This window comes from Bufo gargarizans, chromosome 3 (genome assembly GCF_014858855.1).
Source record: "Bufo gargarizans isolate SCDJY-AF-19 chromosome 3, ASM1485885v1, whole genome shotgun sequence".
In the NCBI taxonomy this organism is placed as follows: Eukaryota; Metazoa; Chordata; class Amphibia; order Anura; family Bufonidae; genus Bufo; species Bufo gargarizans.
Genome location: NC_058082.1, coordinates 19,998,040 through 20,142,218, shown reverse-complemented (window position 1 = coordinate 20,142,218; position 144,179 = coordinate 19,998,040). Strand labels below are relative to the sequence as shown.

The 144,179-nt window shown below is 45.3% G+C and overlaps 1 protein-coding gene across 6 annotated transcripts; it reads left to right on the top strand.

Annotated features, from left to right (window-relative positions):
* The first annotated feature begins 27,624 nt into the window (after positions 1-27,624).
* On the top strand, positions 27,625-86,378 carry YAP1 (Yes1 associated transcriptional regulator). 6 transcript variants are annotated; one of them, XR_006388147.1, is made up of 9 exons: positions 27,625-28,299; positions 42,520-42,770; positions 68,781-68,893; positions 72,861-72,962; positions 80,925-81,115; positions 82,653-82,783; positions 83,408-83,520; positions 83,774-83,886; positions 84,412-84,543. XR_006388147.1 is itself a non-coding variant. In XM_044284061.1 (9 exons), exons 1-8 carry the CDS (start codon positions 28,072-28,074, stop codon positions 83,827-83,829), a joined length of 1,185 nt encoding a protein of 394 aa, XP_044139996.1. In that variant the 5' UTR covers positions 27,625-28,071; the 3' UTR covers positions 83,830-83,865; positions 84,412-84,550. The 6 variants fall into 6 exon arrangements, 5 of the variants coding, with proteins under 5 accessions (XP_044139996.1, XP_044139995.1, XP_044139993.1 ...); XM_044284061.1 differs by having other exon boundaries at positions 83,774-83,865; positions 84,412-84,550; XM_044284058.1 differs by lacking the exon at positions 83,774-83,886 and having other exon boundaries at positions 27,628-28,299; positions 80,925-81,103; positions 84,412-86,378.
* The last annotated feature ends 57,801 nt before the right edge of the window (positions 86,379-144,179 follow it).

Sequence of the window (144,179 nt, the reverse complement as noted above, 5' to 3'; positions counted from 1 at the left end):
CACCTTTAATGTGACCTATAAAATGTACCACACAATTGAAAAACAAACTGAAATCTTTTAGGTGGAGGGAAGAAAAAATATAAAAATAAAATAATAGGGTTGCATAAGTGTGCACACCCTCAAACTAATACTTTGTTGAAGCACTTTTTTATTTTGTTACAGCACACAGTCTTTTTGGGTAGGAGTCTATCAGCATGGCACATTTTAACTTGGCAAGACTCCAAATCTGTCAGATTGCGAGGGCATCTCCTGTGCACAGCCCTCTTCAGATCACCCCATAGATTTTCAGGTTTCAGGTCTGGACTCTGGCTGGGCCATTCCAAAACTTTAATCCTCTTCATGTTCAGCTTTCTAGCAGAAGCCTGAAGGTTTTGTGCCAATATTGACTGGTATTTGGAACTGTTCATAATTCCCTCTAGCTTAACTAAGGCCCCAGTTCCAGCTGAAGAAAAACAGCCCCTTGGCATGATGCTGCCACCACCATGCTTCACTGTGGGTATGTGTTCTTTTGGTGATGTGCAGTGTTGTTTTTTTATGGCCAAAAAGTTCAACCTTGGTTTCATCAGACCATAACACCTTTTCCCACATGCTTTTGGGAGACTTCAGATGTGTTTTGCAAAATGTAGCCTGGCTTGGATGTTTTTCTTCGTAAGAAAAGGCTTTTGTCTTGCCACTCTACCCCATAGCCCAGACATATGAAGAATACGGGAGATTGTTGTCACATGTTCCACACAGCCAGTACTTGCCAGATATTCCTGCAGCTCCTTTAAAGTTGCTGTAGGCCTCTTGGTAGCCTTCCAGACCAGTTTTCTTCTCGTCTTTTCATCAATTTTGGAGGGACGTCCAGTTCTTGGTATTGTCACTGTTGTGCTATATTTTATGGAAATTCTTTTGTACCCTTCTCCTGACTGATAGCGTTTAACAATGAGATCCCTCTGATGCTGGAAGCTCTCTGTGGACCATGGGTTTTGTTGTGGGATGCGACCAACTAGAGCAGCTGAACTTTATTTGGGGTTAGTCAGAGGCACTTTAAGGCCTTGCAGACGAGCGTGTCCGGATTAGGTCAGGATGCATCCCGGGTGCATTGCGGCAAACCCACGCGAGTAGGTACGCAATTGCAGTCAGTTTTGACTGCGATTGCGTTCCGTTTTTCAGTTTTTATCGCGCGGGTGCAATGCGCTTTGCACGTGCGTGATAAAAAACTGAATGTGGTACCCAGACCCGAACTTCTTCACTGAAGTTCAGGTTTGGGTTAGGTGGTGTGTAGATGTAATTATTTTCCCTTATAACATAGTTATAAGAGAAAATAATAGCATTCTTTAATACAGAATGCTTAGTAGAAGGTCAATTGAGGGTTAAAAAATAAAATAAAAAATTAACTCACCTCCTCCAATTGATCGCGTAGCTGCCGGTCTCCTGTTCTTTCTTCAGGACCTTTCAAAAGACCTGTGGTGACATCATTGAGCTCATCACATGGTCCAATCACATGGTGATTGGACCATGTGATGTGACATCACCACAGGTCCTTTAGCCAGCAGCTAATGATTAAAGAAGTAAGAAGAGATCGGCAACTACGCGATCAAGAGGAGGAGATGAGTTAATTTTTTTTTTTTTTTAATCCTCAATTGACCTTCTGCTAAGCATTCTGTATTAAAGAATGCGATTATTTTCCCTTATAACCATGTTATTATATAAAACAGTGAATAGACTGTCATCTTAGCAACCATGCGTGAAAATCGCACCGCATCCGCACTTGCTTGCGAATGCTTGCGATTTTTGCGCAGCCCCATTCACTTCTATGGGGCCTGCGTTGCGTGGAAAACGCACAATATAGAGCATGCTGCGATTTTCACGCAACGCACAAGTGATGCTTGAAAATCACCTCTCATGTGCACAGCCCCAAAGAAATGAATGGGTCTGGATTCAGTGGGGGTGCAATACGTTCAACTCACGCATTGCACCCTCGCGGAAAACTCGCCCATGTGAAAGGGGCCTAAATGATGGCAGGTGTATGCTTACTCCTATTTAACAGGATTTTGAATGTGATTGCTTAATTCTGAACACAGCTACATCTCCAGTTATAAGAGGGTGTGCACACTTATGCAACCACATTATTGTAGTTTTTCTTCCCTCCACCTAAAAGATTTTAGTTTGTTTTTCAATTGAGTGGTACAGTTTATAGGTTACATTAAAGGTGTAAAAAGTTCTGAAATGATTTATCTTTGTCTCATTTTTTAACTGCACAGAAACCTGACATTTTAACAGGGGTGTGTAGACTTTTTATATCCACTGTATATAATTACTTGAGAAATGTAGTTAAAGGCTATGTACACCTTTGGGGGCAATTTTCTTTTATTATTGTATTGTACTCATTTTGAGCTAAAAATAATTTTTTTAATTGGTCTTTATTAAAAATATGGCATACTTTTTTTCTGTACAGAGCTGATATGCTCTAGTAGCAGTCTGTAGATTTTCTGTCTTTTCTGTCATTTTGGGAGCTGACGGGCTCCTTATCTCTGCTCTCTGACATTATAAAAACTTATTATAGCTCAGTTTTTATCTTACTGATTAGAATGTGGCTTAAATAAGTGTTTATGACCTCTCAGTTGTTTAGACATAAGGTTTATTAGATGACCAGCACAAAATGGTAGTGAAAGTACCAGTCACACAGCTAGAAAACCAGTTAACCCTTTGTGACAGAACAGCTAAATAGTTTTAATAAAGGCCAATTGAAAAAAAAAAATTTTAGCCAAAAATTAGTAACATACAATCATTAAAGGGATTCTGTCACCAGGTTTCACCCCCTCCAGATAAAAATATGGTTATGTTCAGGGAGCTTTAACCATTCCTAATGTGGTCTTATAAATGTAATCTGTAGGCTCATTTTGCTAAAAATACGCTATTACTAACCTGTCATTCATAAAAAATAAGGTGCCCAAGGGCATGTAAATGGCTCCAAGCTGCCGCCCGCACCTGCTGCCGTTCGTGCCCAGCGCCGCCTCATAATCTTCTGTGACGCCAGAGGACACAGGCAGCTCTGTAAAAAGTAGCACCAAGCACCACACTACACTACATCCCTGATCACCCCCTGTCATTGATCACCCCCTGTCATTGATCACCCCCCTGTAAGGCTCCATTCAGATGTCCGTATGTGTTTTACGGATCCACGCATCCATGGATCAGATCCGCAAAACACATACGGATGTCTGAATGGAGCCTTACAGGGGGGTGATCAATGACAGGGGGGTGATCACCCCATATAGACTCCCTGATCACCCCCTGTCATTGATCACCCACCTGTAAGGCTCCATTCAGACATTTTTTGGGCACAAGTTAGCGTAAATTGTATTATTTATACTGCCCTGGCCTTTTAGAGGCCCTAAAGCGTGAGAAGAAGTCTAGGATCCAAATGTCTAAAAATGCCCTCCTAAAAGGAATTTGGGCCCCTTTGCGCATCTAGGCTGCAAATAAGTGTCACACATGTGGTATCGCCGTACTCAGGAGAAGTTGGGCAATGTGCTTTGGGGTGTCATTTTACATATACCCATTTGTATAAAAAAATGGGAAAAGTTGTCTTTTGCCGAGATATTTCTCTCACCCAGCATGGGTATATGTAAAATGACACCCCAAAACACATTCCCCAACTTCTTCTGAGTATGGCGATACCACATGTGTGACACTTTTTTGCAGCCAAGGTGGGAAAAGGGGCACACATTCCAAAGAGCACCTTTCGGATTTCACAGGGCATTTTTTACAGATTTTGATTTCAAACTACTTTGCACGCATTTGGGCCCCTAAAATGCCAGGGCAGTATAACTACCCCACAAATGACCCCATTTTTGAAAGAAGACACCCCAAGGTATTCCGTGAGGGGCATGGCGAGTTCCTAGAATTTTTTATTTTTTGTCACAAGTTAGCAGAAAAAGGCTGATTTTTTCTTTTTTCTTACAAAGTCTCATATTCCACTAACTTGTGACAAAAAATAAAAACTTCCATGAACTCACTATGCCCATCACAAAATACCTTGGGGCATCTTCTTTCCAAAATGGGGTCACTTGTGGAGTAGTTATACTGCCCTGGCAATTTAGGGGCCCAAATGCGTGCAAAGTAGTTTGAAATCAAAATCTGTAAAAAATGGCCGGTGAAATCCGAAAGGTGCTCTTTGGAATGTGTGCCCCTTTGCCCACCTAGGCTGCAAAAAAGTGTCACACATGTGGTATCGCCGTACTCAGGAGAAGTTGGGGAATGTGTTTTGGGGTGTCATTTTACATATACCCATGCTAAGTGAGAGAAATATCTCGGCAAAAGACAACTTTTCACATTTTTTTATGCAAAGTTGGCATTTGACCAAGATATTTATCTCACCCAGCATGGGTATATGTAAAATGACACCCCAAAACACATTCCCCAACTTCTCCTGAGTACGACGATACCAGATGTGTGACACTTTTTTGCAGCCTAGGTGGGCAAAGGGGCACACATTCCAAAGAGCACCTTTCGGATTTCACCGGCCAATTTTTACAGATTTTGATTTCAAACTACTTTGCACGCATTTGGGCCCCTAAAATGCCAGGGCAGTATAACTACCCCACAAGTGACCCCATTTTGGAAAGAAGACACCCCAAGGTATTTCATGATGGGCATAGTGAGTTCATGGAAGTTTTTATTTTTTGTCACAAGTTGGTGGAATATGAGACTTTGTAAAGGAAAAAAAAAAATCATAATTTTCCGCTAACTTGTGACAAAAAATAAAAAGTTCTATCAACTCACTTTTTGGGCAGATTTCCATTTTAATAAATGTTTTTCTGCTAATAAAGCAAGAGTTAACAGCCAAACAAAACTCAATATTTATTACACTGATTCTGTAGTTTACAGAAGCACCCCATATGTGGTTGTAAACTGCTGTACGGCCACATAGCAGGGCGCAGAAGTAAAGGAACGCCATATGGTTTTTAGAAGGCAGATTTCACTGGGATCATTTTAAGCTGCCATGTCACATTTGAAGACCCCCCCTGATGCACCCCTAGAGTAGAAACTCCCAAAACGTGACCCCATTTTAGAAAATACACATCTCAGGGTATTCAAAACTGATTTTACAAACTTTGTTAAACCTTTAGGTGATCCGCAAGAATTAATGAAAAATGGAGATTAAATTTCAGAATTTAACTTTTTGGCAGATGTTCCATTTTAATCAATTTTTTCCAGCAAAAAAGCAAGGATTAACAGCCAAACACAACTCAATATTCATTACCCTGATTCTGTAGTTCACAGAAACACCCCATTTGTGGTCGTAAACTGCTGAAACCACACGGCAGGGCGCAGAAGGAAAGGAGCGCCATATGGTTTTTGGAAGGCAGATTTCACTGGAATAATTTTAGGCTGCCATGTCACATTTGAAGACCCCCTGATGCACCCCTAGAGTAGAAACCCCCAAAAAAGACCCCATTTTGGAAGCTAAAGGATAAGGTGGCAGTTTTGTTGGTACTATTTTAGGGTACATATGATTTTTGGTTGCACTATATTACACTTTTTGTGAGGCAAAGTAACAAAAAATAGCTGTTTTGGCACCATTTTTATTTTTTTGTTATTTACAATTTTCATCTAACAGGTGAGATCATATGGTATTTTTATAGAGCAGGTTGTTACGGGCGCGACAATACCAAATATGACTTTTTTTGGTTGTTTGTTTCATTTTTACATAATAAAGCATTTTTTTACCCTAACTGCACAATGTCACGGCTGTAAATGAGCAACAAGAGTGTACACAGAGAATAACAACTGACGGACCCACTCTAGGGAGGAATAAGGGTGACCCCTGCCAGACCCTAAAAGCTCACCCTACGCTGCTATGCGCATGTCCGGATCCGAATGGTAGATCGAGACATGCCCGCGTACCTAAGGCTGAAGACCACTGAAACCCCTACAATAGTGGAAGGGGCACGGCCACCGGTGCCCTGCTCAGTATATGGACGGAACCGGGGTCAGCAAAGAACAGATAAACACAATGTCTGTACACTTAACTGAGGTGCTGCAGCCGCAGTGCAAACAGATCCGAAGTCAGCAGACGATATCTGAAGTACTCGCATCAGCAGGACACAGATCCAGTGAAGAGAAGTAACACAGGTGAAGACACTCAAGCGAGAGATACAGCTCAAAATGAAGAGTATAATCCGCACCTCTACAAAGGAGGAGGGGTGATTTAAAGGCAGCGAAATCAAACACAGGAGGAACAGCTGGGAGGAAGGAAACCAAAAGTAAAGACCTCATCACAGAGGCGGAGAAACAGGGAAGAGAACTCCTCCTAGCTCTAGTAATGACATCATCACAGGGGTGTGGAAACAGAGCTATGAGAACGTCTCAAAGCTCTGGTAGTGACAGTACCCCCCCCCTCTACGGGTGGACTCCGGACACCCAGGACCCACCTTCTCAGGATGAGCCCTATGAAATGCCCTGACGAGGCGAGTGGCTTTAATGTCCGACACCGGAACCCACATCCTCTCCTCAGGACCATAACCCCTCCAATGAACGAGGTACTGAAGAGAACCGCGGACAATGCGAGAGTCCACAATTCTGGAAACCTCAAACTCCAGATTGCCATCAACCAAAATTGGAGGAGGAGGCAAAGAGGAGGGTACCGTGGGCTGGACATATGGTTTTAAAAGAGCCCTGTGAAATACATTATGTATCTTCCAAACCCGTGGAAGATCAAGACGGAAGGCAACAGGATTGACGACTGACAAGATTTTATAAGGGCCAATGAACTTGGGACCCAATTTCCAGAAGGGAACCTTCAGTTTAATATTTTTTGTAGACAACCATACTAGATCACCCTACGCTGCTATGCGCATGTCCGGATCCGAATGGTAGATCGTGACATGCCCGCGTACCTAAGGCTGAAGACCACTGAAACCCCTACAATAGTGGAAGGGGCACGGCCACCGGTGCCCTGCTCAGTATATGGACGGAACCGGGGTCGCCTCGGATCCAGTCAGCAAAGAACAGATAAACACAATGTCTGTACACTTAACTGAGGTGCTGCAGCCGCAGTGCAAACAGATCCGAAGTCAGCAGACGATATCTGAAGTACTTGCATCAGCAGGACACAGATCCAGTGAAGAGAAGTAACACAGGTGAAGACACTCAAGCGAGAGATACAGCTCAAAATGAAGAGTATAATCCGCACCTCTACAAAGGAGGAGGGGTGATTTAAAGGCAGCGAAATCAAACACAGGAGGAACAGCTGGGAGGAAGGAAACCAAAAGTAAAGACCTCATCACAGGGGCGGAGAAACAGGGAAGAGAACTCCTCCTAGCTCTAGTAGTGACATCATCACAGGGGTGTGGAAACAGAGCTATGAGAACGTCTCAAAGCTCTGGTAGTGACACACGCGAGGAGAGGAAGGACTGCAGGACGAGAATGCTCATCCTGGGTAACTAACTACTGGCCCTTTAGGACGAGCATTCTCGTCCTGAGTCCTTAACGTGTTAAAGGGGTTCTCCAGGCTTTTACAATTGATGACCTATCCTCAGGATAGGTCATGAATATCAGATCGGCGTGGATCCGACATCTGGCACCCATGCCGATTAGCACGTGCCTGTCACAACCAGACAGCTGAGAAGCTCTGACAGAGGCCTTTCAGAACCTCCCCCTTGAGTTTCTGTGTTGTGGTATTCAGCTCCTCCTCTCGTTAGTCTCTCTCAGCTGTCATGTGTTGGACTAATTGCTTCCCTTTAAATTCTTCCCCAGAAGGCTTTTCTGGGCGGCTTATATTTTTTCCTGGAGTATGTGTGCATGCCCATCTGGTTCTCCTCTCCTCTACAAAGTTAAGTGTTAAACTGTTATCTGTTATTTTCTGTTTGCTGGATCCCAGGTGACCCTGACTCCCTCCGTGTCTGGTGTAGGGAGCCGGTGGTCGTGTCCCCTCACTATTGTAGGGTGCTCAGGGGTTATATAGTCAAGGTACGTGGATATGCATACCTCCACCATTCGGATCTATGCATAGGCTGAGCAGCCAGGGAAAGTGCCAGGTCTTCTACAGGGGTCTCCCTTTCGTTCCTTAGCTTTTGGATCCAGCGAGTCATTTATGCATGTTGTTTTGCCTTGTTACCTGTACACATTCCGTGACATTATAAGCCGCCAAAACCGTCTTAAGCATGGATCCGGTTTCACTTTTGGCTGAACGCTTCCAGGGTCTTTCATTGGAGGTAGCTGACCTCCGTAAGACTTTTTCTCAGCTTCAAGTGACCGGTTCAGCTTGCGTTCATGGAGCTTGTTCTGAGCCTAAGATCTCGCTCCCGGATACGTTCTCCGGGGGTAGTGAGAATTTTGTGCGTTTTAGAGAGGCTTGCAAACTCCATTTTCGCCTTCTTCCCCTTTCCTCTGGAGATGAGGAACGGAGGGTGGGGATCATTATATCGCTGCTCAGAGGTAACGCTCAGTCCTGGGCCTTTTCGCTGCCGGAGGGGGCACGGCCTCTCCGTTCAGTGGATGAATTCTTTTTAGCCCTGGGTCAGATATATGATGATCCGGATCGTATTGCTCTGGCGGAGTCTAGACTACGTCTCTTATGCCAGGGTAAACAATCCGCAGAAATATACTGCTCAGAATTTCGGAGATGGGCAGCTGATACTGGTTGGAATGATGCTGCACTCCGAAGTCAATTTTGCCATGGTCTTTCAGAGGGATTGAAAGATGCATTTGCCTTTCATGAAAGGCCTATTTCTTTGGACTCTGCTATGTCTCAGGCCGTTCGTATTGACAGGCGTCTTAGAGAGAGAGGAGAGATCTCTCCTTCCTGTCATACTCGGTCCCAGGACTGTGCAGCGGTCCCATTCTGTGCGCAGGGGTCTCAGTCGCTGTCAGCCCCTTCTGAGCAGGAGCCCATGCAGCTGGGGTTGATTGCTTCTGACAATAGAAGATTCAGCCCGCATGGGACGGTTTGTTTTTGTTGTGGAGGTATTAATCATTTGGCAAATATTTGTCCCTCTAGGAGATTCAGGCAGTTCTCTGGGTATAATAAAGAAACAAAGAGGAAAAAATCTTTGAAAAATGTTCCGTCTGTTACTATTGGCAGGGTTGAGGCGGAAATTGAAGGTTTTCCGTTTGCTTGTAGTTCCCGTTTTGTCCTGCCGGCTAGGGTGGCGCTAGAGAGCAAGAACATTTTTTGTGAGATTTTTGTGGATAGTGGAGCAGCGGTCAATCTCATTGATAATCAATTTGCGATAACTCATGGTTTCCAGGTGTGCGCTTTGAGAAAGGATATTCCGGTTTTTGCTATCGATTCCGCTCCACTTTCTCAGAAATCATTAAAGGGCATAGTTCACAATATCCGTTTAATTGTGAGTGATGCTCATGTTGAGGATGTGTCATGTTTCGTCCTTAGCGGTTTGCCCACCCCTCTGGTGTTGGGGCTGCCCTGGCTCACTAAGCATAACCCCACCATTGATTGGCAAGCGAAGCAAATAAATGGTTGGAGTGACTTTTGCAGAGAGAATTGCCTCACGACATCTGTTTCTGAGGTTGCTACTAAGACTATACCATCTTTTCTCTCTGAATTTTCGGATGTCTTCTCTGAGAGTGGAGTTCAGGATTTGCCCCCGCACAGGGAGTACAATTGCCCTATTAATCTCATCCCAGACGCCAAGCTGCATAAATCTCGTTTATACAATCTTTCCCAACCTGAGAGGATCGCTATGCGTGCTTATATCTCTGAGAGTCTGAGAAAGGGACACATACGACCCTCGAAGTCACCTGTTGCCGCTGGTTTTTTCTTTGTTAAGAAAAAAGATGGTTCTTTAAGACCTTGTCTGGATTTCAGGGAGCTGAACAATATCACAATTCGTGACCCTTATCCGCTTCCTCTGATCCCGGACCTATTTAACCAGGTTGTTGGGGCTAAAGTCTTTTCCAAATTAGATTTAAGAGGGGCATACAACCTGGTCAGGGTCAGAGAAGGGGACGAATGGAAGACGGCCTTCAATACCCCTGAGGGCCATTTTGAAAACTTGGTTATGCCTTTTGGTTTGATGAATGCCCCAGCCGTTTTTCAGCATTTCGTGAACAGCATTTTTTATCATTTGATGGGAAAATTTGTATTGGTGTATTTGGATGACATTTTGATTTTTTCTCCCGATTTCAAAACTCATAAGGAACATTTACGTCAGGTCTTGCTCATTCTGCGGGAGAATAAATTATATGCGAAACTGGAAAAATGTGTGTTTGCGGTTCCAGAAATTCAATTTCTGGGGTTTCTTCTCTCCGCTTCTGGTTTTCGCATGGACCCCGAGAAGGTCCGCGCTGTGCTTGAGTGGGAGCTTCCTGAGAATCAAAAGGCGCTGATGCGTTTTTCTGGGCTTTGCCAATTATTACAGGAAGTTCATTTTGAATTATTCTTCTATTGTTAAACCACTCACTGATATGACCAGAAAGGGGGTAGATTTTTCTTCTTGGTCAGTAGAGGCGCGTAAGGCTTTTTCTGATATCAAGGAGAGTTTTGCTTCCGCTCCCATCTTGGTGCAATCTGATGTTTCGTTACCCTTCATAGTTGAGGTTGATGCTTCTGAGGTGGGTGTGGGGGCGGTCTTGTCTCAGGGTTCCTCTCCTGCCAATTGGCGACCGTGTGCCTTTTTCTCAAGAAAACTCTCCTCCGCAGAGAGAAATTACGATGTGGGAGATAGGGAATTGTTGGCCATCAAGTTGGCTTTTGAGGAATGGCGCCATTGGCTAGAGGGAGCCAGACACCCTATTACCGTATTTACTGACCATAAAAATCTGGCCTACTTGGAGTCAGCCAAGCGTCTGAACCCGAGACAGGCCAGATGGTCGTTGTTCTTTTCTAGGTTTAGTTTTGTTGTCACGTTCCGCCCTGGAGTTAAGAATGTGAAGGCAGATGCCCTGTCACGTTGTTTTCCGGGAGGCGGGAATTTTGAAGACCCGGGTCCCATTTTGGCTGAAGGTGTGGTGGTCTCTGCTCTTTTTCCTGAATTGGAGGCAGAGGTGCAGGCAGCCCAGTCAGAGGCTCCTGATCTTTGTCCTCCTGGGAGGTTGTTTGTGCCTCTCGCTTTAAGACACAAGATTTTTAAAGAACACCACGATACGGTCCTTGCTGGGCACCCGGGGGTAAGAGCCACACTGGATCTCATCGCTCGGAGCTTCGAGGCGCTGGCGCTTCGTAAGTCGGTTGAGGGTTTTGTGGCAGCCTGCGAGACTTGCGCTCGTGCCAAAGTCCCTCATTCACGGCCATCAGGTCCTCTCCTTCCCTTACCCATTCCTTCCCGTCCTTGGACACATCTGTCCATGGACTTCATAACGGACCTGCCTCGTTCCTCGGGGAAGACTGTGATTCTGGTGGTGGTGGACCGTTTTAGCAAAATGGTGCATTTCATCCCTTTTCCTGGTTTGCCCAATGCTAAGACGCTGGCGCAGGCATTTGTTGATCACATTGTCAAATTGCACGGTATTCCTTCAGACATAGTCTCTGATAGGGGCACGCAGTTTGTTTCCAGATTCTGGAAGGCTTTCTGTTCTCGCTTGGGGGTTTGGTTGTCATTCTCTTCTGCTTTCCACCCGCAGTCGAATGGCCAGACAGAGCGCGTCAATCAGAATCTGGAGACATATCTGCGTTGTTTTGTGGCGGAGAATCAAGAGGATTGGTGTTCTTTTTTGTCCCTTGCTGAGTTTGCTTTAAATAACCGTCGTCAGGAGTCCTCTGATAAGTCACCATTTTTTGGTGCATATGGGTTTCATCCACAGTTTGGGACTTTCTCGGGAGAGGGGTCTTCTGGTTTACCTGATGAGGACAGATTCTCCTCGTCTTTGTCATCTATTTGGCAAAAGATTCAAGATAATCTAAAGAGCATGAGTGAGAGATATAAGCGTGTGGCTGATAAGAGACGTGTGCTTGGTCCGGACCTGAATGTTGGTGATCTGGTGTGGTTGTCTACCAAGAATATCAAATTGAAGGTTCCCTCCTGGAAGTTGGGTCCTAGGTTTATTGGGCCTTACAAAATCCTGTCTGTCATCAATCCTGTTGCATACCGTCTTGATCTTCCTCAGACTTGGAAGATCCATAATGTTTTTCATAAGTCCTTATTGAAACCTTATGTTCAACCCATTGTACCCTCGCCTTTGCCTCCTCCTCCGATTATGGTTGATGGGAATCTTGAATTTCAGGTCTCTGGGATTGTGGATTCTCGTCTTGTCCGCGGTTCTCTTCAGTACCTTGTTCACTGGGAGGGGTATGGTCCTGAGGAGAGGATGTGGGTCCCAGTGACGGACATTAAAGCCTCTCGTCTCATCAGGGCTTTCCATAGGTCCCATCCTGAGAAGGTGGGTTCTGAGTGTCCGGAGTCCACTCGTAGAGGGAGGGGTACTGTCACAACCAGACAGCTGAGAAGCTCTGACAGAGGCCTTTCAGAACCTCCCCCTTGAGTTTCTGTGTTGTGGTATTCAGCTCCTCCTCTCGTTAGTCTCTCTCAGCTGTCATGTGTTGGACTAATTGCTTCCCTTTAAATTCTTCCCAAGAAGGCTTTTCTGGGCGGCTTATATTTCTTCCTGGAGTATGTGTGCATGCCCATCTGGTTCTCCTCTCCTCTACAAAGTTAAGTGTTAAACTGTTATCTGTTATTTTCTGTTTGCTAGATCCCAGGTGACCCTGACTCCCTCCGTGTCTGGTGTAGGGAGCCGGTGGTCGTGTCCCCTCACTATTGTAGGGTGCTCAGGGGTTATATAGTCAAGGTACGTGGATATGCATACCTCCACCATTCAGATCTATGCATAGGCTGAGCAGCCAGGGAAAGTGCCAGGTCTTCTACAGGGGTCTCCCTTTCGTTCCTTAGCTTTTGGATCCAGCGAGTCATTTATGCATGTTGTTTTGCCTTGTTACCTGTACACATTCCGTGACAGTGCCATCTCACTTCTCTCTTCCTGCCCGCTGCTGTCCCATAAACATACAGCAGTACACAGGAAGACAGACGTACAGCTGATCGGTGGGGGTGCTGGGTGTCAGACCTTGACCGATCTGATATTCATGACCTAACCTGAGGATAGGTCAATAATTGTAAAAGCCTGGAGAACCCTTTTAATAAGATTACAGTGTAGCTGCCGATAGGTATCTAATAAATTGGGAAAATGGGCCCAATGATTATATAACACTGTATTCTATGCTCCTTTATCTTAGCCCCGTATTATGGGTAGTCATCTGTTAGATGGAGCCTCCTAGATGATGGAGATCCTGGAACCATGGACAGGTGGATGTACTTTGCTGGATGAGGAGAGCACAGTACAGCAGCTTGTCAGATGAAAGCATGTTGTTAGGAGGATGTGTATGGCATTGTTCTTTACCTGGGTTAATTTTTTTCATTTTTATTAATATTAATAAAAGTTACGTTTTATGGGGTAGTTTTTGTTTGCTCTGGGTCCAGCGTACATCAATGGCTTACCTGGGCTTCCAGAATGTAAAAGGTCATCAGGAACATGGCAGACACATATAGATGGAGACACAATTCAGTGTTGGCACAGTAACCTTGAATTATTTTGCTGTGTTTTTTATGCATGCCCAATATTTTGAGATCCAAGTTAAAGGTCCAGCTATGCATGATCTTAGAAGTAAGCGCCATTTGGTGAGGTTTGTTGGCATATTAGTGAGTTTTTGGATACCGTTCTAGAAACTTTTATGAGCGTGGTGGGAGCATTCATTCAGTCCTAGAGGAAGACAGCCACATGAAATTCCCCACATCTGTCTGGTCAGGACTGTAAGCAGATTGAAGGGATTCCTATGACACTGTAATGAGCAGTCAGTGTGGACCCACTGTATCAACTCACCAGTTTGGCTTTTAGTTATCTCTAAGGGCGTTATCCCGGCAGTCCCCTAGTTTTTACCCTTTAGCCCCTCTACAGGGATCTGGTTTTTGCTGCAGGGGAGGCACCAGGCTGCTACCTCTTAGTTCTAGTGTAGTTAGAGGCTGACCCACAGGGGTCAGGCAATATTCGTAGTAAGACGATAGGCCATAGTCTGGGCTGGTGTTGTTCAAAAGTATCAGAGAAACAAGTCTGAGGTCAGGGCAAATGGCAATGGGTCAATACAAAAAAAGGCAAAAGTGGGGCAGGTAGAGGAAAATGGGAGTCGGTTGTCAGGCACAAGTTCAGTGCACAGGCAGTCAAACAGAATAACACACCTTCACTGGTAAACTAGAGTCTAGGAACCTAAAGCTCAGGGGCTGTTGAAGAAAGTGGATGCACACGCTGGCCCTTTATGAGGGCAATACAGAGCATGTGTCCTATAAAATAGTCATGCAGACCTTAAACCAGTGCAAGCAGTCCACATCCTACAGAAGAAACTGTGAACACCGGTAGCCAGGACTGCTTTTGGGTGGAGGTGAGAGGCGAGCGGGCAGGGCGGAGGCGTCGTCTGGGTGAGTTCTGGGTGAGTTGCGTGGTACCTGTACCTGCATGGGAGAGTGTGTGTCAAGAAACTGGCCGACCTGCTGCATGTGCGCTTGGCAGCTGAGGTCATCTGTGTTGATAAGATGTTCATATGTGCTCGTACTGCTAAGAAAAGTTGTCTTTAGGAGCAACAGGGGTGTTGCCATTACACCTAGAGGCTCTGCTCTCTCTGCAACTGCCGCACCCTCTGCACTTTGATTGACAGGGCCAGGCATCATATCTGCCTGGCCCTGCAGAGAGAGCAGAGCCTCTAGGAGTAATGACAACGCCCCCGTTGCCGTTTCTCAGCAATATGGGCACATAAGAACATGGGACCAACACAGATGCCTTCAGCTGCCAAGTGCACATGTAACAGGTCAACCAGTTTCATAGGTACAAAACTGCTGACAGATGCCCTTTAATTTACACCCATAGGCAGAGGCCTCCTGAGTCAAATGATTAATGTGACCCTTGTTCTACAGAGATTTATTTTTTTCTGAGTCTTCGCTGAACTCAAAGCCTTCTTTAAATGTAAGATAAATGTATGAGTAATATGTTATTCATCTCAGGATCCCAGGTGTAAATACTCCCCCCGTGAGACATGATGGGAATTAGCCTTCTGGAGAAGAAGATGTGCTGATCCAACCATCGTACATTCTCTACTGCCAGCTCTCTCACAGGGTCACTTGCTGGTTATTACTAATTTATAGAACTAGATACCATGTAATTGAAATTTGGATCTATCATATAGGATGCCTACTCTGCCTCTATTTGTTGTGTCTGTGCTGAACCTCAGTGTCCCACTTATCAGATTCATCTCAAATGATTGCCTGAGGTTTCGAAGTAGAAAACACAAGATTTCCAGCCAAGTCTCAGCATCACTGCTTTCATGGGAATATGTACGCCCCGAGCCAGCCAGCCCTTTCATATAATTAGCCTATGGGTCCATTCACACGCCTGTATGTGTTTTGCGGATACGCAGATTGCGGATACGCAAAACGCCACACCGGCAATGTGCGTTTCGCATTTTGCGGATCGCACATCGCTGGCACTCTCATAGAAAGTGCCTTTTTTTGTCCGCAATTGTGGACAAGAATAGGACATGTTCTATTTTTTTGAGGAACGGAAGTGCGGATGCGGGCAGCACATTCCAGCACCATTGAAAATGAATGGGTCTGCACATGCGGACACATTTTGCAGATGTGTGAATGAACTCTATATATTCTCAAAGCTTACTTAAATGGACAATCGAGTTTACAAGAGGGCGATGTGCACCCGGCATAGTGCCTTCTGCTGCACTATAGGATTACGAGCCCTATCAAAGTCAGACTAGTCGGCACACTGGCAATTAAAGTGGCTGTCTCCCTTGTGCCTTGTATTAAAGGGTTTCTGTCACCTGAAAAATGGGTATTAAGCTGGCGGACATTAGCGATGTGCTAATGTCAGCTGAACATAACTATATTAGTGGCATCTCACTGCCTGCCACTGTTAAAAATTACTTTTATAATATGCTAATTAGCCTCTGGGTGCAGGAGGGGAGGGGTGTCCCAGGGCTATCCTTCAATGTGTGCTGCGCCCAGACTCTCCTTCACCATCACTGACTCTGTCTGTGGAAATCTCCAGCACAGCAAGACACACCCCACCCCCATCTTCAGCAGACTGGGTTCTTTAAAGGCCCAGCTCCACCAAAAACCTGGGCTGGCAGTGGGGAACAGGCACCCACCCTGCTCTTTACCTGTTCCCAGTAAGAACCGGCCCGGACACGCTGCGCCAGCAGCATTCGCTGCTGTAACCGCAATGATCCGTTTCTTACTCCACCGAGGCCAGGACCTCTGGTGGCACGTATCGTCCGTCCATTATTATCCCGGGGACTCTCCTATATATCCCCCCCTTTGTTCACCCCTGAGGGCTTGAACATACTGTTCAAGCCTAAGGGGTTGAACACATGCACAGCAGTGTACCGGGACAGGGCATCTGCGTTCCCCTGTAAGCGTCCGGCCCTGTGCTCAACAGTGAACTTAAAGTTCTGGAGGGACAAGAACCACCTGGTAACCCGAGCGCTCCCCTCCTTAGCCCGACTCATCCACTGGAGAGGGGAGTGGTCGGTCACCAGACGGAACCTTCTCCCTAAAAGGTAATATATGAGAGACTCGAGTGCCCACTTGATGGCGAGGCACTCTCTCTCCACGATGCTATACCGGGTTTCTGCTGGGGTAAGCTTCCCCGTTGAACTCCTGGGAAAGCACAGCCCCTAGTCCTACTCCCGAGGCATCTGTTTGAACTACAAATTCCCACTTGAAGTCGGGCGTCACCAGAACCGGGGACTCGCATAGAGCCGACTTCAAACGGGAGAACGCCTCCTCCTCCTGCTACCCCCAGCGAACTATCTCCGACTTTCTACCCTTCAAGAGTCCGGTTAACGGGGCTGCCAGTAGCCTTTCGTGAGATCTAGGATCGAAAAATACCTGGCTTTTCCCAGCCGCTCTATTAACTCGTCCACCCGAGGCATGGGATAGGCGTCAAATTTTGATACCTCATTTAATTTCCTAAAATCATTACAGAACTGTAATGAACCATCCGGTTTGGGAATAAGGACAATCGGGCTAGCCCACTCGCTCTTTGACTATTCTATGACCCCTAGACCTAGCATCGATCTTACCTCCTGCGAAATGGCCTATCGCCTCCGGTACTCGGTATGGTCTTAGGCGGACTTTCACCTGGGGCTCGGTGACAATGTCATGCTCGATCAAGGTGGTACATCCAGGAAGATCAGAGAATACGTCCCTATTCCGACTAACGAATTCTCTCACCTCTTGTGCCTGTTTGGTCGACAGTCCGTCCCCTATCGTCACCCCAGCGGCGTTCTCTGGAACCTTTGGTGACCCGCGGGTCACTCCCTGCCGTCCAGACAGAGGGCAGGCTGTTTCCAAACAAATTCTCTCTGTCTCTCCAAGGTTTTAGTAGATTTACATGATATACCTGTTTGGGCTTCCGCCGTCCTGGCTGGTATATCCTGTAATCAACTGGGCCCACTTTCTCCTTAACTTCATAGGGTCTTTACTCTCGACCGTGGGCACGAGTACAAGGGCCAGTTGTGCCGCTTCCATGTGCTCACGGACGATCGGCAACACGACCCCTATTCTGTCCTGAATTTTTCCTATGTGCTCTATTACACTTTTATGAGGCATAGGCTGTTGCTCCCATGCCTCCTTAGCGATATCCAGTAGTCCACGGGGATGTCGCCCATATAACTCGAAGGGCGAGAACCCCGTGGACGCCTGGGGCACTTCCCGTACCGCAAACAAAACATAGGGCAACAGTAAGTCCCAATCTCTACCGTCCTTAGCCACAACTCTTTTTAGCATGGACTTCAGGGTCTTATTAAACCGTTCGACTAACCCATCGGTTTGGGGATGGTAGACAGACGCGTGCAGGTGTTTAATATTTAATAGCTTACACAATTCCTTTCTTATTTTGGACATAAAGGGTGTCCCCTGGTCCGTCAGAATCTCCTTTGGTATCCCCACCCGGGTGAACATACTCATGAGCTCTTTAGCGATTACCTTGGCCGACGTATGGCGCAATGGGACTGCCTCTGGATACCGCGTGGCATAGTCTAACACTACCAGGATGTGTTGGTGACCTCGGGCTGATTTAATAATGGGGCCTACCAGATCCATGGCGATCCTTTCGAAGGGCACCTCTATAATAGGCATAGGTACCAGTGGACTGCGATACTGAGGTTGGGGGCTAGTCATCTGACACACTGACACACTGGACAGGACTGACAGAACCTCCGGACTTCCTCATATATCCCAGGCCAATAGAACAGTTGTAGAATTTGCCGGGACGCTGGGCAACGCCATTGATCACCGACACACCTTCTCTAGCCCGCAGCTGGGGCCCCTGCCTCGGGATCCTTGGGCTTGGGACCCGGACATTTTTCTTCCCCACAGGTAGGCAACCCGTTCCTCCACACAGTCCAGAACAGGGGAAAGTCCCTCCCTAATATTGCGGCATAAGGGAGCCGTCTCCCCAGGGTAACCTTAGTGGTGGGATACTCCCGGCGATCCCCATGTATACAGACAATGGTAAGCTATCCTTCAATGTGTGCTGCGCCCAGACTCTCCTTCACCATCACTGACTCTGTCTGTGGAACTCTCCAGCCCAGCAAGACACCCCCCACCCCCCATCTTCAGCAGGCTGGGTTCTTTAAAGGCCTAGCTCCACCAAAAACCTGGGCTGGCCGTGGGGAACAGGCACCCACCCTGCTCTTTACCTGTTCCCAGTAAGAACCGGCCTGGACACGCTGCGCCAGCAGCATTCGCTGCTGTAACCGCAATGATCCGGTTCTTACTCCACCGAGGCCAGGACCTCTGGTGGCATGTATAGTCTGTCCATTATTATCCCGGGACTCTACTACAGTAGTAACACGCAGTAATGTGGATGGACTGTATGTAGTGACGTGTAGTAATGTGGATAGACTGTATGTAGTGACGCGCAGTAAGGTGGATGGACTGTATGTAGTGACTCGCAGTAATGTGGATGGATTGTATGCAGCGACACGCAGTAATGTGGATAGACTATGTAGTAACACGCAGTACTGTGGATGGACTGTATGTAGTGACACGCAGTAATGTACGTGGACTGTATGTAGTGACACGCAGTAATGTGCATGGACAGTATGTAGTGACACGCAGTAATGTGGATAGACTGTATGTAGTAACGTGCAGTAATATGGATGGACTGTATGTAGTGACACGCAGTAATGTGGATGGACTGTATGTAGTGACACACAGTAATATGGATGGACTGTATGTAGTGACACGCAGTAATGTGGATAGACTGTATGTAGTGACGCGCAGTAATGTGCATGGACTGTATGTAGTGACACGCAGTAATGTGGATGGACTGTATGTAGTGACGGGCAGTAATGTGGATGGACTGTATGTAGTGACACGCAGTAATGTGGATGGACTATATGTAGTGACGCGCAGTAATATGGATGGACTGTATGTAGTGATGCGCAGTAATGTGGATGGACTGTATGTACTGACGCGCAGTAATGTGCATGGACTGTATGTAGTGACGCGCAGTAATATGGATGGACTATATGTAGTGACACGCAGTAATAGGGATGGACTATATGTAGTGACACGCAGTAATAGGGATGGACTGTATGTAGTGACACGCAGTAATATGGATGGACTATATGTAGTGACATGCAGTATTGTGCATGGACTGTATGTAGTGACGCGCAGTAATGTGCATGGACTGTATGTAGTGATGCACAGTAATAGGGATGGACTGTATGTAGTGACACGCAGTAATGTGCATGGACTGTATGTAGTGACACGCAGTAATGTGCATGGACTGTATGTAGTGACGCGCAGTAATGTGCATGGACTGTATGTAGTGACGCGCAGTATTGTGCATGGACTGTATGTAGTGACGCGCAGTAATGTGCATGGACTGTATGTAGTGATGCGCAGTATTGTGCATGGACTGTATGTAGTGACGCGCAGTATTGTGCATGGACTGTATGTAGTGACGCGCAGTAATGTGCATGGACTGTATGTAGTGACGCGCAGTATTGTGCATGGACTGTATGTAGTGACGCGCAGTAATGTGCATGGACTGTATGTAGTGATGCGCAGTATTGTGCATGGACTGTATGTAGTGACGTGCAGTAATGTGGATGGACTGTATGTAGTGACGCGCAGTATTGTGCATGGACTGTATGTAGTGATGTGCAGTAATGTGGAGGGACTGTATGTAGTGACGTGCAGTATTGTGCATGGACTGTATGTAGTGACACGCAGTAATGTGCATGGACTGTATGTAGTGACGCGCAGTAATGTGCATGGACTGTATGTAGTGACACGCAGTATTGTGCATGGACTCTATATAGTGACGCGCAGTATTGTGCATGGACTGTATGTAGTGACGCGCAGTAATGTGCATGGACTGTATGTAGTGATGCGCAGTATTGTGCATGGACTGTATGTATTGACGTGCAGTAATGTGCATGGACTGTATGTAGTGACACGCAGTATTGTGCATGGACTCTATGTAGTGACGCGCAGTATTGTGCATGGACTGTATGTAGTGACGCGCAGTAATGTGCATGGACTGTATGTAGTGATGCGCAGTATTGTGCATGGACTGTATGTAGTGACGTGCAGTAATGTGGATGGACTGTATGTAGTGACGCGCAGTATTGTGCATGGACTGTATGTAGTGACGCGCAGTAATGTGCATGGACTGTATGTAGTGACGCGCAGTATTGTGCATGGACTGTATGTAGTGATGTGCAGTAATGTGGATGGACTATATGTAGTGACGCGCAGTAATGTGGAGGGACTGTATGTAGTGACGTGCAGTATTGTGCATGGACTGTATGTAGTGACGCGCAGTAATGTGGATGGACTATATGTAGTGACGTGCAGTATTGTGCATAGACTGTATGTAGTGATGCGCAGTATTGTGCATGGACTGTATGTAGTGACACGCAGTAATGTGCATGGACTGTATGTAGTGACGCGCAGTAATGTGCATGGACTGTATGTAGTGACACGCAGTATTGTGCATGGACTCTATATAGTGACACGCAGTATTGTGCATGGACTGTATGTAGTGACGCGCAGTAATGTTCATGGACTGTATGTAGTGATGCGCAGTATTGTGCATGGACTGTATGTAGTGACGTGCAGTAATGTGCATGGACTGTATGTAGTGACACGCAGTATTGTGCATGGACTCTATGTAGTGACGTGCAGTATTGTGCATGGACTGTATGTAGTGACGCGCAGTAATGTGCATGGACTGTATGTAGTGATGCGCAGTATTGTGCATGGACTGTATGTAGTGACGTGCAGTAATGTGGATGGACTGTATGTAGTGACGCGCAGTATTGTGCATGGACTGTATGTAGTGACGCGCAGTAATGTGCATGGACTGTATGTAGTGACGCGCAGTATTGTGCATGGACTGTATGTAGTGACGCGCAGTAATGTGGATGGACTGTATGTAGTGACGTGCAGTATTGTGCATAGACTGTATGTAGTGACGCGCAGTATTGTGCATGGACTGTATGTAGTAACGCGCAGTATTGTGCATGGACTGTATGTAGTGACGCGCAGTAATGTGCATGGACTGTATGTAGTGACGCGCAGTATTGTGCATGGACTGTATGTAGTGACGCGCAGTATTGTGCATGGACTGTATGTAGTAACGCGCAGTATTGTGCATGGACTGTATGTAGTGACGCGCAGTAATGTGGATGGACTGTATGTAGTGACGCGCAGTATTGTGCATAGACTGTATGGAGACCAAGGTCCAGATAATAAACCTCTGCTTATAGTGAACACATTGTAAAGGAACCGGCAAATATTATCAGTGGCCACACAGGGCGACCGCAGAACAGGTTCCTATCAACAGAACGACTTTATTATAGAAATGAACTAAGATGCCGCCCAGTTCTGTTGTGTCCCTTTTCGCTCCAATAAGGACTATCTGAGCCCCATACAGTCAACTGTCCCACATCTCCTGTACACCATCTGGTTTCAAGTTCATAATGCGGCCTGAATATCATGTTATCCCCCTGGCCGTTCACAAAGGCTTTCCTGGGAGGAATCGAGGAGGGAATAATCTCAGGGTCCTTTTTCGGGGCCTGATTACCGGCTATAACGAGCGCCAATTGGGGTTTACAGCCAGTTGATTGGTGCTTGTTTAAAAGGCCTTGACATAGATGGAAGGTAAGTGCATGGGGGGTGAATAATCCTTCCTCTCTCATGTTTTTACATTATTTTGGCTGCACACCCCAGTTTGCCAACCAACAAGCTTTTAATTGCTCGGATAAAAAACTGGATCTGCCAACAAGCATTTTGCTCCCAATTATTGCCCCCCTGTAAAAATACCCTTATTTTTACTTGCTTTTATGTCCTATGTCGTATATCTGACGGGTCCCTAATTACACAAAATAAAAGAGGTTTTCTGGGAGTTCGATATTGACGGCCCATATCTGATCGGTTAGGGGTCCGACAACCAGCACCCCTGCTAATCAGCTGTTTGATAAGGCCGCAGTCTCCTTACAGCTCACCGAGCACAGCGCCTTACATTGTATAGTGGCTGTGGTTGGTATTGCAGTCTGGGCCCATTCACTTGAACGGCCATGTAACCGATGAATGCAACGTTACTAGGAAGAGGCCACAGCGCTCACTGGAGCCGGGAGTCACATTCATCAGTCACATGGCCGTTCTAGTAAATGTGCCTGGTCTGCAGTACCAAGCACAACCACTATACAATGTATGGCGCTGTGCTTGGGATACTATGAAGAGGTTGCGGCACACATCGGCATCTTCAAGCAGCTGATCAGTATGACTGTAGTCGGGCCCCACCTCCTGAATATTCTTCTTATAGAAAACCCCCTTTAATCTTTGGGGGATAAGCAAAAAATAAAACATGGGTCCACATTTTTTTATATGTATAGATATTGGTAACCACTTCAGCCCCCCTAGCTTAAACCCCCTTAATGACCAGGCCACTTTTTACACTTCTGCACTACACTACTTTCACCGTTTATTGCTCGGTCATGCAACTTACCACCCAAATGAATTTTACCTCCTTTTCTTCTCACTAATAGAGCTTTCATTTGGTGGTATTTCATTGCTGCTGACATTTTTAAATTTTTTGTTATTAATCGAAATTTACCAAACTTTTTGCAAAAAAATGAAATTTTTCACTTTCAGTTGAATTAAAAAAACAAAAAACTAAATTTCTATATAAAATTTTCTCTAAATTTATTGTTCTACATGTCTTTGGTAAAAAAAAATGCAATAAATGTATATTTATTGTTTCACGCAAAAGTTATAGCATTTACAAACTATGGTACAAAAATTTGAATTTCCGCATTTTGAAGCAGCTCTGACTTTCTGAGCACCTGTCATGTTTCCTGAGGCTCTACCATGGCCAGACAGTAGAAACACCCCACAAATGACCCCATTTCGGAAAGTAGACACCCTAAGGTATTCACTGATGGGCATAGTGAGTTCATAGAAGTTTTTATTTTTTGTCACAAGTTAGCGGAAAATTATGATTTTTCTTTTTTCTTTTTTTTTCTTACAAAGTCTCATATTCCACTAACTTGTGACAAAAAATAAAAACTTCCATGAACTCACTATGCCCATCACAAAATACCTTGGGGTGTCTTCTTTCCAAAATGGGGTCACTTGTGGGTTAGTTATACTGTCCTGGCATTTTAGGGGCCCTAATGCGTGAGAAGTAGTTTGGAATCCAAATGTGTAAAAAATGCCCTGTGAAATCCTAAAGGTGCACTTTAGAATGTGGGCCCCTTTGCTCACCTTGTAGCAGTTTTTCTTCTTTTAAATATTCTCTCCTCTTTTACCTTGTTGATTCCCTTTATGTATTTAAAAGTTTCTATCATATCCCCTCTGTCTCGTCTTTCTTCCAAGCTATACATGTTGGTGTTCAAGACGGATCCGTCATGGCTATGTTACAGATAACACAAACGGATCCATTCTGAACGGATGCATGCGGTTGTATTATCTGAACGGATGCGTTTGTGCAGATCCATGACGGATACGCACCAAACGCGAGTGTGAAAGTAGCCTTAGGCTACTTTCACACTTGCGGCAGGACGGATCTGACAGGCTGTTCACCCTGTCGGAGCCGTCCTTCTGCTATTTCGCCGTGCCGCCGCTCCGTCCCCATTGACTATAATAGGGGCGGGGACGGAGCTCCGGCGCAGCATGGCAGTGCATGGCGAAAGGCCGCCGGACTAAAAGTCCTGCATGTCCGACTTTTTAGTCCGGCGGCCTTACGCCGTGCACCGCCGTGCTGCGCCGGAGCTCCGCCCCTGTCCCCATTATAGTCAATGGGGACGGAGCGGAGGCACGGCAAAATAGCGGAAGGACGGATCCGACAGGGTGAACAGCCTGTCGGATCCGTCCTGCCGCAAGTGTGAAAGTAGCCTAAGGCAGTTCTGCTTTACACCAGTTTTGATACATTTCCCCCTTTGTGTATTTAATCTTTTTGTTATATTGATTTAGAGCCCCTTCACACTAACATACTTTTCCTGTTCCGCAGTTTTGCGGATCGGATGCGGACCCATGCTGTTCGGGTGGTCACATGCTCCGCTGCAGCCAATGACTAGCTTCAACGGGGGATGGGGACCTGGAAGATGGACACACTTACTGGCTTCCCCGCCGCTCCAGTCCATCTCGATGGCTTCACTGTGTCCATCTTGTGGCCCCCCCCTACCCAAAGTGGCACATCATCATTGAGGCCAGTCATTGGCTGCGGTGGAGCATGTGACCATGTCCACACTGTGCAGGAACAAAATAAGCCAGGGACCGGAAGATGGACACAGAGGCCTGGGGCGGCGGGAACTACGAATCTTCCGCTTACTGAGGCAGGCTGCGAGCATTAGGCAAAAAATGTACTAATTCCTGGACAACCCCTTCAAAGCTAGGCGTGTCCCAACCCACCAATTTCAATGGGATCAGAGGACCATGTAAGGTGTAGCATGGCCTCCCGACCAGGGTCCGACTGGCCCACCGGGGTACAGGGTTATCCCACAGTGGGCCCCTAGTCTCCCACCCCCTGCACAAGTGGCACATTACACATTAGACTTACTGCACTTATACTCAATGTACGGCACCTCCACCAGCCGATGTTCATATTAAAAACGTGTTCGATTATTTATTATATTTGAATGTATCCGTACGGTGGGCCCCCAAAATAAATTTTACTGGTGGTCCCTAGGTACCCCAGTCTGACACTGCTCCCAGCCCTCCCCTGATGGCAGACATCTATCTATTGGGCAAGGCCAGTCTAAGGCCTCATGCACACGACCGTTTTTTTTTAAGGTCCGCAAAAATGTGGTCTGTAGGTCCGTGATCCGTGACCGTTTTTTCGTCCGTGGGTCTTCCTTGATTTTTGGAGGATCCACGGACATGAAAAATGAAAAAAAAATCTAAGTCAAGTTTGCCATTGAAATGATAGGAAAAAACGGACACGGATCACGGACACGGATGACAATCTTGTGTGCATCCGTGATTTTTCACGGACCCATTGACTTGAATGGGTCCGTGAACCGTTGGCCGTGAAAAAAATAGGACAGGTCATATTTTTTTCACGGCCAGGAAACACGGATCACGGATGCGGCTGCCAAACGGTGCATTTTCCGATTTTTCCACGGACCCATTGAAAGTCAATGGGTCCGTGAAAAAAAAACTGAAAACGGCACAACGGCCACGGATGCACACAACGGTCGTGTGCATGAGGCCTAAGTCCAATAATATCCTGCTCCTTAGGCCCCTTGAACACGACCGAATGTATTTTGCGGTCCGCCAAAAATACAAATGACATCTCTGTGCATTCTGTATTTTGCGTAACAGAACAGCTGGCCCTTCATAGAACAATACAATCCTTGTCCGTAATGCGGACAATAATAGGACATGTTCTATTTTTTTGCGGAACGGAAATACGGAAACGGAATGCACACAGAGTAACTTCCTTTTTTTTGCAGACCCATTGAAGTGAATGGTTTCACAAGAAAAACGGAACGGACACGGAAAGAAAATACATTTGTGTGCAAGAGGCCTTACATACATACTGTACAGAAAAGCTTAAAGGGGTACTCTACTGGCAAAGATTTAGCATCCACCATCTATGTTTAGGAGTCCAGTGGGTGGTCCTATCAGTGTTTTCTGCATGTAGTTATACAAGGAAGACTGTCAATCACGGAGAAGGCCCCGCCCACTGGACTCCTAAACTGTAGAAAGCACAGAGATTTCAATCAATAAGCTCAAAAGTTCTCCTGAATCTGTCCACGACTATTAAAGGAGCTCTCCGCCTAGGACCACCTTCTTTCTTGCCTCTTGCACGGCTCCGTGGCCGTATTGCAGACCGCATTAGCGTATCCGCAATATACGGGCGCTGTTCTGTGGGCATTCGGCATCACGGATGCGGACCCATTCACTTGAACGGGTCCGCAAATCCGGAGATGCGGAACGGAAGCATGGAACGGAACCCTACGGGAGCACTATGGAGTGTTTTCATGGGGTTTCGTCCCGTACTTTGCGGGCCGCAGCACGACCACGGGGCGCACACGTTCATGTGCAAGAGACCTTACACTGTGACACTGCAGGACGGCTATTGTATTATTGAAATACCACCGCGATTGTCAATGCGGGAAACACAGATGACGCACGGAGAGCAAAAAACGGATGTACGGACCAAACACGGATCCATCACTGACCATCCTGTGACAGATTTCATCACGGACATGTGAATAAGGCCTTAGACTGGGGCGACACGTGAAGTCACGCGACATTGGATGGGTGTAATGGCTGTCACAAAAAGGCAATCTGTTGGTGCGCCTTTAGTATTGCAGTGTAGCAGGGCGGCCATGGAACGGAATCGGGTGCAGCGCCACGCACACATTTGCTGAGACCCCAGTATCAAAAAACAAAAAAACAGCAAGGGTGGATTTTTTCCTTGGGGGGGGGGGGGGGGGGGGGGTTCTGGGGTCACAGTTGCATCAAACCCGCGACCCCATTCTTTGGGACTGCCTTGCTAGCCGCTATACTGGGGCATGACAACTGCTGCAGGACCGCGTAGCCCTACCTTTACTCCATTGACTTTAATGTAATAAATGCTGCATGCAACATGCGACTTTTTTGTATTGCAGTGTAGCAGGGCGGCCATGGAACGGAATCGGGTGCAGCGCCACGCACACATTTGCTGAGACCCCAGTATCAAAAAACAAAAAAACAGCAAGGGTGGATTTTTTCCTTGGGGGGGGGGGGGGGGGGGGGTTCTGGGGTCACAGTTGCAACAAACCCGCGACCCCATTCTTTGGGACTGCCTTGCTAGCCGCTATACTGGGGCATGACAACTGCTGCAGGACCGCGTAGCCCTACCTTTACTCCATTGACTTTAATGTAATAAATGCTGCATGCAACATGCGACTTTTTTGCTGCGTTTTTTTATTTTTATTTTTACATCCAAATCACTGCTTTGAAGTAGTCGAAGGACAGCAAGTCGCACGCTCCTGGACAGCTACAGGAGTGACACTCTTCCCAACAATGTCGAAAAACATTGCCTGCATTCCTATAGTCGCAGGGTAGCCCCACCCCTCGCGAGTTGAAGTCAAACGCTTCTTGAAAACGTCGCAGCTGGGTGGCAGGCGGACTAGAAGTCGCAGGGAGCCCCTGCCAACCTCCGTCACTGACACTTCTGCAGCCATACGGGAGTGCGAGGGGGCGTGGTTCGTCGCAGAGTCTCCGCCCCTCCGGCCCGAGACTCATCCATATCATGGGCGTGGCCTGTGGCTGATCACGTGTCCAGGGAAAAAAGTTTTGCGGTCCCAGCGGGATGTGAGGAAAGTTTTTCTAGTTGTCGGAGCAGAGCGGGAGCTGCGGCCGCGGAGAGCCGGGCGGGTACACAGGGGGCCACGGGACTGGATCTAGTGGCCGAGCCCCTGCACGGACGGATCAGGACGCGAGAGTGACATGAACGGGAGCCGCGGACTGTGATCGCCCAGGAGCCCGTCACCCCCTTCCTGCAGCACCCCGAGCCCCCACTCTTACCCCGGCTTTACCCCCCCCCCCCCCCCCCATAACCATGGATACCGGGGCCCCGCAGCAGAACTCCTCGTCCGCCCCGCAGCCTCCTCCGGCCGGGCACCAGATCATTCATGTGCGGGGCGACTCGGAGACGGACCTGGAGGCGCTCTTCAATGCGGTCATGAACCCCAAAACCGCCAACGTGCCCCAAACCCTGCCCATGAGGATGAGGAAGTTACCGGACTCCTTCTTCAAGCAGCCGGAGCCCAAGTCCCATTCCCGGCAGGTACTGGATTTAAAGGGCACTGGGGGTGGGGGAGGAAAGGGGGGGCGCTAGGGGGGAGAGTGACGGGGGCTCCGTACTGGGGAGGGAGTGGGAGCCACTGAGGGGTGCTGTAGAGTGTGAGCGCCTAGGGGGGCGCTGATGGCTGCTGATGCTTCGGGAGTCATTAGGACTTGGGGCCCCATTAGGGTTCTAGGAGTGTCTGGGGGCCTGGGTGGCACATGCCTGGGGTACAGGGCTGCACTGTGACAAATGGAAACATCGTTTTCCCCCTCCCCTCACTCCAGGTGCTTTGCTGACCTGTCAGGTGGGGGAAGGGTAATAACTTTGTGCCCCCCACAATCCTCTTTCCCACTGTAAACCCTGCTTTGTAAGGACCATTCAGGATCAGAAGACTGGGTTGTCCCTGTAGATGTGCAGCTCCCACCAGGCCTCAGCCCCAGACACATTCCTGTACAGTGCCCATGGGGGCAGTGCCAGCACTGGGGCATTCATGTAGGTAGGGGGGTAGTGGGAGCACTGGGGCATTAATGGAGGTAGTGGCAGCACTGGGGCATTAATGGAGGTAGTGGCAGCACTGGGGCATTAATGGAGGTAGTGGCAGCACTGGGGCATTAATGGAGGTAGTGGGAGCACTGGGGCATTAATGGAGGTAGTGGGAGCACTGGGGCATTAATGGAGGTAGTGGGAGCACTGGGGCATTAATGGAGGTAGTGGGAGCACTGGGGCATTAATGGAGGTAGTGGGAGCACTGGGGCATTAATGGAGGTAGTGGGAGCACTGGGGCATTAATGGAGGTAGTGGGAGCACTGGGGCATTAATGGAGGTAGTGGGAGCACTGGGGCATTAATGGAGGTAGTGGGAGCACTGGGGCATTAATGGAGGTAGTGGGAGCACTGGGGCATTAATGGAGGTAGTGGGAGCACTGGGGCATTAATGGAGGTAGTGGGAGCACTGGGGCATTAATGGAGGTAGTGGGAGCACTGGGGCATTAATGGAGGTAGTGGGAGCACTGGGGCATTAATGGAGGTAGTGGGAGCACTGGGGCATTAATGGAGGTAGTGGGAGCACTGGGGCATTAATGGAGGTAGTGGGAGCACTGGGGCATTAATGGAGGTAGTGGGAGCACTGGGGCATTAATGGAGGTAGTGGGAGCACTGGGGCATTAATGGAGGTAGTGGGAGCACTGGGGCATTAATGGAGGTAGTGGGAGCACTGGGGCATTAATGGAGGTAGTGGGAGCACTGGGGCATTAATGGAGGTAGTGGGAGCACTGGGGCATTAATGGAGGTAGTGGGAGCACTGGGGCATTAATGGAGGTAGTGGGAGCACTGGGGCATTAATGGAGGTAGTGGGAGCACTGGGGCATTAATGGAGGTAGTGGGAGCACTGGGGCATTAATGGAGGTAGTGGGAGCACTGGGGCATTAATGGAGGTAGTGGGAGCACTGGGGCATTAATGGAGGTAGTGGGAGCACTGGGGCATTAATGGAGGTAGTGGGAGCACTGGGGCATTAATGGAGGTAGTGGGAGCACTGGGGCATTAATGGAGGTAGTGGGAGCACTGGGGCATTAATGGAGGTAGTGGGAGCACTGGGGCATTAATGGAGGTAGTGGGAGCACTGGGGCATTAATGGAGGTAGAGGGGAGCACTGGGGCATTAATGGAGGTAGAGGGGAGCACTGGGGCATAAACGTAGGTAGAGGGGGTAGTGGCAGCACTGGGGCATTAATGGAGGTAGAGGGGGTAGTGGGAGCACTGGGGCATTAATGGAGGTAGTGGGAGCACTGGGGCATTAATGGAGGTAGAGGGGGTAGTGGGAGCACTGGGGCATTAATGGAGGTAGAGGGGGTAGTGGGAGCACTGGGGCATTAATGGAGGTAGTGGGAGCACTGGGGCATTAATGGAGGTAGTGGGAGCACTGGGGCATTAATGGAGGTAGTGGGAGCACTGGGGCATTAATGGAGGTAGTGGGAGCACTGGGGCATTAATGGAGGTAGAGGGGAGCACTGGGGCATTAATGGAGGTAGAGGGGAGCACTGGGGCATAAACGTAGGTAGAGGGGGTAGTGGCAGCACTGGGGCATTAATGGAGGTAGAGGGGGTAGTGGGAGCACTGGGGCATTAATGGAGGTAGTGGGAGCACTGGGGCATTAATGGAGGTAGAGGGGGTAGTGGGAGCACTGGGGCATTAATGGAGGTAGAGGGGGTAGTGGCAGCACTGGGGCATTAATGGAGGTAGAGGGGGTAGTGGCAGCACTGGGGCATTAATGTGGGTAGAGGGAGCACTGGGGGGCATTTCTCTAATAACTTTTATGGAAGTTGCAATTAATGTAACTTTTCTGGGAACTTGTACATCAGCCATAAGTGAGTGACCCCCTTTGTTGTGATGCTACAAGTGACAGCATGCTTTGACAGTGTCTATCAGGGCATGCTGGTATTTGTAGTACCCAGAGACCCCCAGTTGTATACCTATCCCCCCATCTCTATTCTCTGTATTCCTGCCCAGCTTTTATCGGATCCGTTGCGTTCATCGATCTGTTCAGATATGACGGTGAACGCTCCGGTAACGTGTACGTGCCACGGCGTCTGACCGCTCGCGGTTACGTTTTTGTTCTTGTGGCCTGTGCTGTGCAATCTCTGCTTTTCTCTGGGGTCAGTGCAACTTTTTTTTTTTCCAACTTTGTAGCCAGAGGCGGTGAGTGTGTCGGTGGTGGGGGGTGGAGAAGCTGCATGTAGAGTCCTGTTCACTCCCACATGCGAGGCGGTGGGGGAGGAGAGCGGCTCCGCTCTACACTGTGGGTCCTGTGTGGTAATGGTGATCTGGAAGTCATTTATTAATAGCTTTATATGGTTGTTCTCCAGCTGCCTCTGATCTTATAGCTCGGCCTGCAAGACGTAACCCCTTGAGTGCTGGCCTGGGCCGGATCCCCTATCCGTGTACTCTTCGCCCACTTTTGGTGTGTTTCGTGTGTAGCCGGGGTAGGACCTGTTTGTTTTCGTTGTGGACTTTCCTGGCTTGGACGCCGCCAGGGTTGGGACTCGGGCGAGCAGGCTCTGCCGGAGGCGGATGTGCCAGGCGTTGCAATGCGTTTAGTTGGAAAAATTAAATTTTTTGTGTTTGTAAAACAAAAGTTTTACCAAAATGCAGGGGAAAAAAAAGGTTCAGGCGTGGCACTAAAGTCTGCACTGCGCTCATTACCACCGCTCACATCCTATGTAGTGTGCCCTTGTATGTTGGTGCTCCCGGCTACGTGACGACACCATCACTATAGATATTATACCGTAATTTCTGGGGGGGGGCGCAGTGACAGATTCTTCATCAGGGCCTAGGCGCAGTTCTATGAAATGTTCCCGATGTCAGTGGTGGAGGCGTCCGCCACAGAAGCAGTGACAGGGGGTACAATGGTTAAATATCTCAGTGAGGATGCTACCTATTTAAAGGGGTTTTCCTCCAGGATCCTTTAAATTTTCCTGGGTTCCACCAACGGCTCTTGTTGTCATTGCTGCCCCCACGATGTGTCGTCCAGTGTTGCACCGCATGTCGCTGACAATGTCACCATCCGCTATCCGTCGTGCTGCTTGTCATCAGCAGCATGTGAGGGGCGGTAGGTATGTTCCACCTCTGTTAGGTACCCGTCTTTTTTTTTTTTTTTTTTAAGGTTGGAAAAATCCATTGGAACATCTGGTCGTAGCCGCAAAAGTAGCAACAGCGTCCGATAAGGGTTTGTTCACACATTCAGGTTTATATGCAGTTTTCACCCTGAAATCCACATTTAGGTCTCGTGTCCGCAAAATCCAGATGCTACCCATATGCGTGATGCATTTTGATTGCACACCCCCATTGACTTTCGCTGGCTCCGTGGTCCGCATTTGGCGGACGGGTGTAGGGCGTGTGCTAACGTTTGCAGAATGAACATCATATAGATGCAGAAAGCACGTGGAAGTCATCGGTGTCTATTCCGCAAAAGCTAGAACATGTCCTCTACGAGCCCATGGAAGTCGGTAGGTCCGTAACAAAATGCTGCGTGCACCAGGACCGCATCTGTATTTTATGGATCCCTGGTTTGTGAACTGCAAAATACTGACGGTTGCGTGCATGACGCCAAAATCAGCAAGCGTTCCGTGCATGTGACCCGATTTAATCTACAATACGCAGAAAGAACGCTAGGGTCAGATATGCGTCCAAATTCCGGTATTGTGTTCCGGGCTAGGAGCAGAGCACTGGAGTCGCTGTACACCGCCGGCGTCTGACAGATCACCGTCACTATAATGGGGTCCTGTTGGGATTCCAGCATGAATACCGCCGTTCTGCTGGACATAATACTGCTGCGTGCTGTGGTATTGCGTCTCCGTAGACTGCTGTGGTCCCGCACTGAGCCGCCAGTTTTACGAGGACGTGGCGTGCTACGTTATGTAAGTATACCCTGCTGCAAGTGGACCTGTGCCGCCATACAGGGTTCGTACGTGCAACTTTGCCATCTTCATGAGCGCTAAGCTTGGCGGCTGACTCCTCCATACACATGCATGCTCTGCTCAGATGAGTGCATGCGCTCTCAATAGCGAGACGGGAATGAGCCGCCGCAAGACGCACCCGGTGGAGTTTCGTGTAGATTTTGCACCGTATTTGCCACGGATTTCACCCGTTTAGCGATGCAAAGGATGAAATCCGTGGTGAAAATCTGCAGCCAGAAATGCTGCAAGCTTCAAATCCACCTCACAGATGATGTTGCTGAGATCTGCTATCTGCCGGCAGTGGGTTTACTGCATGCAAAGCCACAACTGTAAATCCACAAGAAAGGATTGGGCATGTTGTAATTCAACAGCCTCATTTATTTTTTCCTTCTTCTTTCCCAACCTCTGTCGTTGAGGGACAGTCAGGGGGTCCCCATACACGTTAGATGGTCAGCCGAGTCTACCTGAATCGGTAGGTTTGTCTGACGTGAATCTAATGTGTATGACCAGCTTGAGGGTCTGATGTGAACATTAAAGGGGTTGTCCGGTTTCAGGAGGGATCCACCTGCCTTAGGCTAGGTCTACACGACAGCATGTGTCGCGCGACAGATAGGGCACAACTACACTGCAACATCTTGTCGCACCAATGTCGCGCGACAATTTTTATAATGATAGTCTATGGGGTCGTAATGCGACATGCTGCAACGCGTCGGTCGCAGAAAAATCTATCTAGAATGGATTTTGTGCAACCGTCGCAGTGCAACACCATAGACCAGGGCTGGCCAACCTGCGGCTCTCCAGCTGTTGTAAAACTACAACAGACTGGGCATGCTGGGAGTTGTAGTTTTACAACATCTGGAGAGCCGCAGGTTGGCCAGCCCTGCCATAGACTATCATTATAAAAATTGTCGCGCGACAAATGTCGTCGTGTAGACCTTGCCTTAATGAACTGGTAAGGACTTCCCAGCCGCAGCATTGATAACACGTCCACAACCAGTGACTGCTGCAGCCAACTGCTGGCCTCAACGGTGCATCCGCCAAGGCCAGTGATTGGCTGCAGGGATCACGTGTTGGCGTGACGTCATCTCTACAGCAGGCCAAATAGAGCCTGACTGGGGAGTACCGGTACTGGATCTTTTAGCTAAGTACTTGCCTGGTATTTTTTGCAGGAGGATCCCGAGGCGTGTTGGGTTTCCTCCTGAAGCAGGACGACCCCTTTAAGATATTTCTAGTTAGGCCTTTTCGTTCTAATTGCCAAGTGCAACTGAGCAAAGAAACCGACATGAAGGATACTGTTCGTCATTGATGATGTATAAGAATTTCGGTGATCTCCAGCACAGGCCCCGCTCCTACTTACTGGGGGTTTGCCGTCCCTTTAATTACAGTCCACTGGGATTGCAAAAGGTTCACCGCTTACTTGGAAAAGTTACAATGTGGCCAAATATTTACTTGTCACCGGAGCCTGTCTGTTACATTGTATCACATGCTTAATGTTTTTGTTACTTTGTATCTTTTCCAAGGGAATTGACAAAGTGATTAACAAAAAAAAAGAAAGAAAGAAAGAAAAATCCTCCAATTGTTGTGCACAGGACTGGCTGCTGGTTTTCCCGTTGCTGGGCCCCAGGGTGGAACGCAGGAGGGAACACATCCAGGGGGGAGGGGCCGGCCCTTTAAAAGAACATGGACGTATAGGAATGTTTCCAGGACTAGAAGGGAAGTGCGGGGCCGGGATTAGGACTGCTCTAGTGTTACAGCCTCCAGACTTCAAAAGAAAGGCAGAATCCAGCCTTCCCTTCTGTGCAGCAGAGGCGGGTTTGTCATTTCACCAGGGTAACAGCAGTAGGTTTCCCAAAGACATGAACAAACTCTGCTCTGCTGCATTGGGCGCGGGTAGGAGACCTGTACGCTGCTGCCTGGTGGAGGAGGGAACGCGTCCCTTCCCCCCTCTAACTTCATCACACACAACTTTTTCCTCAGCTGAGGCCACCCAGGTTCAAAAGCTGTGATTTGTCATCGCTGGTTTAAATAGGACTGCCATCTCCTGCAGGACTTCCCCGTCACTATTCGCCGTCCTGCAGGACATTGGGTCTTGCTGCCCGAGCCTTTTTTTTTTGTTTTTTTTTTTGTTTTTTTTCTGGTGGACCCATTGACCTGAACAGGTCTGCGGTCCACATTTTGTGGGCATACGGATACAGAAAGCACACAGATGATCCCTGTGCTTTCTACATCCGCATGTCCATTCTAGAAAAGGATAGAACACGTCCTATACTTGGCTGCAAAATGCAGACCACGGACACATTGAAGTTAGTGGTTTCTGCAAGAAATGCGGATGCAAAACGGACAGGATCTGTATTTTGCTGATTTGCAGACACACGGTCGTGTGCATGAGGCTTTAGCCTTAGAGGGGCCACTGAACCTTAAAGAGAAGGTGCCGCCACCAGTCTCCGTGCCGCCTGTGTATGTAAAACACTAGATATGATGTAAAATATTGGCTGGGGGAAGATATAGAAGTTATTTTTATTTTTTTCAAATATTGTCTGGTTTCACAGAACTTTTTCCCTATTATGGCACTTTTTTTGTCTTTTTTTTATTTGTTTATTTTTTGCGTGGCCAGATGTTTATAAAACACCCTACAAGCACTTTTATTTATTTCTGGTTCATTTAAATGGGTCTGAGCTGCTCCTAGGCCATGTGACCGATGGCCATGTGACATCGCATTCTAGGAATAGACTGCAGCCTCTTTGAATAGCTGATCGTCGGGTGTGTCGGACCCCCCGCCACTCTAATATTGATGACCTATGCTGAGGATGAACCATCAATATCAGAATCTCGAACAACCACCTAAGAGCTTACAATCTAAATATTCAGTACTTGTCTTCTCTGAGTGATATTTGCCGGGACCCGCACTGATCTGTAGAGCGGGGGTCTTGAGCCCCACTTGTTCCTCCTTACTTCAGTGATCACACACATGCAATGCTGCTCCCATGGTGGTTCTACGCTTGGGTCCTATTTGGCCAGATTCATGCTTCCAGATCATAGGCCTGTGTCCCTATCCTATAGGAAGGTTTACCCTTCGAACTCCTGGCATCACAAATCCCTAGTATGCTGTGGATCCAGGTCCATGTCCAGCGGTCAGGATACACGTCCGTACTGCGCTCGCGTGTAAATGGCCTTATGCAGGGATTTGAGGAATTCTCTTGTTTTCTCCAGGTCTTGATAACCTGAGGACTTAACCGGAGCATGTCCTGAAGTGTCTGGTCTACGTGTGATATTACAGCTTCCCACGCCATCCCTTGGCCTGGCGATGCCTTGTCGTGCAGTACCTGATTGATTAGTATTGTGACTGGGGTCCTATGATGCAACTTTTTCCTATTATTAAACTTCAGTAAAGTTGCACCATTAAGGAAACTTCCCGTTGACTCCTATGGTATTGTGTTGCCACATAGTGCCTCCATCAAATTCATGTAGTATCTGAGCAAAATACTCCCTTGTATGAAATGGTAGACCGACCCGAGTACAGCATGGTCCTATGTACGGTCATAGACTGTTGTTTTTGCAGCGCGGCATATGCCTCTCGGTGTACTGGCAGCCTGAAATCAACAGAATTTGTCCACTTCTATATTAGTGATGTTGCTGCCACAAGTTTACAACCCATCCGTCGGATAGATGATAAATGTTAAATAAGGGAGGGTCCAACCACTGGGACCCCTACTACTTACCCCCTTTCCCCCGCCCCCCCCCCCCTCCAAATCTCACAACAAGGGCAAAGAGGAGTTTGTATGGAGCACGGTCCAACATGAACACCTCATCGTGAGGACTACTGGTTGTGACACCAGCGGTCAGCCTAGCATTTCTCATCAGTAGATCCCTCTAAGGCTCTAAGCCATAAGTCTTGGGTTTTGTTCACACGAGCCTTATGACTGTGACCAATGTTTTTACAAACCGCTGTCCAATCCTTGTTGACCTTGTTAACATATAACGGGGGCAGTTTTTCCCAAATTACATGGAAAGAAGAGTGAGGTATTCTTTTCATCAAAAATAAGGGACCCTGACAGAGTGGTCAAAACCGCATTTTGAACATTACCACTAGATTTGCCTCTTGGCAGACGTCACCCAACTTGGCTAATGGTGGCATGTCTTGTCAGATTGTCACCTCTTCTTCTCAGCTTAGTTATTACCTCAACGCCCCGTGGATGCCCTATGGACAGACTACCTTGCGATTTATGGACACGTGGTTCATAACTGGAGATTGTAGAGTTTTCCTTCAAAGCAGCTCCTGTGCAGGAAGTTCTGACTTTTAGGCTTTATGTGGCTGGTGGTTTTTGCTTAGGGCTTGGAATATGTGTGTGAGTAGTATAGATCATTTTGGTTGGATTTATTTTATTTCTTTTCCAAATTGAGATGTTGAACGTGAAAATCGGTAATGGCCGATCAGTGGGTGGCATGACCTTCTGATGCCGCGTTGGTTGTGTTGTGCAGGAAGTACCACCACAGATGTAGATGTTGAGGCTTGTCAAAGCTGTGATGGTGGCTCCTTGTAGCATCCTGAATGGGTTGCAGGACATAAAACAAGCCAGTTGGGACATGCCCTGACCATCATCTTGAGGCCTGCATATCTACAGCCGTCAATACATGCTTTCGACAGAGCTCTTGTGATCCTGCCCCTCACCCGTGCCCCTTCCAGCCATGTACATTTCAGAAGGAACTAGTTGATATTGCATCTGCTGTTCACTGAGACGTCATCTTGGAGGTCTCCACCACCACCACCTCGTCCAGCCTCCTGTAGCTTATCTCCACCTGCCTGATGGCATCTGTGCCACTTGCATCCTTGACCACACTTTTAATTATGATTAAAGGGGCCCTACGACTGAGCATTTGGTGGAAATCTAAGACTGGAGATTTGAAGAAAAGAATCAATTAAATTAAGCTTAGCTCTGCACATGTTGGGGAGATTTCTGCTGAGAGTCAAGGCTTTGCGTGCTTCATTATAGTGGGTCCAAGCTCAAGAACGATACCAGTTGTTTTCTGACACCTCTATGCAACGTGTTTGCTATAGACTGCATCGGATTCCCCTTTCAAATCATATTTTTAAGGCCCAGTCTACTCATTGACATAGTCTTGAGTTACTTATAAGGCCCTCACACATTAGCCTATTCTCCAAGCCTGCCATTATCTGCTGACTATCTAGTGTGTATGGGGAGCTCCTGACTCTTACAACAGATGCCTTCGGGGAGAGAAGGATCAGCCATTTTGAATTTCAATGCCTGATTCTTTTGTTATCTTGGAAGGTAAGCTACTGCCCAAGGTGTCTAGCAGCGGCTTAGCCAAACCAAGCCTGTATGTGTATGGGGGACTCTGTAGAGATGGCGGACGGCCATCTAAGGTGTATGGGCAGCTTTAGACACAGATTAGAGTTCTTACTGTGCCAGTGCTGGGCATAAAAGGGGTTGTCTCACCTCGGACGTTGGTGGCCTTACACTAGGATATACCCACAATGTCAGATAGGTGCGGGTCTCATAGGCCTAACTCTAGAACAGGGCCACAGTGAACAAGATCGCGGGGTGCTCTCCATTAGTTTATGTGGCAGTTCCAAAATAGCCAAGCAGGCTCGCTATTTTGGAAGTCCCGTAAAAGTGAATGGAGAGCACGCCGCACAAAAGCTGCCACCGCTTCATTGACCACAAATGGCCTAGCCAGTGCTGTTATTTTCGGAACTCCAATAGAAATGAATGGACAGCTGTACATGTGTGCCTGTTTCACTTTGGGGGTCCGGTTCTGGGAGGAGGTCCCAGAGATGACGTCGGTGGCATAACCTTGCAATATGGTACCAATGTCTGAGATGAGACAACCCCTTCAACGAGCATTAACGTCCGTTGGTGCTAGCTTAATGTACCTCTCCCACAGTACAATGAAAAGTGAATGGCGAACCAGTGATCGCTATTGTCTGCAGCACATCGCCTGTTTACACGGGGCATCTTGCTTGTTTGTCGGGTCATCGGTGGCACTTCTACATGGGGCAGTTATCGGGAGTGAGCGATGATTGACCAGTGTAAAAGGGACCTTTGGAGTACAAATACTGGGATTATGTCACATCGCTCCCCAGTTTTGATAAAGTCGCAGGATGACGCAGGCAGGCCAGTGCTTGTGACCTCCGGTTACTGCAGTTCTCACTTATCCTTGACTGTCGTATTACTTTGGGGCCCGGTCCTTGCGTCGTGGATCTTGTATGACTTTTTCTGAGTGATCCATTTTGTGAATCATCATTTGTCCCTGATGTCCCGCTGGTACCTTCAGCTCGCTTCCTTCCCTTTGGTGCAGTTTCCTGTTGGACAGTGTAGCTTGCATTGTGTTGAGCGCTGCTGAAGCCATCAGGGCTTGACGAGAGTAGTGGTGACCCTGCCGGCGGTGGAGCGTGGACTGAGTACTATGGCGTATCACTTATTAACTTCACGCTTTTCATCGGTTCCACTATCTGTATGTCGGCACCGTAATAATTAATAGGGCTTTTTGCAGTAACAGAAATAGTGTTAGGAACCTCTAGGACATTACTGGTTAAGTAGATCCTATTTGGCACTGACAAGTTACAGACCAGTCCCCTCTCCTGACATGTCTGTGTTAGTAACTACTTGCATTCCCCATGTAATAAGTTCTGGAGCATTTGTTCATATAGCCCTATGGTGTGCCATTCCTCTAATATTCCTACCAGAATCGACTGAGTGAATTTCCGGCAGTCTGCAATGCTGGTCCATATGGGTGTTAGCAATTTGGTACTATCCAGTCAGTGCTGCCAGTGTTGGACTGTACAGGGGCACGCCCCTAACAGTTACACCCAGCTGGACCTCCATTGCAAACTTGTAGCAATATGTTCATAAACGTTTAGTGGGAATAATAGGAGTCGTAGGAATAGATGCTCCAGACTTCATTTTACATTGGAAATATAAGTATCTACTAAAACGGACATGACGGGAGCGGGGGACAAGTCCTCTTTAACAAGACCCATACAATATGGAATGAATGAACTTTACGCTCTGGCTGTACATCGGCAGCTCTGGGTAGAGTTGGACACAAGGGTGAAAAGCAGTGTTTTCCGTGGCTTCAGCTTCCTGCAGTGAGGGATATAACTGCCACGATCTCCGTTTTTAAAAGTGCCGCTCATGTGGACATCCCCTTTAAGCCAGCAGAAGCACCATGTTGTTAAGAAGCATTTTTTGAGGCCCACATTAGACAGTGGTGGTAGCGATGTCTGCAGCTTGTGAACTCCATCATTAGCCTTTAGTCAAAAAAGACAAAAAATTACTCCATTTTTTTCAGGGAAGGGGGCTGCCCATTTTAACTGCAAAAAGCGCCTTCACATATAATCATCAGCGAGAGAGCTGGAGGTCAGCCAAGTGCTCCCTCAGTCAGCCGTCTCACCTGTTCGGCCGGCTTTACAGCATGTATTCCAAACCAGAGCTGCATTCACCATTCTGCAAGCTTCAGAGCTTGCATTTCCTAGAATTCCTTGCTGGCTAATAGTCTTATTTTTTTATTTTTTTTTTATGTACATCTCCAATCATTGTTCTATTTCTAGTTTTTTTTTTGGCGTGCCTTTCAGCATCAGGACATAACTCCGGTAGAAGAGATCTTTGCTTCTTGGGGCTACATGGCAGACTTCAAGGAGAATATCTATCTTGGCTGTTTCAGCTACATAAGGCTCTGTTCTCGATTATCAGTCAATGGCTATTCTTCTCGACTCCCCCGTACACATGCATGCTCGGCCTGGCCAAGTGTGTATGTGTTTTGAATGAGGAGTAGGGATGAGCGAATTGACTTCGGGCGAAACATCCAAAATAGATTTGCATAATACTTCGTTTGAATACTGTACGGAGCGAGACTTCGACGTAATAACTTCGGCTCATAGGAGCAGATACATTCTAAAACTGTACGTAGCGCTCGCTCCGTACAGTATTTAAACAAAGTATTATTCAAATCGACTTCAGATGTTCCATCCGAAAGTGATTTGCTCATCCCTAATAAGGAGATGGCTTCTGTCAGCATCTCTGACCCTGGCTTGTCTCCAGAAGTATTGGATAATTGAAATTCAACACGCTCTATCCTTCTTTCTACCCAGCTTCATCTGTCAGGGCACAGTGGGCACAACGCCCACTGACATTAGCGACTTTACCCTTAAGTGGAGGGCACCTTCACTGTCATCTGTTTTAGGCTAGAGATGGGTTCTTCAAGCAGTCTATCTATGGGATTAGTGGCCTCCTGTGTCGGAAGATATTCCATCCCATCACTTTCTTATATTCCGCCATGATTAGGTTCCTTACCCTTTTTTTTTATTTATTTTTTTGTAAAAGCTAGAGATGGTAGCTTTCATTGTTGTGGGGTGTTCTCTACTTTTTATGGGGCAGCATGTTTTCTGTGATGATCTTATCTTCATTGGTCATCCACAGCATCAGACCGCTTTCATGAGGCAGAATGGTATTTTGCATTGGTGTTTAAGTGAAAACCAGGTGCAGATGCACATCTTTCCAGAATAGGTCTTCCCTCTGTAGGTTCCATTCCTGGTTTTGGCTCACAGATGCTGATGAAAAATGCAGACCATGTGAACGTGGCCATACCAAGATGTGTCCTTGGTTCTTTTCCTGCTGGAAATCAAGGCTATGGGTGATCCAGTAAGGGGGTATTCAGGTTGTGACATCCACCGGATAGGGGATAACTATTAGATCGGTAGAGGTCATACTGCTGGAACCCCCATTATCACAAGAATGGGTCCTCCACCCAAAATAAACTGAGCTGCGGATTGATTATGCACACTGCTGATCTGTTAATCTCTAGTGGTGGTTCTGGAGACGGTCAAGTAAAGCTCTCAGCTATTTTCAGAACTCCCCTAGAGATGAATTAAGAAACCGTGCGCGTTCCTGCAGCTCCGTTCATTTTGTTTGGCCCAAGGGGTACGGGGTCCCTATTCTCTTAAAGGGGGTTAAAAAAATTGCATTTATCATGTAGAGAGTTAATACCAAGGCACTTACTAATGTATTGTGATTGTCCATATTGCCTGCTTTGCTGGCTTAATTCATTTTTCCATCACATTATACACTGCTCATATCCAGGGGTTACGACCACCCTGCAATCCAGCAGTGGTCACTCTTACACTATTGGAAAAGGTGCCGGCCCCTCTGGTGGCTGGGACCGCAGTGGTGCCCATAGTCCAGCACCTTATTCTATATTGTCCAGTTTCCATTGATGGGAACCCCCCAGGTATCCAAGTTATCCCCTTATTCTGTGGATGGGAGATGAGTTGTCACCACCGAATACCGCTTTTACAGTGTTCCTCTTGATTTTGTAAGACTTCAATCCACTCATTGGTGGGAATCTGTGGGCACATGCCTGGTCAAATTTTTGGGAACACTTCCTAGAGATCAAAAGTGGTGCAGGGATCTCCCCTCTAAAGGTCATTTGTTCTAAAGTGACCCTAGAAACCCCACTGATGAAAATAATTCTATCTTGTCAAGTTTTTATAGTGTTTATGCCCAGAGTTTGTATGTGATTAGGAAAACATGTCCGTTTTCCACCAGAAATGGAGCCTCACATGACCATGGGATAAATCTGGTACTGCAACTCTGCCCAAAGAAAGCAGCCATGTTTTCGTAATCTCATGCAACCTCTGTTAGATCTCTTGCATGCCAAATTTTACCGTATGTGTGAAGGTGTTGAGGTTGGTAGAACTTGTCTAATCCAATAACCCAGCAGCCAGTTTAAGTAACCCATGTGCCTCCTCACAGGCCAGCACAGACGGTGGATCCGCGGGGGCGCTCACTCCTCAGCATGTTCGCGCTCACTCCTCTCCAGCCTCTCTGCAGCTTGGCGCCGTCTCTCCGGGGGCACTCTCTCCACAAGGTGTGGTTTCTGCCCAAGGACAACCCGCTCCAAATCCGCATCTCCGGCAGTCGTCTTTCGAGATTCCAGACGATGTCCCCCTGCCTCCGGGATGGGAAATGGCCAAAACTCCATCGGGACAAAGATATTTTCTAAAGTGAGTCACTCTCTAATCTTTTTGCAGATGCCATGATCTACTTCTGTATGTGCACGGGGGTTTTAAGATTGTATTTTTGTACTTTTTTTATGCATTTACCGATACAGGTTAGAACAGGTCTTTGATGAGCTGAGGTTGTGGTCACACCTGAGCCTGTCATGTACACGAGGAAAGTAGTGACAGAAACGGGCAGTGCGGAGGTGTGATGGACGTCATGTAATAATGTAATAATAGACTATGTAAATGAATACTATTACATTCTATATATAGGTCCTGGAGGCCCGACATGTGATGGTTTAGGGCTGCACCTCTCTGTGATGCCAAGGGTGGATTTGCAACTATAATTTAATTTCATTACTATGAAAATGTAATATGTTATTTTTGGATCATCATATGCATTCTTTATTAAACATGGCGGGCCTAGGTATTAAAGGGGTTTTCTTGGCGTACAGTATTGATGGCCTAGCCACTGATTGGTGGGGTCCGACTCCCAGCACCACCACCGAACAGCTGTATGAAGAGTCTGGTGAGCGCTGAGGTCTCCTCCCAGAATACCAAGCACAGCGCCAAACATCATACAGTGGACTTGCTTGGTATTGCTGCACCTGGACCATGTGACGTCAGTGGCCTATGAAGAGCCTGCATTGCCATAGCTTCTTCAAACAGCTGATCAGCGGGGGTGCCAGCAGTCAGACCCCCACGGATTGGATACTGATGGTCTTTCCTGTAGGATCTATATTGAAAATCCAGAGAACCTCTAAGTAGCCAGATGCAGTTTTTTTTTGTTTTAAATGGTTTTTTTTATGCAGTTTTTGAAGGCAAATCTGAGTGGATTAAAAAAGAGCAAAGTAGTATCTGCCCTATATTACCCCACCTCTTTAATATCCATTGCTTTGGCTCTAAAGTCATCTAAACGGCCTAAGCATTGGTTGATGAGCATATATAGTATGGTAAAAGCTACCTATAGTTATGGTCAGTAGAAAGTCAGAGTATCTATTATGTCTCTCGCTCTGTAATTCCAGCCTTTCAGATGGAGGGTTGGCAGCTTGGGGGGGGAGCCACAAAGTGTAAGCTTGACGGTCGTGAAACCTACAAAGCTTCCCATAGATCTCGTTATCAGTGGAGATGAAAAGAACTGAATTAGCTGCTGCCTTGTGGTGTAGGGTAGGCCTGGCCTTATGCCACCACGGGGTACCTTGTCCTACTTCTCATGACTGCAGTTGCAAAAGAGGGTTCACCATAGCCTAGGAGTCCACTGAGTGATCGCTTTTGCTATCAGAATTGGTTGAGGACAGGTAAAGCCTCTTTTACACCTGGGACAAATGTTCGTACGGACAATCATTCCCGATAATTGCCTTGTGTAAATGTGCCGCCGATCAGAGGATGACTGCTGCATATAAATGGCGGCTGTACCGCAGTTCCACAATTGCGCAATGATCAAGAAAGATCAGTTTGTTCCCTATGATCGGCCTTTGTAAAAGGGTCATAATAGATGCCGACTGACGATATAACAAGTTGACCGCTGCTCAGTGAAATGGCTTTCTACGCTGGATGTCCATGTTGCACCCAAGCCATGAGTTGCCATGTTTTAAATAGGCCAGTGTGTGGGAGTAAGACTTCCTCTGAACACTAGTTCGGCTGGTTATTGTCCTTGTAAAAGGGCCTTAAAGTGTAATTGTCATATATATTTTTTTTTATTTGCTAGTTTATTAGAGCTAGGCATGTACACCTGAGTAAGTCCGTCAACGATTGTCAAAAGATCTGTAATTACCTTATAATCACAGCTTTCATTAATGTCCTCTGTCCCTTTCCACTGCTCCCTTTAGAGTGTACCTATCATTTCAATCTTTTTTTTCTTAATTCAGTAGCTGTCATGTTAATCTTTAAATGTATAATATATTGTCTATTTAAAAGTAGTTCATAAATCCTCTAAGTGTCCTCACTTTTGCGGTTGCTACGGTCATCCTACTCACAAACATTGAGGAAGCCTTCTGTTGTCAGGCATAATCCGTAGACTGACTCGCTGCGTACGTCTACGGGTTGCTTCCTGTTGGTTAAGCAATGGGCGCTCCCGCACTGTCCGAAGAGCGCTCTTATTACCCAGCTTCCCCCTTGCTGGTAATGAGTTGCAGCAGAGAATTATGGGAAGTGAGTGCAACGTCAGACGAGCGCTGCGTATAGGCAACGGCTACACTACAGTCCCGCCCCCTTAGGGCAGATACGTAGATATTGTGAAGACGGAGTAACGGAAACTCTGAATTCAGACATGTCCAAAAAAGGGGTTTGAAATGAAAGGGACCAAAATGAATAGGAAGAAAAGCATGAACATCGTAGAAAGTAGTGTCTAGAGGTAAGTTTGTTAAATGATAGGTACACTTTAAAAGACCGATGCTATGGCTTGTCTGTCTCTGGCTAGGAAGACAGAGGGGCGGTCCTCCACACTTCAGAGTGAGGAGGCGTGTCTCTCAGTAATCCAATCTGATTGGCTGGCAGGGAGCTTATGGCTACAGCAAGTGTGTATGGGAAGTGAGGGAAAGCAGTTTTGGCCTCAGAACTGGCAGAGGAGCCATCTCGAGAAGGTCCTCATATTGTAGAGGTTAAGGGCTCTTTCACACCTGCGTTCTTGTCTTCCGGCATAGAGTTCCGTCGTCGGGGCTCTATGCCGGAAGAATCCTGATCAGTTTTATCCTAATGCATTCTGAATGGAAAGAAATTCGTTCAGGGTGCATCCGGATGTCTTCAGTTCAGGACCGGGACGTTTTTTAGCCGGAGAAAATACCGCAGCATGCTGCGCTTTTTGCTCCGGCCAAAAATCCTGAACACTTGCCGCAAGGCCGGATCCGGAATTAATGCCCATTGAAAGGCATTGATCCGGATCCTGCCTTAAGCTAAACGTCGTTTCGGCGCATTGCCGGATCCGACGCTTAGCTTTTTTTAGAGTGGTTACCATGGCTGCCGGGACGCTAAAGTCCTGGCAGCCATGGTAAAGTGTAGTGGGGAGCAGCATACTTACCGTCCGTGCGGCTCCCGGGGCGCTCCAGAGTGACGTCAGGGCGCCCCACGCGCATGGATGACGTGATTGCATGGCACATCATCCATGCGCATGGGGCGCTCTGACGTCATTCTGGAGCGCCCCCCGGGAGCTGCACGGAGTGTAAGTATACCGCTCCCCACTACTACTATGGCAACCAGGACTTTAATAGCGTCCTGGCTGCCATAGTAACACTAAACGCATTTTGAAGACTGATCCGTCTTCAAATGCTTTCAGTTCACTTGCGTTTTTCCAGATCCGGCGTGTAATTCAGGCAAATTGAGTACACGCCGGATCCGGACAACGCAAGTGTGAAAGAGCCCTAAAACAGATGTAACTAAAGGAAAAACTCAAAGAAAGCAGTGGTATGTGAAGAAACTAAAGATTGCTTTATGTGTAATGCTGCTGCAGCAGTAACATATGCAATTTTTTTTATATTTTTTTAATGAAAACATGGCGGTTACACTTTAAAGGGGTTATCCAAGACTAAACTTTAACAGACCCCTTCAGAGTGGCTGCAACCACGGTGGTGATCATACTTGCGTGGTCCCCACCGCTGGCTTCCTGCTGCATCGCACCATGGCCGCCTCTGCAAGTCCCAGGTATCTGGAAATCAACATGTTGACGGGCGTCACCCATACTGCATGTGACCCAGTGACGTACTGTATGGGTGACAGGTCATGTGATGCCCATCAACAGGATGTTGATTCCCAGAGACCCGGCACTGCGGAGGTGTCCGTGGGAACCAGGTAAGTATGAACCTCACTGCGGGTCCAGCCACTCTGAAGAGGTCTGATAAACAAGTTTCGTCTTGGATAACCCCTATAAACGGGTTGTCCGGGCCCAAAAAAAAGCTTGTCCACCGGAATTAGCTTGGTCTTGTGACGGCAGCACCTAGTCATGACCCTTAGCGGTCACATGTGCTAGAATATCACGTCACTAGCGGTAAAATGGTGTTCTAGCACATGTGACCTCGAGGCCAGTGATTGGCTGCAGCAGTCATGTGATCAAGCTACTTCTGGTCCTGTGGGGATTCTCAACGTCGGGACTGCGGACAGGAGAGTGTGGTTGTGTTTTTTTTTTAATATATATATTTGGCACTGGTTTCCACTATTGGGGTTGTTGGCTCCTAGGCCGTGCAACCCCTTTAAATTGACAGTGGCTCTAGTCTGTCCTGGGCAGCCATATCTAGTTTTCTTTGTTGCTCTGCCTGTTACACCATTGTTCCCATCCCGATGATGGGTATCGAGTAAGGAATTGTAACCTGTCCTGTAGGCTGCTTTATTACCTGTATGCTCAAGAAGGAGTAATATACCACGGCCCATATTATTCACTTTATAGGCATCTTGTGTTCAGTCCACGTGACGGCCTCCGCTCCGCTACCTGCAGGAGGAGTCCACTTAGCTCTTGAACTTTTTGCTATAAATCTCCCCTTTTAAATACCTGTAAAAGGGCACATATTGATCTTTTCCGCACGGCCCTGGTTTCCTTACGGCTCATGTTTCACCTGGAACAATGAGGAGCCTCAGGCTGTAAAGTACACACAAGTCTGGTAAAGTCGCATGCATGAGCGAGGGCGTCTGTTCCCCCGGCAGACATCCTCAGTAAATGATTGAATGGGCCTCTGGCTGTGAGGGATCAGACCTGATTGAGAAAAGGCCTGGATATAAACTGGGTTGTTAAGCAAAATAATGCCCGCTCCTCCCGCTGGGATCACATGCTGACCTGCCGGGGCGGCTTAACCCTTTCTGGCCCCGCGAGAATTTTGCAAGTTCTCCTGGACAATGCCTGTTGCTGTATAGTATAACTGAAGGGTAATCTCAGCGGTCTGGGGTAACGTGGAGGATTCTGCCTTGAGACATTGGAAACCCTCTTATAACTTGCGCCTTCAGTCAACTTTTACCTGCATACATAGACATGGGCACGAAATACATAGAGGTCTATGAACTGTATCTATTTTAAGTTGTTGACTATTGTCTATGGGAGTCCTTGTCACTTTCCCATACAGTCTAAGCCAATTGAAAGTGGTGGGATAGCTCATGTGATTCCAATCCCACCCTCTGCTCCCAGCAGAACCTGTGAAGAAGGCTATACTTTCCTGCTCCCCATCACTCCTTGGCTTCCATGCTGTCTTCACTGGACTTGAGGTTCCTGCACGGTTACGGGCATGTGCGCTGCAGCCAATGACTGGCCTCAGTGGGGATGTGTCCTCAATCGGCACATCATTACTGAGGCCAGTCATTGGCTGCAATAGTGCATGTGACCCCAGGAAACTTATATGCTGGTCTGGAAGTCTGGTGAAGCCAGCACGAGAGCTGCAGATAATAATTAAAGGAGGGACCTAAATAAAACATCATGGACAACCCCCCAGCAATCATGACCTTTTACCAAGTGCCAGCAGCCTGCTCAATCGCTCCGGTCCTCCAGTCTCCATCTTTTGATCCCCCACACACTTTACATCTAGCTTAGCATGGGCATGGTCACATTTTCCACTGTAGCCAATGACTGGCTTCAGCAGTGATGTCCTTCTTGTGGCCATATCATCACTGAAGCCTGTCATTGGCTGCAGCAGAGCATGTAACCATGCCCATGCTGAGCCAGATGAAGAGTGCGGGGACCGGAAAATGGCGACTGCGTGAATCCTTAGCTTGGTGGGGCAGTAACTAGTCATTATTACAGGAGTACCCCTTTTAAGTGTTTTTGGGCATGTGTTTTCTGGTCCCTCAACAAGGTGGTGTGCCAGAAAGGGTGTGGTGTAAGATATGACAATATGTGCCATAGTTGCTCTAGGATTGACACGCAATTCTAATAGGTGATGGCTGCACTCTAAAACCAGACGGTCTAAAGATGCATCAAAGGTGGTGAGACATGGATCATCTTTAGACGGTCTATTCTAAGAGACACAAGTTGGGACTGTTTGCCTTTGTACAGGCTCCATGCATGTGGGACGGGTAAGAGACCCGTGTCGTTTTCACGCAGCAAAACTGTCCTTTTGAGGGCTTCTGCCATTTACCCTTCTTATTTAACAGCGTTGTGCCACAGGCTACTTTCACACCGACATGACTGTTCTGCCAGAAAAGCTGAGAATTGGCCGGACACAAAACGCAGCATGCAGAGGTTTGTGTCCGTCCTGTTCTCCACTTGTTTGCCAGAATGCGTACGTATCACCGCCAGACCCCATTATACTTAATGGGGCGGCATACATTCCGTCCGCATTCGGCAGTGCCGGATCCGATCAATTCCAGCAGACTGTACGGGAATTCACACCAGAGGTGTGAATGTAGCCTTAACCAAGTAATTACCTGTTGCTAGGATTTGCCGCGACCTACCAGTCAGTGGAGAACCAACTGCTCTATGCTCCCTAATGATCCTTGGTAGATTATTATTAGTATTCAGAAACGGACCAAACTTTCCCTATAAATGGCTCATCGACAGCGGAAGTGAGACCTGCATTTACATGCAGCAATCGTCTCATCTCTATAGGGATCAGAGATGGCTGCTGCGGTTTCTCGTCCTCATACAGAATCATAATTTCTGGGCAGCAGATAATCCGAGATAATTTTAGGTGACGGCTTAAATATGAGATCACCCGATGGACGGGCATTTTGTCATTCATCGGGTGATTGGCGGCACATTTACAAAGGAAAGTTATCGAGAATTGGCGTTAGCAGGAACACTTATCCCCGATAATTGCACAAAAAGTTGGTCTGTGCTAAAGGACCATTGGACTAAAGATGGCAGTGGTCAGTAGAGATCAGGATCGGACAGGTGGATCTCAGAGGGGATGTAGATGTTCCCCATGTTGTCAGTTTGGATCTATCTCGCACAAGCGCAGGCAGGCCATGTATTGTCTCTTCCATCCCATCTCTGCAGACCTGGTGACAGCTTCTTGCATGGTGCAGGTCCAGTATTCCCAGTTTTCCCAGGATATAGAAGCGGTTACGCTGTGACAGCTCATTTCCTGACATGATCTCAGTAAATGTTCAGATGTCACCACGACCGCAGTCATTGCTATGATGTCCTTGTTAGTGTTCATGTAATTGTCGGGAAGTTGTCTTGTACTGTACACAGTGCTTCCTGTCTGAAACCCTACAGAATGAAGAACCATCTTCTCCCGATTGTGGAGATGAAGATCTTCTATCTGTGTTATGTTCTTGAAGCATTTATGTGGAGACCTACAATAAACTGTGTGAGAACTTTGAGAAATTTGGCAACCCCTCCCCGTCTACAACAATCTCCTTCCTATGGGGTTACCATCCAGCACATGTACCCTCATAAGAAGATATTCACATGTAGTAGAAATTTCTCTGACTGTCCCATTCGTCGAAATGGGGCTTTCGAAATCTTCCCAGTTTTGTGTATACAGCTCCTGTGCAGGCTTGTGTCTCCATACTTAGTCTACTGTTCCTGCAGTCAGTAGCTACGATGACTCATAGGGCTGCACAGGACCTGTATACACCAAACTTTTTAGTTTTTTTAATTTTTAAGGCTGTCTGCATGGTTGCTTGAAGTTGTTTTACATCTAACTGACAATTAAGGTGGCAGCATATTTTACGTTTTTGAGGGTACTCTTACAAGGTTGTCCAACTCTCTACAAGTGATGTATTTTCCTCATGATAGACCTGATCAGCAGGGGTCCCACGCTGCATCTGTTCTGCAGTGGATGGAGCTGGTTACCATTCACTTTCATAGAAGCAGCACTGTAGTATGTCCTTCCAGAGATAAAGCAGAACAGAGGAGGGGCGGGATGTCAGACCCCTGCCAATGAGATGATGTCCTGAGGTTGGGCCTTCACTTGTAAATGGTTGGACGACCCTTTGAATACTGTCTCTCCTTTTATGATCCACTCCTGATTTGGGCTTCAGAAAAAAAAACAACCATGCGGCAGCACTTTCATTGTGTTCAGTTATGTACAGTAATTTCTATAAAAAGTTTGTGAATGGGATGTAGGGTAATTCACGGTGCTCGCAAAAAGGTTCCCTCATCCTAAAACATGTTTAGCACTTTTAGGAATGCTCATAGAACTCGTATTGTGGCACACAGTGTACCGCACTAAGACCTCGTTCACATCTCCGGTGAATGTTCTCTGCCGGATATGGCTTGCCGGATTCTCTAGATCACCGCCAGATAACCATTGACTGTAATAAGGCCAGGTGGTGGTCTGGCTGCTTTCCAGCATGAATGCCAGGTTTCGGCCACCATCTGACGGAGATGTGAACGCAAACGCCTCTTGAGGCCTCTTTCACACGGGCGTCCTGTGTGAGGGCCAGACAAGATGCGGATGCGTTGCCGGAAAATGCGCAATTTTTTTCCACGTCAGTGCAAAGCATTTTAATGCATTTTGCACACGCTTGAGAAACATTGGCATGTTTGGTACCCAAACCCGGACTTCTTCACAGAAGTTTGGCTTTGGGTTAGGCGCTGTGTAGATTTTATTATTTTCCCTTATAACATGGATATAAGGGAAAATAATGGCATTCTTAATACAAAATGCTAAGTAAATTAGGGATGGAGGGGTTAAAAAAAATAAAAATTTAACTCCCCTCATCCACTTGTTCGCTCAGCCCGGCTTGTGTTCTTTCTTCTTCTTTGAGGACCTGGGAGGAAAAGGACATTTGGTGATGTCACTGCTCTCATCACATGGTCCATCACCATGGTGATGGACCATGTTATGATCGCAGTGACGTCACCAAATGTCCTTTTCCTCCCAGGTCCTCAAAGACGACGAGCCGGGCTGCACGAACAAGTGGATAAGGTGAGTTAAATTATTTATTTATTTTAACCCCTCCATCCCTAATTTACTTAGCATTCTGTATTAAGAATGCTATTTTCCCTTATAAAGATCGGGTCCCGATCGTCTCCTAGCAACCATGCGTGAAAATCGCACCGCATTCGCACTTGCTTGCGGATGCTTGTGATTTTCACGCAGCCCCATTCACTTCTATGGGGCCTGCGTTGCGTGAAAAACGCACAATATAGAGCTTGTTGCGATTTTCACGCAACGCACAAGTGATGCGTGAAGATCACCGCTCATGTGCACAGCCCCATTGGAGTGAATGGGTCTGGATTCAGTGCGGGTGCAATGCGTTCACATCGCGGTTTGCACCCGCGTGGAATTCTCGCCCCGTGTGAAAAGGGGCCTAACACTGAGGTGGAACTTAGTTTTTCAGTGGGCACTGAAAAAACTACAGATCCCAGCATCCCCTCCTTTCCTCGCACTTGATACCATGCCCACCAACCCTTCTGGCACAGCAGGGACCAAGAATGGGGCTTAGAAAGGAGCAGTTAGCATGCCAGCCCCTCGCTGACTTGTGCTCAATGATGTACCAGCAGGAGGTGGCACGGGTCTCACATGTCCGCAGATCATCAAGCAAAGGGATACTACAGGGCTTTTGTCATGACAATCATTGTCAGCTGGCTTAGAAATGGAAGTTCTAGTATATTGGGGAGTTTATCTTTTAATTTTTTTTTTGGGGTAGTGAGATGGATGATCCAGGGTTTAAATATCTATGGCCCATCGCTTAAATGGGACAGACTTGCATTACCAAGCCTAACGACTAGGAAACCAGTATGGACCAATGTAAACCATGAGCACCACAGCTTCTTCTAACAGCTGATGGTTGGGATGCTGAGTCAGACCCTCACCGGTTCTGATCTAATATTTTGCAGTATTTTGAAGGTCACCTGGGACAACTTTTCCCATAAGGTAACAATGAGTTTGAGGCCTTGGTAATGCAGTGACTTTACTCTCGTCCTAATGTTGCTGTGTAGACCTAACCTAAGGGCCCTATTAGACTGTCTGATGTTCGGTCAGGACGAGTCAATTGGCCTTCGTTGGCATCAGCCTATTACACAGGCTGGATGAGGGAGGAATGATCGCTACGGCAGTCGTTCCTCCCTCATTTAGTTCTCCTGAGATGTGCCTCTGATAATCGGGCATCTTTCATCCTAATGAAAGATGCAAATCGGCGAACAATTGAGCATTTGCTCGTTTTGCAACTGATTAGCAACACGATTATATGGGCAAATTATGAGGAACGGGCGTTCCTGTGGACACGTGTTTCCCATAAGTAGCCTGAAGATTGCTTGGTCTAATAGGGTCTTTAAGTCTGACTTCCGACCTCTTGAAAAGCGTGTGTGTGTGACTGTAAAGGCATGTTAGAGATGAGACAAGGTTATAACCCCTAGATAACCAGTCCGAGGGGTTGTGCCACAGATAAGAGCAGGCAGGAGCCTGGTGTCCTGTGGCTAATGGAGCTCTGAGTTCTGTCTTGTGATGAGTTGCAGGCTCCTGAAATCTGGATTTCCCATTTTCTTGTCCTGTGGAAACTAAACCTTTGAAAAGGGAAAGATAATGGACAGAATGAATGCTGCAAACGGTTTATACAAATGTCAATGATTGTGTGTTTTTTGGGGGGGCAGAAAATGCCTAGCGAGGAGTGGTGTCCACAGTGATCCACTGGCACCTCATATACACACACAACTGGGGTCATTATTTATATATATATTTTTTTTTTATAAAAGATCAGACATGTTGTGGCTAAACATGGCTGATACCACAGGAGATAAAGGCCCCTATCTCTTGAAAGAAAAATGTCCACTTAGTTCATGGTGGAGAAATAGAGGTCTGGCAGCTATTCAATATCTACGGCCACTTAAAGGGGTTGTCTCATCTCAGACAATGGGGGCATATCGCTAGGGTATGCTCCCATTGTCTTACAGGTGCGGGTCCCGCACCTATATTGGGAACAGAGCTTACCCCATAGAAGTGAATGGGAACGCACTACGCATGACCGGCCACCGCTCCAATTAATTTTTATGGGCCTCGCTCAGCTATTTTTAGCAGCCCAATAGAAAATGAATGGAGGGCAGCTGCGCATGTGCCGTGCACCCTCCACCACTTTCGGGGCTCCAGCGGTGGGCCCGCACCTATCAGACAATGGGGGCATGTCCTAACGATATCCCCCCATTATCTGAGATGAGACAACCCCTTTAAGGTCCCCATAAACATTAATGTATACTTGGCTGAAACCTAAATTTTTCAGTAGGACCAGCTGACAATCTAATGGGTATGTGGAGCTCCCGACTTCTACAGATATTGAAGAAGAGAGTGATCGGGTGACCTAAATTCCATATAAATGTTGTTTTTATTTTTTTGTGCCCAATCCTTTTGTTCTTCTGGGATTTAAAAAAACCCATGCATGCTTGGCCAATCGGGGCATGTAGGTGTATGAAGAAGGTGGGAGAAATGGCTGTCGACTAAGCGAGCTGTTGACCGATGGCTATTGAAGTTGTATATGAGACAGTTCATCCAGTGGAAGGGGCAATGATGCTTGTGAAAGAGCTGCGGCCTCTTACATTGGTCCGCTTGATTGGGGCGGTAGGTGTAGAGGATTCCGACTTTTTTTATTTCTGTTCTTCGGAATGGGGAAAAAATTGCAATATCCTGCAGAATTTAACCCCACCTGGTTTGATCTTGATGGCCATTCCTGAGGGTACATCCTCAATATCCTGAACCCAGAAAACCCCTTTAAGCGATGTCAACCAGAACTTCAGATGAAAGTCTGGGAAAGTTAAGACGTATGGTAATCATGGCTCTGCTAGTAGTAATTCAGTCCATGTCCATTAGACTGGAGTGTCAGGGTCACTGTATACAGATTTGCTGTACTTGATGACCTGGATAATCCATGTCCTGCTTTATTTTCGGAAAGGTAGCTCAGCATTTTGTTTGCACTGTGTCCCTTTGATCTTATCTGGAGGCTACAGAGCATTTCCATTTAGAAACTGAAACAGGCAGTAAAAGTGTCTATCAATCACCTTCCAAACTGCAGATATCCCCCCCAAGTTTGTTTATCCTGAAATGTGAGTCAAGCTGGAGTCCTCCCCGGGGATCAGGCCTGTGGCACTCCAGGATCCTTAGTCAGTGACTCATCCAGAACTGTTATCCTTTCTTTCCAAACCCTTTCCCCTAATTCCCGCCTTCTTGGAAGACGAATTTGAGTGGTTTGGAGGATGTAATTACATATGATCCATACTGTGTAAGCCTATGGTTTTGCAGACCACTTCAGCTAAACCAGCAGATCATGTGGGAGAAGTTTCTCCTCCTTCCTGGACTGTTCTGTTCTTATCAGGTTGTCCGGATACAGTGTACTTGGCAGAGCTTTCTGAAACCTTGGATTGGAAACCTGCCTTTCATAGTGATTTACTTCTGGGATATTTTTCTGGAACATAATGCAGGTATTTATTCGGATAGGACAATGTTAGTTATAGATGTCCTCCAAAATTATGACCGTATGAAGGAAATGTACACCATTACCCTTATCCTAACTTCTATGGAAAAATGTTGGGGCTGGAATCACACATGCTGGTTTTTGATGCAGGTTCTTCATGCATAGCCAGAAATTGCTCAGATGGTAGGTAAAGTATAAGGCCTCGTTCACACTTCAGTGTTTGGTCAGTGATTTCCATCAGTGATTTGTGAGCCAAAACCAGAAGTGGAGCCTCCACAGACATGAGGTAGAAGGGAAAGATCTGCTCCTGTTCTGTGTTTAGAGTTGCACCTAGTTTTGGCTCACAAATCACTGATGGAAATCACTGACCAAACACTGAAGTGTGAACGAGACCTAAGGAGTCTGCAATTCCACAGTAAAATCAGAGGTATCTGCATGTGCTACATGCTGTTTTCATTAGAGGTTAAATCTGCAGCAGGTCAAAAATCCACACCACAGGTCCGTTCCGTTCCCACTCCAGATTCTTCTGCAGCACATGCATTACATTTAGTAAAATCTCATCCATTTTGCAGGTACTATATTATGTTGTGTATTTTAAAGCCTGCAATTCCATGGTGGAAAATCTGCAGCCTAAGGCCCCATGCACACGGCCGTGTTTCACAGCCGTGTGCGGGCCGTGGAACCGCGGCCTGGATCCCTCCTGAGAGCAGGAGCGCACGGCGTCACTGGTTGCTATGACGCCGTGCGCTCCCTGCTGCCGCCGCAATACAGTAATACACTGGTATGATCTATACCAGTGTATTACTGTACTGTGCCGGCAGCAGGGAGCGCACGGCGTCATAGCAACCAGTGACGCCGTGCGCTCCTGCTCTCAGGAGGGATCCAGGCCGCGGTTCCACGGCCCGCACACGGCTGTGAAACACGGCCGTGTGCAGGGGGCCTCAGGGTACATGCACACGGTTAGGATATATGTGCGGGAAAATCCGCAGGTGTTCGCAGGGAAATCTGTGTGAACAATCCGCCTCAATGGGTGCGGATTTGCATACGGATTTGGTGCAGATTTTCCCGCATGCAGATTTTACTCTCCCTATTGGGGTACATGCACACGTTCAGGATTTGGTGCGGATTTTACTCTCTCCATTCAAGTGAATGGAGCCAATCCAGTCAGGAAAAATAAAATTGACAGGCTGCGGATTTTAAAATCCGCACCTCGGGTCAAAATCTGCATGAAAAAAAATCTGCTTTGTGTACATGACCATTTCAAATACTCAGAGAATATTATGTGCATAACCTATGGTGCGGATTTTCCACACGCAAATTCCCAGTGGAATCTACACTTAATCCTTATTGTGTGCATTAAGCCTAAAGGGTGTATTACACAGCCCGATTTAACTGGCGATTTTATCGGGAAGGAAGCGTTCCTTCCCAGCAATCGTCTTCTCTCTAGCGGAGGAGATCACTGCTATTACATGCAGCAATCTTTTCCTCCGTATAAGGAGGAGCAATCATTATACCATCGCTGTTTCCAATACTGAATCGTCTGCCGGCAACAGATCGTGATTGCCGTCTGCAAACCATGGTCAAAAGATTTGGATTGCACAATGAACGAGCTTGGGTAATCGGCAGCAGTATTAGACTGCCAGATAATCACTAATGAGCGTTGCTATGAACACTCGTTAGCGTTCATCTGATGAAAAATCGGCAGGTGTAATACACCCTAAAAGGGGCTGTCCGGGTTTATAGCAGAACCCGGACATGCCCATAATCTCACCCCGGCAGCCCCCCTGACATGAGCGTCTGAGCAGTTCATGCTCCGATGCTCTCCCTTGCCCTGCGCAGGATCGCGCAGGGCAAGGGCTCTTTTATTTACTATGGATCGGTGTTAAATCGCGCAGGACAAAGGCATTTTGTGGAGTTCTGTGACGAACCGGGCTCTCCTTCGGGCTGCCAGGCGGAGGCTTTGTTGGGCGTTTTACAGGCTAGGGCAGCGCTAAAGCCCACCCATCGTCACCGGGCTCACTGCTGGGCGGAAGCCTCCACCTGGCAGCCCGAAAGAGAGCCAGGTTCGTCACAGAACTCCACAAAATGCCTTTGCCCTGCACGATTTAACACGGATCAATTTGTTTCTACAGGTCTGCAAAACGGACAGCACAGGTGTCATCTGTGTGCTGTCTGCATCCTTATATCCGTTCTACAAATTACAGTATAGTGTCATCAGTGTTTGATAGGTGGGTGTCCTACACCCAGGAACTTCGATGATCAGCTGTTTGAGGAGACCTCTTTGCAGCTCACCAAGCACAGCACCGTATATTGTATGGCAGTTGTGCTTAGTATCGCAGCTCAGTCTCGTTTACTTGAATCGGACTAAGCCGCTCCTAGGCCATGTGAACGATGAACATGACATCACTGGCCTAGGGTCAGCTGCAAAAAAGTCTGCAGCACTCACAGGAGTGCCGGTGCCTTCTCAGACAGCTGATCGGTGGGGTTTCCGGGTGTTGGACCCTCACAATCGATATACTCATGACCTATACAGTAGATAGGACATCAGTAGAAAACAGCTTTTATTGCTTGCAGGCCAACATTATGGGCAGCATGGTGGCTTAGTGGTTAGCACTGGTGCCTGGTGCCTTACAGCGCTGGGGTCCTAGGTTCGAATCCGACAAAGGACAACATCTGCATGGAGTTTGTATGTTCTCCCCGTGTTTGCGTTGGTTTCCTCCGGGTACTCCGGTTTCCTCCCACACTCCAAAGACATACTGATGGGAACCATAGATTGTGAGCTCCATTGGCAACAGTTGGATGCTAATGTCTGTAAAGCGCTGTGGAATATAGTAGCGCTATATAAGTGCATTAAATAAATAAACATGCTTTGGGTGATTGCTGGCACATTTTCATTCCTTTGACATAACATCATCAAACTTCCACCATTGTCCTAGTAACCTTAGTCATGAGGACCTAACACTCTAGCGTGAACACATAATCACATTGATGGGACGTCATGGTGTAGACTTTGGGTTAACGAAGCTATCACCTCTGAGCTCGAATGTTTATTACTTTTGTAGTGGACTCTTTTTGTTCACTCTGGTTTGAACAAAACTCTGGTTTGCATCACTATCTCCTGGTATCTTTTTAGGTTTTTGTCCCGCAGCCATTCCACAGAGTAATTTAGGTGTCCTGGCTGAATTCTGTAGGACAGTTGACCTCTTCCTCCACTCTTAACTTCCCTTTTGTTCCAAAAAGAAAAAAAAAGTCTCCTTTGGGCCATTTGTGTGCACAATAAATGGTAAACAGTAAGAGCCGTCCTGTTCCCATCAAAGGGAAGATTAAGCCACTGGAGGGTCACGGAGGTGAGCTTTTAATCTAGCTTGATAATGTGGTGTTGATGGAGGCATAGTTGCTTGTCTTGTTGAAATAATCCTCCATGGGAGCTTCTTATGCTACAGGTGGATCATTATTAACTATGGAAGAAATGAAGGATTGACTCTGCCAGGAATGTAGATATTGGAATGGTCTGCCAAGAAAATTAAAATAAAAAATTTCAATTTTTTTACTTTAGAAAAACAAAAAAATATATAAACAATTGCCCATTGTATTCAGATCTGTTTAAAAATAAACTCTAGTAAACTGAGATGTGCCTCCTCCAAAAAAACAAAAAAGAAACACAACTGCTCTCCCTACTACCAAACCTAACAGAACTATTTCCAGTTTGCAGAGATACAATAAAATTATGATTAATTAAAAATCCATAGGACTAAAGGGGAAAAGCAGGGCCTGTACAGCTAAGGTATCTATACAGATTATGTCATGGTAAAAAAGGGTTATTAATTCTTGCTGAAGGTGTCTGGTGGTGGCCCGCTGATGGTCGACAGAACGTGTATGCGGAAGTTGTGATGGATCGTTCAGCCAATAGTTATTGTATGTCCACCTTTAATGGGATGTCCGTTATTTTTATACTGATGTCTAGCCTCCTGATAGGCCATCAATAGCTAGTCGGTGGATGTCCCAGACCCTTGCTGATCAGCTGTTCTTGAGTAGGTCATCCATTGTATAGTGTACACAGCGGGAGTAGGTCGTCCATTAGGTAGTGGACAGAGCTGATTACTGCAACCCAGCTCCCATTGAGTTGGATTTAGAGCAGCTGATCGGTGGGTGGTGCTGGGAGTCAGACCTCTTCCAAAGAGGAGGATAGGCCATCAATATAAAAATCCAAGCTAACCCCTAAGTTTTAAACCTTGTGCTCATACAGCTTTATATGACCTTTTACAATATGAGTAACTGTATTTGTGGTTAGACTTTTGATGTGATTATGAATATCCTTTACGTCCTGGGTGTGCCCTCCAGTAAGTTAGGATGTTAGGCTATGAGTCTTAAAGCTTATGCACGGATGCTGTATGCTCCATAGTAGTAGTTACAGGCTTAGAGAATATTCACAATTGGATGGTGGAAGTTTGGCATAGATGTACAATCCGCCTACTATTGTTTTCAATGGAAGTCTGTGGTTTATGAGCGAGACTGCCCCAAAAAAAGTAGTCTTCCTTTCTTTTCTCAGCTATAAGCTGTGGCTACGTTTATGGTGGCAGGATCTTCCATGAGAACAGTGGGAGGCGGATACTGCATGGCCTCCCAATGGCTGTTGTGGAATCTGCGCCAAATTTTGACTCCAAAATCTGACGTGTGAACGTGGCTTATTTAGGTGTCTTATGTACGGAAATCTTCTCCCCTAGCAGTACTGCTTGTATGGGAGAACACCTCCATGCCTATGGTAAGTGATGGAGCATGGCTTTCATATAGACTTTGACTGAAAATCTGCTGTATGACTTTAGAGTAGGGATGGCAAACCTGAGGCTCTCCAGCTGTTGCAAAACTGCAACTCCCACAGTTCCCTGCTGTAGGCTTACAGCAGTGGGCATGCCATCCCTGCTTTAGAGGTATACAAAAGTAGAGTAGATGCCCCAGTGCACCATTATGGAAGCCCCATAGATGCTCCATACAGAATTGAGTTGTAGTATGGCCATGTGCAGGATCTTGTACTTTGTTATGGATTTTGTTTGTGTTTGGTAAAATCTATTGGAGAAAGTCTCTTCATTAGCTAGGACTTCCATTGCTTGAAGGTACCTTGCTTGACCTATAGTGCAGACATTCCTTTTATCAAAGTATATTTTTTGTGATCTGTGGCTCTTAATTTTATTCAAATGAAAATTGCTTTCTAACTAAAAGTTAAGACAATAGTCAATATTCATATGTTTTATACTCCCCCCACCTCCGGGGGCACTGTTATGACAGTGAACGTGAGCATGACTATAAGTTTACATCACCATTACATAGTACGACTTTGCTTTGGTTTTGTGATCCTTAGAACATTGGCCTTTGCCTGGATTAAAGGGAACAATCCAGCGTGATGTGTGGAGTCAATTAAGCATGGAGGTTTTTACAGACTTGAGTATCCCATTGCATGTGACACTGTAAATATCCCCAGCACAATAACGTGGGATTTGTCAATGGGACATAAATCCTATCTGCTAACCTGTTTTCAATGAGTGTCCCTCCAGGCCTTGCTGTCCTAGCATTTTAATGTTGCGTAGATTAATCTTTGCAGACAATGTGGCAAGTTTATGGCTCTCGTTTCTGAGACCATTCGTTAATTTGATGGTGCAAAAAAATAATAATAAAAATGCACCGGACATATTATTGGGTGGCATAAGCAGTCTTTGGTGTCAACAAACCAGTGTTTTAAAGTGTCCATAGAAAAGCATCCATAGAAAAGAACCCAGAAATTGGGTGTCTGCTTCAATTTTCTAGATTACTTGGTTCCTCAGTTTTATATAGTCAGAAAAAGTAGTTTAGGTGCCTCCTCCCCCCAAACTGTTAACAATTCAATGCCCACCACCATTAAGTGGATAGATATTATGAATTCTTTGGTAGCTCAGATTTAACAACTCCAAACAAATAATTCTCATGGTGGTTCCCATTATGGCATGAGGTGACGCTATATTACATAGAGGCAAACCTCCCAAACCACTAAATGACCAGAAGGACAGCAAAGCATCTCATGGGAGATTTAGATGGGCATGTTCTAAAGTACTGACCCATCTTGATGAACATGTCAAGGGTTGCAGGTTGGTAGGTATGCTCTGTTGGGAATATAGATTTGGTGTATTGGAGTTCTGTTGCTGGATCTTCTGAAGATCTTCTATGTATTTCGCCTGTACTTGGAGGAACATTGTATCAACCATGCAGATTCAGTTCTTTGGCACTCTTTTTATTTCAAATCTGTTGCTTCGAGTAGGGTTGCCAATCTTTTTCAGGCAAGTAAGCGGACTATAGCACTCCGAAGTTGATGCAAAGTATTTTATCAACCATGTTAGACTAGTGTCCACAAGATAAGAGGCTTACGGCATGGCAATTGGGGGCAGGCATTAAAGAGGTTGTCCAAGGGGGTGGGAATTCTTTTGAAAGGGCTTAAATTGGGATAAATAAATAAAAAATGCATACTCTCCTCACCAATTCCATGACACTGCTATTCCAATTTCCCTCTGCTGTCCACTTCCTGGTCCAGTCTCAAAACACTGAAAATGAGTGGAGATATCAGCTTAGCCAATCACTAGTTGCAGCAGATAGTGTGTCTACAGTGGAGACCAAGAAGACTCCCTGCTCCCTATTCATTCTGCAACCAAATAGAGGGGTAGACGAACCCCATATTTCTCTTCTAGGAGCTCGCAGAAAGTCTTGCAGACTGCGTCCTAAGAGAAGTGATTAACCCCACCTGTCCGCATCTCTCGATTTCTTCTGGAACCGTTTTCAGAGCAATTAAAGCGATTACCTGGTTATGGTTTCCCTGTGATGTCAGTATATGGACTAACTAAGCTTCATAACAAACCATGACTCATACTGATGTCAGCACATGTGATACTTGGGACCTGAGCATTCACGTCTCATTACAACTGGCATAGTGGCTCGAAAATAGGCCCTAAATGCAGAATGATTGATGTTAAATATACTTTCCTGAAAATGAAATTGGGGGTGGGGTGTTGTAAAGGGGGGAAATCTCAATTTAGGACTCTTATATCGGCCAGTGCGATAAGCGGCTACAAAGAAACGTCTTTCTGAAGGACCCAACATACACAGGCAGTCCATTGATTCCATTGTGCACCATGTAATGCTTCATTTCTTCTAGGTGGCACTAGAAGGGAATTGCTGCCAGGTTCCCTTTACATATTTCAGCAGATTATTATTATTATTATTATTATTATTATTATTATTATTATTATTATTATTATTATTATTATTATTATTATTATTATTTATTATTTTTTATTTTTTTTTGTGTCCCAGCAAGGTTCCGCTATAAAGATATATAAACTGTACAACCCCTTGATAGAGAATCTTTTATCAGAATCGCCCTTATTAAACTAAGCATTGATCCTGCTGAGTGAAACAACCCCTCTCTCTTGTTTAAATGCGTGGCCCCGTTGAGAAATCTGTGTCTTATTGCACGTGCTAAAAAGGTCTTCAGTGCGCCAAGGGTCAGGCCTAGCCCATCGGAGCACCACTTTAACTCTGCCTTCACCATGGCCACTCCCCTTCCTTTGAGTAACAGCACCAGGCATCCTTACCATCCTTCTACATGGCTCTGTTAGTCCTGCAAAAGCGCCAGTGAATGTTCAGTCAGTGCATGTGAGGTACATCGTAGTTGGATTTCCCCATTCCGAACGTCCATTTCACATTCATCAATGGGGTTGATCCTTCTGACAGGTGCTCTTTAAGTTTATTTATGTTTTTCGATATTTTATAGTGACTTGCATTCACAGTAGGAATCTACTATCACTGAGTATTCTAGTAAGTGGTTTGGGTCCCAACTAGGGATGAGTGAACTTCTGCTTTAGAAGTTTGCATTTGGGTTCCGGTTACTGCACAGTTGTGTTATGGATCCCGTGACCGCGGAACATAAGTTATGGTCTGTGGCTACATTATCCATAACACAATTCTACAGGATCCATAACGCAATTCTGCAGTATCCAGAACGCAAACTTCTAAAACAGAAGTTCGCTCATCCCTAGTCCCAACATGTTGGCCTCAAATTTAACAAACGTTCTGCAAATCAAAGTTGTCCCTTTTTTTTAGAAGGAGATGCCGCCACCGCTTTGTTTTGTTTTTTGGATCCACCACCATTGGACCGCCATCTATCAGAGTGATAAGATACGCATTACTTGCTATGAGGAAAAAACATCTTGAAATACAATGCAAAAATCTAACCTAATTTGTAATTTAATGGAATTGAATTAGCAGATGACACTTTGTGCATTTTGTGTGGCCCCTTAATTGGGCTAATCTGTAGGCAGTGTCCGGTGTGATGTGCCCTCCCAGTAAATGTACAGCTGCAGAGCTCATTGTGGCCTGTAAGATGAAGCCTTGTCACTCGTTGTGTGCGAAGAGCAGATTATCTCATCCCCAATTTTTCCCACCCCTTTGCCTAAAAGGTCTTTTTGTCTGTTTCCATGACCAGCCCCACTATTGGCAGGGAAGTGTAGTGGGAGTTCTGTTAAACGACAGGGAATCCATACACTGGCGTCACGAGGAAGTCAGGCATCAAGGCTTTGGAGTTAGTCTATATGACCTTCACAGGAGGCCTCTCAAAAGGAGAGCTGTTCCTCTTGTGCTCTAATAGCAGCAGGGAGGTCGGCGGCCCGGCCTTTGTTCACCAAAACAGAAAAGAAAGCAACAAGGAGCAAATGGTTAGCTTTATGTAAGCAATTGCTGAGTCAGTGCCTCTGGGGAAATGCTCTCAAAGTGAGTGCCCGAAATGACCAGCAACAGTTGGGATTCCCCAAATTGTATTTTCTTCCATCTAGGGCTCTGCTCCTTCGTTCATATTCTCGTCATCATACTGATGTGAATCCTGTTGGAAGATATCAAACAAGACGCTCAGTAATATTGCAGTTTTTTGTTATAGTCCTTTCACTACGTTTGTTGATTTTTGTATTAAAGCCCTAGGGTCCTGGTTTGGAAACCAACAAGGTCAACATCTGCTTGGAGTTTCCATGGTCTCGCAAAGTTTACAAGGAATTTCTTTGGTACTCTGGTTTCATCCCACACTCAAAAAACATGTGCTTGGATTAATCGCCCTGATATCTGATCTGTCTTCAGGTTCGAAATTGGAAGTTGCACTGGGGCACTACATAAATGAGGGAAATATTACATAAATGTTCTTGGAGTCAGGTTAGGGTTAATTGTATGTCTTTTTGGGCCTGATGTGTCAGGGGTATAGATGGTCTTCAGGAGTAACATGTTTATGGAAGGATTCCTTACTGTTCTCCAGAGAAGGAGAAACGTTGGTGTCTAATGGTCTATGCATGTGACCATATTCTGGATCTGTAATGTGGTGTCCCTTGACTGCTATAGGCCTATACTGAACGCTCATGTAAGACGAAATTTTTTAGCATCTTATTATGCATGAACCATTTAACTGGCCTCATGGATTAGATCCATGTCAGCCTAACCCACCATTTTTGATAGGACCGACAATCTAATGTGTATGGATATCTCCACTTCCCCCAATGGGAGATTTCTGAGTTGTTGTTGGTGTGTGTAAGATAACAACACCCCTATTCAATATGGTTGGTGACTTAGAATACGTCCTACATAACCCACTGTATTTCAGTTGTGTACCTCTGACAAAAGCTTCAAACTTGTTGTGAACCGTAAGAAAGGCTAGAACATTACTTCTCCATGAACCAATAGTTTCCTTGAGTTGGAGAGTGGTGGCTTTTGCCGCTGATTTTTAAAACTGGTGTAAGTTGATTAGTTACAGTTCCTTTGAAAAATAAAAAATAAATGCCCTGGACTTCTACACCTCAAGAGAACACATCCAGAGTCGGGTTGAGTGAGTTCTGTCAGAAGACTTAATTGTATCGCTTGGGGAATGAAACTTCTCTCTGAATCAAGTGTACAGGTCTTCAATCCTGAAGATCCATGTGGTCAGAGGTGGTGGTTTGTGAGCACACTGAGCTTTTTCTATGGGCCATGTTTACTCCATATGTTTAGTTATACATTTTGACAGTGTGTCTTTGTCCTACAAGCGATGACAGGGATAAGCAAGCCTTTATTTACTGAGCAAATATTGCCAGTTTTATACCTTCCAGTATAGATGGCTGGCTCTTTTCCTCCTCCTCTTCTCCAACAAGGAGGTTGTTTGAGTTGACACGGTCTTTATGACTCACGACTCCATACGAGAGGATTTGCTTACACGCCTCCATTAGTTGATGTATTTTCCAGTGAACTCCGAATTTTGTAATTACTTGCAATATTTTCTTAACCTAGGGAGGTAAGTTAAGAAAGCATCATGTACAAGGTGGGAAGGGATCTTAAATTTCGACTGCTCCTCCTATATCTTGTCCCCATATTTCTCCTCTGTGTACCATGATCATTCTGTTTAGTGTAATGGGCAGGTTTACTGCCTGCCCGACGGAAGCCACAGATGATTACGACTATGGAATAGGAAGGTGGTTGAAGAAGACCTATGTAATTGATCGCAGTCATGTATGGTATGGTCACTGAATGAGTTGTGCGTTTATACCTTGACAAAATATTTTTTGCCTCAGATGACTCTTCCAACTGGAGAACCTTATTGCATGTGTTCCAGTCTTGACCAGTAGGTTGTTGGTCCAAACCGTGTGGCAGACTTTTGTCTAGTCTATATTGAAGGGAATGAGCTGAAGGTTAACACATTTAGTCAAGATGTGACATAATCTGGGATTTCTGGGTCTCTGTCCGATCCGGAGAATCAAAGGAGCAAGGTTCCTATGGCTTTCCACTTGCACATCAGTGTTCTTGGCCACCCATTGTGGTGGAAACTGCTGAAGATGTCCATTCAACTGCACAACTACCTGAATAACTAGTTTGGAGGGACCCCTTTGCTCTAAGGATCGTAGAGATACCAGCATCCCTTTCTATGGTACATCAATCCACATATAGGGTGGATCACTTCTTTAGATTTTATAAAATACTTGTATTCCCCATTTAATGACTCCTTGTCCCTTGTTTTTCCTCCTAGAAATGTATGATCCCTTGGACACTCGCCCTGTCAATGGGGTGTGTCCCTATAGTCAGCCTGTGAAGGGACACCCCTCCAATTGGCAACACCTAGTTGTAAAATTCTTCATTAAATTAATCTATTCATTATTTGTTAGAGGAATAACAGGAATGGCAACTCGGAGTTATGAGAAAATATGCTCCAGATTTGTTATTACATGAGGGATACATGGACAGGCGTAGCAGAGCTAAAAGGAACCGTGGTAATACGTCAGAGTTATCGTTACAAAAGCCTCTGAAAGTCAATTAACATTTTCTTGCCGTTGTTTACTTAATGCGTTAACCGTTCCTTTTTTTCTCTGCTACATCTGTATTTACTAAAACGGACGTGTCAGGGGAGATGACAGACTGTCTTTTGAAGTTAAAGGGTTCGTCCAAGACTCCAAAAAGGATATGATATTTTATTTGTTTTTACCCAACCCACCCCCAAAATGACGCCACTGTTGTCCATAGCTTGTGTCTGGTATTGCAACCCATGCCCATTAAAATGAATGATCCTGATCTGCAATAACGCACTCGACCCATAGACAAGAGTGGCGCTGTTTCGAGTAGGCAGGAATCCTACTCGGGACTGTCTCTTAAACACTGTGAATGAACACCTGCCATGAACAGACTTTTATTTCTTTTATTTTTTTTTTTACCGGGAGGTAGTACGGACTGGTACTAGATACAGAACGGAATCCATGTTTATAATTCTGGGCTGATGCAATTGTATAATTTGAGACAAGAATCTTTTCTGAGTACAGTTATGTAACCTGGGAAAAGCTGTCTTTAATATTTGCAAGTCTTAAACTTAATGAGGCTTCGGCCTCATGCACACAGCCATGATGATTTTCATTCCCTTTCTTGAACGTATTGCATTGTTTTTTTGTTTTTCTCTCCCTCCCATCAATAAAAAGGCAAGAATAGGACCTGTGGTGAGATTCTCTGATTAATCACACACATCCGGATGTGTGCGTGGTAACTTTGGGTTGTAATTAGTCAGTGCGCCATCATTTATTATTATTTTTATTCGTTTTATTGAACGAATAAAGTATACAAAAGTACACACAGAATAGTATGCACAACAAAAACAAGCCGTACTATTCATATCATGTACACATTGCAAATAAACAACAATTTGTATTGCTTATTATATAAAAATCAGTCGCCGAGACATGATAGCCCGAGAATTAGACAACTCCTTATGTGAGTACAATGATTGCGGTGAAGAGCACCATCTTCCCCATATTTTAGCGAATTTGGGAGCACAACCCCCATTCTTGTATACTATATTTTCACATGGTTTGACAGTATTCACCAATGTTTTTCCATTGACCAGTGCGCCATCAGTTTTAAATACTAATGGCACACTGAAGAAAAATACTGACGTCTGCATGAGCCCTTGGGTCTGATTCTCACAACTGTGCTGACTCCTGGAAATATGGCCTGTGTGTCGATCGTGGCTTCTCTGACCTGATCTGATTGCATGAAGGAGATTTTATTATACAGTTCGTTCGCCTATTGTACTGTACGTTGTCAGGTCTGGGAGACGGGGCTGACACTCAGGCCATGTTTCCTGGACTGAGTGTGAATCGGTCCTCATGGTGGTTTGGAAAAAAAAAAAAGCCCTCTACAGTCCCCTGCCACTTCCGTTCCAATGCTGCTCCCATCTCTGCTGCTTTCCACATTTTGGTCCTGGCTTGACAACCCTGAAATGCCATGAATGACCCAATGAGCCAATCAATGGCTGTAGCGGTCATCCGTCTGCCTCAGCCAGTGAGTGGATGAGCGGGCCATGTCAAACTGTGACCAGAGAAGCAGTGGAATGGCAGCATCAAGGAATTGGTGAGGGAGACTATAGCTACTGCCCAGAACGCAAAGCAAAGATCCCAGGCCTTACAGAACATAGTGTGAGGACCACTGCTGAAGACCACTCCCTTGCATACACTTTGACAAGGAGCAACTCATTACTTTTTGCTGGTGGCATCTAGCATTTTAAGCTGGTCATACACATAGCCAACAGCTATCTCTCTCTCGTTCGTCCCACATGTGCATGCTTAGCCAATCGTGCATATGTAAGATATGGTAGAGGAGACAAAGATGCTGCCAGAAACTTCCAGCAGCAGTTTCTCTCCTGCAGCATTGGACAATTGTATCCAACATGTTCATTCCTAATCTTCCCCTTAGGTCAGCAGATGGAGAGTTGGAAGGCCTCCATACACAATAGATGGTCAGCTTTACTGCAAGGACAGTTTGCCGTGGTCCCCAATCGATGGCTTTCCAGCTGACTGTAGGTTGGAGACCTCTGGCTGAGTTGCAATGGCCTCCTGGCTGTTGAGATTTGTTGGTGTTTGTATGCTTTATGCATGGACCAGTAAATGGCTCTGAGGAGCATCTCATCACCATGGATTCTAGAATCTGGATGGTTTGATGCTGGCTTTAAAGGACTCGGGGTGTGGAACACCTGGCAGGGAGCGCAACATCTATCCACAGGCTGTGTGTGTTATTTCAACTCCGCCACATGGAGAATGTCCAGCAGTCTCTTAATACGATTGAACCAAGCTTTATATGCAGTTGTGTTTTCTCGTGATTGAGTGGTTGACATCTTGTATGTGGTATGTCTTTTGAGTTGTATATTTTGGGTTTTTTATCACATATGGTTTGTGTTCTTCCTTGCAGCCATATTGAACAAACCACCACATGGCAGGATCCAAGGAAGGCTATGCTCTCTCAGATGAATGTTACTGCCCCTACCAGTCCTCCGGTGCAACAGAACCTCATGAATCCAACAGGTATGCCAGGATTTGCCGAGTCCATGTTTTGTTGGTGATGGTTTAATTTTAATGGTGTCTCTTGGCAAGTGTTGATCTTTTTGTTTATATATTGTTTAATGTAATTCTGTCTACAGTTAAATGGCATTTGTTCATATTAAACTGGCCATACGTACCGGCTAAACCCATCTCTTTAAACACCATTTTTGTCATCTTCTGCTCAACCAACACGTTAAAATATAAGGAACTGTTCTGGAAGTTGCTTAGATGGTGTCGTCTTTCATTGGTGCAGGATGAAACTGGATCAGTTTCACAGTACTCGTTATTGATGGAGAAATGGGGCATGGCTCTGACAACCTTACTCCATTTTGTGCAAAAAATAAATAAAAGAATGTGTCACTCTAAAGCTGCCAGTTGGTATTAGAACCTAGGGACAATGTAACGTGTCAACGAGGGGAGCCATCACTTGGATAGGATGGTTGTCTTTGAGGGCATGAGGCCTAGAACAGTCTACTGTACCTCCACATGGCCTCAATGTCCTGTGTAGACACATGGGGATCTTTCTCTTGGAGTCTATTTTGTGGCATGTTCTGTTTGATGCAGTGTAATGAAGCATTACTTCAACTGGAGAATATCTTATGCGGCACCATCTTGTAGCAAAAGAACAGCCTACCACTTGTATGGGGTTCTGTGCGTGCTATATACCATTCTGCACATGGCTGTGCGGTGTGCATGAGGCCTTGCTTTTATTTCGGAGGTATTATTTTAAAATTTGATATGATTTACTGTGTATATTTACCAACAGTCCCACCAACCGGGCCCAAAAAGGATGTTTGGTGGGCGTTCCCTGGTGGTCCAAAGGTGGGGCTTACATTTTTAATAAGGGAATCTGGTTGTAGGACACATTTACTGTGCATACATATAATCTATATAGTAGATTTTTATATCCTACAGTGGCTACTTGTGTACCCACATAATCTGTGCAATGATGTGACACTGAGGAAGGCTTATCGAAACTAGTATAAAGTAGAACTGGCCTAGTTGCCCATAGCAACCAATCCATTTCCACCTTTCATTTTCCAAAGCAGCTCTGAACAATGAAAGGTGGAATCTGATTGGTTGCTAGGGGCAACTAAGCCAGTTCTACTTTATACCAGTTTGATAAATCTTCCCCCCCTTTGTGTCTGACGGTAAAGATGATTTTCAAGACTTTCTCCTTCTCTTAGAATGCGGTTTACGACACTCACTGTGGGGGAGATTTATGACACTGTCTAAATGGAAATCTGTCTCTGTTGCCCGTAGCAACCAATCACAGCTCTTCTTTCATTGTGTATTCTGCTCTTGAAAAATGAAACCTGTGCTGTAATTGGTTGCTATAGGAAGATGATTAGACAGTTTCATAAATGTGTGTTGCATTGCGATAACCTGTGTTTTTAAAGGGTTTCATTATATTGATGACCTATCTTCAGGGGTAGGCCGACAATATCAGATCGGGGGGGGGGGGGGGGATGTTCCGTGTTGGAAGGGGCCGCTGCGCTCATGCAATCACGGCATACTTTTCCGTGTTTACCTGCTTGCCCTCTAGATTGTAGCAGCGGTGCAGTGTAATTTCAGCGGTTCATCCCATTCACTTGAATAGGAGAGGAAGTTGTAAAAACACTCGCAAAAGTACCGGGGACCCTTTAAACAGCTGATTGGCGGGGGTGCCAGCAACTGATCTATAGGGCGTTTTCTATCATAGCGTATATTGAGTGAAAGCTGATGCAGATGACTGCAAATAGCAGTTACAAAGACTATATCCGCCACACAAGGCCCGATACAGACGTCCGCATCTAAAATCATTTGATTAGCGAACGCCATACAGTATGTGCTCTTGGCAGATGAAGACATCTGTGTTTGTCCCATGTTCTTATGTGCCCGCATTGCTGAGAAAAATAGTTCTTAATGTATGCAAATGAGCCTCTAGGAGCAATGGGGGCGTTGCCATTACACCTAGAGGCTATCTCTGCATCTGCTGCTCCCTCTTCACTTTGATGGACAGGACCAGGCAGTGTCATTTAGATCGGGCCCTGTCAATGTAGAGTGGACGTGGCAATTGCAGATGGCGCAGAGCCTCTAGGTGTAAGGGCAACGCCCCTATTGCTTCTAGAGGCTCATTTGCATAAATCAAAACATCATTTTTCATGTGGGCACATATGAACATGGGACCAACACAGATGCCTTCAACTGCCAAACGCTCATGTAACAGGTCAGCCAGTTTAATAGGTACAAAACTGCTGACAGATGCCGTTTAAAGGGAATCTATCGCCAGAAAAATGCAGTGTAACTTGCATGTTTTAGAGCAGAAGATGCTGATGTATAGTTTTATGGAAAAAGATGAAGGAACCAGGTCCTGGGGCTGCAATATAGACACTGAAACACAGCTACATATTGGCCATATGAATGGGGCATAAGCAGCAGAGATGGGGAGCAACTTCTTGTTCTGCCCTGAGTTACACTATGGAAATAGACTTTGTTTAGTTATTAGGCTTGTGAGGTTTTTTTTGTTTTCCTCTGCATTTCTTCAGGAAGAATACTGTTGTCTTTGTTTTGTTTGAAGGATTTTCCACCACAAGGAGTGATGGCAGATCACTAGGATGAAGGGGGTGTAGCGCTAGCTAATTGCATGTGCTTCCTTCTGGACCTGAACATCATGTAGGCAGGTGTGCCAGTATGTAGGGAAAAATGCTAAAGGGTCCTGTGTCCCTTCATTCTCGGGGTCATTCGGTATCTGGCAGGTCGGACCTCCACTGATCATAATGTTATGTAATTTCCGAGTGATATGCTTGCTATATCATAAGATGGGCATACCTCTTAAATGCGGAGTTGGAAGAGCCATTTTTCATGTCCGTTCTTTTACAACATTGAACATATTTTCAATATTTTATAGGACGGTGCTGATTGCTGAAACGTTCGCTCCATAACTTACTAGGCACCTTTTGATGGCTTATGGTCAATGTCATGATACCATACCACATTGAAAGATTTAAGAATAGTGTTACACGAGCGACAGGCTGCCATGTCAGAGGGCCACAGTTGCCAGTACTTCGATGGTCCATTGGGTGCATTAATTGATCTTCAATGAACATTGACCACTAGACCAACCTCAAGTAATAGTGTCCTCCTCTACTAAGGCTATGTTCATGTCTCCGATAATCTGATCCAGCACGCCATTCTGGCAGAGAATAGCCTGCCAGAGTTCAACTTATCCAGCTTTTCCAGATGTTGCCATTCACCACCGAACCTCAGACTGTAATGGGCTTTCTGGCATGAGTGCTGGGTTTCAGCCAGACAGAAACTGGTCCATGCAATGGTTATTATTTGGCCATAACCTGGCACTCATGCCGTAAAGTGGCCAGATTCCATTATAGTCTATCGGGTCCGGCAGTGCTAGATCGGGAACAGCCTGCTGATCAGGTTACCGGTGATGTGAACGTAACCTACCAAGCATTCGGTACCATCTATTTTCATGCGTACCTTACTGAACCCCTCCAACTTTGTAAAGTTCTTGGCCCAGTGGAGTTGCACATTTTGCAGGACATCTTGCAGTAAGCCAACAAATACACAATAGCAGCCAAAGAATGGCTGTAAATATCAAACTTGTCCATCCCTTGTTTTCAGTAGATATCTCTTGGGCTTCCCTCATCTCATTCTTGGAAAAGCTTTGTGAATCTATTTCCCTTTCCTAAGCTTGAATACATTAACTGGAGACTGGGCTTTTTATGAGTTTCTTTTTTTTTCCTTCTCATTTCTGTCTCAAATTGTCCATTCCCATAAATCTTGTCAATTTGAGAAGATAATACTCTGTGGTGTTCATTCAAAGGGTGTTGGGCTTCCTTTTGTAGTCTATTTTGGCATCATCTTATGTGTGATGTGGAAGTTGTACATCCTCTTGTCACCCTCGCAATATGACTAAAGTTTAAGCTTTAAAATCTATTTTTCAATTCAGGTCCACTTCCAGACGGGTGGGAACAATCCCTTACTGCTGAGGGGGAAGTCTACTACATAAATCATAAAAACAAGTCCACATCATGGCTAGACCCACGTTTTGGTAAGAACCTTATCTATTCGTGTTTGCATTAATCATTTTTAGTATTCAAATTTTGAGGACAAATTTTAGTAGTGTTTAGTTTCTAAAGAATATCCTTATCCATATTCTTTGTTACTGCGTTAATAACGTAACTTTTGACAAGGCAGGGGGGGCCTCATGCAACATGGGGTGCTCCCTCACCAATCAGCTGTTTGAAAAAGCAACGGAGCTCCTGTGAGCGCCGCGGCCTTCTCACAGCTCCGTACATTCTATAGCGGCTGTGCTTGGTATCGTAGCTCTGCCCATTCACTTCTATGGGACTGAGCTGCGGGGGTCGCATTGTAGTTGCATGCGCCAGTGCCTTCTCAAACAGCTGATTGGCGGGCTCCCGAGTGTCTGACCCCCACCGATCAGCTACTGATGGCCTATCCAGAGGACATTATCCAATGAATGCTGCCAGTTTCAGTCCATGCAGGGACATTCCCCCAACTGGACCTTCATTTCAGACTGCTAGAAATTAAGTCATAACTTCCCGCAGGAATAATAAAGGAATGGCATAGCATTGAGTCATAAGAATAGATGCTCCAGAATTATTGTTGCGTGGGAAATGCAGATGGCAGCTAAAACTGACATGTCTAGTGAGGGTACAGGTCCTCTTCATTGCTCTAGGCTAGAAGTGATGGTGACATTAGTCCTTATAAAACCCTATAGTTTTCCTTAAGGGGTTATTCCAGTAGGTACAAATTATCCCCCTATCCACAGCATAGGGGATAACTATCATATCAGTGGGGTCCTACCGCTGGGACCCCCACTGATCATGAGAGCAGGGTTACGTAGCCCTTGCAGGCCCCTTGCTGCTCCCCTATAATGACCAGTGCGGCCAGTCGCACATGTGCATATTCGCTCCATTCACTTCTATGGGAGTACAGTGCTCCCCTTTCTCCGGAACTCCCATAGAAATAAATGGAGCAGCCATGCACATGTGCGACTGGCTGCTCCGGTCGTTTTAGGGGATCAGCAGGGGGTACGTGGCCCCGTTCTCATGATCAGTGGGGGTCCTGTCGGTAGGACCCCACCAATCTGATAGTTAACCCCTATCCTGTGGATAGGGGGATAACTTGTACCTACCGGAATACCCCTTTATGTCTAGACCCAACAGATATTTTAAGGATTTCCCTTTAAGGTTCATGCACACGAACGTATTTTCTTTCTGTGTGTTATTTTTTTTTTTATTTTTTTGACCGTATGCAGAATCATTCATTTCAATGGGTCCATTAAAAAAAAAAAAAAAACGGAAGTTACTGTGTGCATTCCATTTCCGTATGTCTGTTCCGCAAAAAAATAGAACATGCCCTAGTATTGTCCGCATTAAAGACAAGGATAGGACTGTTCTATTAGGGGCCAGCTGTTCTGTTTTGCAAAATAAGGAATGCACACGGACGTCATCCGTATTTTTGGCGGATGTGTTTTGCGGACTGCAAAATACATGCATTCGTGTGCATGAGCCCTTAGAGAGAACCCCTGTGACTGATGCAGTGGACAAAATTACGCCAACTGTGCTACTGCTGATGCATTAACATTACCCATACAATGGAAAGAAAATCTTTAAAACATGACCTTTTCGGGGGTGTCCAGGGACTGGAGAGAAATTCTGCCCATGATAACCGTTGCGATCAGTTTGCAGGCACGGGGAATGTTTCCTAGCCAACACGTTAAAGACCTGGACAGTCCCATATAGTTTGAACTGAGACTCTGTACCCCTGTGATCATTGGTGGTCCCATCGGTCACTTATGACCTATCCAGTGGCTCACTAGAAAATTTTTGATTATGGGAGAACTCCTTTTAACCCTTTCAGGGTTTTTGTGTTTTCGTTTTTCACTACCTGCCTTTCCGGTTGCCATAACTTTATTGATGTAGCAGAGAGCTGGAAAAATGGATGTGAAAATGCAATTCCACAACAGTTTTTAATGGGTTTAGTTTTTACAGCGTTCCCCATACAGTAAAACTGCCATGTTAGTTTCATTCTCCAGATCAGTACGATTACGGCGATACCACATATGTATAGTTTTTCTAGTGTTTTAAAACTGGACGCATCGGCCCATAGGATGCACCTAGGTTTTAGAGGAGGACAATAAGAAGAAAAAATGTTTTAATTAGACCTCGGGTCAGACCACCAATCAGAGCCCCAATGTTAATCAGGTCTCGGCTAATAACCCCAATCAGACCCCCAGTGTGAATGAGAGCCACCAGCAGTCTCGTATTAGCCCCCCATTGCCTCTCGTATTAGCCCCCCATTGCCTCTCGTATTAGCCCCCCATTGCCTCTCGTATTAGCCCCCCATTGCCTCTCGTATTAGCCCCCCATTGCCTCTCGTATTAGCCCCCCATTGCCTCTCGTATTAGCCCCCCATTGCCTCTCGTATTAGCCCCCCATTGCCTCTCGTGTTTTAGAAAAAATGTATTCCCCTGCATAATGGAAACTGGAAGGATCCGTTTTACAGGTCATAGACTTCTATTGTGATGGAATGAATAACTGAATGCCTCTAAACGTCATGGAATTGCGTTATGGTCCGTGGTAACGGAATCCATAACGCAGTTCTGCTTTTACCACCAAATGAAGCGTGAACGAATTTCAAAATATGAAATTCGCTCATCTCTAATTATAACCCTTTATAGCGGTTTTGTAGTTGTGTACGGAGCTGTGTGCGAGTTTGTCTGGAAATCTGTACTTTCCACTGATACCATTTTGGGGTGTGTCACTTCTTCATCACTTTAAAAAAAAATTGTGGGAGGTGAAGTGACCAAAAAAACAGCAAATCAGCCTCCCCTTTCTATTTTAATAGTACAGGCATTTTCACACGTGGCGATGCCCATGATGTATATATTTTTATTGTTTATGTATTTTTATTTTCATTTTGGGGAAAGAGGGGTAGATAGAATTTTTTTTTATATTTTTACTAAAAAACGCAGATCGGATCTGGACGAAAACCATGGTCGTGCACCAAGATAGATTTTTCTCCTCTAGACGTGGTATCGTTCAGGGGCAGCACATAGGTTATATAGATTCCTGTTGATGTCGGTCGTTGCACAGATCATGAGATGTTTTATACCTTCTCCAAAGCCCTGAGCTCTCATTTCTGTCTGATCCTCTTTTGAAACCTCATCTTCTGTGTATGAAAGGGCAATTGTCCTCCAGAATACCAGTGTCTTGCTCACTCCAAATATGACAGGCATTTGGCCACGGTGTTTGAACAGCAAGCGATTTGGTGATCTCGCTATTGATCTTCCTGGTAATGGTGCGTCTGTCACCAGGGGAAATCCAGCCGCCTGCTCGGTGCCATTTATAGTATGGTTTTTATGATATGCCTGTTAAAGCTGTCCTTGTATCTTAAAGGTAATGTGTCATCAGAAAATAACCTATTATTTAAATCATGTTTAAAAAGGGGTTGTCCAGGTTCAGAACTGAAACACATTAGATGGTCAACTGGTCCCACCAAAACTGATGGGTTTGGCTGACATTGTGTTTGGCCCAAAGCAAGAACCTGAACTGCCCTTCTTTTTTTGTTAATGAGATGACGAAAACCCAAAGCTAATTGGAATGCCAAATACTTCACCCTTCCCTTAAATGAGCTATAATCCCAAAGTGCCACCTATTGTCTAAAACTGTCTTTGACCATAGGCCGGTGTTTGACAAGGAACCCTACAATGATACAAGTTTGGGTCAGGTCTTGTTTGCTGCAAAACTGGTGTAAAGGAAAACTGACTTAATTTCCCTTATCAACCATTCCGATTCCACCTTTTATTTTTATGCTCTTCCAGCAGAGGTCTTGGAAGTGGTTTGGCTGAGATGAGCTGACTGCATCATAGTGATTTATAATGGTCACTATCTGATTGCAGGTTTATTTTACTGTATGCACAGGGTGATGTGAGCACAGTACAATAGACCTGCCATCAGATAGGAACTGACTGCATCGTAAATCAGTGTTGCAGCCGGTTCAGGGCAGGGAAGCCGTGGTCACTCCATGGGATGCGGCCAACGCACAGGCTGTGTTTACCGGACCAAGCACGTGTGTGAATCGGGCTTTGGGGTCCTATTAGATGTCATGATTTTCAGGCCAATTATAAGGAAGTGTTCATAGGAACGTTGTAATCAGGAATGTGCTGCCAATAATCAACAGAACTGAATGGGGGGGGGGGGGGGCGACAGTGGTAGCAAATCGTTCCTCCCACATTCGGTGTGCATCGGCCCTTTGTAATCTGGCCCGTTCAAATGAATGCCGATGGCCCCGATCCATCAGTATTTAAACACTGGCTGTTGGCTAAATGCTTGTTCATCAAACGGCTATCTCTTCCGATGCTCCCATACTCAGCTGAGCATGCATGTGTAGTGAATGGGAGGAGGGGAGAAAGGAGTAGTCTGGCAGACGCTATCTACTGGCTTAGGAAAGGATCATCCAGTTGAATCCAATGTGCCTCTTCCTTCTCTACTACTGAGGCATTGACGTCAGGGGAGCGTCTGAAGCCCCATGGACATTAGATGGTCATCCCAACATGATGGGTTTGGCTGATATCTATATCCCCTATATCTTCTATATCGTGCACTGAAAAAGGTCTGCCCTCTCATGGCTCTGATCTAACTACCGATCCGGTGATATAGGTACAATTACTTGTGTTTTTGGTGGAAATCCTCTTTAACGGGGTTGGCTTCAACATCAGCTGATTTCGACACTCCCAGCTCCCGACAAGAGTCTGAACATGAGTCACTAGACCCCTGATTTTCCAATTCCATTGGGACCTGCAGATCTAGTAATTCTGTTTGCCATAAAAGCTCAAATGGGTAACAGCAGGTATCCTGCTAAAATCAGCCATACTCACCTGCTAAATCCCCACCAATCCAGCACCGATGTTTCTCTAGTTTTTACTTTTCTGCAGTGATGGCATGACCATCTACCCGCAAGATCGCTGCAGCCACTGTTTGGCCTCAGTGGTGTATGGCATAAGACTACTTCAGCCAATCACTGGTCTCTACGCTCGCTTGGGTAGGCAGCCATGTTGTCTTTCTTCCAGCAAAGTAAACAAAGACCAGTAAGGACCACCAGAGTGGCGGCTTAATTTCTACTTTTAGCCCAAAAAAAATCATTCTCTGGATATCCCATTAACCCAGTTATAAGTTCTAGACTGGCATTAAAAACATTCAGAAATGGTTATAATGGTTCTGTCCTTTGGGCTGCACATCATTCTTTGGATGCAGTACTGTAGGCATCATTTGGTACTCGGTAAATGGTATCATTTTTATTTATATTTTTTATGGGGTTTGTTTTTGTACTGCTGCCCAGTAAAACTGAGTCTGCCTGCAGGGTACAGACTACCATAAACAGCACTTCTGTGGATGGTACTTGAAGAGCGGCAGGAGAGAACTGAGTTTTTACGTCATGTATTTCTCAGGTCTGCAGCCTCACTTTCCACATGGAGTTTGTGGTCTGTTTCCATCGTAGGGAGATTCGTGGAGAACTTGGTCACCGTGTGTGTGTGTTCCCTGCAGCTCTCCTCCGAACATCTCATTATCTTACTGTTTGCTATAATGTAAGCATTAATTATCACTTGCAACCCCCTCCCCTGTTCTTTTGTCTAGGAGCAGAATGTTTGCCGTGAGGTGGGTGCTTTAATTGGGGGGTTGTCTTTATTTTGTATATTTTGCTCCAGAAAATGTAATCCCCGCCCGCCCCCATATCCTGATTTCCCCTCTTCACCAGAACAAAGCGTTTTTTTGTTTGCCTGCCTGTGAGGTCTTAGCTGCCTGGGTACGGCTTCGTATGCCAATCAAATGCTTTCCAGATTTGCTGGGGTATGGGTAATCTTACGGCAAACAGACTGAACTCTGGCTTATAATAATACCAGATTGGCTTATTTACTTTTTATCACGTTTGAAGTTTGTGGTGTCCTGAGCAGAAGGCAGCAGGGTTTTCCAGGAAAGGAGATCTGCTAGTAACTTTCTGGATGAAGTTTATGCACTATTTCCCCCCCCCCCCCCCCACCACCACTACTGAACTGAATCTATTTTAGAGCTATAGAATAAATACTGGAGGATCCTGAATACTTGATTTAAAAAAAAAAAAAAAAAAAAATTCTCTCTCCTTTTTTTCTGTCTCTGCATTTCTTGGTGTTGCGAAACTCCAAAAATAGCACATGCACTGTTATAGGTCTTGGTGTCCAAGAGCTGCCTGGTGGGATACATTTTTTTATATAAGGGGCAAACCGCATCGAAAAAGTAATCTGTGCTCACTTTTCCGATCGCCCGATCCCGAGCTGCTCTTCTCCACTTCCTGGTTGTGCCTCAACACAAAGGAAGTAGCAGAAGATGCCTGCTCATCCAATCACTGGCCACAGAGACCCACCTCAGCCAGTAATTGCCTAAGCGGGCATTTCCTCTATGTTGAGCCAGGACCAGGAAGCAGAGACTAGTGGGCACCTGATACACGTCTGGATGGGAGCTTTTAGCCAGGGGACTATCAAGTTCTTTGTACTGACCCATACAATGTATTGCCTATGACCCATTTTTAGGAGAATTACATCTTTAAAGGGGTTTTCCGATATTAAAAGTCATTGCATAACACTGCAATTTGCTATCACTTCCTTACTGGTGGAGACAATAGTTAGGATGCCCAATGGTTCTTAGAATGTAGGGGCCACAGAACTACATCTCCCTCACAGCCGTGGTCTCTACAATAGAGCCGTGTTGCAGATCCCTACATAGGGGAAAATGTGGAAGGGACTTTAGGACCTCTGTTACTGAGTGTCTGGAGCTCAGAGGTCAAATCCCCCACTGATTTTTATCTTGCATATCTTTGTGTTTGGTGGGAATACCCCATTGGTTTTATTTGCACTAGTTTTGTTCTAGCTTGTTGGAAACGATACTGTAGCCTCCACAGCTTGGTTTCAATGTAGTAGAGCACAGAATAATAATAAAATAAAAAAAAGTCTTAAGTTAAAATGTTATCATAAAAAGCCTCTTACAATGAGATGTTTGCCAAGCCAGAGATCGCCAAGTTAGGCAGCTGTTTACCTCTTGGCATGCGTTCAGGCCGCTGATGTCACTGTGACCTGGTGAAAATAGAAGAGAGAAACCAGGCCTACCCACCTCATGAAACAGAGCATTGTTTTATGTAAAGAGGTTTCCTTCTCTGTCTTATGTGGATGCTGAGGTGATCCCTCTAATGCATGACTGGAGTCCCTTCATTCCCACACACTTTTTTTTTTTTTTTTTTTTAAGTCCCTCCTAACGAGAAAGTGATGAGTAAGTGTGGATTTCTGTGGGAGGAAAGAATCAGATATAAGATGAGGTTGTGAGCTTCCAGGAAATGGTTTGGCTTAGATGGAAAAAATAATCCTGACAGTTGTAGTTTTGCAACAGCTGGGGGCAGCTACAGTTTGAGGAACATTGCTTTACCCATTTTAAGAGTCACACCATAAGCTTATCAAATGGGCACAGGGGGCTGAGCCACCAACAGACACCTCTGTCAGTGTCCTGTTCACCACATGAATAAAGAATCAGATGTGTTAGAGCTCATTAGGCCCAATTACTGTGCCTCCCAATTCCTGCCATCAGTTGGGACATTCTCCACCAGATTGTTAAAATTGGCACTTTCAACCAATTTTTATGGCCAGGTTAAGGTAACCTTGTAAGGTAGATGTTACCAGAGTTAAAATTGGTTTGTAATTCTGTTAAATGTCTTCCATTCTGGTATGACTTCCTCAAACTGTTGGATTTCTGGGGTTGAACAGTTGAAGTAGAATTGTTCAGCCTGTACAACTTGTTGGAGCCACCTGATTTTCTTAACATTTTCCTCCTTTATTGCGTAGCCACAGTGGCGGTTATGTTCTTTGTTGGATGCACCAGCCACGTGTGAATCCTTTAATATATGTAATTTAGGACATGGGTTTCTACCACAAAATAACATATTTTTCTTCTCTTTCCCCTTCCAGCCATGAACCAACAGAGACTAAGTCAGAGTGCACCAGTCAGATCCCCTCCACCATTAGCGCCTCAGAGCCCCCAGAGCGGTGTCATGGGAGGTGGTGCCAATCAGCAGCAGCTAAGACTCCAACAACTTCAGATGGAGAAAGAACGACTACGTCTCAAGCACCAAGAACTGCTTCGGCAGGTGAGGCCACAGGTTAGAAACAGCCTTTTGTTACTCTTTATTTATGTTTGTCCTGTCATCTGTGTGTTATTTCTCCTAGTCTTCACGATAAACAGTACATTCTATGTCAATGTAGTGCAGATTACGGCATGAGAACAGATTTGTATTATCTCCCTCAAAGTAGGTGATGTATGAACCTCCAATAAAAAAAATAATAAAAGGAATTATATACCCCCATCATCCCATATGCAACCTAGACCCAATTTAGCAGAATTGTTAATATAAGACAAGTCCTCTATTTCTGACCTGCCACAGGAACATATTAAGGTTGGTGGAGAGAAAGCTACACTTTAGCATGGCCCTCACCACTAAGAGTTATGGAAACAGCTGAGCCATGGACAACTTTAAGATGCCCGTATTCTCTAGCTGTTGGTCCCCACACATGTTCTTGGCATGACAAATGTCTGAGGAGAATAGGATCCGGCATGTTGGATTTTAACACGACCGATCCTTCTTTCTTCTAACATTCTGTTGAGGTAGTTAGGTGACCACGCACAATTATCAGGTTCTTCTAACTTGTATCAATGGGTACCTTTTTTAGACTCAAGCCAAGAGAACCTAGCTACGTCACCATCACATTCGACAGTGTCAAAGCCCTGCATTTATTACAGCCTGAACAGTAGTGAAGATATGCAAGGAGTTACGTTTTCAAAAAAGAGCTGGTACCACATCATGCTTCCAAGCCCTAACCCCAGGCTCAATCTCAAAGAATTTTTTTTTCTCCCCACCCTTCTATGGTCTGCTGTTTTTTTGTGGTCTTCTTTGGAATATACTGTATATGCAGCAAAGCCAAAAATAAACTACTCCAGTCTGACAAGTTTCTGGCCGAAAAACCAGTATTTTGTAATGTTCTCTACATAAACATTTGTAGCATTGTTTTTGTGACTTTGTTTGAGCAGATTTTCAGCATGTAAGATTTTATCTAGTACTGCCTGTAGGATCAGCTCAAGGCCAGTTCTGCTGCAATTTTTGAAGCTTTTTAGTTTTGCAGTAAATAAAAATTTTATTCAGATCTGTCCCATTCCTGTGCACTAACTTTGTGTCCTACAACTTTCTGGTTTAGCCCTCTAAGTAGTTCTGGACATGTGAAAAACCTGCCATATTTCGAGGCCTTCACTAAAAATAGGGAGAGAGATTCTCATCAAAATTTGGTCCCCAGGAGTTGCTGTAAAATTGTGGCTGCATCGGCAACTTTGTTAAACAAAACTTGCAAGCAAATTTGTGCCATCACCATTTTTTGGGACACGCTTAAGTTACCTGTATGGTGACCATACGTTGCATTTGCAAAGGAGAGAGGTGCATTGTAATTGAATACATCATTGTATCTCTCTCCCCCTTTCATTTTGCTGTTTCTGCCAATAATCTTGTTGTCGTGAAGATTGTGTAGATTAGATGAGAAAAACATGAGCACATCTGAATGTTTATTGGTAGGTGTCGTTTGTATGTTGGACTCTGTGTTATTCATGTGAATATTGAATTTAATAGTACACAAGTTTTCTTTCCTTTACAGGAACTAGCTCTTCGTAGTCAACTACCAACCATAGAGCAAGATGGTGGAACTCAAAATCCAGTGTGTTCTTCCGGAATCACTCAAGAGCTCAGAACAATGACCATGAACAGTTCCGATCCTTTCCTCAACAGGTGTGTTAATTGGCGCCATTAGGGGTGGGTGATATGGCCTAAAATCGATATTGCGATATAATTTTAAGCATGTGCAATATATATTGCGATATATTGTTTTCTATATGGGGGGGTTTAAACATTTTTTTTATATATTTTTTTTTATTAACTATTAGCCCCCTTAAGGGCTGGAACCCTTGTCATATTCAACCCTTGTCTCCCTGCTGCCATGTGCTTTGTGCACACAACAAGGGAGCTGACCATGGCAGCCAGCCTCTCATGTGCCCCCCAGCCTCTCCCTCTTATCAGCCCCCTCTGGTAACTCAAACCCACACCCCCTCCCTCCCCAGTATTAATCATTGGTGTAAGTGACCACAAAATCCATATCGTGGCACAAATTTATATCGCCTATACCGCCCACCCCTAGGCGCCATCTCCCCCCAAAATAAGTGAAGGTATAAGTGACTGCGGCATGGATATTTATCCTGCTGGCCAACTGCGAGATGGTGCAGCTATCACAGTAGATTCAGAAGAATGGTGATTTTATATAAAAAAAATATTTTTTTTTACACTTTCTTAGCTTTTATTTTTGACTTGCATAGGATTATTTTTTTCTGTACTTTGTTTTTTTTTTTTCTGTTGCAGCGGCACGTTTCACTCCAGAGATGAGAGTACGGATAGCGGATTGAGCATGAGTAGTTACAGTGTTCCCCGCACACCTGATGATTTCCTCAACAGTGTTGATGAAATGGACACAGGTCAGTTATTTCTGGATATACTTGGGATTTATTTATTTTTATGCTTTTTTTTTTTGTGTGTTTTTCAAAGAGCATGAAATTGAATGTGATTTAGACTATATCAATGTTTATACACTAACAGTATGTCCAGGGTTATCTATATTTGATCGAATCCATTTCAGTATGTAAAACCGCCCCACCCCACCAAAAAAATAAAAAAAATAAAAATTTAAGGGTTGTGCAGGATAAGGAAAACATGGCTACTTTCTTCTAGAAACTGCACCACCCATGTTCATGGGCTCTGGTTGGTCTGGAGAAAACCTCGACTAAATACCAATTTGGACAGCACTCCAGACGATGGAGAAAGTGAGTGCACATCTCCCTGGGGTAAGGTTTAATCCCCCAAACAAACAGATATCTAAATGAAAAAGCACATGGAGACAGCACTTCCAATCACAGCCTTAGTGGTCAAACATGCTTGAAAAAAGCTGCTAAGCCAAAACGTCTCATTTGGAGTTGTACCTGGAATAAAGGATCACTAAATTGGAAGTGCTGTCTCCATCTGCTTTTTCATTTGGAGAAAACTTGGGGGAGCCAACAGGAGTGGTGTTTCACTGCTGCCACTTCATTCTCGCAATCAGCATTTGTCATAGTGGTTGGGTTCTCCATTGATTGGACATCTAAGTGGTATGCTAATAATGTCTCCTTAGAAGAGTTATTTTCAGATGCATTACTGCAGCAGAACCTAGAGCTAAGAATCACATAATAGCCAAAACATGCAATGCCCCCAGCTAGGAGCATCTCCTGGTTGGTATTGTGCCTCCAACTTTTTGTACTTTGCTTCTTGTTCATTTATTATTTTGAAAGATTTTTGTTTAGTTTTTTTCTAAAATGTTATAATTTATTTGGCAGGTGATGCAATCAACCAAAGCAGTATGCCTACCCAACAGAACAGATTCCCTGACTATTTGGAAGCACTTCCAGGAACTAATGTGGACCTTGGTACGCTTGAGGGGGAAGCAATGAACGTAGAGGGAGAGGAACTAATGCCAAGTCTACAAGAAGCTTTGAGTTCTGACATCCTTAATGACATGGAGTCTGTGCTTGCAGGCACCAAACTGGATAAAGAAAGTTTCCTCACATGGTTATAGAGGCCTCTACAAAAACTGCTTCCAAAATCTCTGAAGGATTTTGTCAATTAAGAGTGCCTATAACTTTACGAGCCTAACTTGTCCACGTGGCAGACTATCAGCTTGTGCTCCAGATAAACTTTCAAAGACATCTACAATTTTTATTTTTTTTCTCGTTTTAGTATTTTCTCCTCACCCGTTGCTGCTTTTATTACAAACACTTTCCCCCACCACCACCATTTGAGAGCCTGAGATATCAACATTTTGAATTTCCTAGCTGCCTCTGAGTATTTTTATGTAAAGAGAATGGGAAGAGTAAAGCAATACACATTACAAGTAGATGCTCCATCTTGTAAATATGCAGTAACAGTTTTCTTCCCATTCTACTGACATTATTAGCTACTGTACTAGGGAAGGACAAAATATTTACTCATATATAACTTCTTATATGGTGGCACCAACCATGTTCTTATCCTTTCCAAGCCTTTCTACTCCAAGGGGTTGAGCGGCCTCTCAAGATTTTGCTTTATTGGCTTATTACAAGCCCCTTGAACGTTTTCCACGAACCAGTGTTAAATTTCTTTGTTTTGGGATATGCTGTGTCCAAAGAAACACTACTTATTCTGACCCAGGGCAACCAAAATAAGCCATGATTGGAGGCCTACGTAAAACTCAAAACTGTGTTAAGCTATTCGTGACCCAACAAGCTTGAAGTTGGGAAGATGTCTCACCAGGAGTCCTCTGCCCATCTATGGTTGGCTTGACACCACCTAATTCGATATGATGTTTGTTTTTGTTTTTTTTCCAGCCATACAAATTCAAGTTGGAGGCCATAAACAAGTTTTAAGGTTGGAAAGATGTCTCACCGGGAGTCATCTGCCCACCTATGGTTGGCTTGACACCGCCTAATTGTATTTTTATTTCCCCCCCCCCCCCCCCCCCAGCCATACAAATTCAAGTTGGAAGTCATAAATCTAAAATAGTTCACATTAGTCTTTGGAGAGGGGATGTATGTGTAATCGGATAGACTCAAGTCCACTCTAGGCAATCCTAAACCCTGTTTTAATAATGTTTGAAGTACCGAGCTTTATTATGGTTTGTATTTGATGTAAAGTTGCTCTTTTGGTATATTGGTTGAAAATAAGTTGTTTGGGTCTGTGCAAGGTTCCGAAACTTCTGAACACTACATTGAACGGCTCTGTAATGTCATATTTGTTTATACACGCTGATGATGCAAGATGACGCCGGCAGGTGCCAGTATATGCTCTATGATTTTATACTTTTATGTGTGGATTGGAGGTGGTACCAGAGAGATTTTTAGTATGTGTTTTTATTACTGGCAAAAATACAAGGTTTTGACATTTATCGAACAAATCATTCCACCTACCTCCTGTCTTTTTATAGTTAAATGTCTTTTTACTTAAAATTCTAAAGTCTAGTACATATATCGCCCGTCTCCAGGGTTTATTTTATTTTGTTGTCTTCTTGCCAACAAATTGCCCAAATGGCATTTTTCATTTTTTTTTCTTTTTTTATTTTTTTTTTAATCAGAGGAGTGTCATTGGCCAAAAAATGATAGATCTACATGTAGAATTGAAAAGAATTGTGTTGTATCTTTAAACCTGTCTGTCACCATCTGTTTTCTTGCAAATGGGTGTTTTTTTTTTGTTTTTTGTATGACTATTAAATGATTGTCTTATTGTACACCTAATTGTTTTATTAGAAAATTAAACAAATAGCTAACTGTAAGAATTATTGTCTTTTTAAATTTCCTTTTGATTTACCTGAAATCCAAATTTAACAATGTCTTTAAATGCGATGACATCACTGGATGGCTGACTGGCAAAAGATAAAGGTGTGTTTTGTTTTTTTTTTGAAAAATAGTAGTGAAATACTGTATAAAATTATACAAAGTATGATTTTTGGTTTGTGGTGTTTTTGTTCACCTTTGGGTCCATGAAGTTATTTTCAAAACTCTTGGTGCAGTTTTTCGGAAATCCTAAAGAGTCCACGGGAAACAACTGAAAACTGCTACCAACAGGCATCCACCACTGATCCCTTTTGTCTGTATGGAGCAGAATGGGACCTGTGGGATTTGCCAATCACTAGACCCTCAAACCAGCCACGTGGGCCATAAACACAATGAACAGGAGGAGACCTCATTGACCTCTATGGGAGAGTTTTCTAGGCATGCTCTGTGACCTGTGCAGAGGTCAGGGGGGAGTAGATAAGCTGTGATATCACCTATTGTGAATAGTGGCTCCTGTTATATAAAAAAAATATATATTTCAAAATATGATCACTACTGGGAAAAAAAGTACTTGTTTGTACAGAACAGGAAGCCTCAACATATTGGGAGTAGTGGCCAGTGTAAACCACACGATTTTAGTTTTTGGGTTTTTTCCCAATTTTTTTTTTTTAATATAAAAACTTAAACAATAGGTGACTTTTATTTTAATGGCTACTTCCTTTAAACATTGCTTTTGTAGTCAGAGCAGTCCTTTTACTGAACATGAAGAACAAAGTTTCCAACTGGATCAATCTTCTCCAGAATTCAGATTGCCAGGCATCAGTAACTCAGCGGTGTCGCCAGTTCCTGTTGGACTGATAAAGTCCATTATCATCAGTATTTGGCAATTTTTGAAAAGCTGGCTATAATATAAATGCTATTATAGATTAGTGTGCTGCACTGTAGTGTTCTACACATTGCATATTTGCTTTCATATTTGGAAATAACATGTTTTTCCTTCTTACAAAGCTATGCTATGGGTTGGACCAGGCCTGGCTGAAAACTGCGTGGGCATGCAAGCCGCATCTATTTCCTAAGGATCATTAACAATTCTCAGTTGCATTAGCCCAAAACAGCGCGACCAATAGGCAAGCAATCTATAGAAAATAGTTGTGGCTTTCATGGCCGCACTGTCTTCAGCTGCTCTGCCTTGACCATCACAACTGGCCCTACCCTAAGCCTACAGCAAAGTCAACAGACCTGATAGGAGGTTACTTACTTTGCTGTTTAGAAGGAGAAAGTGGGTCCAGATTCCAAAAAAGTATCCTGCTGTAACATAACGTATTTATAGCCTATTTAGCCTAATTGGAATACTGCTCCAGTTTAGAGAGCCAGAGATATTGGACTAATGAAGAATAAAAATTGCATCAGGCCAGGTTGGCATATAGTAAATTTGGCGCGAGCGCGGTCTAGAGCTGGTCTTAGGCTTGATATAAATATTGACTGAATAACTGGGATGGGCAGATTTTAATGGGTTGTTCACCTCTGGTCACAGTTTCTGCAGACCCCCCCAGCGTGGCTGGACCATCAGTGGGAAAGCCTATTTTCCTGATCCCCGCTGCTGTGTTCTGGCTCCATCGCTCCCACTCAGGTGCCACAGGTAGGACTACTTGCGTCAACATCTGGTGTCACGTGGCTGCTGCGAAATACACAAATGAAACAAGGGAGTCATTGTAGCCCAAAGGACAAAACTATATAATCCTTTATTAGCACAAAAATTTGTAAAAAAAAATAACAAAAAACTCCCCAAGGAAAAAAGTGCAGCCACCCCGAGAACTAGTAGCAGGAGTGAATATGGTACAATATGTAAGTAGGACATATGTATCAAATACCTCCATATGAAATGGTATGAATATCAATTTGTTCTTCATAAACCAATGTAAACCAGTAGTCCTGATATGTGCAGGTCTCAAATGTGTGTGTAAGTATAGAGTAAATGCTGAGAGAGAAAAGTAACTAACTAGAGATACAAAAAATAAGGGGAACCGTTAACCCATAAATATCAAGAAGAGGAAGAAAGGCCTGGAGAAATGCACATATCTGATCTACCCATGGTACAAGGACACCTCAGGAGAGCCGCACACCCCATGTGGCTGCTGCAACCAATGACTGGCTTCAACTGTCACCCAATGACCTGATACATGGGTGACATGTCACTGGCTGCAGCGGCCACATGTTCCGTGTCAAACCAGATGTTGACATGGTGAGGCCTGAGACGTCCGAAGGGGAGTAATGGACCAGGAATCCAGCAACGGGGATCAGGTAAAGATTGCCACCGTGGGTCTAGCCACAGACCTTTGTTCCTGCAGGAGCTCCCTAGGCCTGATAATGGTGAAAGGACAAAAAAGTCTGATACGGTGTTAGCCAGTAGAAAACTGTTCCGTACAGATCCCTTTTCAGCAGCCATGGAATTATCACCACAGGCAGGATTACAGTGACAGATATTACCTCTATTTAGATAACATAGGATCCACCATTCACAGTATCTTATCTACTCTCTCCTCACCTGCACAGGTCAGAGAGCATGGCTAAAAACTCTCTCTCATAGAAGTCATTGAGGTCTCCTCCTGTCCATTGTGCCTATGGACCATGTGTATGATGTCAAAGAACAGGACGTCTTAAAGTATTTTAGGCCTAGTGGCCAGTGTGAAAACTGCATGATTTTAGAATTTTAATTTTTTTATTTTTGTTTATCTGTGCTTTCCCTTTTAAGGTCTAGACTCCCTCTAGAAGGTGACACCAGACCTGGTATATCTGCCATGTCTGGCAATTGGGACAGTAATGAAGCTTTTTAGGAGGCAGACTACCACAACCAGTCATCCTTGTTCTGTAGGTTTAACAACTCACCTAGACTTCTGGTCTGCCCTTCCGACAGCTAGATCCAGAAGACTCTGACTATGTTCTAAGATTTCTTCATGACCTCAGTATGAACCATCTTTCTATGGTGATCTAGAATTCTCTGCTTTCTGGAAAAATGATTACACGGCTTAATTTTTGAATATATTCTTAGGGCATTTCGTATTTGTAGAGGGGTGATCTCGCATGCGGTATATCCCCTCAATTAGCCAGCATGAAGAGGAGCACCATGAATGGTCTCACTCTGAAGGCCCACAGCACATTGATTTCCATTGGCACAATGTGATGCTTTATTTCCCCATGGAGGTGCTGCATAGTCCCTCAGCAGTATACAAATAATTGTTAGGGGTCTGATTGTCCGATCAACTAACTTTAGAGCCACCCTTCTATCAACAAAGTATTGTAAAAAGCCTTTTGAAAAAGTTACTTTGAATTTTTATATATAATATTCAAAAGCATTCCAGGTTTATCAAAATCTATTTTGATTGCTTGCCTATGGAACAGGCTTAAAGTGTTTGGCCCAACTGGGACACTGATGGCATATTCCTAGGATATGCCATCAGTCGGGTGCATGTCCCTACTCTAGGATCCACTCCTTTCTACTGAATGTAACCCCTGACGTAAAGGGAAGCACATACGCAAACACTGCGTACTCTCCATTCATTGCTATGGGAGCTTGGCTATTTTTGGAAATGTCATAGCAGTGGAGAGCGCTTCGGACAAGTGCGGCTACCTCTTCATTCTCTGCTATCGGACTGCTGGAGATAGCTGAGCCAATACTCGCTCAGCTCTTTTTGGTATTCCTCGAACCTCCGAAGTGACGGGTTCTCCATTCATCGCTATGGGAATTCCAAAAAGATCTATTTTCAGAACTCCCATAGAGGTGAATGGGGGTAGTTACATATGCACGACTGCTTCTCTGCTCACTTTGGGGGCCCTGTTCTGAAGATAGGTGCGGGTCCCACCTCTAGGACCTGCTCCTATCTGACATTTATGGCATATACTAGCGATATGTCATCATTATCGTAGTCGTCCCCCCAAAAAAAAAAAGCCTGGTCTAGCTGCAGCCACTGCAGGATAAATGTAGCACAACATGGTTGTCCATGGGGACCCTAGCTCTGACAGAGCAGGAGCTACTCACCATTGCCTCCCTGATTTATTTTTTTTTTTTTATTTTTTTTTTTTTTTCCATGGACACCTTATCCAAAAATCACAGACCGCTAAAAAATTTTTTAGACACATTGGAAAGCCATAAGGACACATTAAGAATATGGCCTCTCTGTAGCTTAGAATGAGCTGTAAAATGTTAATTCTCATAGTTACTGGTGCACGCTCCTTTGAACTTCAATGTAAGATGCATCAATTTTTTTCTTAATTGGACATGGAAAAAAGGTCCCTATTTCTAGGGACTCTACAGGAATGAATGGATAGTTGGTAACCCTGGATCTGCTTTTACAGAAGCAACATCATGTCCCCTCAGATATTATCTTTTGTGCTTGTGTTAAACGTCTATATATTCAAGCACCTCAATAATTTGTCTTTCTATCATGTCCTTGATGTTTTTTCGCATATTTTTATACTTGGGTATAATAACAAGCTAAGAATGGGTTGTACTAGATCAAGAACTCCATGACTCATTCTTGTATTAGTTGAGATAAGTAGTCTACAGATGTGAGGAGGACATTTTCTGTGTTCCTGATCACCCAACCATAAAACCAGTACAGGTCAGACGTAATAGAAGGATTTAGAAAGATCAGATTTGGTCCTCATGTTCTTCTCCTTTGGACTTATATTGACAGCCATTCATATTGTATCTTCTATCCATCATATATCTCTGTGGTCGGAATTTGATTACATATTTTAATCAGTATTTTTGGACATGTAAGGATAAGGCCAGGCCAATATATTCTAGTGTTCAGTATATATTCTGGACATTACACTCTACAATATCTGGTCACTTGGCCAACACTGACACTTTTTGAGATGAAAGATTTGCTGAATATTCTTAGGAAGGTTTTTGTCAAGAAAAACATTGTAAATATGTTAACAGGATTTTCCATAAGTAAAATACTGATGACCTATGCTGATGTGTCATCACTGTCTGATCAGTGGGACTCCATGCACCCCAGCCAATCGGGTGTGTGAAGAGTCTGCATTGCTCTGCTGAGAGCTGAGGCTTCTTCCTAATCTAGTGACGTCACGTTCATCATTCACATGGCCTATGTTCAGCTCAGTCCCTTTCAAATGAATGGGCCTGGGCTGTAGTACCACATGCATCCACTATAAAAAAAAATATGGCGCTGTGCTTGGTTAGCAATAAGGCGGCCACAACTTTACGTGCAGTGACCTCTTCAAAGAACTGATCAGGGCTAAAAGTCAGACCTCCAACGATCAGATATGGATGACCTGTCCTTAGGATAGCAGGGATGGCCAACCTAAAGGCTCTCCAGCTGTTGCAAAACTTCAACTCCCATCATGCCCTGACAGTCTACAGATATCAGCCTACAGCAGGGCATGGTGGGAGTTGTAGTTTTACAACAGCTGGAGAGCCACAGGTTGGCTATGCCTGGGATAGGGCATCAACATTGTACTCCTGGAAAACCCCTTTTAAATATAGAGGCAAAAAAATTGCTCTTGAATGTTGATATTTTTGCAAAATATTTAGACTTCCCATATGAAATATTAATAGCATTTCCATTCTGAACCGATCATACACGATGAATTGAATGACCAGTGAAGGTGTTTATTCTGTCGAGCTTTGTAATGTCTTCCATTTGGTTTCACAAAAAGTTGTACTGGATCTCAATCTGTAAAAGGAGAAAAACCCAGTGTGCTCCTTTATGTGACCAATTGACTAGAATATACGGTAGATGTATTTTGCTTTTTTAATATTTTTTTATTTACATTAGAAACTCCACATGTGCAGTATGTATAGTATACTTAGTTAGCCTGCCGGTGTATTATTAGTAGCCTCATTTCTGTTACATTGTATCTAAATTAATCATTTCTTGTTGCAATATTCTGTATTTTTATGGTCCACAAAATTCTGTTGTGCATGTGTCTTTTTACAGTTGATGACTTTGAAAACGACAATTATATTTTTTTTTTCTCTTTTGCCACCAGAAATGTACAGATGAAATGTGTCCTAATTCAATGTTTTTGACAATCTATTTTTGTACTACATATACTTTGGAAATCACAATACACTGATACTTTTGAATATATTATTTCCAATTTAATAAAACAAGGTGTATATATTAAAAGGTGTATTTTTTTTTTTTTGCCATGTGTATAGATCACATAGAGGAGGGAGGGTGAGACCTAGTTATGGTTCATCTCAAGATCTTCTTCCTTTACCTCACCTTCCCATCCTAAGTTGTCTAGAACAGCGGTGGCCTCCTGAGCCCTCCTCACAGCTGGCCAGTGGAAGTTTTTGGGATGTATTTCTTGCCTACTTGTTTTTGCCCTGCCTTCCATCAATTTGGACAAAATGGGGCCACTTTTAGTATTTTCTCCAGGGCCACTTTAAGTTCCCAGTCCACCCCTGCTGCCTGGTATTGCAGCTCATGTTAATTAAAGTGAATAGAGCTGAGATACAATACTACATACAACCTGTGGACAAGTGTGGTGCTTGTATATGGCAAACCTCTATTGTGGCTGTGGCTCTACTGGACATATGATCTTGTTTTGAGGGCTTTGTAATTTAGCTAATACAGTCTACCAGGCCACAGATTGAGGATAGACCATAACAATTGTGCCCCATAGAGGCTGCACTGTGGTGTTTGCGGGAACAATCGAGTCGGACTGGCCCACCAAAGGACAGGAGAATCCTCTTGTATGGGCCCAAGCTTTGGCATGATGTCCTCCACTCACAATAGGACATATTTCCTTGTGCTGTAACAATTGTCCATGGCCATCAAAGCCACAACCATACTGTAACAGTGAACACAGAGCCCCGCAGATTTAAAATATACAGCAGGAGAACACATCCAGACGCTATGTGACAGCTGATTCTTGGCATTTAAACCCCCCCCCCCCCTCCCCCCCTTATTTTAGAATGTGTTCCCATGCCAAAAACATGTTGGGCGATTCTAACCTTACGGGCAACCGATGTGCTATGTTTAAAGCTAGGTCAATGTAAATTCTGGCTCGTAATCTCTGTAATGGTGTTGCTCACACTTCCACATTGATTGCTGTGACAACAATAGGCCGCTATTTCTTGGCAGAACGTATGACATTCTGAAGCCTGTGGCAGAGGAATAGAAGTCTCAGCCGCTGCCAGTTCTCAGGGCCCTGGGGCACAAGAACTGTGATTAACTATATTTAGTCTGTATAGGCTGTTACTTTCACTTCCACTGTGACATGGAGTCGGCCTCTGTCTCTAGGCCTCATGTATGAACGGAGTGTGGAGAAAAAGTGAAGGTATTGCCCCCAAGAAACCAATCAGACCTTTTGTTTCCTAGGCAAACGACAGCTGCAAGCGGGTTGACTGCAATATGGTTGAGGGGCCACATCATGGGGTCTCATATTTTTTTCTTCATCTAGGACAGTGATGTTTCCCTTCATACGCCTTCCATGGCTCTTGGGGAAATTTCCCCCAACTTGCTTGCTATTAATGCAGTTCATCTGAGGAAGGGGAGTGCTGGACAGCATCTTGCCACCCACAGGGCAAAATGGGTTGGGATGAACTAGGGTTTGTACCCCTCTCTCTCTCCAAGGTTCCTGTACCAACTGCATGGACTACCTCTATGGTTCCTGTGTACTCGATTTGAATTAATGAATGACACTGATTTGGTTTAGCAGTTTTATGGTCTGATCATTAGGTCTTGGGCCAGTGATGGCGAACCTTTTACAGACCAAGTGCCCAAACTGCAACCCAAAATCCACTTATTTAGCACAAAGCAGTAATTTAACCTGAATACCGGTATAATATATCTTCCATGTACTTTATCATGTAGCTGTAATAGCCTGCCTACATTCCGTGCGCTGCCTGTGCTGTTCATAGTGCGCCCTGCGCTGATGAATGACAGGAAAGGTCTAAAGCATATTGGTACGCCTTAGACTTTTTCCGGGTGCACGTGCCCACAGAGAGGGCTCTGAGTGCCGCCTCTGGCACCCGTGCCACAGGTTCGCCACCATTGTCTTAAGCTGTTTTGACACATTTACAGTACACACCAGGATAGCACCTGGCACCCACTGTAAACGGTTCAATAAGCCCCCAGTCACCGGACAGAGACCAAAAAGAGTGTCCTTTTTTCCCCTCTATTTGGCTCTGCGTCCATCGGAGGTGCCTTTTTTTTTTTTGCAGTATTAAATAGCATAGTAGACAGTGCTATTTCATTCAGAGGCGTCCAATAACAAAATATATACTGTGTTGTATGTTATTTTTTTCTTTAACATCCAAATTTTTTGTTTCAAACAAGTGCGACATTTTGTACATTGGTCCCACAAAATGGCTTCAAACCAAGCAGAAGCTTAAAGGGGTTGTCCGGGATCAAAAAAAAAATAATTTACTCACTACTAGCCGAGTCAAGGTTCCCCCGATGTTTTTAGGTATTTTTTACACTTCTGCACGGCTCCTCCGGTCCCCAACAGATTGTTGACATCGATGTTTATGTGTGTGATGAATTCCTGCCGCACTGTGGGTCCCAGCACAGCGCGGCATCTCCTGGTTTCAACTGTCTATCAACTCGTCCATGCACCCGCCCCCCTCATACATATTCCGCCTCCTGCTGCACATCGTCAGATTCTCCATGTATCCGCCCCCCTGATTCTCCAGCCTTCTGCCCCATTAGCCTGTATTTTACATGGGAGGAGTTTTCTATGCTAAGTAGCATAATGATCTGCCTCCTTCATTCATTAGAAAGCTCCATGCCCGGTGACGTCACAGGACCGGATGGGCGTGGCTTAGCGCAATGTCCGCCAGCCTAGTTACCTCCCCTCCGTGCGCTCTGCATAATTAAGAAGTCTGACGGTGACCTCACCGGGCTCCCTGCGAAGCGGAAGAAGAAGCTTCGCTCGCCTGCAAGGGACCCGGTACGTCACGGAGTATAAGAAAATCGGCACCTCCGACTAAGAATTTGCTATATCAAAACAGGGCTTCAGAAATGTGTGTCAAAGGTAGGACATACATGTGTGTAATATGTATGTCACCCTAGTACACTTACACCAGTCTCCCCAATACCGGACAACCCCTTTAACAACAAGGTAGAAAAGTCACATATTGATACATTACTCCCTAAGTTTTTACCATCTATAGCAAATCTACCCCAATGGGGGGAGATGTATGATGGCTCTGTGCACGTTTTCTGGTGTAGAAAAGTCACACATTTTGACAATGAAAATAGGAAAAAGCTGTGCTACATCCAGGTGTGGTAGGGAGAGTATAGGGACATATTTAATTAAGTAGATGAAGGTTTTATCAAGGAAAGCATAGGGACTGTTCACTCACCGTTCATACAGCTGGTGGCAATTGAGAAGCTCATGTTGCACTGCAAATTTTGCAAACAATATCCTATAACAACTTCATTTTATTTTATAAATGAACGGCCCGCCAGCCTTTTTTTGTAAAAAGCTCAAGTTTCTACAGTTTATAAGTATTTTGTGTGGGGAATATGGTATGAGTTTATCTCTGTAACTTCTCACATCATGTTCTTACTTTTCCAGCCAACCCATCTCTCTGTCCAGGATTATTTCTACAAACAAGTGCATCATTCACACATGGGCTTACGCACACGGCCGTAGTTTCAGTCTGCATCTGATCCTCATTATTTGTGGATCAGATGCGGACCCTTTCATTTTACCACGTCTTCATCCGCACTTCCATTACGTGGCCCCGCAAAAAAAAAAAAAAATATATAGAATATGTCCTATTCTTGTCAATTTAGCAAACAAGGATAGGACATTTGTACAGAAGTAAAAAAATAAATGATGTCATGCACTTGGCCCAGGAGTCGTATTTTGCGGATCTGCAATTTGCGCACCGCAAAACACTTACGGCTGTGGGCATGAAGCCTAACACGCAGCATTAACACCTTAAGCCTCATTCACATGTCCGTGTCTGTGCTCAAATCCGTGAGCAGGTGGTCAGTGATGCATTCATGAAGCTGTACATGAAGTATCCGTGTTGGGTCCACATGTCCGTTTTTTGCTGTCCGTGTTGCATCCATGTTTCACTGACACTGAACAGCTGAAAAATTGTTTTCAAAGAATTTCTTCTTAATGATCCATGAAAAACGGATGCAAGACGGATGGCATCTGTGGTTTTCACGGACCCATAGACTACAGTTCTGTCCTGTTGACAGTCATTGATAACAGAATGGTGATCAGGAAAGAACTCTATGGTGCTTGAGTCTATTGAATGGATCTGCCATTGCTGACGGTGGATATTTAGTACCGGCCCCATCATGCCACTACTGCTGTCTGCCTACTATTGTGTTCCATACTGTATGCTGCTGCCTCCACCACCGCAGCTGCTACTCCACCTACCATTAGCCCTACCCAGCAGCCAATGCTACTATTATTATTACCCCTATTCACCCATACACACATCTACCACCTTGTCTGTTTCATTCTGTGCTGCTATTGATGCTGCTACTGTTGCTGCTACATGCCACAATTACCAGTGGCTGGTTCATAACAAGCCACTGTTTCTTCTGACAATTAAAGGACCTGTCACCACAAAATGCAATGCAATCTGCAGGCAGCATGTGATAGAGCAGGAGGAGCTGTTTTACTGAATCTGTTTCCACAAAAATATATATCAACCTGCTCAGTTTCCCCTGCTCTATAACATGTTGTATGCAGATTGTACTGCACTTTGTGATGACAGGTCCTCTTTAACACTTGTGTATGTGTATAAATACGAGCAGGGATCTGTCTCTTTAAAGCATCATTTTTAGACGCTTGTTCATAACAAGCCACTGTTTCTTCTGACAATTAAAAGACCTGTCACCATATAATGCAATGCAATATGCAGGCAGCATGTGATAGAGCAGGAGGATCTGTTTTACTGAATCTGTTTCCACAAAAATATATATCAACCTGCTCAGCTTCCCCTGCTCTATAACATGCTGTCTGCAGATTGCACTGCACTTTGTGCTGACAGGTCCTCTTTAACACTTGTGTATGTGTATAAATACAAGCAGGGATCTGCTTCTTTAAGGCATCATTTTTAACCGCTTGTGGAGAACAAGCCACTGTTTCTTCCGACACTAGCATAGAAACATAGAATGTGTCGGCAGATAAGAACCATTTGGCCCATCTAGTCTGCCCAATATATCTGAATCCTATGAATAGTCCCTGGCCCTATCTTATATGAAGGATAGCCTTATGCCTATCCCATGCATGCTTAAACTCCTTCACTGTATTTGCAGCTACCACTTCTGCAGGAAGGCTATTCCATGCATCCACTACTCTCTGAGTAAAGTAATACTTCCTGATATTACTTTTAAACCTTTGCCCCTCTAATTTAAAACTATGTCCTCTTGTAGCAGTTTTTCTTCTTTTAAATATTCTCTCCTCCTTTACCGAGTTGATTCCCTTTATGTATTTAGCAGTTTCTATCATATCCCCTCTGTCTCGTCTTTCTTCCAAGCTATACATATTAAGGTCCTTTAACCTTTCCTGGTAAGTTTTATCCTGCAATCCATGTACTAGTTTAGTAGCTCTTCTCTGAACTCTCTCTAGAGTATCTATATCCTTCTGGAGATATGGCCTCCAGTACTGAGCACAATACTCCAAGTGAGGTCTCACCAGTGTTCTGTACAGCGGCATAAGCACTTCACTCTTTCTACTGCTTATACCTCTCCCTATACATCCAAGCATTCGGCTGGCATTTCCTGCTGCTCTATTACATTGTCTTCCCACCTTTAAGTCTTCTGAAATAATTACTCCTAAATCCCTTTCCTCAGATACTGAGGTCAGGACTGTGTAAAATATTCTGTATTCTGCCCTTGGGTTTTTACGCCCCAGGTGCATTATCTTGCATTCTGTATATAAATGCGGGCAGGGATCTGTCCCCATTAAGGCATAATATTTGGATGTTTGTATCACCCCCATTGGCTCCCGCAAGTCATAGGGTGCCAATGGCTGCTATGGCAGCCGGAGGAATTAGATAGGCCTCGGAGTCCCAGCTACAGAGGCCCATAAGGTCCAGCCACCAGGCTGGGTCTCATAGACGATATGTTAAAGTGAAACTAACAGTTCTAATGTAGTACAATGGCCTTGTTAATGCAGAAATGTTGTACTTTACATTATTATACATTGACGATGCGTCAGTGAAAATTATTTATTTTCTTTTACATCGACCTATTTTATTCTTGCAATATTGACTCATGTTTGTAACTCTTTTAAAAATTGTTAAAATTTCTCAATAAAAACTGTTTGTAAACAAAAAATAAATACTCCCCCTCACCCGGTGCTTCCCTGGCTCCCTAGCTGGTCCTAGGCCAGTCTCTGCCTCCTGCTACGACATCTCGGGCAGCGATCCAGAGGGGAGGATGGGAGGAGTGGCAGTGGCTATGATAGTGGTAGTAGTACTCACAGTTCATGATGGTAGCCCTCTCCCTGGACATGCAGTGAATGATTGCGCAGTTGGCACGGAGTAGGGGCCGGTGGATGATAGAGGCAATAACCCAGTTTAATTAGAATAAATAAACTCTCTTTACTGAGTAGATGATGAGAGTTCCAGAACAAGTAGCAGCAATTGATGCAGTCCTGCAGTATAACTTCTCCCCAATTACTGTGTATGGCAGCGGCAATAATGGTGGTTGTAGTCCCGGAGTCTCTCTTTAAAAACGTTGCAACTTTTCAAGTTAACCACAGGCGTGCAAGTTGTACTTGTTAACTCCTGCAATTCCCAGGCTGTGGGCTGCAGATCTGGATGGTGTGGTGGGTGTCAGAGGCAATTAACCCTTTTCTAAGCAGTAAAGTCTTCAATGCCATAATGAACAGTACCTTGGTGTCTGAATCTAGTACATGGCCTTGGTAGTTTTAGACTTTCTATAGGTTGTCTATTCTCTTGGTGATATTCTCTAGGTTAAAGTAACGCTCTGGCAGCTTTTCAGTCTCAGGAGTAGTGTCTGCTGAAGGAGGCTCACTGTTAGCTATTCCTGCGGTGTAGCGCTTCTTATCTCATTCTACATACTCAGTGAATACCTATGTGCACCTACTATGTTAAAACTCTCAAACACTGCCCCCCGACATGTTTCACCAGTTACACTGGTGTCTTCAGGGGAATCGGGCAGAGTCTCTCTCCTTGTTTTTAAATTCCTTATCTAATGCAAGTTTTCTAGCGATTAAATTTACATCTTTGACCCACGTAAAACTGTCGAAGTATGTTGCTGGTGTGAACGACAAACCTTTTTGTATGAGGGTTTCATGTTCTGGTTTGAGAATAATTTTAGATAGGTTAATTATCGGCATCTCCATATCCTGCTTCCACAAAATACTGATTGAGGGGTGCCATATACCTGTTTCCGCTAAATACTGATTGAGGGGTGCCATATACCTGTTTCCGCTAAATACTGATTGAGGGGTGCTATATACCTGCTTCCACAAAATACTGATTGAGAGGTGCCATATACCTTATTCCACAAAATACTGATTGAGGGGTGCTATTGCTATATACCTTCCTCCACCAAATACTGATTGAGGACTGCGATACACCTGCTTCCACAAAATACTGATTGAGGAGTGCCATATACCTGTTTCTGCCAAATACTGATTGAGGGGTGCTATATACCTGTTTCCACCAAATACTGATTGAGGGGTGCCATATACCTGCTCTTCTCTACAGACTTAGACAGAGGGTCATTTAGAAAATGACAGGCAGAGGAAGAGGCAGGCCATTCTGCAGGGATGGTAGGGGCGGGCAGGTGCACCAGGCGGGAGCCTTAGTGGTAAGTTGGAGAAGGCGCGTGCGAAAACTTCAAAGGGCGCACCAGACTTGTTTGAGTGGCTCACTCAGCCTTCCGCTTCTGCACCCTCCTCATACTCTGTATCTGCACCCTCCTCACTCTCTGCTGTGTGCACCCCCAAAGACACCACCACCACCACCATAGCCCCTCCACTCGAGTCAGAGGAATTACTTTCCCATCCATATCCAGACCTTACCGATGTGCAGCCATTCTTGGCATCGGATGAGGAAGAGGAGGTAGCAACGGCCACCACCCAGCGGTCTGACAACAGTACCCAGATCAGCCTGAGGAAGGTAGGTCCCCACTGTTGCTGCCTACTCCGAGATCTCTAATGTCAGTGGTGGTGAAGGTGACGATGATGACGAGTCGATGGACGTCACGTGGGTGCCCACAAGAGAGGAAGAGGAAGGGAGTTCAGAGGGAGAGACAGAGCAGTAGATAGGGAGGAGAAGGAGGAGAAGCAGGCAGAACTCGCATTTCACAAGAGGCAAAAAGCAGACTGCAAATGTATCTGGAGCAAGCAATCCACTATGTACGGTCACATCTGGCGCTCCCAGGACGCCGACACATGGCTCTGCAGTGTGGGCTTTTTTTTAACGTGTCAGCTGCTGATAATAGTGTTGCCATCTGCACCCTGTGCTGTCAACACATAAGTCGCGGTAAGCCCAACACTCACCTAGGGACGACCACCTTATGAAGGCACCTGGCCTCCTATCACGAACCCAGTGGGAGCAACGTCATCAGACCCCACAAAGCCACACTCCCGGTGCTCTACGTCCTGCCTCTTCTCCTTCTCCTCTCTCCTCCCATTTGTCCTCCACTCCATCGTGCCATCGTCGCATCCATCTGGCACAACTTAGGCATCCGTGGCCCAAATGTTTGAGAATAAAAAAATGATGACGCCGGATAATCCTCTTGCCCAACGGCTGACCGCTGGCTTGTCGAAACTGCTAGCCTGCCAACTACTGCTATATAAATTGGTGGACTCTGAGGCCTTTAAAAAATTGTGGCCATTGGCACACCTGCAATGGAAGGTCCCCGCAAGGAAATATTTCTCCCAGAAGGGCATCCCTGAACTATTTGGCCATGTTCAGCGGCAAGTTAATATATCTCTGGCACACAGTGTCGGTGCCAAGATACATCTGACCACAGACATATGGTCTAGAAAACACAGGCAGGGAAGGTACATAACTATTACTGCCCACTGGGTGAACCTTCTGACGGCCGTCAAGCATGTAAACCGTGGCACCCGTGTGGATTTGGTGTTACCGCCGCGGATTGCATGAAGGCCTGCCTCTTCTTCTCCTCCTCCTACTCCATCCTCCGTCTCCCCCTCGGCTGACTCCTCCTTTTCCACTGCTACTGCCTCTTCCGCTGCACCCCCCCCAAGCTTCCCACAACCTATTTGACATGCAAGGTGAGATGTTGTCATGCTGTGCTGCTGCTGTTGTGCCTTGAAGCCAAGAGCCACACTGGTCCTGCACTGCTTTCAGCTCTGCGGTCACAGGCCGATCAGTGGCTAACCCCGCTCAATTCGACAGTTGGTAATGTGGTGTGCGACAACGGTGCCAATCTGCTGAGCGCGCTGAAACAGGGCAAAACTACACACTTGCCGTGCATGGCACATGTCCTGAACTTGGTTGTGTAGCGATTCGTTGCCAAATACCCCGGGGTCCAGGACGTCTTGCGACAGGTAAGGAAAATCTCTGGCCATTTTAGAAGATCTTGCACAGCCATGGCTCGCCTTGCTGACATTCAGTGACGATACCACTTGCCCGTCAGACATCTGATTGTGACTGCCCGACGCGCTTGAACTCCACCTTGTATATACTTGATAGGCTGCTCCAGCAGAAACGTGCCATTAACGACTACCTGTACGAACTCTGCGGCAGGACAGGTTCTGGGGAGCTTATTTTTTTATTTTTGCAAGGTGCCAGTGGTTGCTCATGCGCGATGCATGCAGACTTCTGCAGCCATTTGATGAGATGACCAAACTGGTCGGTTGCAGTCAGGGCGCCATCAGTGACATCGTAGCTTACGCCTTCTTTCTGGAGCGTGCATTGCGTCGTGTCCTTGATCAAGCTGTCGATGAGGAAGTCGCCATGCTGAATGAATTCCCAAGGGGGGCTACTTCATCTGAAACAAGTCAGCAGGAGTCTGAAGAGGAGTCAGAGGAGGATGGTGGCTGGGAGGAGGAGGAGGAGCGAGAAGAGCAGGCTTTAAACTTTTCGGGGATCCCTGGTGTTGTCCGTGGCTGGGGGGAGGAAACTGAGGACGACATTCTCCTGGGCGGGCGATGAGCAGGAGCCAGGGCGCTCCACCGCTTCCAATTTAGTGCAAATGGGGGCTCCACCGCTTCTGTATAAAAAGCATAAAGGTCAAGGACCAGTACTGGGTGGCAACGTACTTAGAGCCCCGATACAAACACAAAATGGTGGACAAGTCACAAGCATCACAGAGGGCTGTCAGAATGCAGCATTTCCAGGCCTTGCTGTGAGAGATGCTGCATTCTGCTGTTGCGGGCACTGGCAGAGGAATTTTCACCCACAGAGAAACAGATGCGGATACCAATCCTACTGCGCCTGAAAAAAGAGGGCGGTTTGAAGATGTGTTTGTCACTTCGGATATGATCATTCTTGCAGCCAACCCATCGACAGCCCTCTGGATACAGCCTCAGGTAACGCCTAGACCGGCAGGTGTCCGACTACATTGGGTTAACGGCCGATGTGGATGCTCTGAGAAGTGAGGAACCCCTTTACCACTGGGTGTGCAGGCTTGACCTGTGGCCAGAGCTGGCACAATTTGCCATGGAACCCTTGGCTTGCCCCTCGTTAAGTGTCCTGTCCAAAGGATGTTCAGCGCAGCATGGGGGATCGTGACCTATAAGTACACTCGCCTAGCTCACGACAATGTGGACTACCTAAAATTTAAAAAAATGGATGAGGCATGGACCTTGGAAGAATTCAACATGTGTGATAACCATGTGTAATTGAATTTCCTCATGCCAGCCCACACATATCCGCCACCACACAGAACAAAGAATGGTCCTTGTCTTATGTATATACAGCTGCATAAAAGGCAGGTGAATGCCTATTGGCTAATTTTTGGGGCCTGTACTGGCCGACAGTTACATATTCATCCTGTATATACGAAATCCCAGCAGCTGTGTCTTTGAAGATATGATATATTCCAATATTAGTTATTGTGTCCTACAACCAGGACGTGTTTCGGCAAGCATGCCTTTATCAACAGGTCAATCCTCATACAAATGTATGTCACATATAGTCTTAATAGGGACTATGAAATTATGCATATTTGAAGCGCTTGATTTATGATTTTATTGCATCTCTTTAGACATCGACTCCCCATTGAAGGATCTTCAAGCTGTATACTTTATGTTGCAATATTTGTTTGATCGTGTGATCTCTTTCTATTTCTATTTTGTTTGTTTATTTGATGACCACCTGCTGATTACCACTCGTTCTGGGCGTTTGACGTCATGAGAGGTGGTACATTTAATCATTTATATGTGACATACATTAGTATGAGGTTTGACCTGTTGATAAGGAATGCTTGCCGAATCGCGTCCTGGTTGTAGGACACAATAATTAATGTTGGAATAAATTATCTCTTCAAAGACACAGCTGCTGGGATTTCGTATATGCTGAAATTGGAGTTCGCTCCCTTCCCGCGCAGCGTGCATCCAGTGAGTGCCGACCGGCTTTCTTACATATTTATCCTGTGACCGCCTAATGTACCTCCAGCCACAGAATCCAAAGTTCTTTGCTGTCAGGTGAATGTCCTATTGCCTAATTTTTGGGGCCTGTACTGGCTGACAGTTAATTTTTTTATCTCTAGCCACATAATCACACCCCTGTCTCACTCCTCTGCCTCTTATTATGGTGGTGTATGAACCGCATTCACCATAAGGACCTTCTAATGTCACAGGGTCATGTGACTGTGCCCCTCACCCTGTACTGTGCCCACACCCTGTGCAGTGCCCCTAGTCATTCCCTGTACTGTGCCCCCTTATACCCTGCATTGTAGCCTCTTACCACACCCTGTGCAGTGCCCCTAGTCATTCCCTGTACTGTGCCCTCTTATACCCTTTTATCCGGTCACAGTATGGCAGTGTTATCCGGTCACTGTACAGAGGTGTTATCAGGTCAATGTATGGCGGTGGTATCCAATAACTGGATGGCCATAACTGTATCCCTGCCCATGCCATCCTTTTTTAGACCTGGCATGAGCGTGAAAAATATGCAGATTGCGGTGCTAAGGACCTTTGCGCCACAATCTATGTCAGAAATACGCCTAACATCACCACATATTGGAAGCAGGTTGAACTGACTATTAACCAAGTCTGCTGAACCTCCTATACCTCCTTAATGAGCGAACACATTACAATAGCAAGAGCAGATACGTCCTTCTCACCCTCTAAAACCAGCTTAATTACCCACCTACTCGCAGCAGCTGAGGCCTTAGTACCGATTCACTGGCTTAGCAGAGACCCACCCACCCATAGTGAATGGGTTCAAAAAGTAGACGAAATTTGCAGATTTGAGGAGATCTCGAGTCTCAACAATAGATCCAGAGAAAAAAATTATAAGATATGGTCCCCTTGGAGGCACTTCAAATCTCAGAGAGGTTTATTATTACCAGATTGAGGGCTTTCAGAAACAGCTGACAAGGCAAACACTGTTTATATGCAATAGAGATGGAACTCCCTTTGGTTTGTTACTGACTCAAAGACAACGACCAGCCGGTCGACCAAGAGATACTACTTGACAAAGTAGAATGATACATCAACCCCCCCCCCCCCCCCCTTCATCCTACCTTTATCACCCCCCTGCTGTCTCACCCTCCCTTCTACCCTTACTGTTTACTTAAATTATTATATTACAATCATCAGCTCTTCAACCTATGTCTCTATTCTGACATCTTTATGTACTTAAAGGGCTTCTGTCACCCCACTAAAGTCATTATTTTTTTTTGGGCTACTTAAATTTCTTATACTGCGATATATCAATATATAATGCTCTTACTCATTTTCGTTCAGCAGTTTCTTCCAAAAACTGACTTTTATAATATGCGGCTGGTAGCAGCCGCATCCTCCTTTCATAAAGACGCATGTTGATTGACAGGCCCAGCGAACGCACTCGTCCTCTGGCTGGCCCTGTCTGCGTTCAAAATCTAGCGCCTGCGCCGTACCGGTCTTCAGTCGGCACAGGCGCACTGAGAGGAGGACGCTCGCTCGGCCGCTCCATCCTCAATGCGCCTGCGCCGATGACGTCACATCTACACCCGGCTGTACTCTCAATTCTCCTTGTTTTAGCAATTGACCTGACTGACATTTTGAATTACTATTTAGATTGTTATTTGGATTATAAGTGTTTTCCTCGGAGTATAACCCGGTCTATTTTTAGCTTTACGCTTTGTTCTGACTTTCTGGATGGATATACTCCCCTCTGATTCCGATATTTCTGACTCAGAAATATCCGTATACTGGGTTTGATTTCTTGTATAGTTATTTGGGAGTCCAGTCCCTGTATTTTTTATGTAAATGCGTCCTCTCTCAAAGTCCCTTTATCTCTATTATATTTGCGATGCTTTCTCTCTTTGATTTCACTTTGTAGATTTTCAATATTTTTGGGAGTTTGCTTTCAAGGCTTCCAAACCCTGATTGAGTGCGACAGCTCTGTATATCATTACGCTACATGCACACAACAGTGAAAAATGGCTGTTTGACGGCCGTCTAAGTAACTGCCGTCACACGGCCATTTTTAGCACCAGTGAAAGTCTATGGGGCTATTCACATTGCCGTTCTTTTAACGGCCAGTGAATTGCATCCGTCCAAAAATAGGACATGTCCTATATTTGGCCGTTTTCACGGCCGGACGGACCCCATTGAAATCAATGGGACAGTTTTTAACGGCCGATTGACAGGAGTGCACCCGTCTAACGGCCGTTAAAAACGAGTAAACAGGCCATTTAGGGGTTAAAAAACTCACCTCGTCCACTTGCTCGCGGAGCGGCAGTCTCTTCTCTCTTCATTGAGCAGGACCTGCTATTTGCGTGGTGACGTGGGAGTGGGCAGTGACATAATCGTGCACCTTCGGCAGTTCCCGTTCTGTGAAGAGAGAAGAGACTGCTGCAGCGCAAAGTGGATAAGGCGAGGGTTTAGTTTTTTATAGTTTTTTGGCTGTGGGACTCTATGGGGGCATTATATAAACCATGGGTGACATTATAAAGCTGGGGGCCCTAAAAACAAAAAAAAAACACACACTATGGGGACATTATTTAAGATGGGGCCCTACATTGGGGGCATTAATAAAGCTAGGGGCAGTTAAAAAGATTATATACACCGTGGGGGACATTTATTTAGCTGGGGGCCTACATGGGGACATTATTTTAGCTAGGTGCCTACCATCCTGTGGGTGTTCTCAGAAGGGTGGGTCTAGAAATAACTGCCAATCAAATTCATCCATTTTTTATGTCCGTTTTTAACGGACATAAAAAACTGACACAAAATGGACATTAAAAACGGACACACGGCCAGAAAATGGATTCACACCCTGATGCAAAAATGGCCATGAAAAACTGACAGTGTGCCCTGCGCATGAGGCCTTTATCTCTTTCTCTAGCTGCATAGAGACTTTCACTAAAATAATTTTTTCGTATTCTAACAGGTACATCTGCATCCGCAAGGAGTTCTCTGTCAATAGTGCTTCCCAACCTTTTAGAAAACCAGGGTCTTCTTGATGTTAATTTGGTGTTATATGTATTACCTTCTAATAACAGCTTTCATTAATGTCTGCTGTCTTTTTCCTCTGCTCCCTTATAAGACCGTTACTAGGGCTTGTCTGTCTTCCTTTTAGTTTAAACAGAAGACAGAGGGGCGGTCCTCCACACTGCATGCCTGCATTCGGCTTCAGAGTGAGGAGGCGTGTCTCTCAGTAATCCAATCTGATTGGCTGGCAGGGAGCTGCTGGCTACAGCAAGTGTGTATGGGAAGTGAGGGAAAGCAGTTTTGGTCTCAGAGAACTGGCAGAGGAGCCATCTTGAGAAGGTCCTCATATTGTAAATGTTTAAACAGCCGTAACTAAGGTAAAACTCAAGAAAAACTGTGGTATGTAAAGAAACTAAAGATTGCTTTATGCATAATGCTGCTGCAGCAGTAGTAACATATGCTAAAATAAATGTTTTGACGAAAACATGACAGTTACCCTTTAACTTTATATATTTACAGATGGACCAATAATCGCTCTATTATTTCACGTGCCAATTACTGAAACATAACGTTTAATGAATCCATTGTTAAAGTATCCAAAGGAGAACCAAAAATATTTAAAACTATCAGCTGTGTCACATGGTTTTTATATATTTCTTTATCTCTTATGCATGTTGCTTTTCCACTACTTAGTACCGCCAGCTGTTTGAGCAGGGAGCCGGTATCTGCGCGCTGATTGATGGCTCACTGCTCGCTGTTCCTACGCTGTAGCGCTTCTTATCTCATTCTACATACTCAGTGAATACCTATGTGTCTTATGGACCATCTGTAAATATATAAAATGCTGAAGGAGGCTTCTCCTGCCTACTCTGCAGGAGCTCTTACATGTAGGTCTTGTCTGTAGCTCTGGTCCACACAGACTGTTTTCCATACCAAGGGGCGGACTTAGTCCATCACCAGGGTAACCTTACCAGGTCTGTAATTAGTTAACTATATATTGCCAACACATTGCCATTAGGTATACATAGTGCACAAAAAAATAATTGTTAACGACAAATCACAACATTTGACTCTGTAGCATTTTATTAACCCTTTTAACAATAATTATCCCTTTGCAGTGTTCCTCTGGGGTAGTGTACTCATCCCATGTGTCTACTGCAGCATGTGCATGTGACTCTCTCATTCATTTTGCTGGTACAGTACTATATTCCATTGTGGATTTTCTCTTGGCAGATCTCCCCCTTAGGACCCATTCACACAGAATTTTTTGTCATCGGAAGTTTAGCTTGCATTCCATGCCAAAAAGCTGCACATAATTTGTGCCCCATTGTTTTCGATGGGACACTTAGCTGCCGTTCATGCGGCCATGGTTTATATCTATGGTAAGAACAGACAAGTTCGAATGAATCGTGCCTAAGCAATAGACTTGTGAAAATGTCTACAAGAAGGAGACAACTGGGCCCCCCGCCAATGATGAGAACAAGGGCCTGTGCTCCCCATTTGAATGGAGATAGTGGAGTAGAAAAATTTGTCTCCATTGAGAGCAAAATGTAGTGGAAGCGAGCATGTGTGACCACTGCACCACCCAAATAGGGATGCATGGGCCACAGTTCTCGGACCCCCACTGATCAATCACGTATTTCATATCCCATGGATAGGCCATCAATATCTGACCAGACGATCAGCTGTCCTGCAGTACACAGCCCCATCCATTGGGCAGTAGACCGAGCTGGTGCCTCCCATTCACGTCAATGGCAGTAGCCCTGCAGTACCATCTCTGTCCACTCGGAGCTGTGTATTTCCAGCAGCGGAGCAACTGCAGAACAGCTTAGGGTACTTTCACACTTGCGGCAGAGGATTCTGGCAGGCAGTTCTGTGGCCGGAACTGCCTGACGGATCTGTCAAAACACATGCAAACCGATGGCATTTGTCAGACGGATCAGGATCCTCTCCGGTGTCATCTGGAAAAACGGATCTGGCATTTATTTATTTTCACATTTTTTGCCGGAACACTCGGGGCCGGATCCTGCATTAATGCATGTCACTGGTAAAAAATGCCGGAATTGCAAGTGTTCCGGAATTTTGGCCGGAGAGAAAACTGCAGCATGGTGCGGTATTATCTCCATCATGAACAGTCAAAAAGACGGATTACTCTCCATTCAGAACGCATTAGGATAAAACTGATCAGTTCTTTTCCGGTACAGAGCCCCTAGGACGGAACTCAATGGCAGAAAAGAATAAGGCTACTTTCACACTTGCGTTATTTTTTTCTGGCATTGAGTTCCGTCCTAGGGGCTCTGTACCGGAAAATAACTGATCAGTTTTATCCTAATGCATTCTGAATGGAGAGCAATCCGTTCAGGATGCATCAGGATGTCTTCAGTTCAGTCTTTTTGACTGTTCAGGACGGAGATAATATCGCAGCATGCTGCGGTTTTATCATCGTCCAAATTTCCGGAACACTTACTGGAATGCCGAATCCGGCATTTTTTTACCATTGACATGCATTAATGCCGGATCCGGCCCTGAGTGTTCCGACAAAACGAATCCGGGGGTAAAAAATAAAAAAATAAAAAAATAAAAAATGCCAGATCCGTTTTTCCAGATTTCAATGCATTTGTCATACGGATCAGGATCCTGATCCGTCTGACAAATGCCATCAGTTTGCATGCATTTTGACGAATCCGGCAGGCAGTTCCGGCAACGGAACTGCCTGCCGGAATCCTCTGCCGCAAGTGTGAAAGTAGCCTTATCGGTGGGGTGCGGGGTCTTGGATAGACCCTGCTGATCAGATATATGAGGATAGGCCATCACTGGTAAAGGTTCCAGTGCTATTCCATTTAGCTTTATTTTCTCTTTTTTTTCTGAAAACTATTCTCACTTTTCACTTCATTTCATAGTTGAAGTGAATTTAGGATTGCATCATGTGCCATATGAGTATTATATAGCAACGTGGCACAATAATATCCTGCTCGCACATTGTGTACAGTCATGTATGTGAGGGTGTCAGGCAGGCAGGAACATGCATGTGTGATTTCATCTCCCAGCTAAAGCAAACACAGTTTAATGAACTTTGTACTTGCAGGCGGTTCACAGCAGGGCGTTATGCCAACCTGCTCTGCACTTCTGAGAACGTCGTCTGTGATTTGTATCTGCACGGACCCAATCGTTACACGTGAAAGGCGCTGGCACAGAGCAGGGATCTAATGCTAGAGGCACCATTGTTTCTGGTGATACAATCTACCGGTTTTCCTCTGGAGTTGGTTAATCATTTTTCTTTCAAGTGAATGTTTTCCTCAGGGTACGTTCACACGTAGCGAAAACCCACAACAAGCAAAAAATTAAAAATAAAAATTGTCTTATTTTTGCGGTGACTTAGCTGATGGGACTGCAACGGGAGGGACTATCAACCTTTGCATTACCAAGGATAAGAGCAGCGGGTAAAACCTGCAGCAACAATTGGCGGCAACCAGCAGCACAAGTTAGTTTACAGCGGGTAGATGATATATCTGCAATGTTAGCCACTTTTCTTGCACTGTAAATGCTGTGGATTCTCTGCAGAAATTCTGCATCCACAGAATTATAGCACATTTGAACTTACCCTTAAAGGGGTTGTCCGAGTTATGAAAAAATATATATATAGCACTGAAAATCTGATGGGCAGCAATATATAACTAAGCTAAGCAAGTTTTATGCAAAAAAAAAAATATATATTTCCTCATTTCCCTGGTTCTTTTCTGGCCCTTTGTTTACATGCAATAAAAACAATCTCTGCCCCTCCCCCTGCTCTGCTAAGGGAGTGAATACAAGAGCTGCCCTGAGTGACATGTCTGCCTGCTGGGAGACTCTGCAGCATGTTGTAAGTGTAGAACTACAAGTTCCACCTGTATAATGACAGTGATAATACACACAGGATCTTCCCCTACCTTCTTGTGCAATGCTCTCTCTAGTCTGTCAGCTCCTGTGCCCAGAATTGTCACTGCCTGCAGCCATCCAGTCTGTGCAGCTGAAGGGGTTAAGAATCCTAGGAGAGAGCAGACAGCCAGTGAAGGGGGCGTGGCCAGCACAGTGACGTCTCTTTTACAGGCTTGTAAACAAACTTTATCAGAGCAGGGAGAGAAGCTGAGATTACAGGTCATGTGACCCTCAGTCAAATCTGATAAACCAGGCACTGCAGATAAAGTGAGTTAATTGTAAAGTTGTTATATTTGCCTAGTTAGGAACATAGAAAGAGCAAAAAAAAAACTCGGACAACCCCTTTAAAGAGTTTTCCCCCGCCACAAACTACTGCAGCAGGCCTTGGTTTGGCACTGCAGGGGTGAGTGCACAGAACGCTGCTCACACCACACTCTGTCATGTCCTATGTGGCGCTTTTAATAAGCCCATCTGTTCTCAGCTGGTGATGCACTAACCTGGTAATATCTTCCATATTACGCCTCTTACCGGCAGAAGAGGTGCTCATTTGTGGTGCCACCAACATCGGGGCCAGAACAACTCAAAGTTGGGAGCTAGTAGTGAGATATTGCTGCACCACCTCTTCCGAGGTCAATTCTGATCCCTCTCCCACTTTACACATGCACGGGCCTTGACGTACATTGCCCACAATTGCCAAATCTATTAACTTCTGTAGTCCAGAACCCAATTATGTGTATCCTGGTTGTCTGTCAGTAGTTTACCTAGCCAAATTTTTTGTATGGCTGTGCTGGGAGGGTGACCGTGCTGACCAGTCAAGCCCCAAATGGTGGATCTATCAGTGACCCTGGAAGCTGAGCCAATCATGTTCCTGGATCAGCGTCCGATCCCAGAGCTAGGTGGTGTATTTAGGTCTTCTATTCAGTCAGGGCCAACTGCTGGTGATTGAGTATATGTGTCCTGGCTCTGTACCTCTGTGGTTTGTGCCTGAACTCTAGACCTGCTCGTTACCCCTCTGTGTACCGACCATGGCTTGTTTTCTCATTTGCTGTATTGACTTCTACTGATTCTCCTAGTATTCTGACTGTGTCTCGTTTCTGGATTAAACGAGCCCCTAGCCCCTTGTCTGCTGATCCAGGCCTCATCTGTATCTCCTGGTTCTGACCCTGTTTGTCAACTACTCTTTCCACCCTGGTCATTCTGGCAGTTCTGCTTCTAGTGAGCTCACACCAGTTTTCTGCTACCTTACTCCGCAGACGTAAACAGGTTCCCTGGCAGCCAAGTCCATCTGGCCTTGTCACAAGCTCTGGTGATATACCTAGGGGTAGCCTTAGCCAACTGGAGTGGTTAAAGGGGTTATCCAACACCTATAATGCCCGGACCCCTCAGATAGGTTATACTTACACTGCTCTGTGGTACCCACGTCCCTCCTGTTGCCCGCACGGCCGCCGCTGCATCTCCCTAGCATCGCGGGTGACGATAGGGAGGCTCATCCCTGTCGTGGCCTGCTATTGACTGTGCAGGCATCTGGAGCGACGCGGGTGCCGGGGAGCGGGGTAAGTATAATCTATAAGAGGGGCTCAGGCATTAGGGGGGTCATTATAGGGGTTGGATAACCCCCTAATATAATATTTAAGGAAGACTGGTAGCAGTTTCTGAGTTTGCTGGCTGTGGTGACTAGTCTTGACCGAATCGAGCTTCGAGATACCTGCCAGTTCCAAACCCGACTTTGGATTCCTAGTTAAAATGTTTTTAAAGATGCAGACAGGAATACCAAATATATTCACTAAAGTCTCACGCGACATCGGGCGATACATTTTTTTCCCTACACACAGCCCATATATTTTAATGCTGTACGGAGACAGCGTTAACATCAAAGTTTTTGAATGAATCGACATCGGCTCTATGATCCGAAGCTCGATTCTCTCAAGACTAGTGGTGGTCATAGTGTCCTTACAGTGTCATTGAAATTCACAGTTTTTTTGTTTGGTCATAGCGAGCTGTGAAATACTAATATCAAAGTTGACTATTAATCAAGCCTTTGATCCCACTGTTCAGGGCTCTAGTGGTGGTCCCACCTTCTGGTCCTTTATCTTCTGCCAGAATATTCAACCTGCAGAACATCAAGTTTAGAATTAGTTCCTTCTCACTATTTACATCTCCCCTACCCCAGCTATGGGATGGATGGAGCCATTTTTATATATATTTTTATTGACATAATGCCCAGTTTATAATTGTCTACATGACTGTAACAGAAAATTGGACTAATCGCTCATTTACCTTAATAGTTCATATAGTCTTGAGAATATATTTGTTTTTAGCCCAAAGTCATTTATAACTTTTGCTTTCAGCCTTCCTCTGACTACATTTATTTGTCTTTAGATGCTGTGAACTTTCTCATGTCAACACCGCTTGTGATGTGTGTGAAAAATTTAGATAAAGATTAGAAATGACAGGGAAATGGAGCTGTAGGGGACAGCTACTTCGGGCTGACTGCAGGGTTCACTCAAGGTAACTGCGTCCTTCTATTGATCTTGTACACGTTTTTTATTGCAGTCCATCAAGAGTTTAAATAATTCCAGTTTTTGTAGAATTTTTCCTTAAAATCTGATTAGCTTTGGAGGCACTTTTGCATTTGAAATCAAATTCAAAATTATTTTTTATTTTTGAAATGTTTTAAATATTTTTAATCTTTATTTTTATTTTATTATTCTTGTTATACTGTACTTTCTTTTTTTTTGTAATGGCACAACTCCTTTAACTGCTTGGAAACATCCAGTGACTGGACAGAAGACCCCACCAGCAATGCCCGATCATGGGCATTTAAAGGGGTTTGACTGTTTCGCCATTTCCACAGTGGGATTGCATGCCAGCCCCAAATGGCAGGTGTTCCACTCAGCCCTTAAGTCCCATTGCCATAAATATGAGCTACTTAAACAGCTTAGCAATGGGAGCTATGGCATGGAAGCTACAGTAACAGCAAAGTGCCGGCCCACTCGGCAGCTTTCGTAAGCCCAGCCATCTAAAAACGGCACTTATTTCCATCTCGCAATGGAAATAGGTAGATGGGACAACCCCTTTATTTCCTTAGATGTCATGGTAAATTGCAACCACGGCGGCTGAGCAGTCATTTGCCTGGAACAGGCTGTTCTCAGAGACCAAAAGGACTTCCCCCATGGAGCCAGTCAGTTGCTACGTCAGCCAGGAGTCTTGCGAAGGCTCTCATGCCTGCCATAGCAAAGTTGCCTGTAGCAGGGCTTAATAAGAGCATTGATTTTATTATAGACTGCAATAGGAATCCATTGCAGTCTATGGTCTAAGCCAGGGATCAGCAACCTTTGGCACTCCAGCTGCTGTGAAACTACAACTCCCAGCATGCAAACATGCTCAGTTGTTCTTCTAACACCCATAGAAGTGAATGGAGCATTATAGAGGTTTTAGTATCAGAATACCTGGAGTGCCACAGGTTGCTGATCCCTGGTCTAAGTGATCTATTGATTGCATGGTCATGTCCCCTGGGGGGACTAAAATACAGAAATACTGTATATAAATCCCCCCTTTCCCCATTTTACAAATAAAAAAACATTATTAGTATCACTGTGTCAGAAAATGTCTGAACTAAAGGTAACATGTCAGTGAATGCTGTAAATATGAAACCCATAAAACGTTTCTATTTTAAATTCCACCCCATTAATAATTTTATTTCAGCATCCCAATACAGCATATGGACTATTAAATGGTGCCATTAGAAATGAAAACGTATCTATTAGGTGCTTTGCAATGAACATGATCGCATGTGTGACCAGCAGCAGGAGATGGACGTGTACATTGATATACACTTTGGACACCAGGTGGCTCCATAATGTGTAGGTAAATGTTATAACTCTTCACTAGGGTCCATTTTAAACAGCAAGTTAATGGCAGGTATGCTTCACTTTTTTTTCTGATCTAAAAAAAGAAAAAGTTATTAACTGATGGGACAACCCCCTTTAAGCAGATTACTCTTGATTTCATATGTACATTAGCCTATCCCAAAAAAAATGTAAATTAAAAACTTTCAGCCCCTAATTTCATCATGTGGGAAACATCAAGAAAGAGTGCGCACCTTTTCATTTCCTGGAAACAAGGGTCAAACAGATGAACAATGCCTCCTGGGCAGGTGTCACCAAGGATTAGTGTCACCAGAAAATCAAGTTTTAGCTGAGGTTTAGAGAACAACTGCTGTATCGGGGAGAAGAAATATGGGAGGGAACTGAATATACGTTATACAGTATATAACCATGAATACATGCTTTAATCCAGATCATTTGCTTTTCTTTTACTCTAGAAGCGGATATAATTACACAATAAAGTCTGACGTTGAACATGATGTCCTGCAACTCAAGACGTTAGAGGAGCAACCTGTGATCAGTAAGTTATCAATGCCAGTCTGACTGCTGATATTCCCACCGATCACAAGAATGACAAGTACAGGGCCAAACTATCAGGAGGCAAAAGAGGCAATTTCGCATGGACCTCCACCACCCAATTTCCATTAGGCTACCTTTCATCTGATGTAGCTCTTGTTAGCACTTAGGTATACAGAGGAATCAGTGGCCCACAGGGACCCATTGCAAAAAAAATCTGTATACTATGTGAGATGCCAAGGCATACTGGCCAATTGCATGCCAACAGCGTACTCCTCAACTTATCTATCTGGTGGCTCGGTGGTTAGTACCGTTGCCTTGTAGTCCTAGGTTCAAAACTGACCGAGGGTAACATCTGCATGGAGATGGTATGTTTTTTAGTTTTGTCTATGGAGCTCAGTGAGGGCTCATTTTTTGCAGGGCAAGCTGTAGTTTTTAATTACAGTATATCATGGTGGAATGCATATGACTTTTTCATCACTTTTTATTCAATTTTTTTGGGTGGTGAAGCGACAAAAAGTGGGCCATTTGTATTTTTTTTCCCAAATTCACCATACTAGACGAATCGATTTATATTTTAATAGACCAGGCATTTCGGGACACGGCAATGCCTATGATCTTTATTTTTTATTGTTTATTTTTATTAATATGGGGAAAGAGGGGGGCAATTTGAATTTTATACATTTTTATGTTTTTAAAGCCTTTTAAAAACGTTTTTTGTCACCCTAGATTGGTAGATCGCTTGTCCCATAGACTGCGGTGACGGCAGGCCTCCAAAGGAACTACGCTGTGGCGGCCTGGGATTCTTCAGTAGGACCTATGCTACCACAGTGAATGAACGGCTTCCCCGATCTCTGTGCGAGGAAGCAGTTTTGGCCCCGAGAGCCGCCTTACGGCATCTGAGGGGTTCAACTTATGTGATAAGCATTATTGCCAATCTCAGACCTTAGCCCTGGGTGTCTGATGTTTAAAACAGTAGAAACCCATGCCCAATATGCTCTTGAGTGGTGCCATATTTAAAGACCTAACTTCCGCCATAAATTGACTGTGTGTGATTGGGAAGGGATTCAAGGGTAAATTGGCTTCTTATGAAATTGACCCTAGTGGGTGTTTGGGATGAGTACTTATAGGCCAGCCACGGACTCTCCTGCTCTACAAGCATTTGTTGTTATTTGGTGTATATGTCGGGAGATTTCCCAGCCTATAGGCCGAACATGGTGGGGAATTTATCACTGCAGATGTATTAGAGGCCAGTTTTTACTTTGGAGTTGCTGTACGCTCTTGCAGAAATGAAACTGTTGCACAGTAATAATTAATTTCATGCGTGATGTGGTTTATTTCTTTATCAGTAAAAGTATGTCTTGGGCTTGCCTGCCGTGGAGACATTAAAGCGATCTACACAACAAACTAGGCCTAAATCCCACTGCGCAATTGAAAAAGTGCTTTGACAGGTGCGACAATTTGGTAGATGTCCCCCATAGTGTTCAGACGGAAGCTCATATTTTGTTCGGTCTTGTTAGACAACCATCTAGTATTTATATTCCACTCGTTCTTTTAATAACACTTTTGTAATTTTTTTGGGTTGTATATTTATAAATCTATTTTTATGACACAATTATGGGAGCAGCTGAGACTTGCTTTACAGCAGGCATCGAGACATGAGAAAACGTAGGAAGAAAACTCACTGACTTATATGGCACTTGGTGTATGCTCCGTACAATAGTCACTGTGCAAGGAGAGGCAGGAGGTAAGCAGCGTTCAAAGGGAGTGTGTCATTAAATGACCTTTTGTTCAAATCATGTTTTTATGTTTTTTCATATTTTTAAAACATTTTTGGATTATGTTATTTTTTATTTTCCATGTCAATAACTATAAATCCTGCAGTTTTCGCACTGACCACTAAGCCTAATAAGGCGCCACTTCTTGGTCTGTACAGATCACTTTACTGCAGCTATCTGCTTATCTGTCATTCTAATCCTGCCTGTAATGATACCACCATTCACAGTAGGTGATATCATATCTTCTCTATTCTTTCCTTGTACAATGACCTCTGCACTGGTCACAGAGCAGCCTAGAAAACTCCCCCATAGAAGTCAATGAGGTCCCCTCTTGACCATTGTGTCTATGGACCATTGGGGCTGCCGTAAAACAATCTTCCTAATTGTTTCTAAATGCTGTTAAAGGGGTTTTGCCATCTCAGACAATGGGGGCATATCGCTAGGATAAGCCCCCATTGTCTGATAGGTGCGGGTTCAACCTCTGGAGGAACAGAGCTGGGAAATGAACAGAGGGTGCATTGAGCATGCGCATCCGCCCTCCATACATTTCTATGGGACCGCCAGTAATAGCCGAGTGCTGGCTCGGCTATTTCCGTCTGCCCCATAGAAATGAATGGGAGCAGGGGTCGTGCGCTCCCATTCACTTGGTGGTGGACGGACCCCGGGAAACCCGGGGTCCTCCAGCCACAGGTCTCCCCGCTCCGTTCTCCTTGTAGTTGCGGGTCCCAGAGGTGGGACCCGCACCTATCGTACAATGGGGGCATATCCTAGCGATATGCCCCCCCACTGTATGTGATGGTAATACCCCTTTAAGAACGGCTCATGCAAGATGGCCGCCGACATAATCATGTTCAGTATATAAAATAAAAAAAATCTGCAATCAGAAAATAAAAACAAATTAGAAAAAAGGAGACGTACTACTATCTGGTTTTAACTGGCAGATAACATTTTTGGTGACACATTTTCCTAACACCTCTTTCCACTGCTGCCTCCAGCTTTTTACCCGAGGTATTACTTTTCATTACTATCCTGCCTGTAATACTAACCGCTGACCTTGCCCCCGGTGTACACAGCACAAGCTGAAAAGTGATACAAAACACTGACAAGAAAATCGTAGAAAAAAAACCCCCAAAATATACTAACTGATGAAAAGTAAAGCCCTAGGAATCGGTTCTTTCGTTTTTGTATCTTTGCAGTGATTTTCCTGCAGGTTACAATTCTCCTTCTGTTTTCTAACACTGTATTATTATTATTATTATTATTCTTGTATTACTTAGATTTTGATTTACTGTAAAAACCTGGACGGGGATGAGTTTTTATGAATTTATTATAATTTCTGCCAGGTATCATTACGACAGTGGTAAGGGTTATTGTTCACTGCTTTCTTCAGATGGCATAACATTTACAGTCCAGTGCAGCATGTGTCAGATTCAATAAAGGGGTCGTCTCACATCAGCAAATGGTATTCACCATGTAGCGAAAGTTAATACAAGGCACTTACCAATGTATTGTGATTGTGCATATTGCTTCCTTTGCTGGCTGGATTCATTTTTCCATCCTATTATACACTTCTCGTTTCCATGGTTACGACCTGCCTCTAATCCATCAGTGGTGGCCGTGCTTGCACGCTACAGTAAAAAGCACTAGACTATGTGAGCTCCCACGGTCCTGGCTACCAGAGAGGCCGGCGCTTTTTCCTATAGTGTGCAAACATGACCACCACCGATGGATTGAAGGGAGGTCGTAACCATGGAAACGAGCAAAGGAGACAATACATTAGTAAGCAGTGGCGTCACCAGGGGGGGGCCAGAGGGGGCCACGGCCCCCCCTACATCATGCTCGGCCCCCCCATGTGCCCCCCCAACTAAAATGCGCCCCCCCCCCCCAAAGTGAGCCGCCGCCGCCGGGCACAGGGAGATGAGCGCTTCCATTGCGCTCATCTCCTTACTACTGCCTGTGCCAGCGGCGGTGCAGGGGAGGGAGAGGCGTGTCCCTTCCCCTTGCTCTGATAGGCTGCAGGCGCTAGGCCGGCAGCCTATCAGAGGCCGGCGCAGGCGGCGCGATGACGTCATCGCGCTGCCTGAGCCATACAGCGTGGGACACAGGCCTGAAGAGGCCTGCATCGCATCGCTGACACTGAGGTAAGTATAAGTGTTCTTTTTTTTTTTTTTTATTACAATAGTGATAGTGATACTGAATACTGAAAAGGGGGGGGACGGGACTTAATAATGGCACATGATGGGGGGGGGGGACTTAATAATGGCACATGATGGGGGGGACTTAATAATGGCACATGATGGGGGGGGACTTAATAATGGCACATGATGGGGGGGGGACTTAATAATGGCACATGACGGGGGGGGGACTTAATAATGGCACATGACGGGGGGGGGACTTAATAATGGCACATGATGGGGGGGACTTAATAATGGCACATGATGGGGGGGGACTTAATAATGGCACATGACGGGGGGGGGGACTTAATAATGGCACATGATGGGGGGGGACTTAATAATGGCACATGACGGGGGGGACTTAATAATGGCACATGATGGGGGGGGACTTAATAATGGCACATGATGGGGGACTTAATAATGGCACATGACGGGGGGGGGACTTAATAATGGCACATGACGGGGGGGGGACTTAATAATGGCACATGATGGGGGGGACTTAATAATGGCACATGACGGGGGGATTTAATAATGGCACATGATGGGGGGACTTAATAATGGCACATGATGGGGGGGACTTAATAATGGCACATGATGGGGGGGACTTAATAATGGCACATGACGGGGGGGGGACTTAATAATGGCACATGATGGGGGGGACTTAATAATGGCACATGACGGGGGGACTTAATAATGGCACATGACGGGGGGGGACTTAATAATGGCACATGATGGGGGGGACTTAATAATGGCACATGATGGGGGGGACTTAATAATGGCACATGACGGGGGGACTTAATAATGGCACATGACGGGGGGGGACTTAATAATGGCACATGATGGGGGGGACTTAATAATGGCACATGATGGGGGGGACTTAATAATGGCACATGATGGGGGGGACTTAATAATGGCACATGATGGGGGGGACTTAATAATGGCACATGATGGGGGGGACTTAATAATTGCACATGATTACTGGCACGTAATGGGGGGCTTATTAATGGCACGTAATGGGGGGCTTATTACTGGCACGTAATGGGGGGCTTATTACTGGCACATGATGGGGGGCTTATTACTGGCACGTAATGGGGGGCTTATTACTGGCACGTAATGGGGGCTTATTACTGGCACATTATTGGTGTGCACTATAGGGGCATCTACTGAGGCAACACAAAGAAGGGGTGTTTTATATGGGGGGCTCTGTACAGTAGCATTTTATACTGGGACACATTATGGTGGGTACTATGGAAGAGTACTATGGAGTCATCTACGGGGGCACTAAGAAGGGGTAATTTATACTTGCAAAATTATGGGGGACACTGAGGGCATCTACTGGGGCATTTTATACTGGTACATCATGGGGGGCACTAGGAGGAAGGGGGAGAGGAGCACTATGGGGGCATTTACTGGGGGCACTATATAGGGGTATTTTATACTGGCACATTTTGGGGGACATTAGCTCAACTGGGGGCATAAGGGGGTATTTTTTGCATTGTCACATTATAAGGAGAATTATTTCTACTGGGGGGCATAATGGTGGGCTTTATTACCCCCCCCATGGTATGACCCCCCTAGTAGCAGCACCAGCCTCTCCCTGCTCTGCTATCCCTCTGCCCCTTCTCCAAATCCTTATTATGAAATCTTTCTCATTAGGATAAAACACAACATCAGCTCCACTGAGCCCCCGGCCAAAGTGTGGAAGTGGCGTCCGAGATCCCCAAGGGCCAAGCAAAGTAACTGTAAGTTTTCAAATGAAATATGTTTATGTTATACACATATAGCCTACACTGTGCCACACGATATACAGTATACCTCTGCACCGTGCCACACAATATACAGTATACCTCTACACTGTGCCACACAATATACCTCTACACTGTGCCACACAGTATACCTCTACACTGTGCCACACAGTATACCTCTACACTGCCACACAGTATACCTCTACACTGTGCCACACAGTATACCTCTACACTGTGCCACACAGTATACCTCTACACTGTGCCACACAGTATACCTCTACACTGTGCCACACAGTATACCTCTACACTGTGCCACACAGTATACCTCTACACTGTGCCACACAGTATACCTCTACACTGTGCCACACAGTATACCTCTACACTGTGCCACACAGTATACCTCTACACTGTGCCACACAGTATACCTCTACACTGTGCCACACAGTATACCTCTACACTGTGCCACACAGTATACCTCTACACTGTGCCACACAGTATACCTCTACACTGTGCCACACAGTATACCTCTACACTGTGCCACACAGTATACCTCTACACTGTGCCACACAGTATACCTCTACACTGTGCCACACAGTATACCTCTACACTGTGCCACACAATATACAGTATACCTCTACACTGTGCCACACAGTATACCGTATACCTCTACACTGTGCCCCACGATATACAGTATACCGCTACACTGTGCCACACAGTATACAGTATACCGCTACACTGTGGAGTCTGTTCTATAAGCACCCTTGTTCTGTGGCGGCGGACAGAAAATAATCTGGAAGTGCCCCTCCCGAGACCAGGCTCTGGATCCGCCACTGGACCGCTCTCAGGAGTGCACATTTCTTCTAAACTGTAATCCGTATCCTCTGACCTGCAGAAATGAGCGCTCGCTCGATAACAACTAACAGGCAGTACCTGTAGGCTGTACCCTGGCCCTGTTACCAAGTGGTGCAAGGTTAAGGTACTAGTAGAGATGAGCGGCTGCTGAATCCTGATTTAAAGTTAAAGTTACTGCAGGATATGGATTACGGTTTAGAAATGTCAAATGTACACTCCTGTGAGAGGCGGGGAGGGGGATCTGTGGCTGACACTGTTATGGAGGGGGAAATGGGGATGACACTGTTATGGAGGGGGAAATGGGGATGACACTGCTATGGGGGGATCTGTGGATGACACATATAGCATAAGATGCTATACACTGTATGTGTCATCCACAGATCCCCCCCATAGCAGTGTCATCCACAGATCCCCTCTCTATAAAAGTGTCATCCATAGACAGCTGGACTTTTCTTCCCTGTTGCGGTTTTAGGTATTGGGTAAAGTATCACAGCATTTCGAAGCGTACTTGTGTAAATGTATCGTTGTTATAGCTGCCCCTCCTACTTTTGTCCTGGCCCCCAGTGTGCCCCCCCAAATTTTGAAAGCTAGAGACGCCACTGTTAGTAAGGGGCTTGCATTAACTTGATAGATGCCATTTGCTGAAGCGAGACAACCCCTTTAATGTTTCGTGCACACCGTTGGGCTCAGATCAGTTGCTTTGGCAGCTTGAAGGCTCCTAGGCCAAGCTGAGCCTGAGGAAACGATCAGAAGATCGCATGTACAAGTCTCCTAAGGGGACTAAAAAGTACAGTTCAAAAAATGTTTTTAAAAATAAAAAAATACAAATGTATTCAAAATTCGAATCACTCCCTTTCCCAGTGTTACACATAAATATAAATTAAACTGGTATCACCACCTAAAAAATGTCTGAAGTAATAAAATATAACAATATTTAATGTGCGCGGTGAACACCGTAAAATTTGTCATTTGGTCATGTTACCCCCAAAAATTAATAAAAAAGGATCAAAAAGTCATATGTACCCCCAAAGGGTACGATTAAAAACTACAACTCAATCCAAAAAAATTAGCCCTCCCACAACTCTGTAGATGGAAAGAGAGACTCATGATCACGGGTATCTGGTCCTTCCTGGTCACTGGAATGGTTAACGTCCCAGTGCATGGCAGTAAGTCCTGTAGTTAGTGTCCACTGGTATAATCAGCGTTCAGTCCCTAGTAGTCTAGGGTACAGCCACTGTCTGTATAATAGGTAGTAAACATTTCATACATGGTGGTCAGCAGACTAAGTAGTTGCTTGATCCGTGTAACCTCTGATGACATACTGGTTTTGTGACCCATCAGCCTTCTCTCATACCATGGTCTAGTGACCTATATTCTAAACCCTGGCTGGTACTGCCGATGAAGCATCCTTATGGCAACATGAGGCGGTCAACTAATGGAGCTTAGAAATCTCAAAGCTGGGAGTAAAGAACATTTAAATGAGTTGAAACAAGTGAATGACTCCTCTATCACCTTCAATGGAAGGTTCCTTCTCCTGTGCCAGCCATAGACATTAGATGTTCGTTATACACTCATAGGGCAGACAGCAGTCTCCCCCATGAATAAGCAGCTTCCTGATATTTTTGGTAGCATTTTATTTTCCCCTTTCCATAATGGTAATTTTGATATATGAGTTGTACGAGGTTGAGGTCATTGGGGGCGAGGATTGAAACTGAGGAGTGGTGTAAAAAAAAAAAAAAACACTGCACATTTTCTACACCCCCATAAGGTCATACAAAATCTTCGGGGGGCGATTAACATTATATATTTTTTATTAATGATTTCTTCTGAAACTGGAGTTGACATATTAGCCCCAGTTACAGGGTGAATACAGCCCAGAGAGACATTATACAGTGGTGTACAACCTAACTGTAGAGCTGATCTGGGTCTGCTAAGACCCAGCAGCTCGTGCAGACACACATGATCACTAGTAGTGTTGATCGCGAATATTCTAATCGCAAATTTTTATTGCGAATATTGGCACTTCGAGAATTTGCGAATATCTAGAATATAGTGTTATATCTTCGTAATCACGAATATTCTAGATTTTTTTTTTCATCAGTACCCATGATCCATCACTGCTTCTTGCTTGTGGGCCAATGAGAAGGCTGCAATATCTTTGACTTTAGTGTTGATAGCAAATTTTCGTATCGCTAATTTTATCGCAAAATTTCTGATTGCCGATTTTCACAATCAAGAAAATAATGACCGGAGATCACAAATTCTCAAATTCGCAAATATATGACGAATATTCGCCCAAATATTCAAAATATTGCAAAATCTAATTTTGCCCCTGCCGCTCATCACTGATCACTAGGGCCGCAGCATGAATTGGTAACATTGCCGTTTCCTGATCTGAATATGTAGTGTTCCTTGATGAAGGGAAAGGAAGGGACAGCAAAAAACTCCCCTGCCTTCTCTATAGGGGTCCCTGCTCCAGCAGCTGCATAATTAACGAGCAGCTGGCATCTCTGCAAGGACATTCAGTAACGTAAGAAATAAGCACGGACCGTCCAGATGTTTGAAGTCTATGGGCGTTCTGCAAGAGGATAAAGGTTTCATCCAGGATTAGAAAAAAACATGGCTGTCTTCTTCCAAAAAAGCACCACACCTCACACTGGTCGTCTGTAATATTATGGAGCTGAGCTGCAGTACCATACATGGACAGGTGTGGCGCTGTTTCTACAATCCTGTAAACCTCTAATCCTATGAATATGATCAGCTTCGTCAAGGCTCTCTTACCTTTGGGTCACATTCTCTAAGACAGACAACGGCTCGGACTGAGAACTACACGTGGAACCTGTACAGCTGCACGGGGGCCCGATAGGAAGGGGGGGGGGGGGGGCGCTGTCACCTTAAAAACAAATTCAATTAGTTTGCATGCAAGGAACTTAGCTAATGAATGGCTCACAATTACTGGTGGATTGATTGAGCGGTGCCCCTTATACACTTATTTCACAGGGACCCTCTGTTTTCTGTGTCCGCCCCTGAGTTACAGAAGTGAGGCCTGCACTGACAACATAATAAAAATAATAGGATAAAATTCTTAATAAAAAGGGAACGCGGGGCTCTGGAATTCTTCTGCATTTGGTGTAGGTCTCATGTAGCCCCATAAATCTGGGATTTGTGGAATTTTTTTACCTGATGACCTACCTTCTGGATAGACACCAAGGACCCCCACGACAAGCGCCACGTCCTTCTCTCAGCTCACCAAGCACAGCGCCGTACATTGTATAGTGGCTGTACTTGGTATTGCAGCTCAGCCCCATTCACTTCAGTGGGGATGAGCAGCATCTAGGGCTATGTCACCGAACGTGATGTCACATGGCCTAGGCCACTAATGCGCTGGTGCTTTCTCAAACAGCTGATTGGCAGCTAATGTCGGACCCCCTGATCGGACACTGATGACATATCCAGAGGAACCCCTTTAAGCGTTATTATATAGGAATAAGGAGGACAATTACCAGGGTCAGGGTAATTCCTGGATACTAGATGCACACTTTGCTTGTACCTGAGGAAGCCAGCGTGACTCAGCTCGCCTTGGTGGGGTGCCCTGAGGGGGGCAAAGCAGAAAGTCACATGTGAAACTGTTAATTTGGAAAATCTCTAAAGGAGAAAAACAACAGCTCAGGTCGAGACTCGCTGCGGAGGCGAATCCTGGGCTGCAGATACTTGTCTGCACACACAGGCCCACAGGATACATGGCCACGAGGGCTAATAAATCAGTCTCACTGCCGGTGACGTGGACAAATTGGGCAGAGATTAAACAGTTTGTTTTATGAGCCTCAGCATTTTCTCTGGAGATTTTGCAATGTCAGTTTAAACTGAAAAAATATAGACATAATGGATCATTAATCGTGTGCTGGTCATGAGACACCGACGGTCTAGTGCCTGCCACATGCCAGTAAGCCCCCATTCACACGACCGCATTTTTACTCCACATCCGATCCGCATTTTTTGCAGTTTGGATGCGGAGCCATTCATTTCAATGGGTTTGCAAAAAATGCAGATAGTATGTCGTGTGCTGTCTGCGTCCATATGTCCGTTCCACAGTCTCACAAAAAAATAGAAAATGGCCTATTGTTCTCCATTTTGTTCTCTGTCTATCTATCATCTATCTATTATCTATTATCTATCTATCTCTCTATCATCTATCTATCTATTATCTATCTAATATTATCTATTATCTATCTCATATCTATCTATCTATCTATCTATCCATCTCTCTCTCTATCTCTCTATCATCTAATATCTATCTATCTCCTATCTATCTATCTATCTATCTATCTATTATCTATCTCTCTATCTATCATCTACCTATCTATCTATCTATCTATCTATCTATCTCTCTATCTATCATCTATCATCTACCTATCTATCTATCTATCTATCTATCTATCTATCTATCCATCTCTCTCTCTATCATCTAATATCTATCTATCTCCTATCTATCTATCTATCTATCTATCTATCTATCTATCTATCTATCTATCTATCTATCTATTATCTATCTATCTATTATCTATCTATCTATTATCTATCTCTCTATCTATCTATCTATCTATGTATCCATCCATGTATCTATCCACTGATTTACACACTCTTTCTTGCAGATCAGGATATGGAATGAGTCAGGGTCTGTTCAGGGAAATACTGCTGGTTTTGTTTGCAAATTGAATACATTTTGTCTGTGATTGCGTTCAGTGTTTTAGTTGTGTTTCCGCGCAGACGCAATCAGTTTTTGATGCGTTTTTCACCCGCATGAATCAAAACTGCAGAATAGCAATCTACATCTCCTCGTTATCATCACTGAATAATTGCATCCAGATGTCATCAGCTTATCACTGAAGTCTCCTTCACTTCTGCGGAGCCAGAGCTGCATGAAAAACGCACAATACAGAACGTGCTGCGATCTTTCCTGTATGCAGAGATGATGTGTGAAAACCACTCGTGTGCACAGACCCATGGAAACAAATGGGACAGGAATCAGTCCGGATGCTATGGGTTCACTACACGCATCACAGCCGGACAGAAAACCTGTTGTGTAAGGCCTGCTTCACACTTGCGTTGTCGTTTTCCGGTATTAACAGGTTGCCGATCTAGGACGAGAACGCTTGTCCCCACTGGCCGGTACTTAACGCCTTAGGACGAGCATTCTCATCCTAGGGTTAACCGGCTGCCCCACACGTGCTGCCGCGATCAGAAGCAGGGGCCCGGCTGATACTGACAGCCGGGCCCCTGCTGCATCTGCCAGCATCGGTGAAAACACAGGTGAAGGCGATTAACCACGGTCATACAGGGGGTTTGCGGTAGCTTGTACATCCCCATCTGCGGTGACAGGGACCCGATGGTCCCTGTCATGGTCTTACCTTCTTGCTGTTCTCCTTCGTTTGACATGTGCTGGCGGCCATCTTGGTTTCTGGGTTTCTTGTAGCCTCCCACCCTGCGGCTTCTCCTTCCCACTGGGAGGAGCTGGATGCCTAGCTCATATATATAGGAGGTCTGTGGCTTCAGTTCCTTGCTTGGTCCTCCTGTGTGCACATGCTTCTAAGACTGCTGCTGCTTCTGGTTCCTGATCCTGGCCTCGTCTGACTACCCCGCTGGTTCCTGATCCTGGCTTCGTCTGACTACCCTTCTGGTTCCTGATCCTGGCTTCGTCTGACTACCCTTCTGGTTCCTGATCCTGGCTTCGTCTGACTACCCTTCTGGTTCCTGACCTCTGGCTTCGCAAGACCCTGCTCTGGTTTAGCCATCCGTTTGGACTTTTGCTTACAGCTTGATTTGCAATAAAGCCTTCTTATTTCCACTTATCTCTTGTTGTACGTCTGGTTCATGGTTCCTTGACATTAGGACCAAGCCATGAATTCTGACGGTACAGGGCCATCCTCGCTACCTACGCTGGTTGCCAGACTTGATCAGCAGGATCACCTGTTGGGTCGGTTCGCTGTGGCGTTGCAAACCCTGCTTGAACGCACGGCTCATTTCGCTTCCGTTGCCGATGGGTCGGTTGTCGCTCCTGGGCCCGCTCCTACTGCCGCTCCGGTTGTTGCGCCAGAGTCTACCCCGACACCTGTTGCTGCGCCTGCGGTGTCTCGGGGTATGACCGGTTCTGCCCCCCTTCCACAGCGCTTTGGGGGAGAGCCAACTCAGTGCCGAGGTTTCCTTAACCAGGTGGGCATTTATTTCGAGTTGCTGCCACATGCCTTTCCTACTGAGAGATCAAAGGTGGGCTTCTTGATCTCGCTGCTCTCGGACAAGGCCTTGGCCTGGGCCAGCCCTTTATGGGAGAACAACAATCCGGTGGTTGCCGAGTTTTCCGGTTTTGTTGCTTCTCTTCGGAAGGTATTCGATGTGCCGGCTCGTGCTGCCTCTGCTGCGAAGCTCCTTATGTCCATCAGACAGGGTTCACGATCCGTAGCTGAATACGCCATTGAGTTTCGTACCCTGGCAGCAGAGGTGGGCTGGAATAATGAGGCTCTGGTCGCTGCTTTCTCTCATGGTCTCTCGGATGCCTTGAAGGATGAGGTTGCAGCTAAGGACCTACCAGTGGAGCTCGAGTCTCTTATTTCTTTCCTGATTTTGATTGACACCAGACTCAGGGAGAGACCTTCCTTTAAGGAGAGCCTGCGGAGGTCTTCTAACAGATTGGCGCCTACGTTTGCTGTCCCACCCGTGCCTCCCTCTCCTCCCACGCCTCCTGGGGATGACTTGTCTGGGGGTGAACCCATGCAGCTGGGGTTTGCTCGCCTGTCCGAGGGGGAGAGGGTACTCCGGAGACGCGAGGGCCGATGCATGTACTGTGGTCTCGGTGGGCATTTTCGGTTGGCATGTCCGAACCGTCCGGGAAAACGCTCGCACCTGAGATCCTGTCGGGGGCAGATCTTGGGTGGAGTCTCCTCGTCCCCGGTTTCCCGTGTTGACAAACCACTGATCACTGTTGTCCTCTCCTGGGTCGGGGGCTCGGTGACGACCCAGGCGTTGGTGGACTCTGGTGCTGGTGGTTTGTTCATTGATAGTGTGTTCGCTGCCGCCAATTCCATTCCTCTGCAGCCTCGAGGTTCCCCACTGGCTCTTGAGGCGATAGACGGCAGACCCCTTCTGCCGCCACACGTGACTCATGAGACCCTTCCAGTGGGGATAGCCATTGGTGCCGTTCACAGAGAGTCGGTCTGTCTCCAGGTTATTTCGTCTCCACACTACTCGGTGGTCTTGGGGTACCCCTGGCTCCAGAAGCATAATCCGACTTTCGATTGGAGATCGGCCGAGATCCTCTCGTGGTCACCGCAGTGTGGGGCTAGTTGCATCCATGGGCCTGTCAAGTTGCTGTGTACTTCCTCGGACTCTCTGTTGCCTCCTGAATACGAAGAGTACCGGGATGTATTCGATAAGGTGCGCGCGGTTGCCCTACCTCCGCACCGCCCATACGATTGTGCGATAGAGTTACAATCTGGTGCCGTTCCTCCTCGTGGCAAGGTCTATCCACTGTCGGTAGCGGAGAATGAGGCCATGGAGGAGTACGTGAGGGAGGCGCTTTCACGAGGACACATCCGCAAATCCTCGTCCCCGGCAGGGGCTGGATTTTTCTTTGTGAAAAAGAAGGGCGGTGAGTTGAGGCCTTGCATCGATTACAGGGGTCTCAATCGCATCACGATCAAGAACGCTTACCCGATACCCTTGATTTCCGAGCTGTTCGATCGCCTCAAAGGGGCCACGGTCTTTACCAAACTCGACCTGAGGGCGGCATATAACCTGGTAAGGATCAAGGCGGGCGATGAGTGGAAGACCGCGTTTAACACCAGGACCGGTCATTATGAATCCTTGGTTATGCCCTTTGGGTTGTGCAATGCGCCCGCAGTCTTCCAGGAATTCATCAACGATGTTTTCCGTGACCTGTTGCAGCAGTGTGTGGTGGTCTATTTGGATGACATCTTGGTATATTCTGAATCCATGGAGGCCCACATTATGGATGTCAGACGAGTGTTGCAACGGTTACGAGAGAACAGGCTGTTCGGTAAGCTTGAGAAATGCGAATTTCACCGATCCCAGGTAACCTTCTTAGGTTACATCATTTCCGCTGAGGGGTTCTCCATGGATCCTGAGAAGGTTTCGGCTGTCTTACAGTGGCCCCAGCCCAGTGGTCTTCATGCCCTGCAGCGCTTTTTGGGCTTCGCCAATTATTATCGGAAGTTCATCAGGGACTTTTCTATGCTAGCCAAGCCTCTCACGGATCTGACCAGGAAGGGCAGTAATTTCAAGGTCTGGCCGCTCGAGGCCATCCGAGCTTTTGAGGCTCTAAAGTCCGCTTTTGTGTCGGCTCCGATTCTGTCGCATCCCAACCCTGGGTTGCCCTTTGTCCTCGAGGTGGACGCATCTGAGACGGGAGTAGGCGCCCTTCTGTCTCAGCGTAGAACACCAGAGGGTCCTCTGCTTCCTTGTGGGTTTTACTCCCGGAAACTGTCTTCCGCGGAGTGCAACTATCAGATTGGTGACAGGGAGTTATTGGCCATCGTGCAGGCCCTTAAAGAATGGAGGCACTTGCTCGAGGGTTCGGTGGTTCCGGTTCTCATCCTGACGGACCACAAGAATCTGACCTACCTTTCTGAGGCCAAGAGATTGACACCACGTCAGGCCAGATGGGCTCTGTTCTTGTCACGTTTTAATTACGTGGTCTCCTACCTACCCGGTTCCAAGAACATCAGAGCGGATGCCTTATCACGGCAGTACTCCGAGCTGTCCGGGGAGGAGTCGATTCCGACTTCGGTCATACCTCCGAATCAGATCCTGGCCGCCATTCGCACCAGCCTGACCTCTCCCCTGGGTGAGCAGATTTTGGCGGCTCAATCTGGTGCTCCCTCTGGGAGACCCAACGGCAGATGTTTTGTGCCTGAGGAGTTGCGCACTCGGTTGTTGCGAACCTACCATAACTCCAAGGCCGCGGGGCATCCTGGAAAGAATCAGCTGTCCTGGGCTGTTTCACGTCTGTTCTGGTGGCCTTCTCTACGTTCCGACATCGCCGCATATGTAGCGGCATGCTCCGTTTGTGCCCAGAGTAAGTCCCCTCGGCACCTTCCGTTGGGCCTTTTGCAACCCATAGCCACCGGGGAGCGCCCATGGTCACACCTGGGGATGGATTTCATTGTGGACCTCCCTGCATCCCGAGGCCATACGGTCATTCTCATGATTGTGGATCGGTTTTCCAAAATGCGCCACTGTGTTCCTCTCAAGAAGTTACCCTCTGCACAAGAGTTGGCCACGATTTTCGCCAGGGAGGTCTTCCGGTTGCACGGTTTGCCCAAGGAGATTGTGTCGGATCGGGGGAGTCAGTTTGTGTCCAGGTTCTGGCGCGCCTTTTGCTCCCAGTTGGGGATTCATCTCTCTTTCTCCTCGGCCTACCACCCTCAGTCCAATGGGGCCGCAGAACGATCCAATCAGGCCTTGGAGCAATTCCTTCGTTGCTATGTCTCCGATCACCAAGACAATTGGGTTGACCTCCTGCCTTGGGCTGAGTTTGCCAGGAACACGGCGGTGAACTCTTCCTCTGGGACGTCTCCCTTCATGGCCAATTATGGGTTCCAACCTGCCGTGTTACCGGAGGTATTCTCTCCCCAGGATATTCCGGCTGTGGAGGATCACCTTTCCGTCCTACGTGCTTCTTGGGTACAGATCCAGAGGTCCCTTGAGGTCTCTGCGCAGCGCCAGAGACTCCAGGCTGATCGCAGACGAGCGCCCGCTCCTTCCTACCAGGTCGGAGACCGTGTATGGTTGTCCACCCGCAACCTCAACCTTCGAGTGCCCACTCCCAAGCTGGCGCCTCGCTTTGTTGGTCCCTTCCGAGTACTTCGCAGGGTAAACCCGGTAGCCTATGCCCTTGCGCTTCCTCCTGGCATGGTGATCTCCAACGTGTTTCATGTCTCCCTGTTGAAGCCATTGGTGTGTAATCGTTTCACTTCCTCGGTTCCTCGGCCTCGTCCGGTCCAAGTGGGCAATCGTGAGGAGTATGAGGTGAGCAATATCCTGGACTCACGCCTGGTCCGCGGTCGGTTGCAGTTTTTGGTCCATTGGCGTGGTTATGGTCCAGAGGAGCGTTCCTGGGTTCCCTCCGCAGATGTCCATGCTCCTGCCTTGCTCCGAGCCTTCCACGCATGCTTCCCTCAGAAACCGTTCCTTACTCCGCGGAGGAGGGGCCCTTGAGGGGGAGGTACTGTCATGGTCTTACCTTCTTGCTGTTCTCCTTCGTTTGACATGTGCTGGCGGCCATCTTGGTTTCTGGGTTTCTTGTAGCCTCCCACCCTGCGGCTTCTCCTTCCCACTGGGAGGAGCTGGATGCCTAGCTCATATATATAGGAGGTCTGTGGCTTCAGTTCCTTGCTTGGTCCTCCTGTGTGCACATGCTTCTAAGACTGCTGCTGCTTCTGGTTCCTGATCCTGGCCTCGTCTGACTACCCCGCTGGTTCCTGATCCTGGCTTCGTCTGACTACCCTTCTGGTTCCTGATCCTGGCTTCGTCTGACTACCCTTCTGGTTCCTGACCTCTGGCTTCGCAAGACCCTGCTCCGGTTTAGCCATCCGTTTGGACTTTTGCTTACAGCTTGATTTGCAATAAAGCCTTCTTATTTCCACGTATCTCTTGTTGTACGTCTGGTTCATGGTTCCTTGACAACATCCCACCCATCTCTCCTTTTATCCTGCCTACAATTGGGCCAAACAAATCCTTCATTATCCATTACACCTGGAGGTGGGCTGAGCGATCCGGCTATACGGTATGCCTGATCTCGCGATAGCTAGCCCTAATCACGTGACTCATATATGGTCACATGATCGGACCAGAGCAGCGACCGAGTGTAATAGACAGTTGGTCCGATCATGTGACCATATATGAGTCACATGATTAGGGCTAGCTATCGCGAGATCAGGAGTCAGGCATACCGTATAGCCGGATCGCTCAGCCCACCTCCAGGTGTAATGGATAATGATGGATTTGTTTGGCCCAATTGTAGGTAGGATAAAAGGAGAGATGGGTGGGATGTGTAGATACGCCCCCCAGGAAGTAGCTTAGGCGAAACGTGCGTTGGGGTTGGTGTGCCCTGCGACTCTCCCGGTCTGTATGACAATGTTAGCTACTTTTGCACATGCATTATTGTTAAGGATTGTAGATTAGACTTACACTGTGGATGCAAGTTGAGGACGTTTGTTCCCTTTGTATATGCTCACAGCAGTACAACCAATTTGTATGACACTATATATACAATTAGTGACATGGTGTGGGAATTACCTGTGGGACAATGTGTCCCGTAGCTTTTTTGCACATACATTATTGGTAAGAGTATTGCCTTGGTAATTTTACTTGTAGTGTGGTGCGCATATTGAGGACGGTTGCTCCCTGTGTATATGCTTATAACAGTGCAACTAATCTGCATGACAATTGATGCAATTAGTGACATGGTGTGGTAGCTACTTATGGGACAAAAAGGCCTGGATTATAATGTGTAATATGTTCAATGATACCTACCAGCGCCTACTGTCTCTTGGTTAGGTCATACTATGTACTGGGAGTATCGCTGTGACACACCTGTGTTGATCAGTACCTCCAACATTGCTGTTTTTATATTTGATACTTTGATAAATTATTTTGTAATAATAAAGATATATTTATTCATCATTTTTGTGTGTTAGATTTTTTGGTTGTTATTAGTCCCATAGTGGGACAAAAATAAAAAGTAATACAAGTGAAATAAAAGTGTTTTTAACAAAAAAAAATTCAAGTTTACATTTTTTTTAAAAGCCCCTTCCCTATAAAGAGACATAAAATTGTAAAAAATAGAAAAAAAAGACACACATATTAGGTATCACCACATCAGTAATAACCTGCTCTATAAAAATATCCCATGATCCACCCCGTCCAGTCAACACTGTAAAAAAATAAAATAAAAACTGTGCTAAAAAAGCTATTTTTTGTCACCTTTTATCATAAAAAGTGTATTACCAAGCAATCAAAAAGTCATATGTACCCAAAATAATACCAATCAAACCATCATCTCATCCTGCATAAAATGAGATCCTACATAAGACAATCGGCCAAAAAAAAAAAAAAAAGATATGGCTTTCAGAAAATGGAGACATAAAAACATAATTTATCAGTTATTGTTTATAACCAAAATATATAAAAAAAACAGACATATTAGGTATCTACGCATCCGTAAAGACCTGTTCTATAAAAATATCACATGACGTAACCTGTCTGGTGAACACCGTAAAAAAAAAAAACTGTGCCAAAAGGCCATTTGTTATATCACCTTACATCTCAAAAAGTGTAATACCAAGCGATCAAAAAGCAGTATGTACCCAAAAATAATACCAATAAAACCGTCATCTCATGCCACAAGAAATGAGACCCTAACTAAGACAATCGGCCACAAAATAAAAAAGATGATGGCTTTCAGAAAATGGAGAAATAAAAACATTTTTTTGTTTCAAAAATGCTTTTATTGTTTAAAACCAAAATATATATATAAAAAAAAACATATTAGATATCGCCACATCCGTAACAACCTTATCTATAAAAATATCACATGAGCTAACCCGTCTGGTGAACACTGCAAAAAAAAAAAAACGGGCCAAAAAATTTATTATTTTGTCACCATACATCACAAAAAGTGTAATACCAAACGATTAAAAATTTGTATGTTCCCAAAATAGTACCAATAAACCGTCATATCATCCCGCAAAAAATGAGACCCTAACTAAGACAATCGCCCTAAAAATAAAAAAGATTTGGCTTTCTGAAAACAGACATAAAAATATAATTGTTTTTCTTAAAAAAAATTGTGAGCCCTGCCGTGTTCCCGAACAGCAGTTTACGACCACATATGGGGTGTTTCTGTAAAATGCAGAATCAGGGTAATAAATATTGAGTTTTATTTGGCTGTTAACCCTTGATGTGCTACAGGAAAAAATGAATTAAAATGGAGAATCTGCCAAAAAAAAAAATAATTTAAAAATGTCATCTCCTTTTCCTTTAATTCTTGTTGAACACCTAAAGGGTTAAAAAATTGTTAGTAAAATCAGTTTTGAATAACTTGAGGGGTGTAGTTACTACAATGGGGTCATTTATGGGTGTTTTCCACTATGTAAGCCCCCAAAAAGTGACTTTAGAATTAAAGTGGTCCTTAAAAAAGTGGGTTTTGGAAATTTATAAGATCCTAAAAAATAAAATTACATTTACAAAATGATGCAAGCATAAAAGTGGACATATGGAGAATGTAAGATAATAATTATCTTATGATGTATCACTATCTGCCTTAACCCGTTAAGGACTCAGCCCTATTTCACCTTAAGGACTTGGCCATTTTTTGCAAATCTGACCAGTGTCCCTTTAAGTGCTCATAACTTTAAAACGCTTTGACTTACCCAGGCCGTTCTGAGATTGTTTTTTCGTCACATATTGTACTTCATGACACTGCTAAAATTGGGTCAAAAAAGTTAATTTTTTTGCACAAAAAAATAAAATTTTTACAATTGTTTTTGAAAAATTACCAAATTTCAAAGTTTCAGTTTCTCTACTTCTGTAATACATAGTAATACCCCCAAAAATTGTGATGGCTTTACATTCCCCATATGTCTACTTCATGTGTGTAGCATTTTGGGAATGATATTTTATTTTTTGGGGATGTTACAAGGCTTAGAAGTTTAGAAGCAAATTTTGAAATTTTTCAGAAATCTTCAAAATCCCACTTTTTATGGACCAGTTCAGGTTTGCAGTCATATTGTGAGGCTTAGATAATAGAAACCTCCCAAAAATGACCCCATTCTAGAAACTACACCCCTCAAGGTATTCAAAACTGTTTTTTCAAACTTTATTAACCCTTTAGGTCTTCCACAAGAGTTAATGGCAGATGGAGAAACAATTTAGAAATTTCTATTTTTGGGAAAATTTTCCAATATAATCAATTTTTTCCAGGAGTAAAACAAGGGTTAACTGCCAAACAAAACTCAAAATGGGTTGCCCTGATTCTGTAGTTTGCAGAAACACCCCATATGTGGTCGTAAACTACTGTTTGGCCAAACGGCAGGACATAGAAGGAGGGGAACACCATATGGGTTTTGGAAGGCAGATTTTGCAGGACTGGTTTTGTTTATACCATGTCCCATTTGAAGCCCCCTGTTGCACCCCTAGAATAGAAATTTCAAAAAAGTGACTCCATCTAAGAAAGTACACCCCTCAAGGTATTCAAAACTGGGTTTACAAACTTTGTTAACCCTTTAGGTGTTCCACAAGAGTTAATGGCAGATGGAGAAACAATTTAGAAATTTCAATTTTTTGGAAAATTTTCCAATATAATCAATTTTTTCCAGGAGTAAAACAAGGGTTAACTGCCAAACAAAACTCAAAATGGGTTGCCCTGATTCTGTAGTTTGCAGAAACACCCCATATGTGGTCGTAAACTACTGTTTGGCCAAACGGGAGGACATAGAAGGAGGGGAACGCCATATGGGTTTTGGAAGGCAGATTTTGCAGGACTGGTTTTGTTTATACCATGTCCCATTTGAAGCCCCCTGTTGCACCCCTAGAATAGAAATTTCAAAAAAGTGACTCCATCTAAAAAGTACACCCCTCAAGGTATTCAAAACTGGGTTTACAAACTTTGTTAACCCTTTAGGTGTTCCACAAGAGTTAATGGCAGATGGAGAAACAATTTAGAAATTTCTATTTTTTGGAAAATTTTCCAATATAATCAATTTTTTCCAGGAGTAAAACAAGGGTTAACTGCCAAACAAAACTCAAAATGGGTTGCCCTGATTCTGTAGTTTGCAGAAACACCCCATATGTGGTCGTAAACTACTGTTTGGCCAAACGGCAGGACATAGAAGGAGGGGAACGTCATATGGTTTTTGGAAGGCAGATTTTGCTGGACTGGTTTATTTACACCATGTACCCTTTCAAGCCCCCTGATGCACCCCTAGAGTAGAAACTCCATAAAAGTGACCCCATCTAGGAAACTACAGGATAAGGTGGTTGTTGTTTTGGGACTATTTTAGGGGTAAATATGATTTTTGGTTGCTCTATATTACTCTTTTTTGAGGCAATGTAACAAAAAAATTAAATTCTAAAAATGTTTCTACATTCGCTATTTAGTTTTGTGGAACACCTAAAGGGTTAACATAGTTTGTAAAGTAACTTTTGAATACCTTGAGGGGTGTAGTTTCTTAGATGGGGTCACTTTTTTGGAGTTTCTAGTCTAGGCTACATCAGGGGGGGCTTCTAATGGGACATGGTGTCAAAAAAAAAACTGTCCATCAAAATCTGCCTTCCAGAAACCGTATGGAGTTCCCTTCATTCTATGCCCTGCCGTGCGGCTATATAGCCATTTACGACCACATATGGGGTGTTTCTGCAAACTACAGAATCAGGGCCATAAATATTGAGTTTTGTTTGGCTGTTAACCCTTGCTTTATTACCGGCAAAAGGGATTCAAATTGAAATTTTGCCCAAAAATGGGTGTTTTGGCACCGTTTTTGTTTTATATTTTTAACACCGTTCATTCGAGGCGTTTGGTCAAATGTTATTTTTATAGCGACGACTTTTACGCACGCGACGATGCCCAATATGTATGGCTCTCAGACTTTGGAGACACTAAGCAGGCATCCTAAAAACTGCGGCCCTCCAGATGTTGTAAAACTACAATTCCCACCATGCCCTGCTGATGGCTGTAGGTTGTCTGGGCATGCTGGGAGTTATAGTTTTACAACATCTGGAGGGCCGCAGTTTGAGGATGCCTGCTCTAAAACTAATATTTTTTTGGGGAAAAAAAATTGTTTCTGTGTCTCCAAAGTCTAAGAGCCATAGTGTTTTATGTTCTCTAGTGGACTGTTGGGGATTATAAAAATTTAGTACTCCATGGAAGTGTGATACTCCCTGAAGCAATCGATAACGCAGAGGCCCGGATGATCGGGGCACGTGTCACATTGAGTGGTGGTGTCCTTCCGTATCCCCCTCTTGTGACACACTCTGCATCTTTTTTGGGTTCGTCCCTTCTGCTGGTGGTGGTGGGGGGCTGGTAGGGGGGGGGGGCAAGTGGCAGGGGGGGCTCTGGGGTCTGATAGATGGATCAAAAAAGTTTTGTGTAAAAGTTCTTTTTTTTTTTTTTTTCCTAACTAACTTTTCCCTTCTTTCCCTTCCTAATGGTGCCTCTCCCTCACTGACCCTAACCTACCTGAGTGGCGATGGGTGCAGGAGGGTGATGGATGCCGATTAGGGGGACACAGGAGCTGGTGCTGGACGATGCTGCACGGTCAGGGTGCTGGACAGGAAGAGGAGGGGAGAGAGGAGCGCAGGAAGTTTGAATCTCGCGCCTCTCTCCCCTGCACCAATCAGCACCCTGGACAGCAGTGTTCAGCACCAGGGCCAGCACCGCCTCCTCAAATCCTCGGACTGCGATTGGTGGTGTAAAATTACGCCACCGATCGCAGTCTTTTTCCGGTTCATCGGGTCACAGCACACCCGAATGGACCGGAAACGCAGAAAACCGCAGGTCTGAATGGACCTGCGGTTTTCTGCGATCGTCTATACGGGGGGGTCAAATGACCCCCCCCGCGTTGTTACGGGATGCCGGCTGAATGATTTCAGCCGGCATCCCGTTCCAATTAACCCCCGCGGCGCCGGAATCGCGAATTAAAGCCATGACGTACCGGTACGTCATGGGTCCTTAAGGATTCGGGAAACATGCCGTACCGATACGTCATGGGTCCCTAAGGGGTTAAAAGCAGAGAAATTACAATTTTGAAAATTGCTAATTTTTCAAAATTTTCTGAACATTTTGGATTTTTTTATAAATAAAGGTGAATTATATTGACAAAAAATTTTCACTATCATAAAGTACAATGTGTCGCGAGAAAACAATCTCAGAATGGCTTGGATAAGTAAAAGTTATCACCACATAAAGTGACACGTCAAGTTTCCAAAAAACAGCCTGGTACTTAAGGTGGAAAATGGCAGGGTCCTGAAGGTGTTAATATCCAGCAGAGGATCTCGATACCGGAATGAAATGAGATCTGTTCAGGATGCATCAAGATGTCTTCTGTTCCATCAGCATTCCGTTTTGTGACCGGACACAAAACCGCTGCAAGCTACGGGTTTGTGTCCGGTCATAAAAACTGAAAAAAACTGATCCATCACTGAAAATAATGTAAGTCAATGGTAACGGATCCTTTTTTTTAGGAGCCTAAAAAACGGATCTGTCACCCTTTGACTTTCAATGTATTTAGTGGCGGATCCGTTTTTTTCCGTTTTGATTTCACACAACCGCATCCTAACGGAACGGATACATTCTGAAGTGCAAAGTCAAAACTGATCCGGTTAATTCTGATATTGAGATCCTCTGCCGGCTCTCAATACTGTAATTGGCAACGCAAGTGTGAAAGTAGCCTAAAAGAGGCCCTTAGAGACCTTGTATCTCAATACATTTGGTTGCATTTACTGAAATGAAAAAAAAAGCAAGTTACAATAAATATCTACATATTACTAATTGTGTTTAGATTGGTGTCGATTCCAGGGTCAGAACTTAACACAATTTGCACCTTTTTTGAGTATCTTCTGAGAGTTAAGTTGAGATTTGCAGAGGCATAACTTGCAATTCTCGGGAATGGACGTTTAAACCAATTAAGAACAAAAAAAGTTGTTACCAGTGGCTGCGAGCACTGGGCTCAGAGGGGTCCCTTCAGAGTTACCGGGCCCCAATGCAAAATCTGTAACAGGACTCGCATCTTATATTACACCAGTGTCCTCGCATGTAGCAGAGGAGCCTTTGGGCCCCACAGGCACCAGGGCCCGTGTTCGACAGCTACCCCTACACCAGGGGCATAGCTAAAGGCTCATGGGCCCTGGTGCAAGAGTTAGACTTGGGCCCCCCTTCCCTCAGTGCTTTGTGTGTCTTCTTATGCAGCACAAGGGTATTTGGGCCCCCTCAGGCTCCTGGGCCCGGTAGCGACTGCTACCTTTGCACCCCCTATAGCTATGCCCGTGCCCTACACCACGTATAGCTTCACCCCTGCAGATTCCTTTTAACCCTTCATTCTCCTATCATTGTCCATGCTCCATTGCCGTATTCTGCAACTTAAAATATTGTAAGGGAGGTACAAACTATAGTAAAGAAACCCTTTGTGAGCCGCACCTAATCCCGCCGTCAATAGTCAGCTTTTGTCATCTGAGTTGAAAGTCACATCCGTTAACACTTGTGATGCCTCAGTCAGAACCAGTGCAATGAAAGAGGCCGGGAGTCATTTTTTCCTCTCCTCTTCCCTCTGCCAATATTAACATTCCCAAACAGAACAAAGCTCACACTTGGAGGGGAGCCAGCGAAATGAGAGGAAACAGACTGTGATCTATGACATAGTTGCTGATTCTGAATCTGGAGTAATAAGCAGGGGTTGGGCGAGTTTGGAGGCATTTGGAGCCTCTGTTTATAAATAGCAAACCTGGCTATGAAGCCTCACAAGACACACAATATACCGATTTCAGAAAATAACTGCTGAAAACATTGTAACACGAGATGCTAAAGCTCTACCCCCTTTCAACTTTTGCTCCTGGACCAGCCCCTTTTTGCACAGCGTTAAACCATTTGTGTCATTGGTTTTATTGCTAACTCATAAGTGCCATCTGGTGGGCACTTAGTGTAAATGCAGGACAGGTCTTCAGAGGGAGCACAAATATACAGGTCCTTCTCAAAAAATTAGCATATTGTGATAAAGTTCATTATTTTCTGTAATGTACTGATAAACATTAGACTTTCATATATTTTAGATTCATTACACACCAACTGAATTAGTTCAAGCCTTTTATTGTTTTAATATTGATGATTTTGGCATACAGCTCATGAAAACCCAAATTTCCTATCTCAAAAAATTAGCATATTTCATCCGACCAATAAAAGAAAAGTGTTTTTAATACGAAAAAAGTCAACCTTCAAATAATTATGTTCAGTTCTGCACTCAATACTTGGTCGGGAATCCTTTTGCAGAAATGACTGCTTCAATGCGGCGTGGCATGGAGGCAATCAGCCTGTGGCACTGCTGAGGTGTTATGTGGCCCAGGATGCTTCGATAGCGGCCTTAAGCTCATCCAGAGTGTTGGGTCTTGCGTCTCTCAACTTTCTCTTCCCAATATCCCACAGATTCTCTATGGGGTTCAGGTCAGGAGAGTTGGCAGGCCAATTGAGCACAGTAATACCATGGTCAGTAAACCATTTACCAGTGGTTTTGGCACTGTGAGCAGGTGCCAGGTCGTGCTGAAAAATGACATCTTCATCTCCATAAAGCTTTTCAGCAGATGGAAGCATGAAGTGCTCCAAAATCTCCTGATAGCTAGCTGCATTGACCCTGCCCTTGATAAAACACAGTGGACCAACACCAGCAGCTGACATGGCACCCCAGACCATCACTGACTGTGGGTACTTGACACTGGACTTCAGGCATTTTGGCATTTCCCTCTCCCTAGTCTTCCTCCAGACTCTGGCACCTTGATTTCCGAATGACATGCAACAGTCCAGTGCTGCTTCTCTGTAGCCCAGGTCAGGCGCTTCTGCCGCTGTTTCTGGTTCAAAAGTGTCTTGACCTGGGGAATGCGGCACCTGTAGCCCATTTCCTGCACACGCCTGTACACGGTGGCTCTGGATGTTTCTACTCCAGACTCAGTCCACTGCTTCCGCAGGTCCCCCAAGGTCTGGAATCGGTCCTTCTCCACAATCTTCCTCAGGGTCTGGTCACCTCTTCTCGTTGTGCAGCGTTTTCTGCCACACTTTTTCCTTCCCACAGACTTCCCACTGAGGTGCCTTGATACAGCACTCTGGGAACAGCCTATTCGTTGAGAAATTTCTTTCTGTGTCTTACCCTCTTGCTTGAGGGTGTCAATGATGGCCTTCTGGACAGCAGTCAGGTCGGCAGTCTTACCCATGATTGCGGTTTGGAGTAATGAACCAGGCTGGGAGTTTTTAAAAGTTTTTAAAAAATCTTTTGCAGGTGTTTAGAGTTAATTAGTTGATTCAGATGATTAGGTTAATAGCTCGTTTAGAGAACCTTTTCATGATATGCTAATTTTTTTAGATAGGAATTTTGGGTTTTCATGAGCTGTATGCCAAAATCATCAATATTAAAACAATAAAAGGCTTAAAGTACTTCAGTTGGTGTGTAATGAATCTAAAATATATGAAAGTCTAATGTTTATCAGTACATTACAGAAAATAATGAACTTTATCACAATATGCTAATTTTTTGAGAAGGACCTGTACATTGTTCTGACGGCTGCTGACAATCTAATGTAGCAAATATATTTTAATCAAAATCATTTGTGCCCGCCTACCACACCAAGATGATAACTTTGAGATAGGGCCCTACTCTATATTGATACCTCTCGATGCACCAACTGGCCTCCATCTATGATTTATGGCTCCATCTATATTCTGCACTAATAGCAAACCCACTTTTCCCACAGGCTGGTTAGAATCAGTGCAGTATATAGCTTTATATAGTTGGTGCAAAGAGAAGTCATTTTAAAGTTAGGGTCCCATCTGACAGAGGGCACCTTGACGTAGTGGACGGGCACAAATGATTTTGATCAAAATATGTTTGCTAAGCACTTCATATTTATTGATATAGTGAATATGGCATTTCTATGTTAGTGGAATGCTGCTGCATTGTCTTTTTGTTTTTAATGTATATGGGGGAAACCCAACTATTATTTTTCTTGCTTAATAAGTACCAACATATTTTGCAGAGCTTTTTGCAGATATTATCATCAACTCACTAACCCCGGTGGGATTCACAATCTAAGGTCAGAACGTACAACTCCATGCAAAGGTTGCCCTTTGTTGGATTCAAACCCAGAGCTCCAGTGCCTCAAGGCCATAATGCTAACTAGTGTTCAGCGAATCAAAATTCACAAAGTGGACTTCGATCCGAATTTCAGGGAAAATTTGATTTACCGCGAAGCCAAATTTCCTTGTGCTTTGTGGTAACGATTCAATTTTCCCAAAAATGGCGGTAAAAAAAATTCATACTCGCCTCATTCATTAGCCTGTGAAGAGTCCGCCACGGCCATCTTTATTGAAGATCCCGTGCAGTGACATATGACATCACCTCGCCAGCCAGCGTGATGATGTCATCATGCACCACGCAAGATTTCAATCAAGATGACATCTGTATTTACGAGCAAATTGATAAGGTGAGTATTTTTACAGATTAACCCCTGAGAGCCGTCAATGGTCATCTCAGATGCAGCGATCAGCTATGAACGTGGCATCTCAGGGGTTCAATGACGGGGGGCAGCTCTATCGCACCACCAATTTCAGTTTTTGCCTCAGGCAGCAGAAAGGCTAGGTGCGGCTGTGCATGGCGGTTACAGTCACAATGGGTACAAGGCTGGAAAGTGTCTCAGTACAAAGTATGGGTTGCAAGTTAGATGGGGCTCCTTGAGCAAGTCAGAAAAGAGAGCCACTAAGTAAGAATGGCTTCCACTCTGGCAAACCCTATCCTTTCATAGATTACATGGTTAACCCTTCATTTGAACAACAAGGCATATAATATGACATCTCTTCTGTAGCAGGCGAACAAATTGCAGGAGGCAAAAACGGCTGATTGATGGGGTTCCAGGAGCTGTTTGCTCGGGAGGGGACCACCGTCATTAGAGAATGGTTGTCTTCAATAATGTATGGTCACACCAGAAGCCCCTGTACCTCAGAAAACACATGCAAACGTATGCAACCGTATCAGGGGTGTCGCTATAGGTAGCAGTTACATACTGGCCCTGGTTCCTGCCTATAAGAAGATGCCACATGGTAGACAAGGACCCTGGCACAGGGTAGGCCTGTTTTTCATGGGAGCCTAGTAGCTTCCATTCAATTGGCAGAGTATAAAGAGGTCTACTCAATCTAACGATGAGACCCGAACAATCTATTGTTGACCGTTAGCACACATTTTTTTGCCATGAAAGTAGACGGCCTCTGTATTGCTCATCAATGGTATGCCTGAGAGGAAGTCCAAAAATGTCCCTGCTCCCCGTGACCACTGCTTTATCTCACATAGCTTCAGTTCTGAGACCCTCGAGGAACTTGTCTTACAAGCTGCTGGTGTTCTTCTTGGTAAAAAAATAATATAAGCAATTAAAAAAAATGCAGTACTCAAAGCAGATTTGGCATATGACTCCATTCCTAAGGAAAGGAACTGACTGGTCCCCCCTCATGCACAAGTGGCAGGGTGCCAGGTTTAAATGAACTACTCAACTTGAAAGTACAAAGGCAAATTCACAGAAATGAGCAAATAAGAGGGGAGGGGGCACCCATGTTATATTATACTTTTTATGGGT

Bases quoted from the DNA above. Each gene is read 5' to 3' on its own strand.
- YAP1 (XM_044284057.1), top strand. From the start codon at position 28,072: ATGGATACCGGGGCCCCGCAGCAGAACTCCTCGTCCGCCCCGCAGCCT. The intron at 82,784-83,407 runs GTGTGTTAATTG...TTTCTGTTGCAG, and splicing joins TCCGATCCTTTCCTCAACAG to CGGCACGTTTCACTCCAGAG. The intron at 83,521-84,411 runs GTCAGTTATTTC...TTTATTTGGCAG, and splicing joins TGTTGATGAAATGGACACAG to GTGATGCAATCAACCAAAGC.